Source organism: Xenia sp. Carnegie-2017, unplaced genomic scaffold (genome assembly GCF_021976095.1).
Source record: "Xenia sp. Carnegie-2017 unplaced genomic scaffold, XeniaSp_v1 HiC_scaffold_23, whole genome shotgun sequence".
Taxonomy (NCBI): domain Eukaryota; kingdom Metazoa; phylum Cnidaria; class Anthozoa; order Malacalcyonacea; family Xeniidae; genus Xenia; species Xenia sp. Carnegie-2017.
Window position 1 is genome coordinate 5145350 of NW_025813486.1, and position 144179 is coordinate 5289528.

The following is a 144179-nucleotide window of genomic DNA, read 5'->3' on the forward strand; positions in this document are numbered from 1 at the left end:
TTCACGTCAAGTGGTACCGCTTTGTCTATCACTCACAGTCTGCATTCTGGTAAATCAGGAGTCTCTGGATTACGTAACGCTATTCCTGGCATCTCTTGGACACGACTCACTTCCGTATAATCTCTTTTATTCTCTTCCTCACTTTACCAGCCAATATTTTGCACGTAAAATTCCCAAATGTAAACTCAACACCGTGATGTCCTTGTCTTCAAACAGCTTTAACGAGGTGTGAAGGTTACCGAATTTTGACTCTTTCCGTCAAAGACTTTGTTCATGCTTTACCCATACGTCAATGCAACTCGTATTTGTCGACCGTCAAGATCTCATTCAAACTTACGTCATATATTCTTCATGATTTCTTTCGTAGATGTACTAGATTACCTACTAATCTCATAACATAAACAGTGATCATTATAAGTTTTTCATTGAAATATACTTGGTGTAGTCTATAACAGCGCTAAGATGTTGCTTGAGATGATATTCTTTAGGATGTTAGTGAAGCACGAAGTCTCAGGGAGAAGAGCTATTTTAACCGATTTCCTATTTAACTCAGTTCCATTAGTACTGCCAGTCCTCCACTCCCAGCTCATACTGTTATGACATATGATAGGAGGGCCAGAATACCAACAGAACTATTCCCTGAATATACAAAATACCCCTCAGGAAAGAATATACGAGAATGAGAAGTACTACTGAAATACTCAAAACACAATGAATGCTAATTATAAAGCTAATTTTACAGAACGTAGTAGAAAAAATAGACATTTATAAATTGACCTTTTGTGATTATTTCAATGCCAATCATTATATGCTATTGGTAAGACCATGGGTGCATAAAGAATCGCAAGCTATACGTTCATATATTGCATATCTCAGTTATGAACATGAAAGCTTTTCTGTTTCTTGAAATTGAATGTAACTTCTTGAACAGGAACAGTATTTAGGCACCAACAGGATTAGAATCGTGATCATGTATTGAAATTTCACAGTACGTTAATTCCTTAAGGTGTTCCGTTCTCTGATAAGCCCTGTAAAGCGTTGGTTGAAGTGCAGTAAGAAATGCGAAACACATTTAACGACAAACCTAAGAACTACCCAATCATAAGACAACACACCTAGGAACTGACCAATCAGAAGATAACACGTTTAAGCAACTTGTAACATATTTTAAAGCTAACTGCCTGAGATCGTGTCATAAGAGTCAGTACAACAGTACGTGCAGAAAGAAACGATAAAAGAAGTCAAAACCCTTTGTCTGTGAAATATCTCCTTGTGTTTATTGAAACCAATTTCATTGAGGTAAATGTGTGTGATAAATGTTGGTTTTAACAGAGTATCTTTCTTCTATTGAAGTGGTAAATGTAAACGACACTGTGATCTTTATTCATATAAAGTATGAGACCTTAGATTTAGAAACTAATTTTTGTTCCATTCTTGATTTTAGACATGAACATTTCTCTGTTAAAGACAAAATCGTTATCAAATATTGTTGACAAAAAATGATGTTTGTGGTTTGTATTCACCACGATGATAGACTTGCATAACTATAAAGAAAGTGATTATTGTCGACGGTGGATATGCATCGATGCGGCTTTCGTTCATCATTCCCTTCAGGCTGAGTCACATATAAAAATGAGCAATTTGTGCGTTAAAGCTGTAAATTTTGTACTTTTGGTAAAATTTTTATATTCATGAGCTGCGTGAAGTCTGAATAAAATCCTAAGAGTAAGTATTTTTTACGTTATTAATTTTTGTCATTAATTTCACTGGCAGTATATTGTGAGCTGACGTTATCTTCTATCATCTTATTGTATAGAAACTCTTATAAAGAATGAATAATATACTTGAATAAAGTCCTCCGAATAATTAACAAGAATGGACAGTCAAGTCCTCCGACCAATGATCAAGAAAGGACAGTTAAGTCCTCCGAACAATGATCAAGAAAGGACAGTCAAGTCCTCCGACCAATGAGCAAGAAAGGACAATATACGTAAATAAAGTCCTCCGAACAATTAACAAGAATGGGCGGTCAAGTCCTCCTGATTACCGGTCCTCCTATTTTACAAAAATGACTATATACCTTCAAGACCATATTTTCAGCCTTGAGAGTGCATTTTAATTTTTTTCTTACTTTTTTGGCTTTTTGAATCGCTTCAAAGTTATGTAAAGTTTATTGTTTGTAAGGGTTCTCCCGGGGTGCGGAATTTCGGCTAAAATCCCTCGTGGTTTTTTCCTGTTCAGTATTCTCCAAGTTCTCGTTAATTTGTGTTCGGTTTTGGTTTATACCTTTTAGGTTTTGCCATAAGAGATCTTTTATTTCGGTTAAGTCTAAAAAACAGTGACCTTGGTAAGGGACTAAAGTTCTACTTCATGTTTTATACAATCATCAAAACTAAAGACAGAATTCATTTTGTGAAAGAAGTTGTTTAGAGTACGTGCTCCCGATAAAGTTAACGTGAACACGAACCATTTTTAACCGTTTGACCTTGAGCTATTTTTGATCGTGTGACCATCTTCGGAAGATAAAATTTCTGAATTATTTTACGAATTGATGATCTGTTTAATTTATTCTAAACAGCTTTAATTTACCAAAAATGGTACTCACATCTTTTAGGAATGGTACAATTTAGTCTTTGGGTTCCATTCCCAATACACTATTCTTGTGTAAAAAATACCCATATTATAGTTGTAGTTTTTAAGTAATTTCTGACGTAAGCACCTCAAATTGTACATTTCAATAGGAAAGGCATTTATGGCTAAACATGTATTTAAATTATTATGTTCTGAGTTATATATTTATTGGCAAATGTATGTGGTCCAATCTTAAAACGAATTTTTTTGAAATTCATTCACTCGGAAGAAGTCTTTAAAGTAACGAAGATGATTTATTTCTTTTTATGTAGTTTATGTGTAGAAAAGAATAGCCATTTTTTCCTGACATATAATAGTACATACGAATGCTTCTACTTGATTAATTTAAATTTTGGCTCTCTAAAAATGTTCATAATAATTATTGACATTTCCATCCAATTTTGGGGGTAAATGGTATTATGATTTACATTCGTTTCCCTCAAGTGAAAGTTGGTCCTCTAGCTGGTGGATAGTGAATTTTAGCAGGTGGTTTATCATCTTTATCTACCGCTTCATAAGTTATAAAGCATACATATTTACTAAGTGGCACAGAATATCCCTTACAATTTAGCCAGATGTTATACTTGGAAATGTACAATTACTTATGACGTTTTAAGTGCCCATGAGATGAAAATTTTATGTTTTAAAGACTGTAGCATTGACCTTTGTCATTTAGAAGTTATTTACGTTCTTTTGTTAATATAAAGTATGCTCTTTGCGAAGTTACTCAATAAAATATAAAAAGCCCAAAAGCTCAAAATTTTTATAAATGATTTACAAAACTTTCAACTAAAACTGTCACACAACTATTACTGGGTGCTTTCATGTGACATTAATGTGCGGATACCTACCAAATGATATGGGATCTGAGATGATAAAGTCAACATAACTTTGCACTATTTTCTATCTGGGGAGTAAATACAAGGTCTTCCAGCAGTTATAAAATTATTTTGAAACATTACTCAGTAAATGAGAGTGAGAGAGTTTTTAGAATATAGGCAATAGAGAGCGCCGTAGTTAACCTTACGGGTATTTAGGTGTATATTCAATATTCGTTTAAGAAATTTTAAGTACATAGCACTTGCATTTTAGTTGTATGGATTTAGGCACAAAATCATTGTCATGGTTACAGCGCATGAAATAAGCAAAATATCAGAAAATGATTACAACTATGAATATTTTTCTATAAAACTAATTAAAACATTATTGAGTCCATATACAAATTATTAGACAAAATGCTGTCAATCACTCAATCTCAAGGAAATGTTATTTAATTCAACTATTTTATATGGATTAGCTACGACATTAATGTGAGATAGTAAAACACAAAATATTCTATTTATCGAATTATGCAAAACATCTGATGGTCAGGTTTTTAAGACAAGGAACTCCCAAGAGCCCAAAACACCAAGGCCAGACTTTTAGTAATTATACTAATTTCAGAAATACAATTATTTTTCGTATACGAGTTTAGTATGTTGGATGAATGTAGAGCAAAATTCATCAGTGCAGCCAAGTATAAAAGTTAACTTTTAATGTCATGTTCACCTTCAGTCTTTTTCCAAAACAATTTACAGTAAAAATTAAATAATCAGGTATATTACATTGTATCAATGAATACCACGGGCTAAAGATTCACCAGAAATGTGGTGAAATATTATCTAAATACGTCGTGGAAACTGTTTTTCTTTATATCTACAATATATGATCTCTACAGTATCAACGATTTCTTAATAGCTACTTTTTCACTCCTAACAGGTTCTGTTATATCTAAATTGTTTATTGATTTAGTTAGCTTTCAGTAAAATTAAAAAATTTCTCGAGTCCCTTGTCGTTCTTCCATTCTTCATTTGACCTGACAGCAGCATGTACCCGAACAGGGAGATTAGGAAATGTTCGGAGAAAATACGCCCTGTAATCGCCAATCTTATAAAATGGTTCTGGTTTTCGTTTTCGCTTTGTTAGATCCTTCCAATGCAGGTCAATATTTCGAATAAGTCTTAAGCATTCTGTCCATGAAGATTTATAGGTCCTTTTATTCACCAAATAATCATAAACATCACTATCCATTTGGCTTCTCCAATCTGAGGATTCACTATTCAATTGTTGAACGACACTACACAGGGGATCATTTGTCTTAATCTGCGGAAGATTTCCAACTTTACATAATAAGTCAAATTTCTCGCCATCCGACAAAAGAAATGGATGTTTTAACGCCACGGTAGCAGATGGTCTGTTTTCAGGTTTCAGATTTAACATCCACGACAAAAGGTCCTTTAGAGTTTCATCCTTGATTTCATCCAAACCAACAGGGTTTCCTTTTAACATATTGTCCAATCTAAGCCGTTTCTTCCCAAAAGGGTGTTTTCCTTCTGTTGCAATATAATAAGCTACCATTCCTGCATTCTAAAAAGATTAACAATGTAAAGTCACAAATTGACTGTATATATGCATGAAGTAAAAATGGTTATATTCCTGCACTTACATATACATCAGATTGTTTCTTGTACCGTCCCGTATGAAATGTATCTTCATCTTCACAATATGATTCAGGAGCAATCCAATACTCAGTTCCCATGTTAGGACTGCTTTTATATGTCGTAGAATCATTTTCTAATATTCGACTAATGCCAAAGTCAGCTATAAGAAAGTTGTGTTGTGTGTCTCGGAGAACATTGGTGGGCTTTAAGTCCCTATGAAGAATAGGATTTGGGGCGTTATGAAGATCAGCTAATCCTAGCAAAATTTGTCTGAGAATTTTGGGAAGAGCTTTTTGAAGATCTTCCAAAGTAGATTTCACATAACTCTCCAACGACTCTTCACATAAGTCTAATATTAAGTAGACATACTCCGTTCCAGTATCTTCTTCTAAGAAGGAATAATTCACAACATATTTCGATTTTTTTGCGTTGAATTGATTTAAAATTTCCTTTTCCTGCTGCGCAAGCTCTTTGTATCTATCTTGATGTATTCGTTTCACTGCTTTACCATAACCATCCTTACCCAGTCCAAGATAAACACGGGTTGCACCACTTCCTTCGCCAATGCAAAACTCTTTTGAGAAAATTACTCGTACATTGCCCACCTCTTTAACCTCAACACCGGAATTGCGTCCATATTCAATCAATTTTAAAAACAATTCTCTATGTTTCGTTGATTCATCAATGTATTTCCACTCTTGCAACACCAATTCTAAAAAAATTAGATAAAATATTATATTCAAGGGTGAAAGAAATGAAATAAATACGTCAAAATAGCTTAAACTTTCCCAATCAGAAAGGATATTATTAGCTACAGCAAATGTTTCAAAAAACTTATCAACAACCATTCGACAAATCACAAGTTCTTTAATTGTACAATCAAATCCGACAACATTTGAGGTTAGCTTATACCATACAATTAATCACAAAAACTTCTTTCTGCAGTACTTCATATATTTTTTTGGGAAATAACCTTACGTGTTTCGAAAATATTAAATTTAAATTTTGAGAGCATATTTCGAGAGTCTAAAAAGTTGTTTCTAGAAGAAGATAGCAAAATAACTTCATTTAATTTTTCTTTCCATTCTCGACACTCATCTTTTAGATAAACTATCTAATGTTTAAACATTGCCAAATGTGAACAAATATGAACATTGAAATTCGATCAGCAGCAAAAACTCAACAATTATTCTCTCAAACCTTGTTTGAACACCATTAAAGTGCCAATGTAACGAAAACTTTGCTAATTAAATTATATTTACATTGATCAGAACTTTTGAAATGAATGCTTTCTAAAACCTTTTATGTATGACTCTTTCACTCTAAAAATACTGAAGTGAAGTCTATGCTATTACCAATTTATCTAACTTGTGACATCATATTGCATGCAAAATGAGTCGCTGCCATGTTTTAAATACACTTCATTTTCCTGACAACTTTACGTTGATAATAGTAGGCAGTATTTTATATCATTAAAACATCACAACAAAAGAAACTCTGCAAAGTTGAAGTAAAGTATTAGCAAATGTAGAGGAACTAGTAGAGAAACTACGTTGTCTTACTAAAATTTCTGTTCAATAAAAGTATAACACAAGCTGAAAAATTGTTGTTTTATAGACATTTTAAGCTTTAATTCTAAATTATCTGACACGTACTGTTTCTCTTATTCACCTTGGTAAAGTGAGCCTCGCTATCTCTATTTCTGCAAACTCATGCCCTAGCTGCTGTTTTTATTATTCTCGCGCAACATTGCTGGTATTGTTTTACTTTTGCCAAATTGAAGATGGTTTTTGCAGTTTTAAATTCTTTATTAAGCATAAGATGATTTATTTACAAAAAACAATTTGTCTGTCATGTGTCTATTGTGGCAGGGTTTTCGTTATCGAGAAAATTTCCATTTTGATGACATTTTTACACAGGTAGAAAAGGAATCATGCCATTCAATGAATTTTTAACACCACAGAAAGAGTAAGCGATTTAAATTCGTATCATATCTTTCAGTCTTTTTGATAAAATTCTTGTCTGTTTTATAAACATGTGAAAGAAATGATGTTGTAGTGCTAAAGTATGATAAATTGACAAGATAAGCAACACGAACGATTCAAGCAAACGATCGAACTTTCGGCTTCAAATATTGTAACATCTTTTTTGGATTTTATGTGTGATTCAGAACCTTTCACTTGTCTTTGGCTACCACAATCACGTTCACAATCACGTTTTACTAATTTGAAAAATTTTCTCGTTTAATAGAACGCTCCTTTGGAGATCTCTTATAAATAAAGTTAAAGAGAGCAATTGAGAAAATCATTTCCATGCTTTCACAAAAATATTTTCAGATCAATTTTGTATTTTTCCATCTGCCTGTCTATTTATTGGTCTACTTGTTTAACTATATTTGTATTATGTTTAATGTAGACTACGTTGGCTTTCACAAGAAATCAGTCGACCACAATTAAAGATATGAATACCCCCTCTCCCACCCATATATAAGTTATAATTTCGGCCTTCTATACGGTGGTGCGTGCTACAATATCTGAGAAAACATTATACAGCCATTGAGTTCTGAAACCGATATTTCATCAGCAGCGTTATTAAACACCTCTTCCCCCACACCACTAAAAATTACAGTTTCGGTTCTCTATACAGTGGTCCGTGCTACAATATCTGTGGAAGCATGATACTGCGATTGAGTTCTGTAAGCGATATTTTAGCAGCAGCGTTATTAAACACCCCCTCCCCAAACCCACTAAAAGTTATAGTTTCGGCTCTCTATACAGTGGTCCGTGCTACAATATCTAAGAAAACATGATACAGCCATTGAGTTCTGTAAGCGATATTTAAGCGGTAGTGTTATTCTTGCTCAATCGGGATATTCCGAAAATTGACCTCCGTCCCAATGTGTTCGGAACACCAAGAATAATCACTATCACAACTTGGTTTCATAAACAATTTTTATTATTACTTTTTAAAGTATCTCGCTTCCCTCGCTTTTCTCATTCGTCTCGCTTGTGTCGCATGTCTCACTTCCGTTCTCTGCTCTCTCTACTTCCGTTTCACTCATGTTTTCTATATTGTTCCTTATCGTCCCCAACGTACCCGAATGTACAATTGAAACCCAACATAACTTTAACATAATTTGCAACACCCTCCCCCACATGTGACTACGAATGAGTCACATGTTATATCACTTTGTCTCGAAGTCTATTTCATTCCTGTTCCATTAGCTCCTGATTTATCGCCTCCGCAACCACAGCAGCTTGTCGTCTTGGTCTGAATTCTTCGGCGTTCACTCGCAACTTCTTTTGATGGTTGCTGACGTCGCATTGTAGTTCTAAAGGATAGATCAGTTGGATTGGTCTCTCAAGAGATATTTTTCCACACTGAAGTTTGACTTCTCTCACAACTCCATCCCTTCCACGGATCAACATCGTTACCTTTCCGATCTTCCACATATTTCTGTTTTTCTCATCACCCTTGATTAAAACGATATCTCCCTCTTTCGGATGAGATTCGGTTGCCGATTTGTTAACTTGATTGCGTTGGCGTAGACTTGTTAAATATTCTCGCTGCCATCTGTTCCACAATTGGGTTTTGATTTTGTGCAAATACTTTGCTCGCTTCCGTAATTCACCGTCCTTAATGTGATGACTCTCCACCTCAGGGATGACATTCGTCTGTTGCAGTACGAACGAAGATGGCGTCAGTACGGGGAGTTCAACATCATCCTCTACATAGCTCAATGGTCGATTGTTCATACAAATTTCTACGTCCAGAACAACTTCTGCCAGTTCATCGAATTTCAGAAGTCCTTTACCAACGACTTTGTAAAATGATGATTTGAATACACCGATCAATCGCTCAAACTGGCCTCCCCACCAGGGTGCGCGGGACAGATTGAATCTCCATTTAATGCTATGTTTACTGAGCTCGCTGTGAAAACCCTCGTCTTGCATTGCTTTCTTTAACCATGCTGCTGCAGCTTGGAACGTTTTTGCATTGTCCGAATAGATCAGCGAAGGACGACCTCGCCTTGCTATGAGCCGTTTTAGACTTTGCAGGAAAGAAGTTGTCTCAAGACTCTTCAAAAATTCAAGATATACTCCTCGCGTCAAGCTACAGGAAAAGAGCACTAGATAGGCTTTTCCTTCTTGATTTTTCTTTACTTTATACTTAATCGGACCGGCGAAATCGACACCAATGACTTTATACGGTGTGGTTCCTTCTGTTCGAGTCTTTGGTAAAGGAGCAGGTATTGGAGCTTGATACGGTTTGGTCGTGAATCTCTTGCATCTGTAGCATCTCTTCCTTTCCTTTTTGACTAATCGACGAAGCCGAGGAACCCAATACCTTTCTCGGACCTTTGCCATCGTAAGTATAACTCCCCCATGGAGTGTTTCCAAGTGTGCATCTTCCACTAACTTCACGGTGAATAGAGCGTCATCAGGCAAGTAAATAGGGAACTCTCCTTGTATCCGACCGTGACATCTTAAAATCTCGTCATCGTCGGGTTGTACATTTAACTGAATCAGATCCGTTTGAGACTTTGGGTTTTCTGCGACTCCGGCTTGTACCATTTTTAACCATGACATGTGTTGCTCTTCCACTTCTTCAGATGTCAGTGGCCCGTGCTTTCTATTATTTCTGTTTTGTCGAGCATTATCAATAAATCGTTTCACCCATGCCCCAATACGAATCGCCTTCGGCAATGGATGTTTTCCAAGAATATCACTGAATATTCCCAAGTCTGACCGCTGGATAGCCGTGCTCAAAACTACTCTCGTCGCCTTTGCTTCACTTTGGGAGTCAGTCGACGGTTTGACTATAAGATCTGGTGGCCAAAGACTACGCTCTGATAGCCAGGCAGGACCTTTCATCCACATCTCGGTCAGTTTGCCACCTCTGCTTCCGAGGTCGGCCGGATTGTCGGTTGTTGGCACATGATGCTACACGATCTCATTAGAAGCTCGGATTTTTGCCACTCGATGCGAGACGAATTGTTTATAATCACCCTCTCTTTTAATCCACCATAAAGCTACAGTACTATCTGACCAGCAGTGTTTTCTGTGTGGAATGTGTCTCAGCGCATTGCTAGCATTCGAGACCAAATTTGCGGCCATATGACTTGCAACAAGCTCTAACCTCGGGATAGTCAGTCCTCTCTTGGCAAGTCTTGATTTCGCTGCCAGTAATTCCTGAGTAACTCCAGATGGTTGTTTAGCGACTGTGTAGACGACTGCGCACAAACCTTCACCGCTGGCATCCCCAAATTGTTGTTTGGCCGCTGTTTGCTCTTCATGATTTTTGTTAACACTACCTTCATCCAACTCCTTTGCATTTGATGCCCACTTATGAAGGGTAAAGGTTGCGTCACCCAGAATGTCAATAGCTTCCAATTTCCTTTTTCGTGCTTCCTCCACAGTGCATCCTCCGTAAATGATGTCATCAACGTACAGACACCTTCTCAGAGCCTCAACTGCGTCTGGAGCTTTGCTTTTCCAGTGATCCAAATGTGTTTCAAGAACTCCCCCAAGTAGGAATGGAGAAGAAACCAATCCAAACAATACTCTCGTGAACCGTAGTACTTCTACATCAGCCTGTGGATTTGGTCGCCAGTGAAATCTTAAAGAATCCCGTTCACTTTCGCGTACACGAATTTGGAGAAATGCCTTTGAATATCCCCAGTGATTGCAAAGAAAACTTCGCGCTCTTACCAGCACTTCCCACAGCTTGTTATTTAGCGAAGGTCCCGCGTACAGGCATTCGTTTAAAGAAGGACTTTCTGGTGAAGCTTTTGCTGATGCATCGTACACCACTCTCAGTTTAGTGGACTGCGCTGACTCGCGTACGACTTCTTTGTGAGGTATGTAGAATTCATTACCTTTTGCTACGTTAGTTGCTGGTTCAACTATGCCATTGTGCTTTTGGTCTTGGATTACTGCGTTGTAATCTTCAGTTAATTTCTTTCGCTGTAATCGTCGCTCTAAAGATTCCAACCTTCTGATGCTTCCTGTTTTGTTTGATGGGAGAGGTGGATGATTTCCACGCCATGGAAGACCGGTCTCGTACCAGCCCTCCGGTGATCGCGTTAATTGCTCTTTGAATTCGTTATACACCATTGATTGGTCGTGTTCAGCAGTGTCTGCTAGGCCCAGCACATCCAACCTGCAGAGATCTTCATAATCCTTCTGCGAAACTTGGGTAAGCAACATCCTTTTACTGTTTGGTTCCACACCAGGGCTCATGGCAAACCATCCGAGTTTTGTTTTTTCTGCAATTGGTTGCCCCTCAGTTCCCACTAGTGGATTCGTGCGAGTTTTTATCCGTGCATATTCCCCGCTTCCCAAAACGATATGGACAGGTAATTGAGCTTTCTGATCATTATCAACAAATTTTGCATTCTTCAGGTGTTCAAACTCTCTTTGTAAGTTTTCATAGTGTGGATTGTCCACTGTGAGTAGCACTTCTTTCTCCACCTTGATCAACTTCACCTTCATTGAATAATCACTGTCTATTGCTTCAACTTCCCCTTCATAGATTTCCAGTCTTGTTGTTTTTGATGTTAGAAGCATGTCAACTTTAGTGGTTTGTGTCTCAATTGGTTTCACCCTCAGCATAGATGGAAGCTTACCAGATATGTATGAGCTTCCAGCCCCTGAGTCTATCAATGCACGACATGTAATTCCATTTATCTTGACAACAAGAATGGGGAAAATTCCTTCACCAGTACATCCATCTGTAGTCAACACAGTCTGACCTGTTTTTGGTGGTTCTTCTCGATTGGTGACATCACATATGCTCGTATGGTGTCGTTTGTGGCAATTTCTACATGATGACTTGCTGGGGCAAGCGTTAGCATGATGCTGTCCTGCTGTGCAGTTGAAACAAAGTTTCTTTTTGACTAAAATTGCTCTTCTCTCCTTGACAGTACTGATTACTTTACATTCCCCCGATTTATGATTTCCTTCACAGTAGACGCACATCCCCTTTTCTTTAGTATGAAAGACTTTCTCTGACCTTCTAGATTTCCATCCAGGTGTGTCTGACTCTTTCTCACAGACTGGATTTCGCCTGGTCCACTGTCTGACTGCTTCAGTAAGCTTGGAAAAGTCCCAACTTTCCCATTCTGGATCATTTCTAACAAGGTCCCCACGTATGGCTGGGAGTTTGTCTAGAGTCATGGAAACATTTCCTTGGACATCTTTCAGTTTACCCAGCGTTTCCAAAGCTTGGACACTGTGATTTAACTTCTCACTAAATTCGGCAATCTTTCAGGTTTGCTCCGGAGATATGAGGCAAGTCCATGATCTCTTTTATTTAAGCTTTTATAATTTCCGAATTCTTCCCATACTGATCTTTTAAAATTGACTTCGCTCTATTGTATCCTTCGGTGGTAAAGGGTAATGATTCTACTCGTCGCTTAACTTTGGGCCCAAGGAAACCACACAGATATGTGAATTTGTTGATGGCAGCTATATTTGACTTGTCCACCGTCTCTGTAAATTGCCCCCAAAATCTGGGCCAATCCATGTATTCCCCCTCAAATTTCGTAATATTTATCTTTGGTAATCTCACCGACATGCCTTCATCACTTATTTTTGAGTCCCCAGACTTTGAATTTTGAATTTTTGCATTTACTTGAGCCCAGGGGCGGATCCAGCAATTTTCGTGACTGGTGCACCACTGCGAGCGCCAAAGGCGCTAGCTCTGTAGGGGGTCTGGGAGGATTCCCCCTCGGAAAATTTTATATTTTAGACCGTCGGAAATGCGATTTCCTGCGTTTTGACAACAGAATTTAAAAAAAATTGGCTTTAGTTTGAAAACTTTTCGCAAATTTCAATGATATAAAATCTAAACTTCCACTAACCTTTAAACATTTTCATTACTACTATCAGATTTATCAAGTTTCATACCTTCGCCAAAACTTACAATCAGGAAGGCATCATTCCAATCCACGAGTGATTTTGAAAAGGTAGAAGCTTGGCATATTTTTTGTCGTGAAACGCAAAGAAACCTTTTATATCTCACAAATGAAGCACAAGTTTTTTACCATTAATCACACTTGATATCACTCGTCCAACAGCACCGGAAAAGATACGTAGATATAGCAAAGAAATGTTCACGATGTAATCATCGTACCAAAGGCAGGCAACAAGTGATGATAAATGTTATTCTTCTTCTTTCATTGATAATATCACTCCTCCAACAGCAGAAAAAGATACGTAGATATAGCAAAGAAATGTTCACGCAGTTACCATCACCTCTAGTTCTACAGAAGCAGAAAAAATTAGAAAGTCTATTGAATAAAATCAATATTGACTCTATGTTGATAAAGAAAAGCCTTTTAGGGGAACATTCATCAAGCCTTAAAGTGTAATTTTTTGGGTTACCTTTAACAATCCATAAATATTTTTTTAGATAATTGAATGTAAGCATGGTAATGCCAGTGCTATACTTTCCCAACCAAATTCATGAGACCAGCTTTCAAGGGGAGTATAAGTACGTACCTAATAGCTAATAATATGTGCCCTCCTAGCTTTAATCAAAGGGCAATGGTGAGGACTTCTATACATAAGGATCAGGATACACATATGCACATATGCAAAAATAAAATATGGTGATGTAATATACAATGAAATATGTTAAAGAATTACAATATAGAACTGTTGCTCTAGTATCTTTATGTATAGTGGGTAATTTTGAGATAATAATAATCATGTAAAGACAATACAGTAACATCAAATCTATGTAAATGAAATGCTTTGCTGTGTACTCACCCTTTTGTGATCATAATGTTTTATGGTAAATTTAGAAATTTGGCACACTGTGCATGATTGTAAATGAGAGCATACACTCAAAAAAACATCATCTTGTAAACTCAAGATTCCAGTTATAACAGAAACAGAGAAGATTCAAAGCAATATTTCAACTTCATATGAAAGTCATTATCAAGCTAGGTGTGGAAGAAATAATAAGGAATTGTTGTGGCTGAAATAATATGTAATTACAGTTTGCTTTGCTAAATTTCAGGGAATTGACAATATTAGGCTTGCAATTTGAAAATGAAAAACTCTAATGAATAACATGGTTGGTCCAGCATAGCTCTTACATTCAACACATTGTACAGCTCAGAAAGTTAGTATTTATAAACAAGCAAAATGTATGAAAAATGTGCCCTCTTTGTCTGTCACATTGAGCACATATTACAACATATTACATGGAATATTTAAATATATATGAAATATCCTGAAGTAATGTAATATTAAATAATTAGCTCTTATATTTTTATGTATATTTAGTAACTTTGAAATCACAATATCCATGTGAGCAGAATTAGAGTGGAGATTTCTCCAGGAAGTACGTAGAGACTTCTACCAGTGACTTTGTTCCGAAGAAATCTCCAGTATAAATATGCAGGATTACATGACACTTTATAAACTTGGCACAACAACATGCATAATTATGTGCACACTAGTTATGGCATAAATCCAAAGCATTGCATTATATTACTGGCTAAATTTCATTGAGCCAACAATATTGGACATGGAGTTTGAAAATTGACATTGTAAAATAGAATACAGTAAATTTCGATATAATAGGTTAATGCAGGTCAGGATGCTTTGAAATTTAAATAAATTCAACAGGGAATAAACACCCAATGTGCCCCTTCCCATCATATTCCTAACATTAAAGAGAGTAAGCCATAAGCATTGCATAAATACAAGTATAGACATATAGCTATGCATTACAATGTCAAGCATAGTAAGCAGTAAGCACTTCAAGCTACTTACTTTAAAGCCCGCCAATTATCTCCCATATGCTTAGGGATAATCAACTCTGCGTTAAGATCTCTCGCCAGCTTTCCTTTTCGAAACAGGTCTGTTTTAGTCGGAATGGCAGCAGAGACTATTGCTTCATAATCCTTTCTTACAGAAGAAATCTCGCTGGTTTTACTGTCTTGAATCAATGAGCCAAAATCGTATATATGCCTACTGTCAGCCATGATGACTTCAAGATATAAATAAGCCAAATGCCATAGTCATGTAATTATAATTTTGAAGGTTTGAAGATTAAAACGCTGGCTCAAGTGCACCAGTCAGAATGAAATTTTGGTGTTCGTGGGCTTAAGTGCAACAGTCAGCAGCGATTTCCCACCGTGACGTAGGCTAAAAAACAATGAAATCCGTGACGTTTAGGTGGTTCACTCGGCCAAAGAGACTCGGGACTGTTGCACCAACTGGTGCACTTCAGAGCCCTCTATTAGTAAGAGTTGGGACATCTATTGTTATCCGTTTAGCTTACGTTGATTGGGCAATATTGATCACCTGATCAATTTCCGCCATTTTGGTTCCTAGTTTTGAAAGTTGAGCTAGTGTTTATATAGCAATTGCTGCTAGTAATACAGTATTTTGAGATAATATTGCGTTTTTTTATGGATAAGTTTGTAATAACTGATTGTTGAAGGCTACCAAATGTCATTACATATCGCAAGAATCGAGGATTACGAAAAAAATGAAAGAAATGCCTTTACGTCGAACTTACGAAATTTGATTGCGTATGGTGATTGTTGTGCTGAACTGCTCTTGATATAAGGTTCAATCAACTGACTCAAGTAGAGAAACATTTTTGGGCCAAATAACATTGCAAAGTTCGAGCTGATGCAGTTTCAAGAGTTTCTTACTCCAAAGCTTGTTTTTTAATCGAAGATGATTTCTCATTATGTTCTGAAATTGGTCAATATACAAACCTCTCAATTCTCAGCCACTTCCACACTAAAACAAACAACTACACCAAATCACAGAAACTCTTATGATTTTCCATGTTGTATTTTGTATTTTTAGTTCATCATTTAAAAATGAAGTAATTATAATTAGGATATTCACTAAAACAGCTGAGTACAATATATTTTTGGTAATGAATTGTACAAATGTACCCTACTTCTGTAGCTCAAAGTAGAACATTACTTCTCTTCTAGACTTGTTGATGATATTTTAATTGTAGGTTTTGGTTTATAAGATCACAGAGGTATATCTCCATAATTTCAGCTATTTGGGCTTTTTAATGTATATTACAACTGTTGCTGCCTTTCTCTATATTAAAATATTGCTGGCTTTCTGATATATATTTAGGTGCTGTTGGCTTTTTGATATATATATTTCACTGGCAATACAAGGCATATAATTTGAACAAACGGAGCTGAGCCCCCTCCAACACACCCCTGTTTGATCATTAAACACATACAGAAGTTTTGTCATTCCTCAACCAATAAATTTAACTCTGTGCTAAATTGGATCCGACTCATATGCTGTATAAAAGACTACAAACAGTAGCATTTATAGCAAACAGACTGTTCTTCAACAACAGAAATGTTTCATGCTATAGAAATAATATATTCACTTTAAAGAAATGCTTCACCAAAATTTTCAGCAGAATCCTTAACAAACTTTATTAGAAATAAACTTTAATACTTTATAAAGTGTTAAAGGCGAAATAACTTCATATAAAGGAATAAAACGTTTAAGGCCAAATGCATCCTGGTCAAAAAGTAAAAGTCTGTCATTTTCTGCTGAGCAAGAAAATTTTGTGATCTTTCAGAATAAAAAATGTCATGCTTGGATTAAATTGGGGGGCATAAACAACTCACTACCATTAAATTGTTACAAATCTTGAACACAAATCTTTCCGGACCAAAACTGCATGATTACTATGATTCGAAGTTTCGAACAAAGGCTTGTCCAACTATTTGATAACACTGATGCCAGGATAACATTGCCGCTTGCCACCAAGCTTAAAGATCTTGAAAACTTGTTACAGAGTCGGAACATAAGCCGAGAAAACACGTTCACGTACGAAAAATACGTCTTACAATGGGTCACGATCAATTTGAAGCACGAACTAGTAAACCACAAACGAAGCTCAAACCAATGAAATTAAATCAGGTCTGCCGCAAATCGTTAAAAAAACGTAAAGATCTTGCTATTATTCCTAATATATTTGATACTACCATGGAATAAGCTTAAATTGCCTTCTTCTTTTGCATATAAACCCAATTTCCAATAGTATTATTATAGTTTCACTTTGCAAGTAGGAACCAAAATGGCGGCTCCGCGCTCGCCCCAGACCGTTTGTCCCAACTCTTACTAATAGAGGGCTCTGGTGCACTTTTTCCCCACCGTGACGTAGTGATTACAATCTAGCCACCGTGACGTAGAAAATACAAATTCAGCTCAGTGCAGCTGGATGATGAAACAAATTTTCGCTAAAAATTTCGACACATAAAAACGCCATATTTAGCGACGCATTTTTTAATAATGCGGCTGTAATCAAAATGATACTCACATGTAAACAATCGACGAAGGTTTTTAACAATATTTCTCAATCATCAATGTACATTTGTTGTCAATATATTGTCAGTGTTAAGGTATTTAAAGCATTTAGAAACTATAAACGTTCCAATCTGATATATTTCTTGCATTTTGCTCGTATTGATTGTAAGTTATAATATGTTGTGAAACATTAACTATTCAATTTTATGACTGATGCACTCGCATCAGTTGCACCAGCCTGGATCCGCCCCTGCTTGAGCCTTTGTTTCTTGAAGCTTTACTTCAAATTTGAGTTGCTCCTCGCGAGCGTGATTTTCCTCTTCTAATTTCTTATTGTTCAGCCAGTGTTGTAGCTTGTTTATTTCGTCTTCGGCTTCGCTTATTTTTGTTTCGATTTCCGCATTCCAATCGCTGATTTCTTCAAGGTCGTCTTCTCTTTCGATTTTCGCTGCTTCTACAGCTCTTTTAAAATTGTCAGCTTCGTTTATAGTTGTTTTGAGTGCGTTCAGTTGTCGTTCGATAGTTTCTCGCTTTCCCGAATCTAATATTTTAGCTGTTCTTTGAGCAGATAACTTTAGTTGAGTTAATTTTATGTTGAGTTTTGCTTCGTCGTTTGCCATGTTTGTATGGCACGTGTAATATCTCGTACGAAATTTTCACAATTTATCACAATAACAATCCTTCGTCGGTAGGTGCCACGTATTACGAAAATTGACCTCCGTCCCAATGTGTTCGGAACACGAAGAATAATCACTATCACAACTTGGTTTCATAAACAATTTTTATTATTAATTCTTAAAGTATCTCGCTTCCCTCGCTTTTCTCATTCGTCTCGCTTGTGTCGCATGTCTCACTTCCGTTCTCTGCTCTCTCTACTTCCGTTTCACTCATGTTTTCTATATTGTTCCTTATCGTCCCCAACGTACCCGAATGTACAATTGAAACCCAACATAACTTTAACATAATTTGCAACAGGGAGGCTTAAGTCGTAAGTGGCTTGGTCTGATTCAAGCGCACTTTTTAATGAAGGCCATCGAGCCATTTGACAATCATCAATTTAAGACACAGTTTGAATCATAAATGAGATTTTTGGACTTATTTGCTCTTCTGATATAGTCGAAATAAATATATTTATTTATTTTGAAATCAGTGGGAGTAATTTATTTAAATCAATGAATAAAGTCGTTGTTTTTAAGTTTTGCGATTAGTAACGTTATTTGCTTATCTATTTTGGGAAATTTTCTAGTAGAAAAAACTCATACAGCAACTTTTATGCTCTATGCACCTTTCAAAATGCAATTCTAAGTAAAAAGTATTCAAAATTTAATTCTAAGCTAGAAAATGATCTTTGTGGACTTTTGAATCATGTTCACACTGAAGAGGTAATCTTCAGTATACTTAGCAAGGAGAGAGTTCAAAAAAACTTGTATTTTTCAGTAAAATTAGAATTTAGAAGATCGTTTAATGTGTAATTTAATGCTACATTTGTCATAATGAAAATTGTAAATAGCCTTCCTTTTATTGTGGAAACTTTAGAATTCACATCGTCAAATTTGCTCATTTTCCATATGATTTTGAGGTATTTTACTCCAATGAACAGGAATTCTCATTTATTGAAGTATATTGAGCAAGTCCATTTGATGGTGGCCGTTCTTTGCATAATTTTCAATTTTATTGGCTAGGTAATGTATGCATGGTGGTGCAAACGTGAAGTATGACAGTATATCAAAAGGATAGTTTGTTGAGAAGTTTTTATGATTAACAAGCAGAATACAATAAACGTTCTTTTAAAAAAATAGATTGCATGATGTCATTATCACCTCATGTCTCACCTTAAATTCAACTGACTGATAATGTGCTTCGAGTACAAATTGTGAAGTGACAAGTTTTTACTGTCGTTTTTAAAACAGATTACACCAGCGGCACACGTTACCATTCAGTGTTGCTTAGACATGTGGTGAAAAAAATCATACATCTCATAACATTTGTTAATGTGAAAGGTTAATTGAAGACTTTATTTGAAGTAAACTTTTATTAGAACTTGGACTTGGTGATGTTTTTTAATTGTTTTAACATTCTGTAAGCCAGGAGCAAAAAACATAATTTCTATTTGAGAAAATAGTTATACTCCGACGAATCTCCTGTGCAAAGAGAATAGTAATTAATTTAATCAAACACGAGCACTTTTAAAACAGATGGTCTAACCTGAACACTTCCAAAATGAAGGGGCTGATCTGTATGGTTTACATTATGTCAAGATTTGTTTTAAAAGGGTTTAGTCTATTTATTATAAACCTTTTTCTTCAATGGAACTTATGAAATGTAGTCAATTTGAGCACTTTATAAAAAGATTTACATCACTTTGCTGCTATGCAGTGTTTATTGAGATAAACAAAGACTTGTCAAATTGTGCTGAGCACTGCCGTCTGGTACAAAGTACATTAAAATTATTTGTCATTCGCAAAAGGAAAATTTAACCCATTGATACAGTATTGAACATACGTAATAAACGAACGTTTGGAGTCCGAAAGTGCAACACTGTATACGTATAAATCTTATTTAAAATAATATAAATCTTCATAAAAACACATAAATACCAATCAAATGACTTGAATTGTGATACAATACAAGACAAATATGCTTAGATTATGAAATATATATAAAATAAAATAGAATCGAAAGGCATACCTTGATTTATATTTTCAACACCAGGAGAATTTCCGACATCTTTAGCAGTAGCATCATCACCACTTGTGATTTCTACGAACAATATTTTAAAAAAGGGTTATCCACACAAGCTGTGTATTTCTATTTTGACAACAAGTAAAAAATGAATTTACAGCTAGCGCCCTAAAAGAAATAACACAAATAAATTGGAAAGTTTTGGATAGTAGCTTTTAAAAACTATTTATTTCATTTCGTTTTGCCCATTTGCTCCAAAATGTCATATACATATATTACGCTCTGTTTTACATGACTCACATTTTTAAGTAATAAAATGACCTTACAATTGGAAATGTTGGGTGCATTATATATTTTCACGTAATAAACCAGCTTTCATCAGGCGTAATTTTACAAATAAATGTGGATTAACAAACTTCATGCATTACGACTGCCAAAGAGAATTTTGATAAAATACAAGACAATAGACACTCTGTATATAGAAAAAAATTATTTATCATGTAAGCTTTAATTCTATGAGTCGCTTTGAAATAGACACACCAGGCATATGGAATATAATTATCTCTAAATTATTGCAATGTTGTATTTGAATCTTACAACTAACAATGAGTTTATAGCTGTTATATATCTTGAGCAATGTTTGTTTGATTAAAATGTTTTGTTTCCATCTCACTGTTCTTTAGAGCGGGTTTTATGTATATGTTTTTAGTTTATAGGTAGATTTTTGAATTATTATTTTTGTTTATTAAAGTAAATATGAATCCCAACTGCATTTTAATCATTGCTTTGGCTCTTTTGTTTGTCTACAAGCAAAATGAATAGCACAGTCCTCAAATAAAAGAATTTGTATGTCAATGATCCACTTAAATCTAGGACTCTAAATTAATTATGGCCAAATTTTTTTCTATTATACTACAAAACTTGTAAGTATTCTTAGCCGACTGAAACATGTTAAAAGCCATCAATAAGCTACGTATCTCAAATAGTTGGAGTTAGACACAAAAAACATGAACTAAATTTGACTTTAATATTCTTGCTTTAGCTATAAATGTACCTATTAATTTGACGGATGCAAGACTTTGTGCCAGTATATTTTCCCTAAAGAGCTGATTCTCCAGTTCATTAATGTCTGTATATAGAATATGATTAATAGTTACGATATTCTCAACAACTCTGTGACAATTACAAGTTACAACAACACCTGTGGTCGAGACGTCAATGCAGAAAGCTTCATCGTCAAGAGTTACACATTTTCAAGCTTATTTTAATAATCGAAGTGTCCAAAATTTTGTACAAGAACGGCAGAATACATTTGATAACTATTTATATTCTTTATGGCTGTCAGCGTTACAAATTTCGTTAATGAACTTTATGATAAAATTGCGTCCTCAAAAGATTTATTAACCAATATTTGTATTGAAAGCTATCTTTTTGATACTTTTGCCAAATTTCGTGGAATAAAACGCGTTTTTCGACACAAAATTTAACAGTATTGAAGCTCCAGACTGACATTTGTTTATGGTAATATAATAAACTAGCGAGGTGGGAAATCTTATGACGTCACGATCCATTTGTAAAAATTGGCATCGGGTGGCGAAATTTAGCGTTAAAATTAAACAATTTATACCACACCAAAAATGCTCAAACATACACAAAAATATTTCTAAGATTGTATATTTTTCACCCGGCGAAAATAAGATAGGGCAAAATTTGGACGGACTTGCACTTGAACAAAATATCATTATCGCAAATGAATTACAACATTATGTTGTATATAATACCTACAAACTTACCAAAATAATTTGATGACCGAGAAACATGAGCATGACTTGGAACTGGAAATTTACTTTGAGTTTTTTGAGACTCATATTTTTCAGTTTCTTCGTGCATCGTACGAAACTTGCGGAAAGACGCAGTGACATGAGTAAGGTCTTCACCAAGCACATTCAGTTTTCGAACTTCTAGAGATTTTTCAAAAAACTTTATAGCTTTATGTTGTTTTCCTGTTTTATCATAAAGCAAACCGATATTGTTTAATGATGCAGCAACATCAATATGATTTGGACCTAACGATTGTTTTTGAAATTCCAGAGCTTTTTCGTGAAACTCTATAGCTTTGTCGTAATTTCCAGTTTTTTCAAGCACATTACCAAGACTGCTTAAAGACCGAGGAACCTCAACTTGGTTTCGAGCTAACGATTGTTTTCTAATTGCCAGAGCTTTTTCGTAAAACTCTTTAGCTTTGTCGTAGTTTCCAGTTTCATGAAACACCATACCAATATTGTGTAAAGACGCAGCGACATCAACATGATTTGGACCTAACGATAGTTTTCGAATTTCCAAAGCTTTTTCATGATGATGCTTAGCTTTGCTATATTTTCCGGTGTTATGGTATAAAAGACCGAGGACACTAAAATACCAAGCTTTGTCATTACTAGATTCTTCTGATTTAAATTCATCCAATAGTGTAAGAGCAATATCGTATTCTCCAAAATGTCTTAATCTGTCAACAAAATATTGGAAAACTTGTAAAGTGTTCAAGTTGATTTTTGTCTTGTTGGTCTTTAATAATTGTACAATTTTTTTAAGATGTGGCATCAATTTGATTTCGTCGTCTCTCTCTTTAAACATGTAAAGTGCTTTTGACATTTGATCAACGTTAGTTTCGATTTCATGTTCTTCATTTGAATGTTCAGATTGATAAAAAATAATTGCTTTGTGTACAATGCGATGTAGACTAATGTCATTATTTTCTGAATGCAAGAACAATGAGCAGTCCTTTAAACAAAGACATATATCTTCCTTTGAGTGTTTGGGATCCATTTCTTGAACATAAAAAACAATAATGTCTCGTGGTATAGGATCAAACGATATCACGGAAAAAAAGTTAATAACATTTGCCAATATTGAGGATTCTTCAGCATTTTGTCTGACAGCTAAAAGTGAAGCTTGTAACATACTTCTAGGATATACCGAGTTAAATTTAACAAAAGTGGCGTCCATGTTTTCTTGTTCTTCTGAAGATATTTTCTTTAAATATTGTTTCAAAGTAAATGAGCAGTTTGCTTTGTTTACACGACTGACATAATAACCAGCAGCAGCCAAAGACAGCGGTTGACGATCTAATGCATGCGATACTTCATTCAACAATTGGTCATCAGCGTTTTTATCTTCAGAGTAATAATTCAACATTTGAGAACATTCTTTATCATTCATTCCACTTCTGATAGAAATATGTTTGTTAAACTCATCATCATGAGGTATGGCATCTGTGTTCTGGATAGTTACTACGATTTGTCCATTTCTCCACATGGGTTCACCAACTTGGGGAAGTAATGAAGAAATTTTGCTGAGCTGTACTACGTTGTCTACAATGATCAACCAATTTTGCCAGAATTGTAATCGTGTGGATACTAACGATCGCAAATTCTTCCCTTTGTCTGTGATGAAACAGTTTTCATCTTCAAACTTTTTAATCATATACTTGTCACAGTTTAAACGGTATCCAAGTTCACAGTAAGTTTTCAAAAGAGATTCCTCATTTTTGCCATCGAGAGTCATTACAAACGAAGTTTTATTTTTCCAATCACACGATATTTTTTCACAAACCTGTCTTGCAAGTTGAGATTTACCACTGCCAGGATTACCAGTGATGTAAAAATATGTCAGTTTATCATTGTTATCATTCCTTAATTTTTCAAGATCTTTTATAATTTCATCTCGTAATTCAGTGCGTTCAACGAAAAAATGATTAGGTTTTGAAGGAAGAACTTGGAACGAATTAAAACTGTTACGATGATATTTTATTTTATTGATTTCATCGAGAGAAAATTTCAAATCTTGAAATGATTTTTGAATGATACTGACTATATCATCAAAATCATCATCTGAGCATTCCCTTTCATACCAATGTGCGTATTTGTTTCTTTCACAACGAATTGCAGAAACAGCATCCTTTGTTTTTTTGTCAAGTTGCTTTCCAATTGAATTTGAAAAAATTATTGCATCAAATAATATCGTACAGTCCCACTTACTGGTGTCTCCATCCTGATATTTTTGTCGTGTTCTTTGGTCTAATTTTCTTCCTGATTCTAAATTGTAAAATTTGTTGCCACTGTTGTGTGTATCATCCCATTCTCCAAAAGTTGATTTGTAACGAGAGTTCCATTTTTTGATAAAGAACTGAGCAAGTTCCTTTTGAACCACAATAATAATTTGCATAATGTAAGACAGATTTCTTGTTCCTCTTGATTCCATCTGTACAAAAATTGATATATCAACAAGATTAAAATCAAGAATTTCAAAAATTCAAGATACATTATATATATCTTTTAGTTGAAGTTGAGAGTTTATATGATGAGGAAATATAACATGGGCGTACGGGACCAAAAATATTGGGAGTGCTGACACATTTTTGCCCGACGAAAACGAAAACTGACCAACATTAAATTCATTGATAGAAAAAACACTCTAATCCTGAATTGAACGGCTATTAAATATTATTAAGGTCAAAAATAACGCTAAACTATCTTTATACTTTATATTTGTGTACGTATTGCTTAAGTACTTAAACTTCCACCAACTGATATCGTACTTTACTAAGCTATTTGTACATAAAATATTTTTTGCATTTATACCAATCTTAAATGTCAACGATTTGTGCTCATTTCTTTTTGGTTTGAATTCTATTTTCACAAAAGCGACGAAAAGAATGCATGTAAGAACGGAAAAAAGATTGCAAATAATGCCTAGAAGTCTAAATGGTTAAAAAAGAAGCAAAGAAGAAGCAATGACGTAGGAAATGGAAGGCCGGGAGTCAGGGCTTACTAAAAGATTTTGCTACATGATGCATTATGTGAATATGAATTCATTAGTCAAACATCACACAAATAAGAGCAGAACGAATTCGTTGTTGCTGATTATCTTATAATTACTAAAGGGTAAGGAAAATGTAAATATGTCCATCCTTTCAATTCCAATGTTTTTGCATTTCTATGTAACACGTTAAAGGCATTCAACCGTACTGGATGTTCATCGATCATCACCTCAATTTCAAAAATTATTAAGAGACCTTTGCTTGACAGTTCACTGAAGATGGGCTTTGGGATCGAATTAAAATTTAACCATTGAAAAACATTATTTAAAGTGAAAGACACAGCCAGTATTTATAGTTTTCTGTCATTATACGACGTTAAACTGTAAACTTATTCGACAAATATTTAATTCAATTGAAACGTGAAAGCCAGAAAGACATGCATATTTACAAATGGCAATTATTACCAGGAAAATTTTAAAGTCGTGCTACTGCAAATCCCCCTCCCCCACTCCCCATGAAATAAAAAGTCAAATTATTTCTTTCATTGGACATTTGACGTGTCTAGCTATAAGACAAACATAGATTAGATTAAAATGTTTTTGCATCGTCGACTTTACGTATTGTTTCCAAAGATAGTTTTCATAACCTTCTTTTGAATTGACTGAGGCTGACGATTTTGTCATGCATTAAGTTGCTTGGTACTACATTCTTGAGTCCAGTGCACCTCTTTAAATGCGACGTTTAAAATAAGCTTGTTTTACAATAATTTGTAACAACTGACACATTGTCTGGATAGCACAATTATGTTTTCCATTGGCTACGAAGATTCATTTGAAATGGCAAAAATTTCTTATTATATATTTAAGAAGCCACGAATTGTTTACTAAAAATTGTCAATTTAAGATAAATAATCAAACATAAGCTAAGGTAAACGATTGTTTATATAATTAATAAATTGTACGTGAAACGAAAGTTTTTTTACTTTACATTAATAAAACAATGCGTTTTGGTTGGTGCGTCTTTAACGTGAGATGTAAATTAGCTCAGTTGTTAAATATTTCCTTTCCGTTGGAAAAATACTAAAGATCAGAAAAACTGTGATTGTATGCCGTAAGCTATTCCTATGATATGCTACTCAAAGTAAAAACAAGATACAGGAGCTTCTTAGCAGTCTTGGCAAAAGAAGAAAAATTGGTTGTGTGCTATTGTGAATGGACAGCAGTTTTTTACTTACACTACTTTCAGTTTTATCAAAATCAAAACTTAGACAAACATTCGTTACGTAAATATATACATCATTTGTTGGACAGTTTCCAGGAACGTAAAAACTTATATTGCTTTTTTCAAAAGTACAAAATGGTGAACACGATGGATATGGATTAAAATAAGTGTGTAGAAATTATTTTATAAAAGCAATAAAAGTGGCCATGAAGCGACATAATGAGAATGAAAGTCAGAAAAGAGAAGAAAGTAATATTGATGTTGTCTTGTCTAAAAAAGAGCGGTCATTTAAAGGAGATAATGAATCTAAGTCTTGCTCAAATCAGACAGCTATAGAAAGTTTTCAAAATCATTTGTAAATTTATTTTGTTTTTTTTAACATTACTTGCATGCCAGACTATTTGAGTAAGAGCGTAGTGATGCAAAAGATGTTTGCAATGTTTTCTGATTATTTAGATTGTCTGTATTGACGAAGTTATTTAAGGTAAGATTGATGGGAAATCAGGCTCGCCCGTTTCTTTTTATTTAATAAGATAAAACTTTGCACGTGACAGGAATGACGTCACATATGACTTATTATTTTAACAGGTCATGGACTAGGAGACTTGAATGCGTGCCTGGAGCGTTGTTATATGTATATTGAAGAGTATATTTTTTAAAATAAGTTGTTGAATTATCTTAAGATTAAGTATAGCCTTGTTGGGCATTTAACACGTGTTTGTATCGGAGAAGTATTGATTTATTTGTTGTTTTCGTTGTGTAGAGCGTCCGGTGAATCACATATCATTTGTGCACGTCTTGTTAATGTTCTGATTGTGGTGGCTTTGTGTGATGTAGGGTTGTAAGATAATTGGTCTAGTAGTCAATCAGTATGTGTTGGCTTGCGATAAACTGTTGTTCGTAGTTTTTGATTGTCATGTTTTACCAAACAGTCGAGAAAAATAAGAGTTCCGCTTTCTTCGACATCTTTGGTAAATTGCATGTGGCTGTTCTGTTTGTTGATGTGAGTGTGAAAGTCATCAATCTCGTCTGCATGTATTGCTGTGATCGTGTCATCTACGTAGCGAAACCAAAAAGGTAGTGCATGTTTGTAAGTCGTGAGCGCCCGCTCCTCTGAATATCACTCATGAAGACATTTTACACGATATTAGAGTGATTTAGCAAACACGACGTTTCGTCTAAGACGCCGTGAAAATTGCGTGGCAGCGCCTTTTACTTCCGGTTCAATCTACCACGGCAGTCGTGTTGACGACGACGACGTGAAAACATACAATTTGACGTCGTATCGACGACGGCTAAAACAAACTTAATTTTTTGATAAAAAATAAGGAAATATCCTTGATATTTGCATGTTAGAAGATTATATAGGCCTACATATATTCATTTGAGAAAAAATTGCGAATATTTTTTTTTCCAAAAGCGAAAAATCAAACAAATAAACAACGCGGGGTCTGCTCTAATTTCGGGGCTTTCCTCGGAGTCAAAACAATTTTAGTCACAAAGCCGTATGTCGATGATTTTGCTTTCATTTGTAATTTTATTGAAATGAATATACTGCAGTATATTTTTGATTATCAAAAATTTAGTTTAAAATGACCGGAAAAAAAACACAATCCAACAGGAAAAATACCGAAATGGATGAAACTTGTTTTAACTATCATTTGACGAAGTCCTTCAAAGGTTTGCTAAATCATTAATACTTTGCGACGTGGTGGCGTCCTAGACCCAGATCCCCCGCAAAAATTTGACGACGTCTTAGACGAAACGTCGTGTTTTCTCAATCGCTTTATTGTCTATAAAGAAAGGACAATTTAATCTTTTATTTCCACTACGAAGGAAAAAACTCAGCACATTGTGCTAAAAAAGATGATCAAAAAAATATTGATTAGGTGGCGTTTATCACAAATAAAAAAGAATAGATTTAATTGGATAGTTAATTCTGGTGCCACTTAGCATATGATGTTTGAACATGACTATTTATCGGACTATGAAGAGTTGAGAAAGCCAACGAAAGTAATTCATGGGGATGAACGTTTAATATTAGCTTATGGGAAAGGAACTTACCGCGTGGCCATTGATTTATATAAGTGCAATATTTTCCATTGAAAATGAAATATCTGAGCCATTAAACGAAGCTTAAATTTAAGAGTCAGTCAGTGGCATCTCCGTGACGATGTCATGTAAGAAAAGTAAACTTTAACACATTTGTTTGAAACGTAAAAAGTATGGCGGCCGTCAAATTAAGACACTTTGCGAGCAAATTGTCTTCAACAACATGTATAGCCTTTAACAACATTTATATTTGAGATCTTAAATAAAAATGTTGTCAAAGGCACCGTACTACCTCGGAGAAAGTGAGACTGTCACCATAATGAATAATGATCATAAGATATTATGTGTCTAGCGTACCTTAATTTGTGTTTTTTCGTGTATGTTGTAAATTTGAAGCGACTATAAGGGCAATGAAAAATATTTCCTCATACAGGTTTAATTCTTTGCTTCAATATTGACTGCACCATAATTGATGTGTATTTCAAATCTAATCTAATGTCTAGTTTGTTTTTAACAGAGGTTAGAGATGGGTAGAAATCATGTGCAACAGACATGCCAAGATTCCGGAGTGAGTATAATATGAAAGTGATACAAACTGTCTAATGAAGAAGACGGCCAAATGACGAGCATCTATGCTTAAATTTTCATACATCAACCTTAGAGTCAACAGCTTAGCATCGACGAAAGACAATTGCAACAAGCTTACAAAGTTTAGCAAAATTCTTTGGCCGCATTTAAAATGTGGACCAACAGAATTGGACAAGCGATACTAGTTTATGACAAAGATAAAAAATACACTTTCTGATCAATATTTCTACTTTTAAAACGGCTTAAATGATGACATGCATGAGTCCATTTGCAATTGTAAAGTAAAAATTGAGTCATAAATTTCCTTCAATAGGCCATATAACACAAGCCATATATAAGGTTAAAAATGAAATAACACATATTTTACAAACAGACCCTTTGGGCCAACGAGTGATACTTACTATAACAATCATTTTAACTTCCTTATAAACGAACCACATCAACGTAAACATACCTTGTTTAAGATCGCAATGATTTGTTTTTGGTAAGCAAATTGTTGTTGTTTGGAATTATAACTTTGTTTGACTTTGATTTATCTACAATTATAAGCTTCCATGGGTCACATTTATACGTCGTAATCAAGCATGAAAATTCTTTATCTTTTGTTTTACAAACTTTTCACTGATTAATGTCATGAAGCCTTGAACAGTTGAACTTTTAGATAGATTTAACGTTTAAACAAGTTAAGTGTCATATATTCTTTCTTTGAGTTGATACGTGGAAAATTATTTTTGCCACGGAGTTTAAAACATCTTAAGAATAGATTATGTAAGCAAAGATATGGTTTTATGATTTTTATTGTTTATGCTCGTAAAATTTAATATAATTTGGATCAAATTGATCAATAGAAATGAGAAGTACTAAATTTTACGGTTCTCAAGATAATTGGGAGTAAGTGGTGAAAACTTCAGCTCTATACTCAAAAATTGGTCTTATACAGATAAGGGTGGTATAAAAATTCACAATATCAGATTGATGAACTTTCGCTTGTTTAAGTTGAATAAGAAAAAACATGCGTTTGTTACTCTAATGTTGGGAAAAGTAAATCTCACAGTTGGATAAGGCGACATTTCATCATATTCTGTTAAATCAAATGAAGCGAAGGGAATAGAGAATTCTTGTTGTAGTCTTGTAATAATAATAAAGATTTTTTAGCATCAAAATCAATGTTTGGTTGTATCTTTTAGGTATATTTAACTACAATCTGTTTCTGGTAATCTGAATTGATTCGTAAGGTGGCAAAAGTTAAGTTTATCAAATCACAAGTCAAAACGATTCCACACCCAGAATAATTAGTTTATAACTAGTTAATCGGTCTAATTTTAGCCAGAAGAGCCTCAAAAGTGGCAGAATTATATTAGAATTTCCACTGTACACCACCATGTGGTCCAATAGCTGTTTTACAAATCAGAAATCAAAGATTTTCAGGTCTTTTATTTAATGCTATGAATTTGCATGTATCACCTTAGCGTCAACAGCTCGACGAAAGATAATTGCAACTTTCCAAAACGACTAAATATTTAAAATATTTCATGATGGCATGCATGAGTCAATTTGCAATTTCAAACTAAATTTCCTTCCTAATTCATAAATGTCATTTCATACTATCACAAGTATAATGAAATAAAACATATTTTATAAATATACCGTCCGGACCCAAAGATAAATATAATTACATGCTAGCAAGCAATTTGAATTCCTTAGCAAGCAAGCACATCATGATAAACGCGACTTCCTTTAGATAACAGTGATTTTTTGATAAGTAAATTTTTTGTATTTGTAACTTTGTTTAATTGGTGTACAACTACAGGATCACAAGTTGCCATGGGGATCTATAATGTATATTTTATAGTACTAGGTTGAGACTAATATTTATTAAAATTCTATTAATTATATTTGACGAACAACTTTTATGTAAGATCTCATTTACACATCGTTAACACACACAATAATTCTTTGTCTTTTGTCTTACAAACCTTTTGCTGGTCGACGATTGAGGCTTTGAACATTCGATCTTTCAGATATCTCTACGTTCTGATAAGTTAAGCGTCAAATGGCTTCGTCCGTTGAGTTGATACGTGGCAAATTATTTTGTGCAACTGAATTTAAAACATTAAAAGTTAATTGTTATGTGAAAGCAAAGATACGGTCTTATGATTTTTATTGTTTTTCTTTATAAGTTTGAATTTAATTTGGATCAAATTCATCAATAGAAATGAGAAGTGTAAATTATATTACATTATACCATTTTTGAGATACTTTGGGAGCGATTGGTTAAAAACTACAGCTCGATATGTCAGTTTTTATTTTTATACTAGTGGTCTCTTGCCTGTTGAATAACACAATATCGACGCACAATTATATGTCACGAACGTCTGAATTGTGCTTGTTGAAATCTTTAGTATAAATGGTATATTGATAAGCATTTAAAAAAGCTACATTTCCAAAATAATAACGTTGCTAAAAGGCAAAAACTACTTTTTATAAACATAAATTAAATTACAATTAAACACATCATGATAAACACGTCTTATTTTAGATGAATGGCAGTGATTTTCTTGGTAAGCAGTTAATATGTTTGTATTTGTAACTTGGTTTGATTGGTGTACAACTACAGGATCACAAGTGCTACGAGTATCTATGATGTATATTGTGTAGTACTTGGGTGTGACCAATATTTATTGAAAGTTTATCAATTAAATATAACGAGCAATTTTTATTTAAGATTTCATTTACAGATCGTTAACACACACGATAATTCTTTATGTTTAGTGTTACAAACCTTTTACTGGTTCATGGCTCAAAACTTTGAACATTCGATCTTTCAAATCACTTAACGTTCTGAAAAGATAAGCGTCAAATGGTTGCGTCCTCTGAGTTGATACGTGGCAAATTATTTTGTGCAACTTAATTCAAAACATTAAAAGTTTATTGTTATGTAAAGCCAAGATACGGCCTTATGATTTTTATTGTTATTATTAATATGTTTGAATTTTTTTACCGTTTCCTTTGTACTTTGGGAGTTTGTTAAAAAAACCTTAGTTCCATAATAAGGAGTTGGTCTTATACATGAAAATGCACAATGTTAGATTGCGGAACTTTTTCTTCATTTGCTTGTTTAAGTTCAATAAGGGGGTGTTAACATGAATCCGGAATGACTTTCAATTCCAGTCGAAACGTGATGTCAATCCACGTTTACATGGGAAATCAACACAGGGATTGACATTTCGTAGGAATTATCAATTTTGAAGACAACAAACTTAAACATTATAACAACCCTTTTTTCTTTCGTTTCTGAGTTAATACTTGCATGAAACGTACAGCTTAATACTTGCATGAAACTAATTGTTGCTTTTTCTCTCACTCATTTTAGTCCATTTAGCTTACGAGCTTCAATTTCCCAGTAGACAATACACATGGTGCATGCGTGCTTTGTCATTAATCACAATATCATTCCAGAATGAAACTCAGTACGCGTTTACATGAGATTAAAACTAAATTTTGATCCGGCATGAAACTTCGATCCGGAATGAAAATAGGAATGAGCTCGATCCGGATCGAGTTGTGACTCATTCCGGATTCATGTAAACATGCAGTAGGATTTCTTTTAAAATGGAATGAGTTTATTCCGGATCGAAAATCATTCCGGATTCATGTAAACACCCCCTAAGACAAAATAGGCGTTCGTTGGCTTAAATGTTGGGAAAAGTAAATCTCACGCCTTGATAAGATAACATTACATTGTACTCTGATAAATTGAATGAAGTTAAATGAAGGAAAGCTGATATAGAATTCATATTGTAGAAGCTATATAGATTTGTTAAGATCATGTCCGATGTTTGGTTGTATCATTTAGGTATATTTCAAGCTGTTTCTGGTAGTCAGAATTGATTCGTAAGATAGCAAAAGTTAAGTCTATTAAAAGCACAATTCAAACGACTTCACACCAAGAATATAAAAATGTCCATTGCTGTAATTAAATTAACTAATTAGTTTATAAATAGTTGCTTGGCATAATTTTAACCCAAAAAGCCTCAAACGTGGTCGAACTAAATTAGTCAAGAACTGTAAACTGAATAAATTTGTTTTATCTATAGACATATACATCACCACCATGTGGTCCTAAAGCTTTGTTTTTATAAACAATATTATACTCAGATATCTTAAGATTACAAGTATCATGTAAGCTATGTTTCTGCGATGAACACTACATCGGGTTTCTTGCTTGGCAGCGAAATCGCGAATTATTTTGAGCTTTACTTTTTAAATGTGAAGCTAATTATATATGCAAAATTCACTTCCGGTTAATCACTAGAGATACAAATTACTCTAGAAATGCTTGGCGGATAACGTTTACAAACAAGGATTTTCAAATATAAAAGGCATTTCGCGACGTTTTACTTATCTCAAATATCTTTCTTGGATAAATAAAGTTATTTAAATCAATGTGACATCAAAATTATTTCGATACCTGTAAAATATCGGCGTTCGTGCTCATTTGAAAATCGCTCGTACAAGAATCGAATTTGCCCAATAGTTGTCAAGACAAGATAATTCACAGCTCGCTTTCCAAGTTTAGAGGCAGTTATGATCTAGAATATGTTTCAATACGTAAAAATTGTGGTAAGTACCTTTATTTTATCATTCTTTATAATCTAGAGATTGTCGTATGTTACTTTTGCCGTGACTTTATGAGTCGGGTATATTAGTGTAGGAACAAACAAATTTACTAAGCTTAGTTTATTCTTAGTTTTAATTTCTATTTTTATTTTATAAAAATAATATTATCACTACACTTTGCTACAGCATTTGGATATGGTATTCATCAGTACGTATGGTTGTTATTGTCATAACATGCAGGGGCGGATCTAGGGTGTGTCAAATCAGTCACGCGACTGATGTTTATAGTTCAAAAATTACTTATCAAATTTAATGATTACAATTTTTTGTGATCATTGAATTCCCGATGTATAATCGTATGAATTTCATTGTCAAAATTCTGTTTTATATCTGAAATCTTACGTAAATATCACGTTTTAGCATATCTGGAATTATATTAACTGACTGACTGATAAGCGGTGATGATTAATATTTTTTAACATGGGGTTATGTGATTATGTGATTTACAAAATGTTTTTGATTAAGAATCACGTAGCCTTAAACCTTAAAATAGTTGTACTTTCTATTGCAAATCACAGCAGTTTTTAAACAGTGATTTAAATTTACAAAGAGGTAATTGAATGTTTATTCATAACAATGCATGGTTGCTTTATGATACTAGTAAGTATCGTTTGTCCAATTATTGCATTCAAGACAATATGTAGTTTACAACCCAATTTTTTATCTCTTAGATTGGTTTATTAACTTCGCCTATTTCTTTAGTAAGCTTGCAATGTCAATTAAATTATTTTTATTTAGTTGCTTAGAACATTTTCCATTTGCTGTTGTTAGCAAGTAAACTATAATGTTATACTTAAAATTTTAGCGTTATGTTTAAATTAGGTATGATACATGCATGTAAAGGAGAGAATAAGTTACAAATGGTTGAGGAGACATATAAGTTACCATAACTTGTGAATGAGACTCATCATTTTTTATATTAAAACATTTTGCTAAATGTTGTGATCACCAGCACTTAGGGAGAATGGGTTATAACATTAGGATATGTTTAAATTAATCAAAAATAAATAGAGTGACAGTTGCATTGTATTATTTATTTTAGTTCCTATCATAATAAAACATGACCAGGTGCAATACAGAAAAAACCAGGGAAGTGGCTTGGTCAAGTGACTTACTCTCAAAATACTAATATAGAATTACGCACTAATATTTCCTTTAGGAAGCAGATACAAGAAGAACATCATCGCTTTGTTAGCCCTTTCTGTCACTTGCCTGTTGATATGGTAAAACAATTTCCATTTGACTACATGCATCAACTGTGTCTGGGTGTTATCAGTAAAGTTGATTATGGTTTGGATGATGATAAATCGCGCTGCTAAAATGTCTGTTGCCCATGTAGATGCTGTTAGTATAAATTGGTGGAGCTTAAACCATTTATCCCCTCTACATTTGTGCAAGAACCTAAGAGTTTAATGGAGGTTGACAGATGGAAAGCTACAGAATTCAGACAGTCTCTTTTGTTTACAGGCAAAATTTCTTTAAGCCGTCAATGAAATCTAATCAACAAATTCTAGAAGTAAGTACTGTAGCTGCAATGCAATAGGCCATTGCTTTATTCAAAGGAGTGCAGTTTTTCACATATTGCTACCTTGCATTTAAATCTAATGAGTGATTTTTCTTTTTAGATTTGCCGGTGTACAGCGAGCTGATCTCCCTTGCAGAAAAAGGTATAAGCGCTATTATAATCCTTGTACAAGTAAACAATTTTTTGACAGGAACATGCATGTATAAAATTTATTATTTCATACTAATATAATGTTGATCTAGATTTATATGACGGTGAACTAGCACCAGAAATCCTAAACACAAAGGATCATGCAATAACTTCCCCATCTACTAGTAGGACACCATCTCAGCGTAGTGGTAAGTTTTCTGTCATCAGAACTGACTAATCAGCAACTTTCATATATTATGTCGACTAAAAGGTTGAAATAATTTTGATTGATTCTTTTTAAATAACTTTAACATTTGTATTGTACATTTACTGTTTTTCTACGTCCATCGTTGCATTATAGGGCTTATGTATGTTCTACAGGTGCTGTATGCGTTGGTCCTTTAAAATGTTGTTGTAATTAGTTGAAAAAATGTTAGTTATAGTTAAAATTGCAGTTGTGTTTTCCACGATTTAATCAAAATACATTCGTTCAAATCTAATTCTCAGCGTTTGCTATCAAACTACCAAATGAAACTTTCTCGAGGTTTTTATTTTAGTCACCTTTCTGTTTCTGACTTTTGAAACTTGTAGTGCCTTAATTTAAATGACGTACGTGCGTGCAATAAAGATATATGTTAAACCCAGTACGTGTCTTCTCTGTAGATACAAGCAACGTCTCTTCACAAGGAATTCTTACAACTAACACAACAGGAGAAAGACATTCTCAACGAAACAGTGGTGTCTTAGGCAAGCTTTTCTTACAATTCATTATTGCTTGTCTTGTTGTTACGTTTTCATTTACGTTTATTTCGTGTAGTTTGAAATGTTTTTTTTTCTTCACAACTAATTGCAACACGTGATTGCTTTGCAGATGCGCATGACCTTTCATCGCACGAAACGCCTTCGACAAGTTTTATGAACATAACACCTGCAGGAAGACGTTCTCAACCAAACATTAATGGTACCTTTTCTACAGTATATAGTTTTTGAATAGCGTTGTTATTTTGTGTGTGTAATCAATTAGCAATTTGATGCGAGTTTTATTTGAATTTTCCTGTTAGCATGTTGTAAGGTTATATATTTTTAAGATATTACGTAGGTTATGCATAAGTTATTCTATTATTTTCCTATCTATCATGTAGGCTTTCAAAGATCAGTTCTCACCAAACTGGAAACATTAATTGATAAGCAAGAAGAAGCGTCGTCAATATCACGTGCTCTGTTAAGCGTTACGAAAGGTGTAGACGAGCACAAAATTTTGGAAGATGTTGTACCTAAGCCCTTAGATTCGGTTTAAGAACTTGAGGACCTATTCTCCAGTCTTGATGAAGAAAAGTCCAGAAGAAAGTTTGTAAGTTTTAGAAAGTTAACCACCAAAACGTATTTAGTAACATTTATTATCACTGCTTATTTTTATGCATGACTCTTTCAAGTGTTACGTAAAAAAAAATGTGACAAAGGAAGGCATAGCTCTTCCCCTTTATCGGTTTGAAAACGTGAAAATTATCGTTTCATTTGCAATTACGTAACATAATATTGACTTTTTTTCTACCATTTGTGTTTGAAGCTTGAAAACATGCACGTTTGTCAAAGTCTGAAACGTAATTTTAATGACGATTTTCGTGACGTTAGGGGGTCAGATTATCTGATTAAACTATATGAATCTAGCATCGTGTTTTTCGTGAGAGCATTGTCGTGTTCTGATTGATGTAAATACGTTACGATACTTCAAACGGCTCTTAGGAGTGTGTCGTCTTATTTGTGCTGAAAAATTTTAACGAAGAAACTTGTCTTTCTAAAAGCTCTCACCATTCACTTTGGATTGTTTTATTTTGCAATTCGAGATCAAAATGGTTATATAGATACATATATAAAAGATAAAACGTTTCTCCGGATTTTTTTTTTTAAACGTTTTATCTTTTATATATTCAATGCCTGGATTACAAATTTTCAAACTTATAGATACATATATATATGTCTAAATTGAACTTATCCATATAATTTATCTTTTACTCTCTTTACTAGCTGCAGTTTTTGGTAGCACTGTGCGCAAACACCTGTGCAAGCAGTGTTAGAAGAATTATGACAAAGCTGGGAACAAATAATCTATGGTCCTAATATGATTTAAAAGGCAGAAAGTCAAAGCGACCATTTCAACACCTTTGTCGTCTGCAAAGTTACCACAAGTAAGCACAATTAGACGATAATGATTGCGACAGCAGTACCATGTTTTGTCTCTTTTTTCTTGTTCATGAATTGGAAAAACAGCCATTTATGTTGCTCCTCGTTATAAGGAATATTGTTGCAAGTTTTAAAAGCTAAAACATTAAACTGTTTTGAATATGTCACTATAATGAATTGTTGTTTATCATTCAGCTTACGAAAATGATTTAGTGTTATATCCATGCAATTTATGTAAAGTATGTCTTTTCTGTTTCGTTTCACTTGTTAGAAGCCTGCCTCAGAGCTCGTAAAGGATGCAGCGAGGCCAACGTTGGAGAGCAATTTGCCGAATTTTCGAAATATGCTCCAGGCAAGTAAGGTGGTTCCAGATTTAAGGTAACATGTCATTATCATCATAGATTGCTGGGTAAAGTATATAGATGCCATTTTTTCTTTGTTTGATTTTCTCAACTTAGACAGGGAGAACTCGACTTATTTTACTCCGTAATGTCATAGTTAACATATTTGTATTTTCTTGTCTGTGTAAGTTGAGAAAAATACACAATAACAATATTGGCATGTGCACTTAAAGAAAGTGAGCATGTGTCTTTCATTGTCCTTCAATTATAAGTAAAGCAAAATGGAATGGACACATATAAATAATGCGTACCTTTAAAAACGTTCATTTTAGTGCAGGTATTAGATTTGTGCAAGTTTTAAATTTTGTTAACTCAAACTGCATGATTAGATTTATAATATACAATTTGCTTAGCGTGATATTAAACAATTATTGAATAAAATAGTATATGAATTAAGACTTATGAAGGCCAAGGTTTGTTCAATCTACCAACGCTGAGGCAGATAGAACACATTGATGCCTTGATAATTCTTTATATTACGTGAAAACCCAATTCAATAATTGTTTTATTATTTATATAAAAAAGACAGTGTTGTTTAAATGTGAAAAATGTGCCGTAGCGATTAAAATTTTCTTCTCTTGTTTTGTTTCTCGTGCGTATGAGATGACGTTGTAGCGCGAGATAAGTTCTTATATCCGACGTACGTACGTAGTGGCATTCATATAAGTGGATTTATTTGATTGCTTTTAAGTGAATAAAACTAAAAAATACTTTGATTCATATGTTTATATAAATTAAATTACGAAAATATACATACAGCAGACGATTCAGTTTTTCATTTAAATGGCATCTTTTACAGACAAATATGTCAATGTTGTTGTAGGTGGTAAGACATATAAAAATGATATATAGACTACCATTTTCTAATAATCATATATGTTATTTTCTTGCAGGTCCGAAAAGGCAATTTATTGGAATCGGCTTAATTAGCATTTTTGTAAATATGTATATTAAAACACGCACAGCAAAATCGATGAATTAAAAGTTGATTATATGGAAATTAAACTTTAGTTCGTATCATTGGAAAGGCTGTTTTATGATTTCACAAATAATGCATCATTAATTGTATGTTAAATGAACGTCGGATAGACGTCAGATAAACGTTGTATGAACGTCTGATATATGTTGTATGAACGTCGGATAAACGTTGTATGAGCGTTGTACAAACGTCGGGTTTAGGTTGAAAATACGTTACATCCCAACGTTCTTCCTAACGTCGCCACCACGTTCCTACGAGTTTACAAAATCATGTTGTCTCAACGTTGGTCCTCGACGTTGAGTGAACGTTCGACGAACGTTGGTAAAACGTTGAGACAACGTGATTATGCTAGCTGGGTAAGCACTTCAGGAAAATTTTTTTGTTTATGGAAGTTGGAGGTACGTACGTCAACGCCATATTTCCGAGGGTCTCCATTTCAGTACTTTTTCGTAGGCCATGTTGATCGTTATGGTGATTTTACTCAAAAACAGTTGAAATTGCTTAATTCATTTAAATGAAGTGCATAAATAGAAACTCTTGTACCGGTTAGCAATTTACTTATTGTATATCATCAGATTTTCTACTCTTCATACTCAATTCATAACTATATCTGATGTGACTACAAATCTTACATAATTATACTTAATTATACCTATGTATAATATGGCTGTATTCAGAAATTAACTTTTAACTAACTCGTATATTTACAATACGCGAAAGTGAGGCAAATGTATAGGTTTGTCAGCACCTTCGCTATCAAGGAATGATGGAAATTTTCAAATGAGTAAAATAGAAGAGTTGCTGTACACAAATAATACAAAGCATTTGTGGATATGCACACGAAAGTTCTCTAGAATGGAAAAGCAAGGATGTCCCAACACTAAAAACATGGCGTGCTTACATAGGTGCGTATAAAGTATAGCAGCTCAAAAAATTGGAAAACGTATGCAACAGTTGTTAGCAAAAAATTCCAAAATTTTTGACCTGCACGTGACCTGATACCTGCCTACATGGGATTTTTCCTTTGAAATAGGTAAGCAAAGTACGTGTACATGTTTCATGTCAGCCTGTCAAAGGTTTTGGATTGTGTAACAATTTAGTTTCTTTCAATAACATTTCATACTTCCCTGTTGATTATCAGCCGATCGCAACTAATACAAGGTAACTCTTACAAGAAAAAGTCTTTGAAAGAACACATTTCATATTTTTGAAAACAAGCGAAATACTGCATACAAACTACGTATTGGTTAACACATTCGAGCGACACGATAACATTGAAGAAAGCGAAGATGTGCAAGTCACATCAAGGAATTTGAATGTGGCAACCACCCTTGGTAGGATGAGTGAAGCAACAACCACAATGAATAAATCACTCAGCTTATTGCAGGAAACATCAGTATCCTCTACAGTAGAATCTACTCGTAAGAGGAAAGCAAGTGCTTTAGTCAGGGCATGACGCAGTTTGCGAAGAACTTTCGACCAAGCGCAATTCTGAAGCAGAACAACTAGCAGTGGACCCGCTGCGGAAAGAGATACTGCAAACACTTGACGAAACTGAGAAGACTTCACCAATCGTCAACAGGAAGCTGGCCTCAATTATCCACCGGCTGAACAAGCTGAGCTACGAACAATTGAAGGAAGAATATTTTAGTCCTTAGAGAACTGCGATTGTCTTATTGTACCTAAGATAAGCCCCGAAATTTGGGAGAAATTAGACCACCCAGCTAGAGGGCGAGATTTACAATTGAGTGCCATTCAATCAACCATGACAAATATAGCAACACAAACCCCCAATAAACTGTTGGTTGCTTGCAATAACAGCATGCAGCGAACTGAATATTGATGATCTTGTTCGTAAGAACGCTATTACCATGGCAATCCTGGGACATGTAAGTTTTGAATTGTCTAAACGACGATATGACGCTATACGTCCCAATCTCCATCCAGAATTTAGTACTTTATGCGCATCGCATGTTCCCATTACGAAATACTTGTTTGGAGATGAATTGCAAACCCAAGTTGATCACATTCGCACAAGCAACAAAATTAACAACGCGAAGACAAGTTTTTAATTCCAATACCACTTGGCAGCAACATTCAAAACAAGAGAAACGACAATGGCGCCATTTTCCATCTCGTCATCAGGGCAACACCCTCTATCGGTCGAAGTGGAACCAATTCAGAAAGAAACGATCGGACACAATGAATGATCGCAAGTAAAAAACAAATTTTTAAGAAATTTTGAGATTTTATAGAGAAACCAGTATTCTTCTTTTGTACCCACGCTAAAAAGCGTATCTAAATAAAAGCTTTGAGAACTATCAGGCTGTCAGCATATCAAATTTAAGAACATGGGAAACACTCAATTCTGAGAACAAAATCTTAAAGACAGTTGGAGAAAAAAATTGAATTTGACACTATTCCTATTCAATGAGTTTTATCCAAAAAATACAACTTTTGGTTTCCGATTCAAATCAGTCCTTATGCGAATATCTGTGACTACAGAACGAGCTGAGAAGATAAAACGCATTTTTAATGAGCTTCTACAAGCGTCTCACACAAAAATAAGGGATGTTATACGGGTTTTGGGCACTCTACCTTTGAGTCTCCCGGGCGTAATGTACGATCAGTTGCATTATTGCTGGCTGGAATTAGATAAAATTGATGCCCTTAAGTTAAACCACGGTAAATTTAACGGGATAATGAGCCCACCTTCAGAGGCCATACATGATTTAAGATGGTGACAGTCATTATTACGCACTACTCACTGGCACTTTATATCCACAATGAGCCTAGCATTTGCGTAACAACAGATGCCTCGTTGAAAAGGGGGTGCTACTCCATAAATGGTTTATGTGCTTGAGGTAACTGGATGCCCTTGGAGGCTTCCAGCCGTTTGAATTATTTGAAAATTCTTGAGGTATTGTTTGCCCTTGAGTCATTTTCTTTAGAACTAAAAGGTCGTCATGTTAAACTAATAATTGATGATACTACCGTTGTAGCTTGCATTTACCAATAGTGCACATGCCACTCAAGATCTGTTCACAAGTCGACATGCAAAGTCCAGCCATGCTGCACTTCGTATGATATTTGGTTGACAGCAACGCACATTCCAGGATTACAAATTGTCACTGCGGATCGAGAATCTCGAATATCATGCAGAGAAACAAAATGGCAGTTGAACAATGATTTGTTTCCGTCAAGGTTGAATAATCAAGTGAAACCCTATGTTTTATACCAACATGACCCGTATGCTATAGCTGTCAACGCCTTTACGATATCGTGAGCCAATTATACATTTTATGGGTTCCCGCCTTTTAGCATAATTTCGCACGTGTGACAAATAATAGTACAAGAGAAAAGCACAGGACTAGTCTTAGTCCCTAATTAGCCAACACAAACTTGGGGGGCCGCTTTAATGCAGATGCTAATAGCACATCCAGTTGTTTTACCTCGAGGAAGAACGACATCCCCAGTCAATACAAAACTAGAGTTACTACTTTGCCATTTATCGGGAAACTGCTCTCTGATGAAGGCATTTCACTAGAGGGCTTCTCAAATCATCCAGAAGGCCTTGCGGACCGGTACCAAGAACATTATTCTACATACCTTAACCGTAGGTGACAATATTGCAGTGCAAACAATATCGATCCTGTCGCGTCCTCTGTAGAAGAAGGCATTAATTTTCTTACAAAATTTTACCAGGAAGGTTTATCCTACAGCGATAATAATACTGCAAGGAGCGCCTTGTGTACAATCCTAATGCTACCAAGTGGCATCTTGTTTGGTACACATCCACTCGTTGCCAGGTTTGTGAAAGGGGTATTTGATGCAAGACCAGCTCTTTCTAGATATTGCCACGGTCTGGGATGTTTTAGTGGTATTCAACATCTTCGAAAACTCTACCCTCCAAAAGATGTCAATTTGAAATTCTCAACACAAATCCAAAAAAGTAATGCTCTTAGCTTTATTATATGTATATAGTAATTCCAGCTAAAACTGTGGGCTTTTATATCGAATACAGACTTTAATAAAATCGTTTTATTAAAGTCTGTAAATACATCCTTTTTTTGCATGAGGAGGTATCACATGATCATCTTCAACTTTAGTCTATAAAAAATATTGGTTCCAATCAATATCAGTATCCTATGAACTTTTCCCTTTAACTCTAATGCAGCAACTTATCTGTGTCAAAAGCTCTTTTATTTTTAAACGTAAAAAATGTTTTACAGAGTTTAGCAAATCACTATGAAAGTATATTTCTAATTCTTAATTTTCTAATCAAGTTTTATGCCAAGTAACTAGTTAAGAGGTTTTTTCTCGGCATTAAGGATTGGAAGGATTTCTTTAAGGAGTCCACACTGTTCTAGTTTTTCTACTTCCCTTCCAATCACAGGACTCTCACACTGCGATTAGCTAGTTCAGCGTACTTATGGGTCAGATTTATAATTTCTTTTTTATTTACTTAATTGTACTTACAGAACATAGAAACGGTAGGTCTTTACAGACTCTTTATTTATGTATGGAGTTTTCAGATAAAACTTACAGTAGTATAAATTACAAATAAATGGACATCATTTTATGATCTTGCTATATCAAAGCTGCATGTTAAATTACATTTACAATACAATATAGCATAATATCAACACAATTGTATTATTAATTTACAAGAATATTCTATCATCGTTGATGGACGATACAATAAAAAAATACAATGAACATTCTTCAAAATTACTAAAGTACAAAACTGAATAGAATAAAAATCATTTACAGGAGTGAAAAATAATAATAAATTAACAAGTAATTACGAAAATAGCAATAATTGCTTTGCATGATTTCATCAAAGTTCGCGCGCCTCATTTTGTGCTCCCATAGCCAGGTTTTGCACACGTAATTCGTCTACCTCGTCCAAACGCTCGCTAGTCCATTGTATAGTAGATGTATTAGCTCTCACTTCACGCTCTAAAATTTCCACTTTTTCAAAGAGATTGACACAAAAAGCAGGGACTTGGTCAGCCATGCCTTGAATTCGCGCAAATGATTCGTCAATGTGGTCGAAACGCTCGTAAAACTGTACTATAATGAATGAATTATCTCTTGCTTGTCGCTCGAGGGCCGCAATCCTTTCACGCATCGAGGAACCATCTACAGACAATTGAGTCTTATTATTATTGCTCCCATAACGACTTTCTAGACTCTCAATTCTCCTTTCTAAGCCTGTAAGTTTTCCAACTAACATGAAAAATTTGTCTGAAAGATTCGCACGAACAGCAATGATTCGGTCGCCCAGGTTTTGAATAGCAGTGGTAAACTCTGGACGCGGTACATAGTTACTTAACTGTGTAACAAATGCCATAACATATCGTAACAAGGCGCTCACGTGATCAATTAGATTGTCATTCATATGTTGACGGATCTCCTTTCGTTTTAAAGGCTGTGAAAAAAAGAAAAAGATAATGGCAAAGCATTATTTTCCACAAATTAGCGTTATTTGCAACTATTTTCGGTTATTTTAATGTAAATATGATGAAGAACAAATTTTGTTCCCTCTAAGCACTGAAATCATCAAATTAATAAGAATGCACAAACATGCCCCGTTTTCAAACAAAGAACCTATACAAATCAACTTTCTGACAGGTCAAAGTTGTTTGAGAACATTACAAACTAATTATTTACACATTGCATAATTTTGATAACAAATAAATCAGTTCTGCAGCTGCTTATAACTGGACGTTACCATAATTTCATTTCTATACTTAAAATATTGGTATCGGTGGTGCTTATCTTTGTTTTGAAGTTCTAAATTTTGGCAATAGTCATAACAAAATAACAAATTTCAAACGCGTGCTCTGATTGGTCGATGCCTTTATGGAAATTTGTCAAGTGTTTGAATGACCTGGTGAACAGTGGCGTAGCCAGGAAAAATATTAACTCCCGCCTACCCGTGTCGCGCCGAATTTGAAAATTTTGAAATCCATAGCCTTGGAAACAACATTTCGTGCGATTTGCTGGGCGAAATATTTGTTGTACAATACGTTATAAAAACCCGTTTTTATTAGCTGCATTCTTAATGTGGCAATTGTCAAAACTGTAACTAGTTAAGAAGGTACTAAAGGTGGCTCAGTGAAAAGTTACGCAGGAGACAATTTCCCCTAAAACATAATGAGTCAAACTCATCACTGCCTCTGAATAAACAGAAGAAATTTGGATTAGTACAAAAAATAAGATAGTAAACGACACTTCCTAAAATGCATATGGAGAGATTGTTGTTAGCATTCCACTTCTTAGTTTACACTTGTTTAAATTGAGGCAGGTAGACAGGGATGGCAGTAATGCTTAATGTTCTCAATGAAGTACCGTGCATTATAAGAACATCATTTATAAAGAAAAGCCAGCCTCCTGAGTTTCTCTACAAATTTTTCAACCAACTCATTATGCAACACCTCTGATTCCTCTTTTTGAGCTTGCATTGAATAAACGTTATTTCGTTGCTAACATGAAATTATTAAGTAGTCCAAACATTCTTACTTTGTCATAGCTGCATCCAATGGCTTGAAATTCACATTTTGTCGGCACTTCATCACAAGTCGTCTTTTCATGGTGTTCAGTATCTTTCTTCGGTATTATTTGATTGCAATATTTACAAATCACGGGATAATTTCCACATACATTTTCTTTGTGATCCTACATGTTAAAATGAAATACAAAGCAACGACAATTTAATGGATGAAGTTTGGTCTCGTTTCTAAAAAGGCGGTCAAAAGAAGTTGATTGTAATAGCTAAGCAATAACAAAGACAATAAAAAGATATTTATTACGACACAAAATACTTATCTCAACTTGCTGTGTTCCTGTGATTCATGCACGCACCTTAAGTGAAGCATACGGGACATCTTTACCACAATATTCACATTTTACATTTCGATATACACATTCATTCTTCAAATGTTCACCAAGAAGAGAGCGAGGTAGCTGAATGTTACACTGTTTATGTATACAGCTAATGAGCGCATGCTCACAAACATGAGAATGACCCTGAGAAAAAAAAACTTTATAAGTGAAAATGCCACACTTTTTTGATAAATTTCTCTGCCCAACTCATCTCCAATTCTTCGTGTGTACCAAACCATTTACCTTCTTCAGATGGACAGTGTAATTGAATCCTTTTTAACTCACGCTTCGTGAAAGCATCCGGAAAAACCTAGATGGATCCATGGAAATTGATCTTTTATGAAACAAGATTAAATGTAGAAAATAATAGAGTCACTTCACTCAAATGCAAGTTTACACTAGACGTTAAATGAAACAGTAACGTAAATTTCTTACAAGAACTGTTGGCAAACGTTTTTGAAGTAATATTCACCGACGCACTAACGCTAAGTGCAAAGGCTCTTAACATGTAGACTCAACAACGAGCTCAACATGTTCAACACCATGTTTAGGAGAGTTAAGTAGTAGCTATTAAGCGGGGTTGAGCGTTGTTGAGTGAAGTTTAAACTTGCTCAAAATTTCCACTCAACATCACTCAACATTTGCTTTGTTCCATGGTCACCAAACCGCACCTCAACTTTGTTTATAGTGCAATGAAACTTCTGGTTTTTAAAACAGCACACTCAACATGTTGAGCGAAAGCATGCACACTACCTGTGCAGCTTATATTGTTGTTATTTACCAGGTCACTGAACCGTTTATGTACCTGTATATACGCTGTTGCTAGGCATGGTGGAGTATTTTATCTCATGATCCTACGCGATATCATTTGAAGACTCAACATGTTGAGAGCGTTTGCACACATCGTTTAGCATCACTCATCAAACAAAAAACAATGTTTAGCGCATGTTGAGTCAACGTATTGAGAACGTTTGCACGTAGCTTTGATAACCCAAGTTGCAAAAGGATTTTCTATGTCACAAGACACGACAATATACGTAAATCGATGTATTATTTTTTAGAACTCAAAGAGTAATTATATAATGCTTATAGTCGTGCTATGCTAAGCTCAACATGCTGTATATGGAAAAATTATGTACTCATTATGTCTAATGATCGATGTAAAATATTTTCATCTATATTTTCCTTGGTCAAATTTTCTTTATGTTCAGGACATTTTGGAACAGGATTTCTACAGATTAAAAAAAGCAAAAACTACTAACAAGAATGATTAATTTCGAAGAGTGGATGGCGTAGCCAGTTCGACAGTTAAATAGGGGGGGGGGGGTCAATATTTCTACATGCATGTTCTGATAAATTACGTTCCTAGGAAAGCAGTTGTTATATGGACTATGATGACTCCCTAGTCTCCTACGCAACAGTTTTTAACCGAAGTCGTATCAAGAGATCTAATAAACCCTCTACCAGCTAGGCACCGACTTAATTGAACAAGATGATACGCAGGAATACTTTGGGATATGTGATACGATATTGGGATGTATAATCAGGGCGTCTATTGAAAGAGCATGTATGACAACTACTATAACTTTTTATAGATGATTTGTTACATAAAAAATGACGTTACCCAAGAATAATATCCATACAAGATTGACAAAACAAATGTCCACACATGGTCTGCATTGGATTGATGAGAAAGTGTTGACAGTAAGTAGAAATATACTTCGCGGGGATTTTTTCTCGATCTTCATCACGGATCTTGATTCCAGGGATCGTCAACAAAGTCAAAATCTGTTTTCAAAGAAAAAAAAAGTTTAAAACACGTAACTAGCATACCGAAAAATAATCACAAACACCACGTTTCTTTAAATACCGAAGAAAAGGGAAAACCACCTGCAGTTTATTGAAAAATAAGAAAGACGTTTGGGCAAATGCACCTTACGTGATCAGGATTTTGAAATATGTTTAGATGTCTTGATTTTTTTTGCTTTTTCCTTTATTTTCTACTTTCTTAAAGCTGTTGTACCAACAATAAGAGCTTTTACTGTCACAGTCAATGACAGCGGAAGACGTTTTGTATAGAGCGGTGTAGCAAATAACAAGAAACGTCGTAGCAGGCGCTTGGCATTCAGACTATTAAGCAAAGTTTCAGCTTCATTAGGTCAGTCTGTATGAGAGAGACAGACAGTATGAGAGGCCATTTATATGTCAATTGTTTTCCATTATCGAACAGGAACTTATTTCAGAAAAAAAACATTGAAAAGCTCTTTGTAACAATGAATAATTGAATAATGGGAGGGGGGTCTTGGCACCTCCATCTTAATCATTTTGGAGGCTGCAACCTCCATAGCCACCCATCCCCTACCTTTGGTCACAGTTTAAATGGAAAGTCATGGTTTGTTTGATTGTTGGTTGACTGGTTAATACTGACTATCTTCTGCTATAGTTACATTCAATTATCTCAATTTAACTTTGAGTGACTTTTATGTTAACACCATACATGATTCATTGACACTCAGCAAAGAAAATTGCCCTTGACAAATGCAAATCACAAAAATCACTAGAAATGACCTGTATGTAAATATTCTGTGGCATTAATGTCCATTTTAAGGATGAACACACGAAACAAATAAATTATGTAATGGTTTTCACCATGATGCCTGTAAATACATGGCATTCAAACATCATTAACTTTAAAGCAAGAAGCTAAAAGTGCAGGTGTTTTTTCCTATAATGGATGGACACACACATTTCAAATGAACATGTTCTCTGTACAGACACCCTGATACCATGGTCATGAATAAAATTTTGTTGCTCACAAATTTAGCCAATGCCAGCATATATTACGTATTTAGACTTACGTATGATAGTGGTATGGTACCCAATCATGCATTCAATTTTTTACAATCTGGATGATGTTTTCTCCATTCTATTGGAAGATTAACTTGACTTAACAGTATGCATAGAATAGAAAAGGTAACTTACCCACTTGAGTCCTGGCCCTGTATCTTACAAGTTTAGTGATTGAGTTAGAACACAGAAGGAACCAATCTTTCTTTGCACCTTAAAAAAATACACATAATGTGAAATGTAAAACTGGGGATAAATTTAGTGCATTCGCTTCAAGACAGGGATGGATCAAGAATGATTTTAAGGGGGGACATGAGGTGCTTTGGTTTGGATTAGAGGTTTTCGGATGTCATTGTGTCATGATGGGCTTTTATGTTAAATTCTGTTACTTATAGCATAGAAAGCCTAGTGGAAAATATTTTTGAAGTGTGCTCCACAGAACACAAATCATAATTGCTTTTTTCTCAATTCCTTTGTATATTAATACTTTACAGGAAAATTCGTACAACTAGTAGCCAACGCAAGGAAGAGTGAGAAATTTTGAATTTCAAAGCCTTGGGAATGCCATTTTCGGCATTTTAGAGCAATACAAAATGCTTTATGTGGACATTGTTTTTTCCAAAAAAAAAAACTGTAAAGTGAACAATACTTGAATGTTTTGCCAAATGTTAAGGCTCATTAGCATGCTTAGGAGCATAAAATTTACTTTACAACAATGCTATTTCAAAACAGAGATAGTCTTTAAAAATTTCTACCAAATTGTCAGGCATAGACCCCCCTAGTAACAACCATTCACACCTCTACGTAATGATTTAAGTTAGAAGTGAGGTACTACAAGGGTCAGTCCATGAATGTAAAAAAGCTCAGACTTCAAACCATGCAAGTTTATTGAACCCTTAACCCATTTCCACTTACAGTGGCAGAAAATTCATCTTTTGAGAAAAAATTCAAAATTTTTTTCTGCCAAAGATTAAACAATAAGTATCAGAGAGGAAATTTTGCAATTAAGGACAGCTTAATGCCATTAAAGTTTATGAAGCCTTTCAGTAGACTATTATCTTCTGTAAGTCCATGCAAGTTGTGCTATATAGCAATTACCAGTAGCATTGTACTTGCTAAAAAAACCATAATGTAACCAGCATGTCTTTAATCATGTAATTACATGAATGTTAAAATTGGTTCATGTGTCAAGCTTACTGGCTATGATAAATATCTTTTCATAGAATCAAAACTAGTTAAAATGTAAATCTAAAATAATTTAGTTTAAAAATTATAATGATCATCAGAAAAATTACCTGGTGATCATGCAAAATACTTGGCTGTTTTGCCAAATTTCAAGGCTTATCTGCATACCTAGGAACACATCTTTACTTTATAGAAAATGTTTTTCATACATCAATAGCCCTTAGGAATTTATGGCAAGCAATCTAATATGAGCCGTAGATCAACACACCTTGACATCTCTACATGAGGTGTTCAGTTAGAAAAGGGGACAATATGTGACATGGGACAACATTTCATGTATGTGAAATAGCTCAGGTTTAATACTATCCCAGTCAAATTGTCAAAATAAAAAGCTTCATGGATCAGAAAGAGTCATAATCACAAGTTATAGTAAACAGCTTCTCATGTAATCAATATTAGTTTTCTCAAATCTTAAACAATATGTAGTATAACTGTCCAATGATTGAATGATCAATAATCATAAACTGAAAAGCCCAAAACATTTGTTTATAATAAGGTATATAATAACATGGCGCCTTATGGCTACAGATTTTTTCCATTGAAATACTTGGCCATATAACGGCCAAGATTCCCCAAGCACTAAAGAAATCATAGCTAAAAGTCCTTCGGCAACAACAATTTTAGAAGCATCAATCTGCTTACCGTACGCCATATTGACATAAATCGCATCACACACTCGCATAAATTGACTTTGATATTTTAAATTCATGCATACACTTCGGTTGTCCTTTACTTACGATTTTGGATGTAAATTTCTGCTGAGAAATCTCTAACAAAATGATGGCTTGCTTTTGAACATCAATGACTGAAATGTCTCTCGCGTCTTTGCCCGAACATTTACAATTCTACTACGTCATCAGCTATTGTCGTGTCAGAGTTGTACGAGAGAGAGAGCATACGCATGCGCAAGTTAGCCAGTTGTGTACGTCTTGTCGCAAGCGAAGCTACGGAAAATTTAGGAAGGATATTTATTCATTATAATCCTTCCCATCCATAATACAATTTCTCACAGGATCTTCTAAAAAGGATACAATCGCTAATTACAGATAAGTTAATCGTTTTCCTAACGTTATTGTTCATAACTTGTGTTCCATTTATATAGAAACAATTAAAGTATGTCATCCGAATCATTAACCGATGACGAGCACGCCGTGTCTGAATTTTATGAAATCAGCGCGCCGCAACGGCCTGATAGTGCTCCCATTAGCGGTGACTCACGTTTATACTCATTGCTTTCGGCTATGGAGGCTAACATGTCAGAAACGAATAAATATCTGAAAGGTATATTTGACGAGCATAATGCCGCCATAAAGCGACCACGTGCGTCTATTGAAAACAATGAATTATTGATAATAGACGAAGCCGAACAAGGCGAACAGCATGAGCACTCGGCCCCAAAGAGGGCAAAAATTACCACAAAGTCTGGGCACAATTCTGACGGCAATGACCGCTCATTTGACCAGCAAAGTCCTGAGTCTGAAAGTACTGAGGGAAACTCTGAGATTGTGCATGAACAATCAGACGATACTTTGAGTTTATTCGGAGGACCAGAAATTGATTCAGAAATTGAAAACGCGGTCGATAACGATGATCTTCTTTCTGAAATTGCTCAAACACTATCTTCTAAGGAGCAAACCGGGCCCCCCATTTCAGAAAAATTGGCAAAAATCATAAACGCCAAGCTTAGCGAAGATTTTGACGCTACCAAATTAAAAGAAATTCTTAATAAGTACCCTCGGCCTAAAAATTGCGAGCAAATGTATGTGCCGAGAATAAATCAAGAAATATGGCAAAAAATGAAGCCATTTACTAAAAGGGGATATCAAAATGGCGAATCTACAAGATTCCACCATCAAAGGTTTATCAGGGCTTGCTAGTAGCATTGACAACCTTTACAATGTCGGAAAATAAGACAATTCCAAATTATAGAGCTCTTATACCAACACTGCTTGATGTAACTGCTTTATTTGGCCATGTATGCAAAGAACTTTCATACAAGCGCAAAGAGGCAATTCGGCCCATACTTCATCCTGATTTTAAACCGCTCTGTGCAAGGACTCACAAAGTGGGCCCTCTTTTGTTTGGGGAAGACCTAGCAAAATGTGCTCAAGATATTCGAAGCTCTAGTAAGACAGTAATGAATCTTATACCCAATCCAGGCCAACGGGCACAAACTATTTTTACAAAACGGTTTTCATCAACCCAATCACAGGCACGCAAGCCTTTTTTATACCAACAAGGGAGGGCACAGTTCCCTCCCAGAAAACCCCAAAACTTCCAGAACCGGAAAACATTCACAAAGAACTAGAGTTATTAAAAAATCAGGTAACACAATTTTCAGAATTTGTTGAGCATGTACTTAAACCTTATTTGACCAGAAAAGTTAATTCATTTCAGGCTGGTCAAATTAAACTATGCCACAATGAATGGGCAAAGCTTACTACAGACCCCGATATTCTTGAGATGGTTTCAGGGCAAAATTTCTTTTAAAGGTCTTAAACCAGTTCAGCACCAGTCTCCTCCTAACTCTCTTCCTAAACAAGGAAGAAGCGAAATCGATGAAGCTATTCAGGCATTGAGAGATAAAGGAGTAATTATTCCTAGTAAATTTGATTCTACTGAATTTGTATCACCTATCTTTACCACTCCTAAAAAGGATGGTGGTGTCCGCCTGATTTTAAATTTAAAGAAACTAAATGAATCGGTCGAAAACTTTCATTTTAAGATGGAAAATATCCACACTGTACTTAAACTTATCACAAAAGATTGCTGGATGGCCTCTTTAGATTTAAAAGATGCCTACTATAGCGTACCTGTCCATCCAGAATCTCAAAAGTTCTTAAAATTCCTTTACAAAGGAAAATTTTACCAATATACAGCATTTCCTAATCTCCTCTTGCCCGAGGAAATTTACTAAGCTACTTAAACCAGTTCTGGCCACATTACGTGTAAAAGGTCACGTTGTCATTATATACATCGATGATTTACTCCTGGTAGGCTGTTCCTATGAAAAGTGCCTTGACACAATTATACAAACCTTAATTTTATTAGAGAAGCTCGGGTTTGTCATTCACCCATTGAAATCTGCATTTATTCCAGTACAAGAAATAACTTTTCTTGGTTTTTTAATAAATTCACGAACAATGACAATTCAACTTACAAATAGTAAAAAAGAAAAATTGCTCTCCCTTATTAAAGCAATTCTAGCGCCCGCTAAAGTTCGGATTAGAGAAGTGGCTCAGGTAATTGGTCATATAGTATCAAGCCTTCCAGCAGTGGAATTTGGACCGCTTTACTATCGAAAGCTTGAGAAAGATAAAACTTTAGCATTATCACAAAACAAAGGCAATTTTGAATCGTTTATGATTATTTCCGATGAATCCAAAGCAGAGTTGAAATGGTGGCTAAAAAATTTAAAGGACTCTTTTAAATACATTCTATCTATACCAGTTGACATCGTCCTCTATTCAGATGCATCTCTGACTGGTTGGGGGGCCGCCCTAGGGAAAGAGTACACTGGAGGAAACTGGTGCAAACATGAAACTGAATATCACATCAATATTCTAGAAATGAAAGCCGTACTATTTGCGCTAAAATCGTTTCTTTCTAATCTAAAAATAAACATGTTAAAATGATGGTAGACAATAGTACTGCAGTGTTTGTCATAAACAATATGGGCACTAGTCATAGTGTCATGTTAAATACTACAGCATTAGAAATCTGGGAATTTTGCATAATGCACAAAATCAAAATATCTGCCGCACATTTACCAGGGTCAAAAAATGTAATTGCGGATAAAGAGTCAAGAAAATTGTACCGTGAAGGTGAATGGAGGTTAAATCCCGTTTGTATCAAGATTGCCATGAGCAAGTTTAATTTCCAGCCTGAAATTGACTTATTCGCTTCACGACTAAACAAACAGTTTAATCAATACTGCTCTTATCGACCAGACCCTGAGGCAACATATATTGATGCGTTCTCCATCCCGTGGAAAAACTTAAACTTTTATTGTTTCCCTCCTTTCAGCTGCATCTTACAAACTGTTCAAAAATTCTACAGAAAAAGCCACAGGCATTTTGGTAATACCAAATTGGCCAACACAACCTTGGTATCCCTAATCGAACCAATACTTTTACAACCTCCTCATGTTTGTCCACCGTCGCAAAACCTGCTCAAACTACCAGCTGCACCAACAGAAGTGCATCCACTAGTAAAAAAGCTAGAGTTGAAAATATGTCTTGTGTCAGGCAACAACTTACGTCAATAGGTGTCTCCAAGTTCAGCAGAGATAATCATGGCCTCTTGGAGAAAGGGAACAAAACCCAATACCAAACTTATATAACTAAATGGAGTCAATTTTGTGTTGCAACAAAATGTGAATTTTTAATCCCTCTATTACCACAATCATTCAATTTTAACTAACCTTTTTCATTCAGGGCTATCTTACTCTGCTATAAATTCTGCACGCAGTGCATTATCTGCCATATGCCAGACCAACAATCACACTATTCCATTTGGGCAACATCCTTTAGTGAAAAGATTCATGAAGGGTATATTTGAATTAAGACCTACATTCCCTCGCTACAATTCTATTTGGGATGTTAATATTGTGTTTAATTACTTAAGGAAACAACCCCCTATACATGAGTTAACATTAAAAGATCTTACTATTCGATTAACGTTCCTTCTTCTAATACTAAGTGGAAAACGAGGGCAAACTATCCACCTGCTAAATTTAACCGACATGGATCTATCTGAATCGAAATGTGTATTTTCAATCCGAGAAAAAATCAAAACAACTAGACTTGGTCATCACATTGCTCCTATTACATATGAAGCCTACCCTCATGAACCAGAACTCTGCATTGTACGGCACCTGAAGGAATACATTGAACGAACTAACGAATTGCGCAGCTCTAATTGTAAAAAACTTTTAATAAGCTTTATAAAACCGCATCAAGCGGTTTCCGGAATACTATCTCACGTTGGTGTAAAACATTATTAAACGCTGCAGGTATTGACACCAAAGAGTTTGGCAGTCACAGCACTCGAGCTGCATCCGCTTCATTTGCTGCAACACAAGTAGGGGATATGACGAAAATTGTTGAATCGATTGGCTGGTCGAATGCAACCACTTTTCAGACATTTTACAATAAACCTATTAAGAAAACTTTTAATCTAGGTTCCACCATTTTACGGCAAAACGAAATTAGCTAAATCGTTATCTTTTGTGGAAAAATTTAAATTTTAAATATAATCAATGTATGTAAAATTTGCAACCATCTCTTTTTCTGTTGTTAACCTTTTTTGCAGGCAAACTACTTTGTTAATAGACACATTACATCCTGACTCCATTGCTTGCTGTGAAATCTCGTACAACTCTGACACGACCATAGCTGATGACGTAGTAGAATTTAAAAATTAAACGAAACTTACCTTAAGTTGAAGTTTGATTTGAATTCTACAAGTCATCAGCGGAAGAGTTGTACGCCCATTCAAATTGAATTTTACCCACCTCAAACTCTTCCACTCTTGCAATGGATTCCGGCTGGCTTTGAAATCTGGCTAACTTGCGCATGCGTATGCTCTCTCTCGTACAACTCTTCCACTCCCCGCTGATGACTTGTAGAATTCAAATCAAACTTCAACTTAAGGTAAGTTTCGTTTAATTTTTAAATTCATTCATAAATTTTTCACCCTCTTGAAAAAAATCGCAAAATCAGAAGTTAACGGATTAACTCGGACATTTTCGGAAAACATCGGACATTTTCGAAAACCCTCGGAAATATTCGAAAAACATCGGATTATCTTAAAATCGCCGTTGTTTTGAAAGAACTGTCGAGCTATGAAGATTTTTTTTTCATTGAACTATAATTTATCTATACATTCTTTATGAAAATGATGAAAATACAAAAATACGTAATATTTAGAAAAGTTCACAAAAAGTTTACAAACTTTTAACATTCATGAAATGTTCATGAAGAGAGCAAAAAGTTCACAAATCTGTGAACAGTGTTCACGATTTGGCAACACTAATTCAGACAGTAAGCATGACAATGTTACCTCAGTTGGCTATCAGTCAAAATCGGTCAAACCAATTACACAGTAAGATAAAACCTTAAACGAACCAATTACACGAGAGCAATTAGACACTCTTATCGGTCCGGTCACTCCTCTTATCGATCGATATTATTCCAGATCGTCTACTGATCTGGCTATTGACCAATGGAATGGTTTTAATTAGCCGTTCTTGAACTCCATTATCGGTCGAACCAGTCGAGCCACCACGCTTATCGGTCAGGTAATATAATTCCAGATATGTTAAAATCTAGTGATCTGTTTGCTAACGTGATATTTACGTAAGATTTCAGACATAAAACAGAATTTTGACAATGAAATTCAAACGATTATACATCAGAAATTTTATGATCGCAAAAAATTTTAATCGTTAAATTTGATAAGTAATTTCTGAACTCTAAACATCGCGAGACTGATTTGACATACCCTAGATCCGCCCCTGATTTAAATAATGTAAGAATGACATTAAAAATCAGACATGTGATATGATACGTTTCAGAAATGAGCAGAAAATACATTGTACACAATGATATACTCACACTCCCTTGCAATGTGCGAAAATCGTCAGAAATTTAGTATTTTCAAAATATTATTAAAAAAATAACAAAAGTACACTACCGTTTCTCCAAAAATAGAAATACCAATGACGCTCCATGTAAAATCATTACAAGTCATGTGCTTTCAGATTTATTGGTCGAGTGACAAAGGACCTGAGTTTCTATGATTTGAGCACGCGACCTTTAACGTGACAAGCAAAGTGTTGACATTCGGCAAGTGTATGATTCGTGCTACAGCAAACAGTGAGCATGAAGCACATTTTTGAAAACTTAAGCAGTTTTTAAAGTTTGATGTAAATTACTTAAATATGTATTACTTTTTGAATTATTTTCATTTTGTGACAACACATTTACCGCGCTATCCACATCTACATACGTACCTCCTTTTATAGTTTTAAATTTCATTTGGCAACACTTATTTTAGATCGAAAATATAGTTAGAGTTTATGGAATGAATAATATTGCCGAAAAATACTCACAAAAAATCGCAGCAGGCAACAATTATTCTTAACCAAAATCAAGGAAGTGCAACCAATGGTGCTCAAATTTCGTCGAACATTCGCTTTTGGAACAATCCACGCGGAATATGGATATTATTCATATCAAACGAGCACCAGCGAGGGTGCACTTTAATCTCGACAGTGTAGATAAGCTAGAGAACATTCGAGAACATTCGCCGTCTTCCATGAACTGTGTATAGTAAACAGATCAATAAGTCGCATAATCCACTAATATTTACACAAATTGTTCGTGATTTTTCCTCCACCCTTTGTATCAAATATTTTAAACAAATATCGGAATTAATGTGCCCTTTTTTTATTGCAGGCTAATAAACAAGTCGATGAAAATTGGTGGTTGACATTTACTATGTTTTAAAATTTCAGCTATAATGTTCAAACAAAATATTTTCTTGCATATTAAACACGCCATTTCAATACTTTTATGAAATATATTATGAAATGGAATCTTCAGAATTTGTTACTCTCATGCTTGAAGTTTCATGGCGTGCCCAATCCACATGGCTAGGCAGCTGCTGCGAAACTTTCATTTACCATCACCAACCTGTATTACCTACTGCAGGAATAGTAGACTTTGAAAATTATATCAACCATCGTGCATTTCAAAGGGCCTAATTATTGTAAGTATTATGTTATGGGCAATTAGCATAATAGAAATGAGAGTTGCGAATACTGTGATAATCATATTACATCATCTGTACTGGGGTGCACCGATGGAAATAGATTTATCTTTGGGCAGAGACCAATACAAAATATTGCCTAGGCATATAATTTTGTCCAACTGATTATGTGAATAAAACAAACAGCAAACATTAAATGAAGCATACCAAGTACTGTATTCAATAGAAACATAATGCAATAGAGCATCAACGAATAAAACAGAAATTTTGGTTCAGAAGATACAAGTATCCTCAATACAAGGGAGGCCGAAGCTTGATAAATAAGGGCGCTATATTTATATATATTAATATTGTACAATTCGTAATAATGATTGATTTCAATACAAAACAATACAGAAGTATGTGCATATATGAATATTATTAGCCATTTAATCATTGATTGCATTTTGTTAAGGGATTTGAAAAAACCATCAGCTGTGGCTCTTAAATTTTGACAAAATTAAATGCTGAATCTGGCCATTTCATTGCTTCATATGATTTTGACAGGATTGTGGGATTAAATAATATGGCCAAGGGCATTTTCAGTCATTGAATATTCAATAAAATGTTTTTTGCTGCTTTACTTACAACTAAAGCAAAATTTTGACCAAGCGGCAACGACAACAAACTTCCTCGTGCCATTCTCTTACACGGTCAAACTTCGTACTCGTTGTCGTATTCGTACTCTTGCTAAAACTCCCTATTACCTCCATTATTACAATTGATGGCATCATTAAGGGCTCTTTTCCACTCATCGCAAAATGCTCTCGCTGCGAGCTTGCGAGTCTGTTCGCGCGATCAAAAATTTTGTTCAACTAATTTAACTATGCTGTAACTCGCAGGTACTCGCAGCGAGCTTGCGAGTACGTTTTGCGATGAGTGGAAAAGAGCCTTAAGTCAGTTCTAAGTTGAAACATGTCTATTTTATAAAAATTGTTCATTTTAAGGATTTGCCTACGCAAGCAAAAAGTAAAAAAATCCTTTGTGCGATATTTACAATGCATAAATGTTGACATCTAAAAAAGCCTACTTTTCAAGAAGTAAACACGCTGGAAAATACTTGTATTTGGTGACATCCGAAAGTACGTTTTTTGAGGATTTCAAAATGTCTTTACTTTTGTGGCCTAAATTTGTGAAGCGAATCTACAGTCATGCAAAGTCGACTGTGAAGGTTGTACAAACAACATAAATAATGCGGATTTGCCACAAATAAGGTAAGATAAGAGCACATTCAAATTGTACATGAAGTTACCTTTGCTGTTATGACATTGTGTATTCAACCTTATTTTATTTTTGAAACAAATGCACCAGTTTACTAAGTGTTCATTTTATTCTTGTTAAGGTCAAAAACATATATAATGTGTTAAGCAATGGATCATTCGATGGATAACAGGTATGTTATATGTAATAAAGCAAAAGTCTATTTACAGTTATTGTAGACCTAATAGCTAGATTATATGTGAAGAGTAATACAGTCTAACCTGTTTTAAGTACACACCATTGGACAACAGACTAGTGTCAGCTTAATGAAAGTGTCAGCTTGATTGAGGTTTCATCATTATACTTTCATTATTATTAACTATATAAGATTAAATTTTGGATTTTACACAGTATCTGCTTAGTACAGGGTCATTTGATACAGGAGGTTTGACTGTATATATTATATCATTTAAGAATTCGATTTTTTTGTCAGATATTTCAAACACCAAGTCAGATCATTAAATTTCATACAGAAAGACCTGATTGATTATAGAAATTGCACTCTTTGCCCACAAGTCAGTATTTGATTTCTTTTTTTCTACTATTTGCTTTGTGAACTATTTTGAATTATGTATTTTTTGTCACATATATTATCAAAACATTTAAAGTTGTTGTGAAATATGAAGTGCTACATGTTTACCATAAAATTCATTTTATTTTATTAAAGAGCTTTGTTTGCTTTAGACTGGTGAGTTAGGTGTGGCCATTCATTCCATGGATGCTTGCTTTGGTCTAACTTGTAAATCGTTGGCAGGGAATAGTTTTGCCGTCCCAAACCATGGCTGCCTCAAGTTTGCTGATCAAGATGAAGTAGATGATTTTATTGATCATTATAACAAGTCTAACAACAAAGTAGGAGAGGTAATTATTGCTTCATGAAGAACTTTGAAGCCTATTCAAAAGTATTCTGTGAAGGGGAGAGTGAATAGTTTGAAAACAAAGTTTATATGTAGTCCATGAATAAGCAATGGCGAAGCCAGCACTTTTTTACTTTTGTATTGCAAATATTTTTGTATTCAATCACTGGAAAAACAATGAATGGATTTGATTTTCTAAAGAAATTATTAACAATTTTGCTGACAAATTTGCATTTTAAGAGTAAAAAATCGGGCAGGCTTTGCCCCTGAGAAAAGTGGGTCTATGCTTCATGCAGGTCCATGGGCCCTGATACATACGTAAGTAGTTACGTGGATTTAAAATCAAAATTACAAACACCCAATTTTTTTCTTTTCCTCTAATTTATCATGTTTATACATGGTCTATGACTTGACTGTGTAAACTGTCAGAACCAGATGACGTAAGAACCAGATAACAAATACGGCTAATTTGACGTTTACTCGTCATTTGACTCTGAAGATGACTACAGCTAAAATTGTTGAAACGTCAGTCAACAACAACAAAAACAGTTCTTCTCAGGACTTTATTAACCTGGACGATCTACATTTACAAACATGGAACGATACTCCCGGGTTCTACCCATTTACTTGAAAAATTATCAGTTAGCGTATATATCACAAGAAATTAGCAACTGTCGAGCCAAATGTTGATATTGACTTATTAAAAAAAAATTCATTTGAAGTAGTACACTGCGTTTACACTATATTGGATTCGCTCATAACGACATCTTCATTTGCTTTAAATGGGTTCAATCTGTTCAGATTAAATGTTTATTAAGTTGACTATTTAATTGTGTTTCTGACACTGAACGTTATCACTGCTTTCAATACTTAGAAAATTTAACCTGCTCTGATAACAATCCCGGTTAGTGTACGCAAACCGGGCCTTAGTTATTATTATAATTTCAGAAACACCATTTACTTTTATAAAAGAGTTTATATTGTTTGATGGGCGAAGTGTACATTTGGCAGTGAAATCAAACATATTTATATGAAAGTCATACGTCTTTAACCAAAGTAATTGAGAGTAAAAATCGAATAATCAGAAATTGTATCAATGATAAATATAAGCTTGATTCACCATGCACAAATGTGTTTAGGTATCATCCAAATACGTCGTGAAAAGTGTTTTTACTTTACATGTATAAAATAACATCTTTAACTACAGTATCGTTGATTTCTAATTTGTTTTCCTGCCTATAAACTTTTCATTGATGTCGTTCGCTTTCATTAAAAACTGAAAAAGTTCTTAGTTCTCGGTTGTTTTTCTATTCGTCATTTGACCTGACGGGGATTTCAGAAAGAACTCCTTAGGATCATCGACTTTATACAATGGATGATTTTAGTGTTGGTGACAATCCATTTATCTAGCTGTCAAGGAAAGCCAACATTTAAATAATCATATACGTCAAAATGTGTTTGTCTTTTCCAATCTGAGGAAATTATAATTTACAACGGTATCTACAAATTCTTCCTGGACGCTTGCCTTTTCACAAACTGTTCTTACTGTTTAAAAACTGTTTATTTTTGATGTGATTTCTTTCCACTGAAATAGAAAAAGTTCTTGAGTTCTGGATTGTTTTTCAGTTCTTCATTGGATCTCACCGCAGCGTGCACCCTAACAGGGAGATTGGGAAATGTTTTGAGAAAATACGACTTGTGATCACCAATCTTATAAAATGGTTCTGGTTGTGGTAGAGGTCGTTGTTCATCGTACCAATGTTCACCAGTATTTCGAATAAGTCTCAAGCACTCTGTCTTTGAAGATCCATACCTAAAAATCCTTCCAGTCCTCACGTTCGTTCTAAAATAATCATATACATCACTATCCATTTGGCTTCTCCAATCTAAAGTTTCGCTATTCAGATGTTGAACGACAATTGACTTGGAATCATTCGTCTTAATCTGTTGAAGATTTCCAACTTTCCATAATAAATCAAATTTCTCGTTATCCGACATAAGAAATGGGTGTTTAAACGCCTCGGTAGCTGATGGTCTATCTTCGGGTTGTCGATTTAACATCCACGACAGAAAGTCTTTTAATGTTTCATCCTTGATTTCCACCAAACCAACAGGTTTTCCATCTAACATGTTAATCAGTCTACGGGGTTTAGTTCCAAAAGGATGTTTTCCTTTTGTTGCAATATAATATGTTACCATTCCTGCATTCTAAAACGATTAACAATGTAATGTCACAACTTGACTGTATATATGCATTAAGTAAAAATTGTTATATTCCTATACTGTTATAATAATGTAGTATATTGCTTGTAAAACCCTCAGAAACCTTAGGTTTCTAGAACACCGCAGACAGCTGGCTCAACACACGTGTACTTATTATATTTTAAGTGTTAAACGGACCACTATTAAATAGTTCACAAATCCAGAACCGTATTGCAACATACACTTACATATACATCAGACTGTTTCTTGTACCGTCCTTTATCAACAGAATCTTCATCTTCACAATATGATTCAGGAGCAATCCAATACTCCGTTCCTGTGTTAGGCTTGCTTTCATATGTCGTACAATCATTATTCAATATTTGACTAATGCCAAAGTCAGCTATCAGAAAGTTGTCTTGTGAGTCTCGGAGAACATTGGAGGGCTTTAAGTCCCGATGAATAATAGGATTTTCGCCACTATGAAGATCAGCTAATCCATTTAAAATTTGTCTAATAATTTTGGGAAGAGCGTTTTGAAGATCACTTAGGGAAGAAGATTTCACATAACTCTCCAACGATTCTTCACATAAGTCTAATATTAAATAGACATACTCCGTTCCAGTATTTTCTTCTAAGAAGGAATAATTCACAACATATTTCGATTTCTTTGCGTTGAATTGATTTAAAATTTCTTTTTCTTTCTGTGCAAGCTTCATGCAGTTGTCTCGACGTATTCGTTTCACTGCTTTGCCGTAACCATCCTTTCTGAGTCCAAGAAAAACACGGGTCTCGTTACTTCCTTTACCGATGCAAAAATCGTCCGAAAAAATCACACGTACATCACTCACTTCTTCAACCTTGACACTGGGATCGCGTGCACACTTAAGCAGATTTGAAAACATTTCTTTATGCTTCTTTGATTCATCATTGTATTTCCACTCTTGCAACTTTGATTCTAAAAAAATTCAATAAAAGAATTGAATTCATGCATGGGTAAAAGAAACACATATTAACACCGCATATTTTTAAAATCCTTATCAATAACTACTTATATGAAAGAATGTTTTATGCAGTGCGGTGTTTGAAATTAAATGAAGATATGATCTTCGCACTTTGCTGGACAAGTTAAGCAATTGTCTCATGAACCTGAAAAATTCAGGTTTCTCAACGGGATTCGAACCCATGACCTCTGCGGTTACCGGTTGACCTGCTCACAACTGTGCGACTTCATAGCTCAGTGGGTCAGAGCACTGCACCGGCACCGCAGAGGTCATAAAATCCCGTTGAATCACCTGAATTTTCAGGTTCATGAGACAATTGCAAATTGTCCAGCAAAATCGAAGATCATATCTTTAATAACTACTTATGATAGACATAGCATAAATTTCTTAATTGTACAATCAAATCTGGTAACATTGAGGTTAGCTTATACCAAAAAATTAATTACAAAAAGTTTTTTTATTCAAATATTTTATTGATTTTCGTCGAGGAATAACCTTAAATTTCTTAAACATATTAAGTTAAAATTTTGAGAGCATGTTTTTTACACTCGTCTTTTAGGGGCTGAATGCATGATCCGGTAGCCGAGATTCAGCAAAGCTTTAAATGACTTTGACAAATGGAAATGATTCAATACTCATCAACAGATAACTCTTCTCGAGCATTTTCATAACATTCTCATTTAACTAAATTAATAATTACGCCAAAATTTAAAAATGAAAACAACCAAATTGGCGTAATTGGAAAATGTTAACGAGAATGACTTGTGGCGCTTAACAACGTGAAATGATTTCGAGGCATTGAAAGGGGGAAAAACTTCAAGCTTAAAAATTACAATTGTTTGTGAAAGGCCACAAGTCATTCCTGGTGAAATTCTAAAATTAGGCCAAACTGGTTGTTTCAATTTTAAATTTTTTGCTCTGTTATTAAATCAAAATGTTGTGAAATTCCTCAAGAAGATTTATCTCATGGTAAGTACCGACTTCTTTCCACTTGCCAAATAACGCCTTAACGCCTTGCTGAATTCCAGTTAGTGAAGTCAGGATCATTTAAACACCCTCTTACCGGATGAACTTTCTTATGTTTTCTGTTAAACTTTTAATGTTGAAATGCAATCAAATCCATAAATATTATTCTCTCAAACTTTGTTTTGATATCTGATACGTACTGTTCCTCTTATGCACCTTAGCAAAGTGACGCTTGTTATCTTTATCCCCGTAAACTAAAGCTCTACCTCGTGTTTTTCTCATTCTCGTGCAGCATTGCTGGCATCATTTTCCCCTTGCTAAACTGAATATGGTTATTTGCAGTATTTAGCTATTTTATCCAACATATGATGATTTATTTGTAAGAAACAAGTTTTCTGTCATGTGCCTGAGTATTCAAGGAAAATTCCGTTTTAATGAAATTTCTACCAAAGAAGAAAAGAAATCATGCCATATCAATAATTTTTTTAACAATACGATAAAAGTAAGCCATTCAAATTCTTGCCATATTTTTCAGTTCACTTGACTTTCACAAGAATTTGGCATTCACAAGATATTATTCGACCACAACTGAAGATATGATTAGCTCCCTCCCCATTAAGCGTTACAGTTTCGGCACTCTTTACAGTAGTCCGTGCTACAATATCTGAGAAAACACGATACAGCCATTGAGTTCTGTAAGCGATATTTCAGCAGCAGCGTTATTAAACACCCCTCTCCCATTTCATTAAAAGTTATAGTTTCGGTCCTCTATACAGTGGTCCGTGCTAAAATATCTGAGTAAACATTATACAGCCAATGAATTCTGTAAGCGATATTTCAGCAGCAGCGTTATTAAACATCCCCTCCCCATCCCGCTAAAAGTTATAGTTTCGGCCCTCTATACAGTGGCCCGTGCTAAAATATCTGAGTAAACATGATGCAGCCAATGAGTTCTGTAAGCGGTATTTCAGCAGCAGCGTTATTCTTGCTTAATCTTGTGGCTTAAGTCGTAAGTCCCTTGGTCTGATTCACGTGCACTTTTTAATGGTGGTCATCAAGCCAGTTGAAAATCATCAATTAAGACACAGTATGAATCATAAATAAGATTTTTGGACTCATTTGCTCTTCTAATATAGTCCAAATAATTATATTTGTTTATTTCGAGATTAGTGGGAGTAATGTTTTGAAATCCATGAATAAAGTCGTTGTTTTTATGTTTTGCGATTAGTAACGTTATTTGCTTATATATTTTTTGGAAACTTTCTTGTAGAAAAAACTGATACAGCAAATTTTATGCTCTATGCAACTTTCAAAATGCAATTGTAAGTTAAAAGTATTCAAATTTTAGTTCTAAGCTGGAAAATTATCTTTGTGGATGTTCACATTAAAGAAGTATATTTAGCAAGGAGACCGCTCAAAAAACATGTAATTTTCAGTAAGTTTAGAATTTAGATGATCGTTTAATAAATGTGAAATTTAATGCTACATTTGTCATAATGTAGACAAATGAGAAAACATAATGTAGACATTGAGAAACTGACTCATTTTCCATATGATTTTGAGGTATTTTACTTCGAATGAATAGGAATTTTTATTTATTGAAGTATATTAAGTAAGTCGATTTGATGGTGGCCGTTCTTTGCATGATTTTTAATGTCATTAGCTAGGTATTGTATGCATGGTGGTGCAAACGTGAAGTATGACAGTATATACAAAAGATAGTTTGTTGAGAAGTTTTTATGATTAAACAAACAGAATACAAATAAACGTTACTTTAAAAAAATAGGTTGAATGATATCATTATCACCTCATGTCTCATCTTAATTTCAACTGACAGATAACGTGCTTCAAGTACGAATTGTAAAGTGACAAGATTTTAATGTCATGATTAAAACAGATTAAACCAGCCGCAAATGTTACCATTCAGTGTTGCTTAGACATGTGATGAAAAAAACTCATATATTTCATAACATTTGTTAATGTAAAAGGTTGATTGAAGACTGTATTCAAAGAAAATTAGTTGGTGATGTTTTTTCAATTGTTTCAACACTATCGATGCTGATAGTAGCAAAAAAAATTAATTTCTATTTTGAAAAAGTTATACTCCGACTCATCTCCTGTACTCTAACAAAGAAAATAGTAATTAACGTAATCAAACACAAACACTTTTCCAACAGTTGGTCTAACATGAACACTTTTAAAATGCAGGGTCGACTTGTATGGTGTACATCACGTTAAGATTTGTTTTAAAAGGTTTTAGTCCATTTATTATAATACTTTTTCTTCAATACAACTTATGAAATGTAGTGAATTTGAGTACTTTATAAAAAGAGTTTAACCACACAAGCTGTGTATTTCTATTTTAACAACAAGTAAAAAAATGAATTTAAAGCTAGCGCTCGAAAAGAAATAACACAAATAAATTGGAAATTTGGGATAGTAACTTTTTAAAACTATATAATTCATGTCGTTATGTCCATTAGTACCAAAATTTCGTATACATATATTACGCACTGTTTTACATGACTGACATTTTCAAGTAATAAAATGACCTTACAATTGGAAAGATTGAGGGGGCAGTATATATTTTCACGTAATGAACCAGCTTTCATTAGGCGTAATTTTACCAATAAATGTAGATAAACAAACTTCAGAAATTACGACTGCCAAAGATAATTTTGATAAAATACAAGAGAATAGACACTGTATATAGTAAACATTATTTATCTAGATTGAATAATGTTTACTATGTACGAAGTGTCTATTGTCTTGTGTTTTACCAAAATTTCATGAAGCAAACAGCAAATGTTTTGTAAAACGAAAATAAACACAAAACAAAAAACCATGGTATGTGTGGAAGTCAAAAAAGAACATTAGAAAAGTGGGTTTTATTATCTAGGAGACACAATTTAAAACTATATATTTTCTGCTGGCAAAAACTAGAGGAGTGAAAGCCAGTCCTTGCAAAACAGCAAGAATGAAAAAAGGAAAGAAAGCTTCGTTTCAGGACAAATAATACCATATAGCTAATTGACTTTTTATTAATCTCGCCTGCTCGGTCTTTATTGAGAAATCTTGGACCTCTGTTTTTATCACAAACCTCTCCCTAAGGGTATCGGTCAGTACAAATAAATTCAGTCCGATAATTCTCCGTAAAGACCTCACACTCGGTTATTAAGGGCGTTTTAATGAATTCAGACATTGATAAGTGTTAACGAACTGTTGTCGCCAATCTCTGTCGAGTATCTTAGTAATTATAAGAAAAGGTTGCTAAAATCCGTTACTTTTAGCTATCTGTTTTGAGGACAAGAAAACTACTACAAAGTTATACGAATTTATGCAACCTGTCAAAGAACGAAAATTGTAAGCAGACACAAACATTAACACATTTTTTAGCGTTGTTGTTTTAGGGAAACATCCTGCAGGAAACATAATGACTGGAATTGCTATAATAATGTTTGGTATCAATGTCAGTCACGCTATGTCAATGTAGTTTCAATAATTTATTAATAGCAAAATAGCAGTTAAACATTTCATACAGACCACGATTTGATAATATGTAGACACATGTTTTGTCAAGCTTTTGCTATCTTTGTTGCTCAAATCATTTATTTATGTTTTATATTAAGCAACTTGATAAAACTAGATCTCAGTAAACAAATACGATGTCAAAGACTCAAGGTGTGTTTAAATTTTGATACGTATATGTTATAAGATTATATTTAAATGTATGCTTTAATTCTAGGAGTCACTTTGAAATAGACACCAGGTATAAGGAATATTATTATCTCTAAATTGGTGCAATGTTGTATTTTAATTTTACAACTAACAATGAGTTTACAGCTGTTATAAATCTTGGGCAATGTTTGTTTGATTAAAATGTTTTGTTTCCACCTCACTGTTCTTTAGACCGGGTTTTATGTATACGTTTTTGGTTTATAGGTAGATGTTTGAATTATTGTTTTTGTTGAATAATGTAAATATGAATCCAAACTGCGTTTTAATTAGTGTTTTGGCCCTTTTGTTTGTCTACAACCACAATAAACAACCCAGTCCTCACATGAAACAATTTGTATGTCAATGAACCACTTAAATCTAGGACTTTAAATTCAATATGAAGAAATTTTTTTGCATTATACTATGAAATTTGTATATATTCTTACCCAAAGATTTTTTTTTAATTTCCAGAGCTTTTTCGTGAACCTCTCTAGCTTTGTCATAGTTTTCAGTTTTTTCAAGCACATTACCATGATTGTTTAAAGACGCAGCGACATCAACATGATTTGGACCTAGCGATTGTTTTCGAATTTCCAGAACTTTTTCGCTAAACTCTAAAGCTTTGTCGTAGTTTCCAGTTTTGTAATACACCAAACCAAGATTGTTTAAAGTCGCAGCGACATCAACATGATTTGGACCTAACGATTGTTTTTTAATTTCCAGAGCTTTTTCGTAAAACTTTATAGCTTTGTCGTAGTTTCCAATTTTACAATACACATTACCAAGATTGATGAAAGAATCAGCAACATCAAAATGATTTGGACCTAACGATTGTTTTCGAATTTCTAGAGCTTTTTCGTGAAGCTCTACAGCTTTGTCGTAGTTTCCAGTTTTTTCAAACACCAAACCAAGATTGTTTAAAACAGCAACATCAACATGATTTAGACCTAACGATTGTTTTCGAATTTCGAGAGCTTTTTCGTAAAACTTTAAAGCTTTGTCGAAGTTTCCAATTTTATAATACACATTACCAAGATTGATGAAAGAATCAGCAACATCAACATGATTTGGACCTAACGATTGTATTCGAATTTCTAATGCTTTTTCGTGAAGCTCTGCAGCTTTGTCGTAGTTTCCAGTTTTTTCAAACACCAAACCAAGATTGTTTAAAGTCGCAGCGACATCAACATGATTTAGACCTAACAATTGTTTTTTAATTTCCAGAGCTTTTTCGTAAAAGTCTATAGCATTGTCGTAGTCTCCAGTTTTTTCAAACACCAAACCAAGATTGCTTAAAGATGCAGCGACATCAACATGATTTGGACCTAACGATTGTTCTCGAATTTTCAGAGCTTTTTTGTTGAATTCTATAGCTTTGTCGTAGTTTGCAGTATTATAATACACATTACCAAGATTGTTTAAAGAATCAGCAACATCAATATGATTTGGACCTAACGATTGTTTTCGAATTTCTAGAGCTTTTTCGTGAAGTTCTACAGCTTTGTCGTAGTTTCCAGTTATTTCAAACACCAAACCAAGATTGTTTAAACACATAGCGACATCAACATGATTTGGACCTAACGATTGGTTTTGAATTTCCAGAGCTTTTTCATAAAACTCTATAGCTTTGTCGTAGTTTCCAGTTTCAGTAAACACCAAACCAAGATTGTGTAAAGAGTCAGCGACATCAACATGATTTGGAACTAAAGATCGTTTTCGAATTTCTAGAGCTTTTTCGTAAAACACTATGGCTTCGTCGTACTTTCCAGTATAATAATACACAATACCAAGATTGTATAAAGACGCAGCGACATCAACATGATTTGGACCTAACAATTGTTGTCGAATTTCTAGAGCTTTTTCGTAAAACTCTATGGCTTCGTCGTACTTTCCAGTATCATAATACACAATACCAAGATTGTATAAAGACGCAGCGACATCAACATGATTTGGACTTAACAATTGTTGTCGAATTTCCAGAGCTTTTGTGAACCTCTTTAGCTTTGTCGTACTTTCCAAGTTTTTCAATACCACACCAAGATTGTGTAAAGATGCAGCGACATCAATATGATTTGGACCTAACGATTGTTGTCGAATTTCCAGACCTTTTTCGTAAAACTCTATAGCTTTGTCGTATTTTCCGAATTTTTCATTGACCACACCAAGATTGTGTAAAGATGCAGCGACATAAATATGATTTGAACCTAACGATTGTTTTCGAATTTCCAGAGCTTTTTCGTGAGCCTCTTTAGCTTTGTCGTAGTTTCCAGTTTCAGTAAACACCAAACCAAGATTGTTTAAAGACCCAGCGACATCAACATGATTTGTACCTAACAACTGTTTTCGAATTTCCAGAGCTTTTTCGTAAAACTCTATAGCTTTCTCGTACTCTCCAGTACCATAAACACGATACCAAGATTGTTTAAAGACGCAGCGACATCAACATGATTTGGACCTAACAATTGTTTTCGAATTTCCAGAGCTTTTTTGTGAACCTCTTTAGCTTCCTCGTACTTTCCAACTTTTTCACTGACCACACCAAGATTGTGTAAAGATGCAGCGACATCAATATGATTTGGACCTAACGATTGTTTTCGAATTTCAAGAGCTTTTTCGTGAACCTCTTTAGCTTTGTCGTAGTTTCCAGTTTTTTCAAACACCAAACCAAGATTGTTTAAAGACCCAGCGACATCAACATGATTTGGACCTAACAACTTTTGTCGAATTTCTAGAGCTTTTTCGTGAACCTCTTTAGCTGTGTCGTATTTTTCAATATCATAATACACAATACCAAGATTGTTTAAAGATGTGGCGACATCAACATGATTTGGACCTAACGATTGTTTTCGAATTTCCAGAGCTTTTTCGTAAAACTTTATAGCTGTGTCGTATTTTCCAATATAATAATACACAATACCAAGATTGTTTAAGGATGTGGCAACATCAATATGATTTGGACCTAACGATTGTTTTCGAATTTCAAGAGCTTTTTCGTGAACCTCTATAGCTTTGTTGTACTTTCCAATATCATAATACACAATACCAAAATTGTTTAAAGATGTGGCGACATCAACATGATTTGGACCTAACGATTGTTTTCGAATTTCCAGAGCTTTTTCGTAAAACTTTATAGCTGTGTCGTATTTTCCAATATAATAATGCACAATACCAAGATTGTTTAAGGATGTGGCAACATCAACATGATTTGGACCTAACAACTGTTTCCGAATTTCTAGAGCTTTTTCGTAAACCTCTATAGCTTTGTCGTACTTTCCAGTTTTTTTAAACACCACACCAAGATTGTTTAAAGATGCAGCAACATCAACATGATAGGGATCTAACGATTTTTTTCGAATTTCCAGAGCTTTTTTGTAAAACTCTATGGCTTTGTCGTAGTTTCCAGTGTAAGAATACACAGTACCAAGATTGTTTAAAGAATCAGCGACATCAACATGATTTGGACCTAACGATTGTTTTCGAATATCCAGAGCTTTCTCGTAAAACTCTATAGCTTTGTCGTAGTTTCCAGTACAAGAATACACAGGAGCAATATTGTTTAAAGATTTAGCGACATCAACATGATTTGGACCTAACGATTGTTTTTGAATTTCCAGAGCTTTTTTGTAAAACACTAAAGCTTTGTCGTACTTTCCAATATTTTTAAACAAAAATCCAAGATTGGGTAAAGACGCAACGACTCAACATGATTTGGACCTAACGATTGTTTTCGAAATTCCAGAGCTTTTTCGTGAATCACTTTAGCTTTGTCGTACTTTCCAACTTTTCAAAGACCAAACCAAGATTGTAAAATACGCAGCGACATTAACATGACTTGGCTAACGATCGTTTTCGAAATTCCAGAGCTTTTCGTAAACCACTTTAGCTTCGCCGTACTTTCCAACTTTTTCAAAGACCAAACCACGATTGTATAAAGACGCAGCGTCATCAACATGATTAAAACCTAAAGATTGTTCTTGAATTTCCAGAGCATTTGGGTGAACTTCTGTAGGTTTGCTGTAGTCTCCAAGATATTTAAAGACCAAACCCGAATAGTGTAAAAACCTAGGGTCATCAACATTACTTGGACGTAAAGATTGGTTTTGAATTTCCATAGCTTTTTCGTGAAACTCTATAGCTTTTTCGTAGTTTCCACTTTTATCAAACACCAAACCAAGATTGTGTAAAGAGGCAGCGACTCTAACATGATTTGGACCTAACGATCGTTTTCGAATATCTAGAGCTTTTTCGTAAAACTCTATGGCTTCGTCGTACTTTCGAGTATCATAATACACAATACCAAGATTGTTCAAAGATGTGGCAACATCAACATGCTTTGGACCTAACGATTGTTTTCGAATTTCCAGAGCTTTTCGTAAAACTCTATAGCTTTGTCGTAATTTCCAGTTTCATAATGCACAATACCAAGATTGTTTAAAGATGCAGCGACATCAACATGATTTGGACCTAACGATTGTTTTGAATTTCCAGAGCTTTTCGTAAACTCTATAGCTTTGTCGTAGTTTCCAATTTTGTTAAACACTACCAAGATTGTTTAAAGATGTAGCCACATCAACATGATTTGTACCTAACGATTGTTTTCGAATTTCCAGAGCTTTTCGTGAAACTCTATAGCTTTTCGTAGTTTCCAGTATCATAATACACAATACCAAGATTGTTTAAAGATGTAGCGACATCAACATGATTTGGACCTAACGATTGTTTTGAAATTCCAGAGCTTTTCGTGAACCTCTATAGCTTTGTCGTAGTTTCCAGTGTTTTTAAACACCAAACCAAGATTGTTTAAAGACGCAACGACATCATTATGATTTGGACCTAACGATCGTTTTCGAAATTCCAGAGCTTTTTCGTGAACCTCTATAGCTTTGTCGTAGTTTCCAGTTTTTAAACACCAAAACAAGATTGTTTAAAGACGCAGCGACATCAACATGATTTGGACCTAACGATTGTTTTGAATTTCCAGAGTTTTTCGTGAACCTCTATAGCTTTGTCGTAGTTTCCAGTTTTTTTAAACACCAAACCAAGATTGTTTAATAACAGAGTAACATCAACATGATTTGGACCTAACGATTGTTTTCGAATTTCCAGAGCTTTTTCGTAAACCTCTATAGCTTTGTCGTACTTTCCAATATCATAATACACAATACCAAGATTGTTTAAAGATGTGGCGACATCAACATGATTTGGACCTAACGATTGTTTTCGAATTTCCAGAGCTTTTTCGTACAACTTTATAGCTGTGTCGTATTTTCCAATATCATAATAAACAATACCAAGATTGTTTAAAGATGTGGCAACATCAACATGATTTGGACCTAACAATTGTTGTCTAATTTCCAGAGATTTTTCGTAAACCTCTTTAGCTTTGTCGTAGTTTCCAGTTTCAGTAAACACCAAACCAAGATTGTTTAAAGACCTAGCGACATCAACATGATTTGGACCTAACAACTGTTTTCGAATTTCCAGAGCTTTTTCGAAAAACTTTATAGCTGTGTCGAATTTTTTAATATCATTATACACAATACCAAGATTGTTTAAAGATGTGGCAACATCAACATGATTTGGACCTAACGATTGTTTTCTAATTTCTAGAGCTTTTTCGTAATGCACGATAGCATTGTTGTAGTTTCTAGTTTTTTCAAGCACATTGGCAAGATTGTCTAAAGTCGAAGCAACATCAACATGCTTTGGACCTAACAATTGTTTTCGAGTTTGCAGAGCCTTTTGATGATGTAATTTAGCTTTGCTATACTTCCCGGTGTCACAGTATAAAAGACCGAAGATATTAAACAACCAAGCTTTGTCATTACTAGATTCTTCGGATTTAAATTTATCCAATAGTTCAAGAGCAAGGTTGTATTTTCCAAAATGTCTTAATCTGTCAACAAAATATTGGAAAACTTGTAAAGTATTCATGTTGATTTTTGTCTTGTTCGTCTTTAATAATTGAACAATTTTTTCAAGATGTGGCATCAATTTGATTTCGTCGTCTCTTTCTTTAAACATGTAAAGTGCTTTAGATATTTGATCAGCGTTACTTTCCATTTCATGTTCTTCATTTGAATGTTCAGATTGATAAACAATAATTGCTTTGTGAACAATACGATGTAGACTAATGTCATTATTTTCTGAATGCAAGAACAATGAGCAGTCCTTTAAAGAAAGAGATATATCTTCCTTTGAGTGTTTGGAATCTATTTTTCGAACATAACAAATAATAATGTCTCGTGGTATAGGATCAAACGATATCACGGAGAAAAAGTTAATAACATTTGCCAATATTGAGGACTCTTCAGCATTTTGTCTGACAGCTAAAAGTGAAGCTTGTAACATACTTCTAGGATATACCAAGTTAAATTTAACAAAAGTGGCGTCAAAGTTTTCTTCTTCTGAAGATATTTTCTTTAAATATTGTTTCCAAGTAAATGAGCCGTTTGTTTTGTTTATACGACTGATATAATAACCAGCAGCAGCCAAAGCCAGCGGTTGACGATCTAATGCGTGCGATACTTCATTTAACAATTGATCATCAGCATGTTCAATAGTGTAATGCTTCAACAGTTGAAAAAATTCCCTATCATTCATTCCACTTCTGATAGAAATATGTTTGTTAAACTCATCGTCTTGAGGTATGGCATCTGTGTTCTTGATGGTTACTATGATTTGTCCATTTATCCACATGGGGTCACCTACTTGGGGAAGTAACGAAGAAATTTTGCTGAGCTGTACCACGTTGTCTACAATGATCAACCAATTGTGCCAAAATTTTAATCGTGTGGATACTAACGATCGCAAATTCTTCACTTTGTCTGTGATGGAACAGTTTTCATCTTCAAATTTTTTAATCATATACTTGTCACAGTTTAAACGGTATCCAAGTTCACAGTAAGTTTTTAAAAGAGATTCCTCATTTTTTCCATCGAGAGTCATTACAAATAAAGTTTTATTTTCCAATCACACGATATTTTTGACAAACCTGTCTGGCAAGTTGAGATTTACCACTGCCAGGATTACCAGTGATGTAAAATAGGTCAGTTTATCATTGTTATCATTCCTTAATTTTTCAAGATCTTTTATAATTTTATCTCGTAATTCGGTGCGTTCAACGAAAAATGATTAGGTTTTGAAGGAAGAACTTGGAATGAATAAAACAAATTCGATGATTTTTATTTCAATGATTTCATCGAGAGAAAATTTCATGTCTTGAAATGATTTTTCAATGATATTGACTATTTCATCAAAATCATCATCTGAGCATTCCCTTTCATACCAATGTGCGTATTTATTTCTTTCACAACGAAGTGCACGAACAGCATCCTTTGTTTTTTTGTCAAGATGTTTTCCAATTGAATTTGAAAAAATTATTGTATCAAATAATATCGTACAGTCCCACTTACTTGTGTCTCCATCCTGATATTTTTGTCGTGTTTTTTGGTCTATTTTTCTTCCTGCTTCCAAAGTGTAAAATTTGTTACCACTGTTCTCTGTATCATCCCATTCTCCATTAGTTGATTTGTAACGAGAATTCCATTGTTTAATGAAAAACTGAGCAAGTTCCTTTTGTACCACATTAATTATTTGCTGAATGTACGACAGATTTCTTATTCCTGACGATTCCATCTCTAAAAAATTTTGTATATATCAACTAGATAAAAATCAAGCAATTCCAAAACTCTATACAACCTTTATCAGTTTCCATTGAAGTCTCAATTTACATGATGACAAAATTAAACTTATTTGTTAATTGATTTAACTTCACCAAAAGTACTAAAATTACAAAAGAACCTGAAAACTAATAATGACAGAGAGCCTATATGCTACAGCTTTTACCAACTGCAGTATCCTGTCAAACAACCTTTAGAAACATTTTAAAAATATGATATTTTACCTTAAAGCTTGCGTTACAAAACAGACATAAGAATATATATTTCAATATTTGCATACTCATTTGTGAATGTCATGCATCTGTATCTAAGAATATGTTATAATGTTAAAGTTAATAGCCTTTTTTAAAGTTACTAAGGTTTATGTTTATTTAATTTCATAGAGTCTAACGCATTTAATAGAACTTGAATTTGTAAATATATTTGTTTTACAACATGTTGTAACAAAAGATCTTGTTTTTCTTTGGCTATATACGATAATTGATTGGCAATGGTAAAATTTTTTATCAATTTTAAGACCATGAACCACTAGAATATTAAGCAAAATCTGAAGCAAATAACTGACTATTTTAAATAAATTTTAATATGAAATGAGAATTTTTAATCTATGTTGATAAAATAACGCGTTTTGAGGGGATCATTTACGTAAACTCGAATGTATAATAAAGCATGATTTTGCAACTTTTTCGAGACTCATAAAAAATGAAATTACTTTTTTTTAAATTTGCAAGTGTTAAACACTATGGACAAGGATGTTAACCAGGAAGTTTTATTCTGAAACACAAGAAGAGAAGCTGTGAAGCATCATAATGAGGATAAAAGGCAGAAAAAGAAGACAAATATTGACAGCATTATCTTTCATTTGTTTAAAAAAGAGCTGTCATTCAGAGGACATAATAAATCAAGCTTTAGCTTGAATAAGGACAACTATAGAGCTTCCAAACTCATATGGAAATATACGTTTTGTCTTTGTCTTGAATGCCAGAAGTGACTTAGAAACGGCTGATGCACAGTTTGTGTTTTCACTGATGTATCACGTGACGTCCAGAATTCTTGATTGCCTAACTGTTTTGATGAAGTTATAAAGATATTCAATATCAGATTGATGACGAAATCAGAAAATTTCAGTTTTTTAATAATTTAATTTGACAAAACTTTTCATAAATAAACCTTAGCATCAACGAAAGACATTTGCAAAGCTACCATGATTATCAAAAGCGTGCATTTAAAATCTGGAACAATAAGATTTAAAAAGAAATCTTTGATAGAGTACCTAACTTTGAGGTTTTAGCAATGAAGATATTTCTTCTCTCAGTGGTCTGTTGTTTTTTCTACCTCTAGGAGGCGTGATTACCACCTCAAGTTAACCTCAACTTTGAACTCAGTATTTTACTTCACAGTAAATGAGTAGAAAACTAGAAACTTCTGTGCAACTTCCTAATTACAAACACAGACTCCAGCCTTAAGCATGTATCGAATTTCACGATCCCTTCGCCTTTTTTATTCTGATATATCTGCAGACGGTGTCTTCTTCGTCACTCTTAGCAATTCGACTTCTTTATTTTCATATATACGTTGCGTTGGTTTTAAAAATTGCTTGATGTTTGTGTTGATTTTTGTTGCAATATATAAACATGACGAATTATTTCAGTGTTGCAGGACTGACAACATTTCTGCACATGCACAGTTTTTTTTGTAAATTATTGCTTAAGTATTGTCGTTTACTAGAAATGTTGTTTTAATTACGATTATTTCTATTCAGTTTTTTGATTTCATAAATTTTACAAACAAAACTCATATTTCATTACGAGGACACTTTTTTTGGTCACCCACTGTAGATGTGTCGTATCACTGTGTGTGATAACACGTCAAAAATAACAACATTTCTTTCAAGTGTTGCCAACAGAAGACATGTTTGGTGATATAATGACCAAAACACTCTCAAAAGATTAATATCAAAACTTTACAAAGCTATTGGGACTAGTTGAAATCAAAGAATAATGATAAGTTATAAGTTTTTATCACGAAGATTTGTTAGTTTTGTTAATATAACTATTAAGTGGGAGTGTTAAAAGGAATTATTAAGTTGTAATATTCATATCTTAGGACACGTGACAAGAATAACGTCACATATACATGCTTCCTTTCATACAGATGTGCAGGATTGTTTGATTGCCTAGCTGTACTTATAAGGTTATCAAGTTGATAGAAAACCAGATCTTTAGTATTGCAAATGTATTGTATTGTAAAATGCAATGAATTTGCACATACAAACCTTAGCGTCAACAACTTGGCATCGACGAAAGAAAATTGCAACATCACAAAGATAAGCAAAATTCTTTAGCCCCATTTAAAATGTGGACTTACAAAATTGAACAAGCGATACTATAGTTTACGACAAAGATAAACACACTTGCTGATCAATATTTCTACTTCTAAAACGACTTAAATATCTAAACTATTCAATGATGACATGCATGAGTCCATTTGCGATTTTAAAGTAAATGTACTTCGTAGTGAGTCATAAAAAAGTAAATATACTTTAAAAAAGCCTTACCTTGGTTACGATGGCAGTGATTTGTTTTTGGTAAGCATATTGTTCTTGTTTGGAATTGTAACTTCGTTTGATTTATCTACAATTACAGAATTTACAAGATTCCATAAGTCACATTTATACGTCGTAATCGTGCAGGAAAATTCTTTGTTTTTTGTCTTAAAAACCTTTTACTGGTTAATGGCGTGTAGCCTTGAACAGTTGAACTTTTAGAAAGATTTAAAATTCTGACAACTTAAGATTCATATATTCTTCTTTCAAGTCGATGAGTGGAAAATTATTTTGTGCCACGAAATTTAAAACATCTTAAGAATAGATTGTTATGTAAAGCAAAGACATGGTTTTATGATTTTTATTGTTTTTGTTCATAAGTTTGATTATAATTTGGAACAAATTGATCAATAGAAAGTATAAATTTTAATAAAATATACCGTTTTTAAGATATTTTGGAAGTATGACCATAAAGTGGGAGTTGTGGTAAATTGTCATGTCAAATTATTTAGAGTGTGACTGTGTCATATTATAGATTATAAGATATAACGGATATTGAATTGATGTAAAATAGTATAGTTATGTTAAGAGAACACTTCCTCACCGCAATGCGTCATTGCGGTAGGATGTAGGTAGAAGCGGAATGGCAAAGTTGCGCGTCATATGTAAACGCTCAAAAACCACTTCCGAATAATTGTACATAAATATAGCTTGCAAGCGTTGGTTCGGGAGTTCGGAAAAGTTGACGTTATTGGTGTATGAATTGGTCATACAAATTTGATGAATTAGAGTCATATTGCAGAAGGCAATCAATTTCGAAAACGCAATTCTAGGATTGACGGTTGTCCGTAATCTTAACGAGATCAAATTTAATCATTCCGTGTTGCGAAGAACCAACGCTTGGAACGTAAAATCGTGCACAACACTGTAAATATCTTATTGAAGTGTTAAAATTATATATTCAAAATACAGTCCCATCGTTAGTGTGAAGTTTTAGAACAGTGAACCAGCACTTCACACAGATTGTGCGAAACGTTGTCCTTCGAGCCGGATATAGTAGCAGTATTGAAGAAGAACACAGAAATAGGATAAAGAGTTGTTTACGATGTCAGAGCTGACAAGAAAGCGACAGTCGAGGAGTGTGCATAAATCGTACGCCACAAAAGTTTTGTACAAGATGAGAAGTATGGTAAACGATAATGCGCCCCGTTAAGGAAAGTCGAACTGGAAAAAATGCGGCTTGTACTCGTACAGAAATTAGATACAATTTCGAAGTTGGACGATGAGATTCAGAGCTTGTTTAGAAAATGATGAAGATATTGCGGCAGATATTGACGGCTCATCGGAATACAGCTGTGAAGTTTTGGGCGCGTTGGCCGAAATCAACGAAGCGCTGAGCACGATAGAGACAAACAAGCGAAATGAGGAACTCGCCAACACATCAGCAAGTACAGTATCCAGTGGAGCACGCAGTAGAGTAAAGCTGCCTAAACTGGAGGTGAAAAAGTTCTCGCTCAAGATACAAAATTGGCGTGGATTCTGGGACTCTTTTGAATGTTCAATTCACAACAACGACGGATTGTCTGAGGTCGACAAATTCACCTATCTGAGGAGACTGGTGGAGGAGCCAGCCAAGTCAGCAATTTCGGGATTTGCTCTGACTTCGATCAACTATGCAGAATCCCTGAAAGTGTTAGAACGGAGATACGGGAACAAAGTGATGGTGCAAAGGACACATGTAAATGATATGATGAACTTAAAGCCCGTGTACAACGAGAATGATACGACGAGGCTGCGCAAGTTCTTTGACGCCGTGGAAACGAATTATCGAGGACTCGAGGCGCTCAGTGTAAAGGAGGAGACGTATTGCGAGATAGTCGTGCCCAATCTTCTAACAAAAATACCGGACTCATTAAAACTGACGATTACCATGGGAAGAGACTACTAAGAGTGGGGCATGAAAGATTTTGTCGACGCGTTGCAAGTCGAAGTGGATCTGCGGGAATGCCACAAATTATCAGTTGGGGAGAAGGACGAAGATCAACAAAGAAGACGGCGAGAACCAGGAACAGCTAACAGAGTGTTTGCCAGCCGCAAAAATCGATTGTTTTGAGTTTTCTGCAGTGGGGAGCAGAAACACGAAGAGTGCAAGAAGATGACAAGTCGGACAGAACTTATGCAACTTCTTCGTAAGTTTAAAAGATGTTTTGTTTGTCTAAAGAAAGGTCATTTAGCAAAAGATTGTCGTGCACGTACTAAATGTATTGTATGTGGGGAGGGTCATCATGTGTCTATATGTGACAAAGGAAAAAGGACGAAAGAAGGCTGAAAAACAGAGTGGTAGCGCAGAGAAAACAGAGCAGGTAAATGTGAGTAACGTGCATGTGAGTACAAAGACTAGGGTAGCCTTGCAGACTGCGCAAGTAATTCTTGTAGGTAAGAATAGGAAGAGAGTGCGTATGCTTTTTGACTCGGGATGTCAGAAGTCTTTCGTGACAAACAGGGCAAAACAAGTTGCGAAGCTTAATGTAGCAAGGCGGAATGGCTAGAGGTCAACACCTTTGGTGGTAGAACAAAAAGGTAAGATGACGTGGGTCGTCAATGCGAGGTCGCATCAGTTAGGGAAATTGCAAAATTCGTTTAGAGGCATTAGTAGTTCCACGTATTTGTACAGTAAAATATGAGCATATTCAGGTGGCTAAGGAGCAGTATTCTCATTTGAAAAATTTGTTTTTGTCAGATGTAAGTTTGAAGTAGGAGATCTTGGAAGTGGATGCTTTAATAGGAGCAGATAACCTTTGGGCTTTTCAGAAAGGAGAAATAATTAGGGGCAAAAAGGATGAGCGAGTTGCGATTGATATTTGTTTAGGATGGGTTTTAAGCGGTCCACTGAAAGGGAGCTCGAAAGTCAAAAACGCACATGTTAATTTAGTTTCGCAGACTGCAACGCAGAATACAAACAGCATAAACAGGCAGGTGAACAAGTTGTGGGATTTAGAAACACTTGGGGTCAGGGAAACTGACGATGTGCAGGAAGCCTAGTTAGATAAAATTGAGTTTAATGGGCATAAGTACTCTGTTAAATTGCCGTGGAAGCAGGGTCATGAGCATTTACCAAGTAACTATGCCAATAGTTTAGCACGCATGAAAGAGCAAATTAACGTGAACAATATGGCGGCGGTAGAAGTTCAAATGGACTTGCTCGAAATAAGCCGGATCATACGAGATATAACAGATATACATGCGATTAAATTAATAAAAGAAGAAGCCCTTTTGATGTTTGATGGTCAACGATTAAAGTGGACAGGTGACCTGACATCTTTGCGAAATTTTGTCGAAAACACCGTCGGATTGGTGGGCATTTGGAAATCGCCCGGAGGCAAATCAAAAAAGTTTGTTAGCAGCGATTTAGATTTGATTATAACTTGGTACCCGGGCAAGCTAAGTACAATGTCTTTTAATGGAAAGGACGGAGAATCATTTAGGAATTTGTTGATAAGCGTCTTGGAGTCCTCAAGCGCTAACTTGTCTGAAGTACAAGATAAGATTAACACCGATATTGAAAATAAGCATGAATCTGCTGAGCAAACTATACGTGAAAGCTGTGAAACACGGGGCGAACTTGCTAAATATGAAACGCGAAATTTCCCTGTATCGGCTTTTGACCAGTCGTCAATCGAGGAGTTACAGGACTTTATTGATAGTTCCTTTCAAAAACTTTCCTCACAAACAAATAAAGACTATTTAACGGAATCTCTTATCGGCGCAACTCCATGTCAAGCCGGAGACACTGAAACATCCTTAGAGGACAAGTTTGATGAGTTTAAAAATCAAATTGAATTAACGGTGTTTAAAATGGTGGCAAAAATTTCAGAACAAAAGCAAGTCATACTTAAAAACAAGCAAGATATATGCAAATTGACAACAGAAAATTTGAATCTAAAGTCACGCTTAACAAGATGGAAAGTGAAGTGCTTGTTTTGTCCCATGCCACGCCAACTATTCAACCAAAAATTCCTTTAAATGACGAAACGACTACATCGCAAAACAATGTGCCCTTAATTTGTAATGCAAAACCTGCTAATCTCGAGACAAGCGTAGGCGTGCAGGACTCAGTAAAATCCCCTGCAGCAGGTCAAGGCTGCAAGAGTAGAAGAACGACTCAAGTTCAAATTGATAAACAGCTTATTGAGTATCGACGAAAGCAACAAAGCAAATATCAGAAAGATTTCCCTTGTAATAAATGCTTAAATCAACTTGAGTCCCAATTACATGAATATCAATGCAAGCAGCGGAATAATTATCAAAGCTGTAAAGTCAGCGAAACGATTAACACTCAAAACCAGCAGGCGCAAAGAAATGAAATTCCTAGCAACGAACTTGTCTCTAAGAATACCGAGCATCAACGAAAACATCAGAGCAACTTTAATTCTGAAGTAGATAAAGACTTAAAAATCACACGTAGTGATAGAGTAATGAAGCGAGTACATTCGACCGCACCAGGCCATAAACAAACCCATTTTTTTCATCGTCAGTCGTTCCAACGACGCCCTTATCACCAATACTTCCATCAACAAGTTCCTTTGCAGAATCGCCAGTTGACTTCTTGGCATCTTCAGCATCGTTATTCCCATCAACAGAAATTACCAACGGAATTCAGTCTGACGAAAGAATTCAGAGAGGAACAACAAAAGTCTTGGAGAGAATACCTGTGCTATGTAAAAAAGGCGACAGCCAACAACACCAACACGATCAATTTATAGTTAAAGACATTTTTAAAGAAAAAGAAGATAGTACATTAGAGTGTTGTTTGTCTATCACACAATCGCTGAGTTCGTTCGAACAATACCTACACTAGTAAGATCGTCTCTTAATCCAAGCGATCATTATAACTTACGTTCCCGTTGCAGACCGTCTGGTCATAACAAAAGCAATTGTATTATTATTCCAAGAGTATCCTTTAAACGTTGTGGATCACAAATTGTATTTGTACCATCCATAATGTTGTCTAATATCATGTCGCTGGCCCCAAAAATCGATGAATTACATGCGTACATTGCCAGTTCAAGTGTGGATATTCTATGCATCGTGGAAACTTGGTTGCAAAGTCATATTGATGATAACATTGTTTCGCTACCTGGATATAATTTAATTAGACGCGATAGACGTGAACGCATTCATGGTGGTGTTTGCGTCTATATTCGAAATACAATTAACTTTAGCATCCTGCAAGACCTTTTAACAAATAAGCATTATGGTTAGATCTAAGACTGACCCGCTTACCAAGAGATGTGTCCAATATTATTTTATGTAATTTGTACCACCAATGACTATGATCAATTATCTTTTTGAATCACTACAAACATTTGAAACAAAATTTCCAAATTGTGGGATAATTATCTCGGGCGATTTTAACAAATTGAACGTTCGTCTGCTAAAGAATAGTTTCCATTTGCGTCAGATCGTAAATTTTCCTACTCGTGGCAATAATAAGCTGGATTTGATTTTAACAAATTTGAAAAATTTTTACGATCCTCCAATTAAACGTCCTCCCTTTGGACTATCCGATCATGTCACCGTAGAAGTGCAACCATTAAAAAGATCTGAAAACTCTGGGACTAAAGTAGTGGTAATGTCAAGGGATTTGCGACCATCCAAACGTTCGGCCTTTGGTAAATATTTAGAAGAGGTTAATGTCGAACAGTGGGTAGGAAGAAATAGTGACGACAAAATGAGAAATAGTGATGACAAAATGAAAATGTTAGAGATCATCATTAACTTTGATCTTGATTTCTTACTCCCTACAAAAAAGAAGGTGCTGATCAATAATGAGCCTCCTTGGATGAACAAATCGCTAAAACAACTGATCCGCCGAAGGAAAAAGCTTTTGCACAAAAGACCTTGACTCTTTCAAGAAATTAAGAAACCAAGTAAACCAAGAAAGAAAATCTTGTCGGAAACGTTTTTACCAAAACAAAGTAGAGGATTTAAAATCGTGTTCATCTGCAAGTTGGTGGAAGGAAATCAAAAAGTTAAGTGGTATTTCACCGTCGGTTTCTTCACAGGAAGATATGATGTCAACCTTGCAAAATATTGATAATGCACTAACACCCTCTGATCATTTTCCTGAGCAATTGCAAACATGATCAACGAATCCTTTCTAACACCCATGAAAGATTTCAACCCACTGCCCCAACATTTATGCTTTGATAATGAGAATGACGATTTTCCGAGGTTATTACCAGTCAATGAGTTTACTGCTTTCAAGATGTTGTCAGCTCTTAACGCAAGGAAAGCAACTGGCCCAGACGGTATTCCCGCCTGGGTTCTAAAAGAGAATGCTGATTTATTGGCCGCTCCGGTGGCAGATATTATAACAGCTCCTTTAAAGAGGCCCGGTTACCAGAATCATGGAAAAAAGCAAATATTAAATCAATTCCAAAGCAGAAACCTGTACGAGATATTAATAAACACTTAAGGCCTATATCACTTACTGCGATTGTATCAAAAGTAGCCGAGGAGTTTGTTGTGGAAAATTATGTCAAGCCAGCTGTACTTAAGAAGATAGACTCTAATCAGTATGGGGCAATCCCAAATTCAAGCACAACTATAGCTTTACTTAGTATGTTACAGTCGTGGAATAAAGCAACTGATTGTAACGGGGCGGCCGTTCGTGTGCTGTTATTGGATTTCAAGAAAGCTTTTGATCTAATTGATCATAACTTATTGGTTGAAAAACTACGTTCATTTGATATACCAAAATGGGTTCTACACTGGATTATGGATTTCCTCTCCTTCAGGAAACAAAGAGTAAAGCTGAAATTCGATTGCTTTTCAGAGTGGAAACTCGTACCTGCAGGCGTTCCGCAGGGCACAAAATTGGGGCCTTGGCTATTTTTGATAATGATTAACGATCTCAAATTACCAAATAATGAAATGTGAAAATTCGTGGACGATACCACTGTTAGTGAAGTAATTGAGAAAGATGAAACAAGTAACTTACAAAACCAAATGGACACATTAGCGAACAGCATCTCGCGTAATAAGTTCCAGTTAAATGAAACCAAATGTAAAGAGATGCGAATTTGTTTTGGATCTAATACCAATGACCTTCAACCAATCACCATCAATGACATTACACTGAATATTGTCCGACACGCGAAAGTTTTGGGATTGGTTATAGCCTGTAACCTTAAGTGGAACATCCACGTAAATGAAATAATTAAGAAATGCCGTAAACGCCTCTATTATCTTATTCAACTAAAACGAGCAAATATCGGAGTCAAGGAATTGCTCCAATTTTACAAAACGTGTATAAGACCTGTCCTGGAGTATGCTTGCCCAGTGTTCCACAATAGTCTGACATTGTATTTGTCAGATGACCTAGAGTCAGTCCAAAAGCGAGCATTAAAAATAATCCTGCCTCATCAAGAATATGAAAACGCTCTGCAGTTTACTAATTTGCAACGCCTTAGCGAAAGGAGGAATGATATAACAACAGCGTTGTTTCAGAAGATAGTAGCAGATACCTCACATAAGCTTCATGACCTTTTGCCTCCTCGTTTAGAACGTTCAACTATGGAACTTAGGACTCAATCTTCATTTAATACTAACTTTAATACCAAACGTTTTAGAAATAGTTTTATAACTTATAACTCATTGAAGATGTAATTTAGTTAATTTATTTATATATGAATTATATGTAATCTTAAACGTATTTCAGCAATATGGCTGCCAGTTTTAAGAAATAAATCATCTATCTATCTATCTATCTATCTAAGCGCTTGTCAAATGAGCCTGATTTGTTAAAGGAATATGATAAAATTATCAGGGATCAACTAAAATGGGAGTCATTGAAAGGGTTGACGAGTCAGAACCATGGATGAATGTTCATTATCTTCGTTCATCAAGCGGTTATACGTAAAAAGCCAAAACAACTAAGCTAAGAATAGTGTATGATGCATCATCAAAGGAGGGTAAGAAAGGGACTTCTTTGAATGACTGTCTTCATGTAGGACTATCATTAACACCGTTGTTGTTTGATATATTAATCATATTTAGGGAGAACAGAGTGGCCTTGGTAGGAGACATAGAGAAAGCATTTTTGAACGTAAAGTAGACAAAGCAGACAGGGACATTTAAGATTTTGTGGGTCAGAGATGCGACTAATGCCAATTTAGAGGTTGTTATTTACAGGTTTTGCAGAGTAGTGTTTGGATTAAATGCTTCGCCATTTTACTCAACGCTACGCTTAGGCATCACATAGTGCAATTTGCCGAATCACTTTGGTGGACAGGACCAAGGTGGCTGAGTAGTGTACAAAGAGAATGGCTGCAATCAGAGGTAGGCGTAACTGAGGAGAGTAAAGACGAAGAAAAGCGAACGGCACTGTTAGTAGTAGATACTAACGAAGAAATAGGTATTCCGAACGTGATCTCTAGAGAGAGGTACAGTAGGGTTGAGAAGTTATTTCGGGTAACGGCATTGGTCACACGATTTGTCAGGAACTTTATCGCTAGGATCAGAGGGAAACATGAAGATTTAACCTTCACGGAATTAGGGAGTCAGGAGATGAGTAAAGCAGAAAAACTTTGGTTGAAGGCTTCACAAGACAGGCTAAAGAAGGAGGATAAGTTCAAGCAGTTAGAGGTACAACTCAAGGTAGTAAAAGATGAGGGGTTACTAAAATGTCAGGGTAGACTAGCAGAATCAGACTTGGAAGAGGAAACGAAGTTTCCAATCTTATTACCAAAGGAAGGTAGATTGACGGAATTAATAGTTGAGCATTGCCACAAAAAGGTACATCATAGCGGAGTTAGGGCAACTTTAGCCGAGATAAGGTCAAGGTTCTGGATTGCACAAGGCAGACAGAAGGTAAAATCAATTCTCAACAAATGTGTCGTGTGTAAGAAATTAGAGGGTAAACCATATAATAGGCCTAACGAAGCAAACCTTCCGGCATTCAGAGTAGAGCAAGCGGAACCATTTTTGAAGACAGGGGTAGATTTTGCTGGACCACCGTATGTGAACAATACATCAGGAGGGACAGACATACAAAGTATACATCGCATTGTTTTCCTGTTGCGTAACTAGGGCCTTACATTTAGACTTAGTTAAAGATTTGTCTGCGGATGAATTCATGAGAAGCCTTTCACGATTTTCAGCTAAAAGGGGGACCCCATCATTAATGGTATCGGACAATGCGAAAACATTCAAAGCAACAGTCAAGACTTTAGAAAACCTCTATAATAATGCAAGTGTGCAAGGGTATTTGGGAAACAATAGGATAGAGTGGAAATTCAACCTAGAAAGAGCTCCCTGGTGGGGTGGATTTTTTGAAAGGATGGCTAGGTCAGTGAAGAGGTGCTTGAAGAAGGTACTAGGAAATCCTAGATTGACATTTGAAGAACTACTGAAAGTGATGATAGAAGTTGAGGCAACACTAAGTTCTAGGCCATTGACGTATACGAACGACGAGGTGGGTAGTGAACCACTAACTCCGTCGCATTTGGTGACGGGAAGAAGGTTTTTGTCCATGCCAGACGATGGGTCTGGTGAAGAGGAGTCTGATGAGGGTTACTGTAAAAAACGGTATCAGTATTTGAGTAAAAAAAATGCATTTCTGTAGAGTATTTGGTTGGTTTAAGAGAGTTTCATAAGCAGGACAAGGACAATGCCATTAGGGTAGTAGAGAAGGGAGATGTCGTGACTGTTTATGAGGATAATGTCAAAAGAGGAATTTGGAAGACAGGTGTAATAGAGGAGTTGTTTTTAGGGAGAGATGGGGTGGTAAGAGGCGCTAAGGTCAGGCTAGTTAAGAACGGAAAGTCATTCACATCAATCGTTCCGTCCAAAAGCTCTTTCCGACCGAGTTAAAGCACGACGAAAGAGAATGTGAGCAAAAAGAGAATGAAAAAAAGCTAAGAGGAAGGGAGGCAAAACATGAGGGTAGACGCAAGAGAGCCGCTGCTCTTGATTCCGTATGGAAGACACAGAGTATGCTTGATTAGTGGGACTAATCAAGGTGGGGAGTGTGTTGTAAGTTGTCATGTTAAATTATGTAGAGTGTGACTGTGTCTTATTATAGATTATAAGATATAAAGGATATTAAATTGATGTAAAACAGTATAGATATGTTAAGAGAACACTTCCTCGCCGCAATGCGTCATTGTGGTAGGATGTAGGGAGAAACGGAATGGCGAAGTTGCGCGTCATATGTAAACGCCCCAAAACCACTTTCGAATAATTATACATAAATATAGCTTGAAAGCGTTGGTTTAGGGGTTCGGAAAAGTTGACGTTATTGGTGTATGAATTGGTCATACAAATTTGATGATATAGAGTCGTATTGCAGAAGGCAATAAATTTCGAAAACGCAGTTCTAGGATTGACGGTTGTCCGTAATCTTATCGAGATCCATTTAATCATTCCGTATCGCGAAGAACCAACGCTTGGATCGTAAAATCGTGCACAACACTGTAAATATCTTATTGAAGTGTTAAAAATACAGTCGCATCGTTAGTGTGAAGTTTCAGAAAAGTGAACCAGCACTTCGCACAGATTGTGCGAAACCACCTTTGGGATGCCAGACGAATGCGCTACTGAGGATGGACCACCATTCACCACCGTCAAAATACCTCAAATAATGGGGAGTACACCACCGCCTCGCCTCCGTTGCATTTCCGCACTCAAATTGTCGCGCGGAGGTTGCAGTTAAAACTGTGAAACGCCTCATCACGAACAATACCGGCCCCACTGGTAGCCTCAACACAAACGCCTTACAAATTGCTGTTCTACAATATCGTAACACGCCTGATACTGATACGAAATTATCACCGCCACAATGCGTCTTTGGTAGACCTATTAAGGACTTCATACCAATTCCCCCCGGCCGTTATAAGCAACACGCAACCTGGAGCGAAACACTCGATGCTCGAGAGGAGGCTTTACGAAACCGGCACATGAGAGCGGCGGAACGTTGGTCAGAACACACAAGAAGATTACCACCTCTGTCCACTGGACATCACGTAAGAATACAGAACCAAACAGGACCGTACCCTACGAAATGGGACAAGACTGGAACAGTCATCGAAGTTCTTCAACACGATCAATACCGCGTCAAAGTCGACGGATCCAACAGAATTACACTAAGAAACAGAAAAATTTCTCCGGCATTTCACACCTGTACAAGAGCGGCCACCTAAATGTACTATTGATACGGACCTGCTGCTGATACCAAAAGTGTCAATGGAGAACCTTACTCCCAGCAAATTGACACCAGCCAACAGAAAACCAACATCGTCATTCCCACGTCTAGGACCGACGACACAGACTGATACCCTGGAGCCAGCACCACTACCGAACATAGATACCGCACCGCAGATAGAACTTCATCAAACGCAACCAAGATACCTGAGGATGCCAGAGAACCTACACCAGCGACCACAAAGCGTAGCAAGAAAGCAACACTAGCTCTACGCAGATTACTCGATTTCAACAAGAAAGGGCTGTTAGAAAATTGAGAGGATGAACAAATACCAAAGAACAACTTTATATTACGTTTTCCTATGCTGGAAAGACTTAAGGGGATAGAGCATAATGGGATAATCGTTGATTAATAAGGGGCCTGGACCCTACTGTTATTCTTGTTTGTCATTCGTAAACGAATGACCTCTGTATTTTGTCTCTCAATATATACTGTATTTTACAAGATCTTCATTTCGTAAAATAGACTAAGTCTTATCTAAAATATGCGTTTGTTTTCTCTAATGTTGGGAAAAGTAAAACTCACAGTTGGATAAGGTGACATTTCATTATATTCTGATAAATCAAGTGAAGGAAGGTGATAGAGAATTCTTGTTGTAGTCTTGTAGAAATTATACAGATTTGTTACCATCAAGTTCAATGTTTGGTTGTATCTTTTAGGTATATTTAACTACAAGCTGTTTCTGGTAATCTGAATTGATTCGTAAGGTGGCAAAAGTTAAGTTTATCAAAATCACAAGTCAAAAAGATGCTACACCCAGAATATAAAAATGTTCATTACTGTAATTGAATTGAATAATTAGTTTATAATTAGTTAATCGGTCTAATTTTAACGAGAAGAGCCTCAAACGTGGCATCATTATATAAGAATATCTGCTGTACACCACAATGTGGTCCAAAAGCTCTGTTTACAAATCGGAAATCAAAGATTTTTAGTTATATTTATTTAATGCTATGAATTTTCATGTATCACCTTAGCGTAAACAGTTCGACGAAAGATAATTGACGTTATTGTTGTATGAATTGCAACGTCACAAAACGACAAAACGACTAAATGTTTAAAATACTCAACGATGGCATGCATGAGTCATTTGCAATTTCAAACCAAATTTTCTTCCTGATTCATAAAAGTCATTTCATATCATCACAAGTATAATGAAATACACATATTTTATAAATATACTATCCGCACTCAAAGATAACTATAATTGCATGCTAACAAGCAATTTAAATTCCTTAGCAAGCAAGCACATTATGATAAACACGCCTTCCTTCAGATGACAGTGATTTTTTGGTAAGCAAATTGTTTGTATTTGTAGCTTTGTTTAGTTTGTATACAACAACAGGATCGCAAGTTGCTACGGGGATCTATGATGTAATATGGGTAGTACTAGGTTGAGACTAATATTTATTAAAAGTGTATTAATTATATTTGACGAACAACTTCTATGTAACATCTCATTTATACATCGTTAACACACATGATAATTCTTTGTCTTTTGTCTTACAAACCTTTTACTGGTCGACGATTGAGGCTTTGAACATTCGATCTTTCAGATTTCTTAACGTTCTGATAAGTTAAGCGTCAAATGGTTACGTCCTTTGAGTTGATACGTGGCAAATTATTTTGTGCAACTTAATTCAAAACATTAAAAGTTTATTGTTATGTAAAGCAAAGATACGGCCTTATGATTTTTATTGTTTTTATTAACATGTTTGAATTTTATTACCGTTTCCTTAGTATTTTGGGAGTTTGTTAAAAAAAACCTTAGCTCCATAATTAAGAGTTGGTCTTATACATGAAAATTCACAATATCAGATTGTAGAAGTTTTGTTTCATTTGATTGTCTAAACAGGCCTTCGTAGGCTTAAATGTTGGGAAAAGTAAATTTCACGCCTTGAAAAGATAACATTACATTATATTCTGATAAATTAAATGAAGTTAAATGAAGGAAGGCTGATATAGAATTCTTATTGCAGAAACTATAAAGATTTGTTAAGATCATGTCCGATGTTTGGTTGTATCATTTAAGTATATTTCAAGCTGTTTCTGGTAATAAGAATTGATCCGTAAGATGGCAAAAGTTAAGTCTATTAAAAGCATAATTCAAAACGACTTCACAACACGAATATAAAAATGTCCATTGCTGTAATTGAATTAACTAATTAGTTTATAACTAGTTGATTGGCATAATTTTAACCCACCTCCATGTGGTCCAAAAGCTTTGTTTTTATAAACAATGTTGTACTCAGATATCTCAAGATTAAAAGTATCATGTAAGCTATGTTTCTACGATGAACACTACAACGGGTTCTTGCTGGGCAGCGAAATCGCGAATTATTTTGAGCTTTTCTTTTAAATGTTAAGCCAATTTTATATATGCAAAATGCACTTCCGGTTACCCGCTATAGATAACAAATTACTATAAAAATGTTTGGCGGATAACGTTTGCAAACAAGGGTTTTCAATTATTGAAGACATTTGGCGACGTTTTACGTATTTCAAATATCTGTCATGGATAACCCAAGTTCTTTAAATCAATTTGACATTAAAATTATTTCGATACCTGTAAAATATCGGCGTTCGTGTTCATTTGAAAATCGCAAGTGCAAGAATTGAATTTGCCTAATAGTTGTCAAGACAAGATAATGTACAGCTTGCTTTCCAAGTTTAGAGACAGTTATGATCTAGAATATGTTTCAATGCGTAAAAATTGTGGTAAGTACCTTTATTTTATCATTCTTTATAATCTAGAGATTGTCGTATGTTACTTTTGCCGTGACTTTATGAGTCCGGGTAAATTGGTGTAGGAACAAACAAATTTACTAAGCTTAGTTTAAACTTAGTTTTCATTTCTATTTTTATTTTGTAAAAATAATATTATCACTACACCTTGCTACAGCATTTGGATATGGTATTCATCAGTACGTATGGTTGTTATTGTCATAACATGCAGGGGCGGATCTAGGGTATGTCAAATCATTCACGCGACTGATGTTTTTAGTTCAAAAATTACTTATCAAATTTAATGATTACAATTTTTTGTGATCATTGAATTCCCGATGTATAATCGTATGAATTTTATTGTCAAAATTCTGTTTTATATCTGAAATCTTACGTAAATATCACGTTTTAGCATATCTGGAATTATATTAACTGACTGACTGATAAGAGGTGATGATTAATATGTTTTAACATGGTGTTATGGGATTATGTGATTTACAAAATGTTTTTGATTAAGAATCACGTAGCCTTAAACCTTTAAATAGTTGTAGTTTTTATTGCAAATCACAGCAGTTTTTAAACAGTAATATAATTTTACAAAGAGGTAATTGAATGTTTATTCATAACAATGGATGGTTGCTTTACAATACTAGTAAGTATCGTTTGTCCCATTATTGCATTCAAGTTTACAACCACTATGTAGTTTACAATATGTAGTTTACAAACCACTTTTTTATCTCTTAGATTGGTTTATTAACTTAGCCTATTTCTTTAGTAAGCTTGCAATGTCAGTTGAATTATTTTTATTTAGAACTTTTGCTTAGAACATTTTCCATTTGCTGTTGTTAGCAAGTAAACTATAATGTTATACTTAAAATTTTAGGTTTACGTATAAATTAGGTATGATACATGCATGTAAAGAAGAGAATAAGTTACAAATTTGGTATAGGAGATATATAAGTTACCATAACTTGTGAATGAGAATTATCATTTTTTTATTAAAACATTACGCTAAATGTTGTGATCACCAGCACTTAGGGGGAATGGGTTGTAACATTAGGATATGTTTAAATCAATCAAAAATAAATAGAGTGACAGTTACATTTATTATTTACTTTAGTTCATATCAAAATAAAACATGACCAGGTAATACAAAATTACTGGATTGCTGCTAATAAAGCTTTAAGATGCAGTGATGCAATGCCTAATGAAGATGGCTGTAGTAATCATACGAATGCTTTAGAACATTAATCATAAATGTTGATGGGCTTCTTTTGTTTAAAAGTTCTGCAAAAATATATGGCCAGTGTTGTGTGCCATTTTGAATATCAAACCTGTTGTAGTGTTTCCTATTGTCCTAACGTGTGTTGACTCCAAGCCAAAAGACTTGGAGTTTTTGGATGAGTTTATAGAAGATTTGAAGGGTATTCTAGAGAGGGGAGTCCAAGATGGGGAAAAGGTTCTAACTGTTACAGTAAGGGGCATTGTTTGTGATGCTCCTGCAAGAGCACTTGTTAAAGGTACAAAATTTTGTACTGGTTATTTTGGTTGTGACAAGTGTACACAAAAAGGAAAGGGGCTTGGTCAAGTGACTTACTCTTAAAATAATAATATAGAATTGTGCACTAATATTTCCTTTAGAAAGCAGATTTGAAGAACATCATCGCTTTGTTAGCCCTTTCTGTCACTTGCCTGTTGATATGGTAAAGCAATTTCCATTTGACTACATGTATCAACTGTGTCTGGGTGTTATGCGTAAATTGACTATGGTTTGGGATGAGGGGAAATCATGCTGTTAAAATGTCTGTTGCCCATGTAGAGGCTGTTAGTAAAAAATTGGTGGAGCTTAAACAATTTATCCCCTCTACATTTGTGCGAAAACCTAGGAGTTTAATGGAGGTTGACAGATGGAAAGCTACAGAATTCAGACAGTTTCTTTTGTTTACAGGCAAAATTTCTTTCAGCCGTCAATGAAATCTTATCAACAAATTCTAGAAGTAAGTACTGTAGTTGCAATGCAATAGGCCATTGCTTTATTCAAAGGAGTGCAGTTTTTCACATATTGCTACGTTGCATTTAAATCTAATGAGTGATTTTGCTTTTTAGATTTGCCGGTGTACAACGAGCTGATCTCCCTTGCAGAAAAAGGTATAAGCGCTATTTTAATCCTTGTACAAGTGGACAATTTTTTGACAGAAATATGCACGTATAAAATTTCTCTTTTCATACTAATATAATGTTGATCTAGATTTATATGACGGTGAACTAGCACCAGAAATCCTAAACACAAAGAATTATGCGATAACTTCCCCATCTACTAGTAGGACACCATCTCAACGTAGTGGTAAGTTTTCTGTCATCAGAACTGACTAATCAGCAACTTTCATATAACATGTCAACTAAAATGCTGAAATAATTTTGATTGATTCTTTTAAATAACTTTAACATTCGTATTGTACATTTACTGTTTTTCTACGTCCATCATTGCATCATAGGGCTTATGTATGTTCTACAGGTGCTGTGGGCGTTGGTCCTTTAAAATGTTGTTGTAATTAGTTGAAAAAATGTTAGTTATAGCTAAAATTGCAGTTGTGTTCACCATGATTTAATCAAAATACATTCGTTCAAATCTAATTCTCAGTTTTTGCTATCAAACTACTAAATGAAACTTTCTCGAAATTTTTATTTTAGTCACCTTTCTGTTTCTGATTTTTGAAACTTGTAGTACTTTAATTTAAATGACGTTCGTGCGTTCAATAAAGATGTATGTTAAACCCAGTACGTGTCTTCTCTGTAGATACAAGCAACGTCTCTTCACAAGGAATTCCTACAACTGGCACTACAAGAGAAAGACAATCTCAACGAAGCAGTGGTTCTTAGGCAAGCTTTTCTTACAATTCATTATTGCATGTTTTGTTGTTACGTTTTCATTTACGTTCATTTCGTATCGTTTGAAATGTTTTTTTTTCTTCACAACTAACTGCAACACGTGATTGCTTTGCAGATGCGCATGACCTTTCATCGCACGAAACGCCTTCGAAAAGTTTTATGAACATAACACCTGCAGGAAGACGTTCTCAACCAAACATTAATGGTACCTTTTCGACAATATATAGTTTTGAAAACGCGTTGTTATTATGTATGTGTATTTAATTAGCAATTTGATGCGAGTTTTATTTGAATTTTCTTGTTAGCATGTTGTAAGGTTTTATATTTTTAAGATAATCGTAGGTTATACATAAGTTATTCTATTATTTTCTTATCTATTTTGTAGGCTTCCAAAGATCAGTTCTCACCAAACTGGAAACATTAATTGTTAAGCAAGAAGAAACGTTGTCAATATTGCGTGCTCTGTTAAGCGCTACGAAAGGTGTAGACGAGCACGAAATTTTGGAAGATGTTGTACCTAATGCCTTTGATTCGGTTTAAGAACTTGAGGACTATCCTCTAGTCTTGATGAAGAAAAGTCCAGAAGAAAGTTGGTAAGTTTTAGAAAGTTAACCATCCATACGTATTTAGTAATATTTATTGGCACTGCCTGTTTTTATGCATGACTCTTTCAAGTGTTGCGTAAAAAAATGTGACAAAGCAAAGGATAGCCCTTCCCCTTTATCGGTTTGGAAACGTGAAAACGATTGTTTCATTTGCAATTACGTAACATAATATTGACTTTTCTTCTACCATTTGTGTTTGAAGCTTGAAAACATGCACGTTTGTCAAAGTCTGAAACGTGCACTATCATACGCGTATCATTCTCGTATCATACGCGTATCCTTCTCGTATCATACGCGTATCCTCTTCGTATCATACGCGTGTCGTTCTCGTATCATACGCGTATCATTCTCGTATCATACGCGTATCCTTCTCGTATCATACGCGTATCCTTCTCGTATCATACGCGTATCCTCTTCGTATCATACGCGTGTCGTTCTCGTATCATACGCGTATCATTCTCGTATCATACGCGTATCGTTCTCGTATCATACGCGTATCATTCTCTTATCATACGCGTATCGCTCTCGTATCATACGCGTATCCTTCTCGTATCATACGCGTATCTTTCTCGTATCATACGCGTATCATTCTCTTATCATACGCGTATCGCTCTCGTATCATACGCGTATCCTTCTCGTGTCATACGCGTATCCTTCTCGTATCATACGCGTATCCTCTTCGTATCATACGCGTATCGTTTCATTTTATACGCATGTCGTTCTCGTGTCATATCCATATTACTTTCTTAATATTCTCGTATAAAGTCCTAAACTTAACCCTTTAGATGCTGAAGTTTTTCTTCAATATAGTTTTTCAAAAAACCATGACTTATGTTATCACAATTTGTTTCCGTTTCTATACAAGAATGTGTCACAAACTATTCAGCTATGTCATTGATAACTCATATGTATACTTAGATACGACGTGAGACAATAGCAGCTCATTGCAAAAGAAACCCAAAATTTATATACATGTATATATAAGATCATCTATTAAAAAATTCTTTTGCTATATCGTGCCTTTAAACTATTTCGTGAATAAAATATCTTAAGAGTATACTGACACTTTTTTATGTCATCATTGTGCTACAAAGCAATTGTTAGTGTGTCGTTTCTTATGTTTATAGCACACGCAACTTTGAATGAATCTCAAAACAAACTAATCACAATGACTTTCCGTTTTCATAGGATGTGTCTCAAACTATATACGTCATTGATGAGTCATATGTATACTTAGATACGACATGAGATAAACACATTTCATTGAAACTAAAGCAACCCAAAATTTATGGATGCATAACATACATGAACTTGAATGGTATCATTTATAAAAACCCAATTGCTTTATTGTTCCTTTTAACTCCTTCATGGTGAAAATTTCTTAAGTGTATATTGATGACATCTATATGTCACCATAGTGCCGCTCATTACGATGAACAAAGTTCTATCAAGTATCACAGCGTTTCATCCTCGTATTATATGTACGCTTATCGTTCACGCATTATACGCTCATCATACGCGTATCCTTTTCGTATGATACGCGTATCGTTCTCGTATGATACGCGTATCGCTCTCGTATCATACGCGTAGCGTATGTTAACAAATACGCGAGCGGTACTGTAATTTTAATGAGGATTTTCGTGACGTTAGAGGGTCAGATTATCTGATTAAACTATAAGAATCTAGCTTCGTGTTTTTCTTGAGAGCATTGTCGTGTTTTGATTGATTTAAATACGTTACTATACTTCAAACGGCTCTTAGGAGTGTGTCGTTTTATTTGTGCTGGAAAATTTTAACGAAGATACTGGTCTTTCTAAAAGCTCTCACCATTCACTTTGCATGGTTTTGTTTTGCAATTCGATATCAAAATGGTTATATATATATGTCTAAATTGAACTTTGCCATATAATTTATCTTTTACTCTCTTTACTAGCTGCAGTTTTTGGTAGCACTGTGGCAAACACCTGTGCAAACAGTGTTAGAAGAATTATGAAAAAGCTGGGAACAAATAATCTATGGTCCCAATATAGTTTAAAAGTCAGAAAGTCAAAGCGACCATTTCAGCACCTTGCCCTCTGCAAAGTTATAACAAGTAAGCACAATTAGGCGATAATGATTGCTGCAGCAGTACCATGTTTTGTCTCTTTCTCGTTCATGAATTGGAAAAACAGCCATTTATGTTGTTCCTTCTCATAAGGAATATTGTTGCAAGTTTTAAAAGCTAATACATTAAACTGTTTTGCATATGTCACTTTAATGAATTGTTGTTTATCATTCAGCTTACGAAAATTATTTAGTGTTTTGTCTATGCAATTTATTTAAAGTATGTCTTTTCTGTTTCGTTTCACTTGTTAGAAGCCTGCCTCAGAGCTTATAAAGGATGCACCGAGGCCAACGTTGAAGAGAAAATTGCCAAATTTTTAAAATACGCTCCAGGCAAGCAAGGTGTTTCCAGATTTAAGGTAACATGTCATTATCATAATAGATTGCTGGGTAAAGTATATAGATGCCATTTTTTCTTTGTTTGATTTTCTCAACTTAGACAGGGAGAACTCAACTTATTTTACTCCGTAATCTCATAGTTGACATATTTGTATTTTCTTGTCTGTGTAAGTTGAGAAAAATACACAATAGCATTATTGGCATGTGCACTTAAAGAAAGTGAGCATGTGTCTTTCATTGTCTTTGAATTATAAGTAAAGCAAAATGAAATGGACACATATACATAATGCGCACCTTTAAAAAAATGTTCATTTTAGTGCAGGTATTATTTTTGTGCAAGTTTTAAATTTTGTTAACTCAAACTGCATGATTAGATTCATAATATACAATTTGCTTAGCGTGATATTAAACAATTATTGAATGAAATAGTATATGAATTAAGACTTATGAAGGCCAAGGTTTGTTCAATCTACCAACGCTGAGGCAGATAGAACACATTGATGCCTTGATAATTCTTTATATTACGTGAAAACCCAATTCAATAATTGTTTTATTATTTATATAAAAAAGATAGTGTTGGTTAAATGTGAAAAAGGTGCCATAACGATTAAAGTTTTGTTCACTTGTTTTGTTTCTCGTGCGTATGAGATGACGTTGTAGAGCGAGATAATTTCTTATATCCGACGTACGTACGTAGTGGCATTCATATAAGTGGATTTATTCGATTGCTTTTAAGTGAATAAAACTAAAAAATACTTTGATCCATATGTTTATATAAATTACATTAGGAAGATATACATACAGCAGACGATTCAGTTTTCCATTTAAATGACATCTTTTACAAACAAATAAGTCATTGTTGTTGTAGGTGGTAAGACATATAAAATGATATATAGACTACCATTTTTTAATGATCATATATGTTATTTTCTTGCAGGTCCGAAAAGACAACTTATTGCAATCGGCTTTATTAGCATTTTTGTAAATATGTATATTAAAACACGCACTGCAAAATAGATGAATTAAAAGATGATTGTATGGATATTAAACTTTCGTTCGTATCATTGAAAAGACTGTTTTATGATTTCAAAAATAATGCATCATTTATTGTATGTTGTATGAACGTCGGATAAACGTTGTATGAACGTTGTACAAACGTCGGGTTTAGGTTGAAAATACGTTACATCCCAACGTTTATCCTAACGTCGCCACCACGTTCCTACGAGTTGACAAAATCATGTTGTCTCAACGTTGGTCTCCGACGTTGAGTGAACGTTCGACGAACGTTGGTAAAACGTTGAGACAACGTAATTTTGCTAGCTGGGTAAGCACTTCGGGAAAAATTTTTTTGTTTATGGAAGTTGGAGGTACGTACGTCAACGCCATATTTCCGAGGGTCTCCATTTCAGTACTTTTTATAGGCCATGTTGATCGTTATGGTAATTTTACTCAAAAACAGTTGAAATTGCTTAATTCATTTAAATGAAGTGCATAAATACAAACTCTCGTACCGTTTAGCAATTTACTTATTCTCTATCATTAGATTTTCTACTCTTCATACTCAATTCATCACTATATCTGATGTGACTACAAATCTTACATAATTATATATAGTTATACCTATGTATAATAAGGCTGTATTCAGAAATTATCTTTTAACTAACTCGTATATTTACAATACGCGAAAGTGAGGCAAATGTATAGGTTTGTCAGCACTTTCGCTATCATTTAAATGAAGTGCATAAATACAAACTCTTGTACCGGTTAGCAATTTACTTATTGTATATCATCGGATTTTCTATTCTTCATACTCAATTCATAACTATATCTGATGAGACTACAAATCTTACATAATTATACATAATTATACCTATGTAAAATATTTCTGTATTCAGAATTTAACTTTTAACTAACTCGTATATTTACAATACGCGGAAGTGAGGCAAATGTATAGGTTTGTCAGCACTTTCGCTGTCATGGAATGATGGAAATTTTCAAATGAGTAAAATAGAAGAGTTGCTGTACACAAATAATACAAAGCATTTGTGGATATGCACACGAAAGTTCTCTAGAATGGAAAAGCAAGGATGTCTCAACACTAAAAACATGGGGTGTTTACATAGGTGCGTATAAAGTATAGCAGCTCAAAAAATTAAAAAACGTATGCAATAGTTGTTAACAAAAAATACCAAAATTTTTGACATGCGCGTGACCTGTACCTGCCTACAACATTTGAGAAATTAACCTTCCACTCCTTTTAAACAAGACAAGTCTACTCGAAAGCAGAGAGCCTTATACGCTACAAGTCCCGGGCTGTGACCGGTATAGCAGAATTAAAAGGTAAAAGGTTTATTATAGATTAATCAACTGAATATTCCTGCTCATTTTTGTTTGGAAGCATGTTGAACAGTTCATAAGGACAAAGCTCGAATTCCATATTAAATATCAGTAACATAATCGGTGTTAATGTTTGACAATACATCATTTACCTTCAGTGAAAGCATCCCGCTTTCCACTGGAAAAGAATGAATCTAATATCGATGTTAATATATAATATTTCCTAAATATTGCATACCATAGAAGCTCATGCAAAATCCCATATAAACGTTAAATTAAGCAAATTCTATTTCGTCACTGTTCTACGTCACTAGGAAGTCATGTGAGATAGAGCGCGCGATATCAAGATCAGTTCGAGCGTAGATTTCACAGCGTTATCAGTTACAAAAAGTTCCTTTCCACACTATATTACAAATTTTTGAATTATGAGTATAATTAAAAGTATACGACAGGAGATGAAACAGCACTCCGGGGTTTTGCTGATCACGATGAACACGATAACATTGAAGAAAGCGAAGATGTGCAAGTCACATCAAGGAATTTGAATGTGGCAACCACCCTTGGTAGGATGAGTGAAGCAACAACCACAATGAGTAAATCACTCAGCTTTTTGCAGGAAACATCAGTATCCTCTACAGTGGAATCTACTCGTAAGAGGAAAGCAAGTGCTTTAGTCAGGGCATGACGCAGATTGCGAAGAACTTTCGACCAAGCGCAATTCTGAAGCAGAACAACTAGCAGTGGACCCGCTGCGGAAAGAGATACCGCAAACACTTGACGAAACTGAGAAGACTTCACCAATCGTCAACAGGAAGCTCGCCTCAATTATCCACCGGCTGAACAAGCTGAGCTACGAACAATTGAAGGAAGAAAATTTTAGTCCTAAGAACTGCGATTGTCTTACTGTACCTAACATAAGCCCCGAAATTTGGGAGAAATTAGACCACCCAGCTAGAGGGCGAGATTTACAATTGAGTGCCATTCAATCAACCATGACGAATATAGCAACACAAACCACCAATAAACTGTTGGTTGCTTGCAATAAAAGCATGCAGCGAACTGAATATTGATGATCTTGTTCGTACGAACGCTATTATCATGGCAATCCTGGGACATGTAAGTTTTGAATTGTCTAAACGACGATGTGACGCTATACGTCCCAATCTCCATCCAGAATTTAGTACTTTATGCGCATCGCATGTTCCCATTACGAAATACTTGTTTGGAGATGAATTGCAAACCCACATTCGCACAAGAAAAAAATTAACAACGCGACAACAAGTTCTTAATTCTAATACCACTTGGCAGCAACATTCAAAACAAGAGAAACGACAATGGCGCCATTTTTCATCCCGTCATCAGGGCAACACCCTCTATCGGTCGAAGTGGAACCAATTCAGAAAGAAACGATCGGACACAATGAACGATCGCAAGTAAAAAACAAATTTTTAAGAAATTTTGAGATTTTATAGAAAACCAGTATTCTTCTTTTGTACCCACGCTAAAAGCGTATCTAAATAAAAGCTTTGAGACCTATCAGGCTGGCAGCATATCAAATTTAAGAGCATGGGAAACACTCAACTCTGATAAGAAAATCTTAGAGACAGTTGGAGAAAAAATTGAATTTGACACTATTCCTATTCAATGAGCTTTATCCAAAAATACAACTTTGGTTTCCAATTCAAATCAGTCCTTATGCGAATATCTGTGACTACAGAACGAGCTGAGAAGATAAAACGCATTTTTCATGAGCTGCTACAAGCGTCTCACACAAAAATAAGGGATGTTATACGGGTTTTGGGCACTCTACCTTGGAGTCTCCAGGGCGTAATGTACGATCAGTTGCATTATTGCTGGCTGGAAATATATAAAATCGATGCCCCTAAGTTAAACTGCGGTAAATTTGACGGGACAATGACCCTGTCTTCAGAGGCCATACATGATTTAAGATGGTGACAGTCATTATTACGCACTACTCACTGGCACTTTATAACCACATTGAGCCTAGCATTTGCCTAAAAACAGATGCCTCGTTGAAAAGGTGATGCTGCTCCATTAATGGTTTATGTGCTTGAGATAACTGGATGACTTTGAGGCTTCCAGCCGTTTAACTTATTTGAAAATTCTTGAGGTATTGTTTGCCCTTGAGTCATTTTCTTTAGAACTAAAAGGTCATCATGTTAAACTAATAATTGATGATACTACCGCTGTAGCTTGCATTAACCAATAGGGCACATGCCACTCAATATCAGTTCACAAGTCGACATGCAAAGTCTAGACATGCTGCACTTCGTATATTTCGTTGACAGCAACGCACATTCCAGGATTACAAATTGTCACTGCGGATCGAGAATCTCGAATATCATGCAGAGAAACAAAATGGCAGTTGAACAAGACTCTGTTCACGTGTGCCATTCAAAAACTAAATGTAACTCATGTAACTCCGAACATTGATTTGTTTGCGTCAATGTTGAATAATCAAGTGAAACCCTATGCTTTATACCAACATGACCCGTATGCTATTGCTGTCAACGCCTTTACGATCTCGTGAGCCATTTATACATTTTATGGGTTCCCGCCTTTTAGCATAATTTCGCAAGTGTTACAATAGTACAAGAGAAAAGCAAAGGACTAGTCTTAGTCCCTAATTGGCCAACACAAATTTGGGGGCAGCTTTAATGCAGATGCTAATAGCACATCCAGTTGTTTTACCTCGAGGTAAACGACATCCCCACCCAATCAATACAAAACTGGAGTTACTACTTTGCCATTTATCGGGAAACTCCTCTCTGATGAAGGTATTTCTCTAGGGAGCTTCTAAAATCATCCAAAAGGCCTGGTGGACCGGTACCAAGAACAATATTCTACATACCTTAACCGTAGGCGACAATATTGCAGTGCAAACAATATCGATCCTGTCGCGTCCTCTGTAGAAGAGGGCATTAATTTTCTTACAAAATTTTACCAGGAAGGTTTATCTTACAGCGATATTCATACTGCAAGGAGCGCCTTGTGTACAATCCTAATGCTACCAAGTGGCATCTCGTTTGTTACACATCCACTCGTTGCTAAGTTTGTTAAAGGTGTATTTGTTGCAAGACCAGCTCTTCCTAGATAATGCCATGGTCTGGGATGTTTCAGTGGTATTCAAGCATCTTCGAAAACTCCACCCTCCAAAAAATGTCAATTTGAAATCTTCAACACTAAAACAGTGATGCCCTTAGCTTTATTATATGTATATAGTAAGTCCAGCTAAAACTGTGGGCTTTTATATGGAATACAGACTTTAATAAAATCGTTTTATTAAAGTCTGTAAATACATCCTTTTTTCGCATGAGGAGGTATCAGATGATCATCTTCAGCTTGAGTCAATACAAAATGATGGTTCTAATCAACATCAGTATCCTATGAATTTTTCCCTTTAACTCTAATGGATCAACTTATCTGTGTCAAAAGCTCTTTTATTTTTAAACGTAAAAAAATGTTTTACTGAGTTTAACAAATTGCTACGAAAGTTTCTAATTTCTAATTCTTAATTTTCTAATCAAGTCTTATGCCGAGCAACTAATTAAGAGGGTTTTTTCTCGGCATTAAGGATTGGAAGGATTTGTTTAAGGAGTCCACACTGTTCTAGTTTTTCTATTTCCCTTCCAATCACAGGACCCTCGCATTGCGATTAGCTAGTTCAGCGTACTTATGGGTCAGATTTAAAATTGTGGTTATCATGAATCAATAAAATCTAAAATTTTTTAAAATAACAAATGTGGAACTAGTGGATGTGGCTCTCTTACGCTACATTTAATTAGCAATTTCTTTTTTATTTATTTAATTGTACTTACAGAACATAGATACGGTAGCTCTTCACAGACTCTTTATTTATGTATGGAGTTTTTCAGATAAAACTTACAGAAATATAAATTACAAATAAATGGACATCATTTTATGATCTTGCTATATCAAAGCTGCATGTTAAATTACATTTACAATACAATATAGCATAATATCAACACAATTGTATTATTAATTTACAAGGATATTCTATCATCGTGGATGGATGATAAAATAAAAAAATACAATGAAAATTCTTCAAAATTACTAAAATGTAAAACTGAATAGAATAAAAATCATTTACTGGAGTGAAAAATAATAATAAATTGGCAAGTAATCACGAAAAATAGCAATAATTGCTTTGTATGATTTCATCAAAGTTCGCGCGCCTCATTTTGTGCTCCCATAGCCGGGTTTTGTGCTCCCATAACCGGGTTTTGCACACGTAATTCGTCTACCTCGTCCAAACGCTCGCTAGTCCATTGTATAGTAGATGTATTAGCTCTCACTTCGCGCTCTAAAATTTCCACTTTTTCAAAGAGATTGACACAAAAAGCACGGACTTGGTCAGCCATGTCTTCAACTCGCGCAAATGATTCGTCAATATGGTCGAAACGCTCGTAAAACTGTACTATAATGAATGAATTATCTCTTGCTTGCCGCTCGAGGGTGGCAATCCTTTCACACATCGAGGAAACATCTACAGACAATTGAGTGTTATTATTATTGCTCCCATAACGACTTTCTAGTCTCTCAATTCTCCTTTCTAAGCCTGTAAGTTTTCCAACTAACATCAAAAATTTGTCTGAAAGATTGGCACGAACAGCAGTGATTCGGTCACCCAAGTTTTGAACAACAGTAGTAAACTCTGGACGCGGTATATAGTTACTTAACTGTTTAACAAATGCCATAACACATCGTAACAAGGCGCTCACGTGATCAATTAGATTGTCATTCATATGTTGACGGATCTCCTTTCGTTTTAAAGTCTGTGAAAAAAAGAAAAAGATAATGGCAAAGCATTATTTTCCACAAAATAGCGTTATTTGCAACTATTTTCGGTTATTTTAATCTGAATATGATGAAGAACAAATTTTGTTCCCTCTAAGCACTGAAATCATTAAATTAATAAGAATGAACAAACATGCCCCGTTTTTAAACAGAGAACCTATACGAATCAACTTTCTGACAGGTCAAAGCTGTTTGACAACATTACAAACTAATTATTTTACATATTGCATAATTTTGATAACAAATAAATAAGTTGTGCAGCTGCTTATAACTGGACGTTACCATAATTTCATTTCTATACTCAAAATATTGGTATCGGTGGTGCTTATCTTTGTTTTGAAGTTCTAAATTTTGGCAATAGTCATAACAAAATAACAAATTTCAAAGGCGTGCTCTGATTGGTCGATGCCTTTATGGAAATTTGTCAAGTGTTTGAATGGCCTGGTGAACAGTGACGTAGCCATGAAAAATATTAACTCCCGCCTACCCGTGTCGCGCCGAATTTGAAAATTTTGAAATCCATAGCCTTGGAAACAACATTTCCTGCGATTTGCAGTGCGAAATATTTGTTGTACAATACGTTATAAAAACCCGTTTTTATTAGCTGCATTCTTAATGTGGCAATTGTCAAAACTGCATTTCGCTAAAGAGGTACTAAAGGTGGCTCAGTGAAAAGTTACGCAGGAGACAATTGTCCCCTAAAGCATAATGAATCAAACTCATCACTGCCCCTGAATAAACAGAAGAAATTTGGATTAGTACAAAAAATAACATAGTATACGACACTTCCTAAAATGCTTAGGGAGAGATTGTTCTTAGCATTCCACTTCTTAGTTTACACTTGTTTAAACTGGGGCAGGTAGACAGCGACGGCTTTATTCTTTAAAGTAATGCTTAATGTTCTCAATGAAGTACCGTGCATTATAAGAACATCATTTATAAAGAAAAGCCAGCCTCCTGGGTTTTTGTACAAATTTTTCAACCACCTCATTATGCAACACCTCTGATTCCTCTTTTTGAACTTGCATTGAATAAACGTTATCTCGTTGCTAACATGAAATTATAAAGTAGTCCAAACATTCTTACTTTGTCATAACTGCATCCAATGGTTTGAAATTCACATTTTGTCAGCACTTCATTACAAGTCGTCTTTTCATGGTGTTCAGTATCTTTCTTCGGTATTATTTGATTGCAATATTTACAAATCACGGGATAATTTCCACATACATTTTCTTTGTGATCCTACATGTTAAAAAGAAATACAAAGCAACGACAATTTAATGGATGAAGTTTGGTCTCGTTTCAAAAAAGGCGGTCGAAGTTGATAGTAATTGCTAAGCAATAACAAAGACAATAAAGAGATATATATAACGACACAAAATATTTATCTCAACTTGCTGTGTTCCTGTGATTCATGCACGCACCTTAAGTGCAGAATACGGGACATCTTTACCACAATATTCACATTTTACATTTCGATATTCACATTCATTCTTCAAATGTTCACCAAAAAGAGAGCGAGGTAGCTGAATGTTACACTGTTTATGAATACAGCTGATGAGCGCATGCTCACAAACACGAGAATGACCCTGAGAAAAAAAAACTTTATAAGTGAAAATGCCACACTTTTTTGATAAATTTCTTTGCCCAACTCACCTCCAATTCTTCGTATGTACCAAACCATTTACATTCTTCAGACGGACAGTGTAAATGAATCCTTTTTAACTCACGCTTCGTAAAAGCATCCGGGAAAACCTAGATGGATCCATGGAAATTGATCTTTTATGAAACAAGATTAAATGTAGCAAAAGACAGAGTCACTTCACTTTACTCAAATGCAAGTTTGCACTAGACGTTAAATGAAACAGTAACGTAAATTTCTTACAAGAACTGTTGGCAAACTTTTTTGAAGTAAAATTCACCGAAGCACTAACGCTAAGTGCAAAGGCTCTAACATGTAGACTCAACAACGAACTCAACATATTCAACACCGTGTTTAGGAGAGTTGAGTAGTAGCTATTAAGCGGTGTTAAGCGTTGTTGAGTGAAGTTTGAACTTGCTCAAAACTTCCACTCAACAGCACTCAACATTTGCTTTGTTCCATGGGCACCAAACCGCACCTCAACTTTGTTTATAGTGCAATGAAGCTTCTGGTTTTTAAAACAGCACACTCAACATGTTGAGCGAAAGCATGAACACTACCTGTGCAGCTTATATTGTTGTTATTTACCTGGTCACTGAACCGTTTATGTACCTGTATATACGCTGTTGCTAGGCATGGTGGAGTATTTTATCTCATGATCCTACGCGATATCATTTGAAGACTCAACATGTTGAGAGCGTTTGCACACATCGTTTAGCATCACTCATCAAACAAAAAACAATGTTTAGCGCATGTTGAGTCAACGTATTGAGAACGTTTGCACGTAGCTTTGATAACCCAAGTTGCAAAAGGATTTTCTATGTCACAAGACACGACAATATACGTAAATCGATGTATTATTTTTTAGAACTCAAAGAGTAATTATAATTATAGTTGTTAAGCCAACATGCTTATTTAGTCGTGCTATGCTAATTTTTCTTTGCTCATTAACTGACATGCCCTGTAATATGGAAAATATTATGTACTAACATTTACAAAGCAGGACTAAACTTGCGGGATGGCTACACTAATGATCGATAGCAACAAAACTGTAATTGAATTTTCTGTCAAATCTTTGCAATATTTCCACCTACGTTTTCCTTGGTCAAATTTTCTTTATCTTCAGGACATTTTGGATCAGGATTCCTACAGATTGAAAAAAGACAAAAACTACTAACAAGAATGACAAATTTCGAAGAGTGGAGGCGTAGCCAGTTAGACAGTTAAATAGGGGGGGGGGTCAATATTTCTACATGCATGTTCTGATAAATTACGTTCCTAGGAAAGCAGTTAGTCTCCCTAGTCTCCTACGCAACAGTTTTTAACCGAAGTCGTATCAAGAGATCTAATAAAGAATTTTGACGCCCTACCAGCTAGGCACCGACTTGATTGAACAAGATGATACGCAGGAATACTTTGGGATATGTGATACGATATTGGGATGTATAATCAGGGCGTCTATTGAAAGAGCATGTATGACAACTACTATAACTTTTTATAGATGATTTGTTACATAAAAAATGACGTTACCCAAGAATAATGTCCATACAAGATTTACAAAACAAATGTCCACACATGGTCTGCATTGGATTGATGAGATGGTGATGACAGTAAGTACATATATACTTCGCTGGGATTTTTTCTCGATCTTCATCACGGATCTTGACTCCAGGCATCGTTAACAAAGTCAAAATCTGTTTTCAAAGAAAAAAAAAGTTTAAAACACGTAACTAGCATACCGAAAAATAAACGCAAACACCACTTTTCTTTAAATACCTAAGAAAAGAGAAAACCACCTGCAGTTTATTGAAAAATAAGAAAGACGTTTGGGCAAATGCACCTTACGTGATCAGGATTTTGAAATATGTTTAGATGTCTTGATTTTTTTTGCTTTTTCCTTTATTTTCTACTTTCTTAAAGCTGTTGTACCAACAATAAGAGCTTTTACTGTCACAGTCAATGACAGCGGAAGACGTTTTGTATAGAGCGGTGTAGCAAATAACAAGAAACGTCGTAGCAGGCGCTTGGCATTCAGACTATTAAGCAAAGTTTCAGCTTCATTAGGTCAGTCTGTATGAGAGAGAGAGACAGTATGAGAGGCCATTTATATTTCAATTGTTTTCCATTATCGAACAGGAACTTATTTCAGAAAAAAAAACATTGAAAAGCTCTTTGTAACAATGAATAATTGAATAATGGGAGGGGGGTCTTGGCACCTCCATCTTAATCATTTTGGAGGCTGCAACCTCCATAGCCACCCACCCCCCTACCTTTGGTCACAGTTTAAATGGAAAGTCATGGTTTGTTTGATTGTTGGTTGACTGGTTAATACTGACTATCTTCTGCTATAGTTACATTCAATTATCTCAATTTAACTTTGAGTGACTTTTATGTTAACACCATACATGATTCATTGACACTCAGCAAAGAAAATTGCCCTTGACAAATGCAAATCACAAAAATCACTAGAAATGACCTGTATGTAAATATTCTGTGCCATTAATGTCCATTTTAAGGATGAACACACGAAACAAATAAATTATGTAATGGTTTTCACCATGATGCCCGTAAATACATGGCACTCAAACATCATTAACTTTAAAGCAAGAATCTAAAAGTGTAGGTGTTTTTCCTATAATGGATGGACACCCACATTTCAAATGAACATGCTCTCTGTACAGACACCCTGATACCATCATGAATAAAATTTTGTTGCTCACAAATCTAGCCAATGCCAGAATATTTTAGGCATGTAGACTTATGCATGATAGTGGTATGGTGGCTAATCATGCTTTTAATTTTTTACAATCTGGGTGATGTTTTATCCATTCTATTGGAAGATTAACTTGACTTAATAGTATGCATAGAATAGAAAAGGTAACTTACCACTTGAGTCCTGGCCCTGTTTCTTACAAGCTTAGTGATTGAGTTAGAACACAGAAGGAATCAATCTTTCTTCTGCACCTTAAAAAATACACAAAATGTGAAATGTGAAACTGGGGATAAATTTAGTGCATTCACTTCAAGACAGGGATGGATCAAGAATGATTTTATGGGGGGACATGGGGTGCTTTGATTTCGATAAGACGTTTTTGGATGTCATTGTGTCATGATGGGCTTTTATGTTAAATTCTGTTACTTATAGCATAGGTAGCCTAGTGGGAAATATTTTTGAAGTGTGCTCCACAGAACACAAATCATAATTGCTTTTTCTCAATTCCTTTGTGTATTAATACTTTACAGGAAAATTCGTACAACGAGTAGCCAACGCTAGGAAGAGTGAGAAATTTTGAATTTCAAAGCCTTGGGAATGCCATTTTCAGCATTTGAGAGCAATACAAAATGCTTTTTGTGGACATTGTTTTTTTCAAAAAAATAACTGTAAAGTGAACAATATTTGAATGTTTTGCCAAATGTTAAGGCTCATTAGCATGCTTAGGAGCATAAAATTTACTTTACAATAATGCTAATTCAAAACAGAGATAGTCTTTCAAAATTCCTACCAAATTGACAGGCATAGACCCCCCTAGTAACCCCCATTCACACCTCTACGTAATGATTTAAGTTAGAAATGAGGTACTACAAGGGTCAGTCCATGAATGTAAAAAAGCTCAGACTTCAAACCATGCAAGTTTATAGAACCCTTAACCCATTTCCACTTACAGTGGCAGAAAATTCACCTTTTGGGAAAAAATTCAAAATTTTTTTCTGCCAAAGATTAAACAATAAGTATCAGAGAGGAAATTTTGCAATTAAGGACAGCTTAATGCCATTAAAGTTTATGAAGCCTTTCAGTAGACTATTATCTTCTGTAAGTCCATGCAAGTTGTGCTATATAGCAATTACCAGAAGCATTGTACTTGCTAATAAAAACAAAATGTAACCAGCATGTCTTTAATCATGTAATTATATGAATGTTAAAATTGGTTCATGTGTCAAGCTTACTGGCTATGATAAGTAACTTTTCATAGAATCAAAACTAGTTAAATGTAAATCTAAAATAATTTAGTTTAAAAATTATAATGATCACCAGAAAAATTACCTAGTGATCATGAAAAATACTTGGCTGTTTTGCCAAATTTCAAGGCTTATCTGCATACCTAGGAACACATCTTTACTTTATAGAAAATGTTTTTCATACATCAATAGCCCTTTGGAATATATGGCAAACAATCGGGTATGAGCCGTAGATCAACACACCTTGACATCTCTACATGAAGTGTTCAGTTAGAAAAGGGGACAATATGTGACATGGGACAACATTTCATGTATGTGAAATAGCTCAGGTTTAATACTATCCCAGTCAAATTGTCAAAATAAAAAGCTTCATGGATCAGAAAGAGTCATAATCACTGTTTATAGTAAACAGTCTATCATGTAATCAATATTAGTTTTCTCAAATCTTAAACAATGTGTAGTATAATTGTCCAATGATTGAATGATCAATGATCATAAACTGAAAAGCCCAAAACATTTGTTTATAATAAGGTATATAATAACATGGCGCCTTATGGCTACAGATTTTTTCCATTGAAATACTTGGCCATATAACGGCCAAGATTCCCCAAGCACTAAAGAAATCATAGCTAAAAGTCCTTCGGCAACAACAATTTTAGAAGCATCAATCTCTGCTTACCATACGCCATATTGACATAAATCGCATCCAACCCAGTCTCTTCCTTAAATTAACTCTATACGCTAATTGTGAAAATACCCTCAAATTGACTCTATAAGTCAATTTGAAATGTCCATTCAAAAAACAGGCCTGGTGACATGAGTGGCTCCTTTGCCAGTTGACGAAATGAAAAAACCAAAAAACTTAGCGCGCGCCATTTTGTTTTGTTATTGGAGCGAAGATATTTTACAGTACCCTGTATCAGTATTTTTATGAAATATTAAACACATCGGGGTTTCACCTCTTATTTATGCTATCACACATGTCTCATAAACGCAGTAAGCTGAGTAAACCAACGATTGATGAGCAGCTGCTGCCTGCAATAAGCAATGTCAATGCTATTACAAATCAAGGTGTTCGAAGTAGAAGTAAAACTATTAAGAAGAAAAATGCCAGTAGAGATATAGTTCTTCAAAGAAACGAAGATGGCGAACGGATTATTCATAAGCCGAGGCAAAGCACTCCGAGCAATAGAAATACACAAAGAGGTGTGTGCTGGAGAAATAATACTTTTATCAAAGAAATAGAAGCATTTTAGATTTTTGTGTAACTTGTATGTTACATTTTTATGTTACTTGTTGTTATTACTATCATAGATGAGGAAATGCCTACAACATCGTCAGATTTACATGATGTTCCACAGGAAATGTTATGTGAGGACAGTGTTACTGAAAGAGGTTATTGATAATACTTCTTACATCTCAACTTTACATAACAGAAGCAAAACTTTTGTGCTGTCCAGGCCACTGCATCTATACATAGTTTTTTATATTTTTATACACATGTGACTGTGCTTTTAACACTTCAATGTACTCTTTTTATAATTGTGTCATATTTTAGAAAAAAAAAAGGAAACAGCTTTACGTCATAAAATCATTTCATTTTCATTTTAGATCTTGAAGCCATTCTTGAAAGCTGTCAGTTGGTTATTGGAGAAGTGGATACTGGGCCATCTGCTTGGCAAAAAAGAATGGAAAATCGAGAAGAAAATTGGGAAAGTATGAGGGAAAAATATTCAATGTCACTGTGTCATCATTTGCTCCTCCTTTATCTGCTATGAAGTGTTGTAGATGCAATGAAAATGAAGCTGTACTGAGATGCAGACAATGTGGTGTGTTGAGATATATTTGTCGAGAATGCGATGATGATGTCCATGAGAATAATCCTCTCCATGATCGAGAAGTGTGGTTGGATGGTTATTTTCAATATATCAAGCCAACACAATCCATTTCATCTGATGGAAAGATTTGCAGCATTGGTAAGTATAATGTACATACTATTGAATTTTATATAAATATTTGTTTTTGTTGTGCCCGATATGAGAGAAATGTTTTTCTGTGATGATGCTGTTATCTTTGTAGATCGATCATGTCCCATCCTTTACCCATCATCATGTCAGTTGTGTAATGAACCTATCATCAAAACTACCAACAGCTCTCTTGTGATTATGATCACTTGTGAAGGTGAAAATGTCCTTATGCAATTTTTTTACAGAGTCCAAATAACAATTTTTGATATATGGATGTACATATGATGCATCTTATTAAAATCAGATTTGTTAGGGGCTCATTATCTTAGTCACCTTTAGAAAAGTACATAGGCAGCAGGTTGGATTATACACTAATTCATAGACTTTAGATTGAAACTAAAAACTTCAAATCATTGATGAAGTTGCTGGCTTCTTATGAAACCCCAGGATTTGATTTCTTTGAAGCACATATTTTTAGCACTGTACTGGTTATTCTTGATTATATTTTGTCTTCAACAGGACGATTTGATCTTAATTGGTTCACTGTACATTGCTCATCTTGTCAATGGAAGTGGTCACCAATTTCTGTTGACAGTATAATTGAGAGTGGCTGGTGGCCTGGTAGCCCTGAAAATTTTCATTACATATTTAGTCAAGATGTCTTTAATTTGTGGGATGCATTTAGAAAGAGGATGCCTGGGTCATCACAATCTGCTTTTGTAAGAAGTTTGGAAGATATTTCCAGCTCTAGAGGAAGGGTGATTATTTTTATGCTATCTACATATCTTTGTTAGTGTGCTTTTACTTTGTGTATATTTTTGTCTTGCAAACCAAAAGCTACAAGACGTAAATCTTGATTTCAAAATAATCCTTTATGATCATTTCTTTCTGTGAATTTTGGTAAATTCTGGGAAGTCAAGGAAAATTTGTTTAAAATTTGTAACAAGCACATGTCAATTTTTGTAGGCTTCATATAATGTGTATGTTTGAAGTATGAGAACTATATTATAGTACAGTGGGGTTTTGCATAATCAACAAATAGTATATAATTGTGCTATGTTTTGATTTGGAACTGGTTTCACTAGGAAAATATTATCAATTCAGTCACATTCAGAAAATCATTTGCTGAATGGAGCTATTGCCAACATGAAATTGACCTTCTTCATGAGCAGACATGGAAAAATTGCCCTCCTTGTAGTATTGATCAACATTCATGTCATATTGATGGAAATCAAAAAGTGTACAGATTCAGCAAAGTACCAAGGTTTGTGATATTGGAGGGCGAATTCTCAAACTTGTAAAAATGGAATTACCCTTTGTAAACGATTCAGATACTTTTATGTTTTAATAAATTGAACCAATTTAACAAATCCAAGAAAAAGACCTACTGCTCATGTTTGATTCTTTACCTGCATTGTTGAGTTTATGAGTGCTTGTGTTCTAAATTGATAACTTACTTTTACCACAGGGGTCCAGTCCAGTGTTATTATCGTGATGTATTGATTGCAAACAATAGTTTTGTGGACTCTCATTTAAAAAGTCTTTGTTCAAAGTCAATTCAGGTAATGTGTTATGAAGTAGGATTGAAAGGTAGTAATCTACAGTACCGACCTCGAGTAACATGACATGACTCGCGAGTATCGAGTGGCGAGTGGGCGAGTGACTCGCGAGTCAATTGCGAGTGACTCGCGAGTGACGAGTGGCGAGTGGGCGAGTGACTCGCGAGTCAATTGCGAGTGACTCGCGAGTGACACGTGGCGAGTGGGCGAGTGACTCGCGAGTCAATTGCGAGTCACTCTCGAGTGTGAGAAGTTTGCGAGTGAATAAGTGACTCGCTGTTTGCGAGTGAATAAAATAACTCGCAAAAATTTCGGACAACGACTATTCATTTGAAGCAATATCTCGGTACCTAATGACGTTAAAATCTTTTGAATTTTTTAACAAAAGCATTTTAATAACTTCACATTTCTCATGGCACCAACGTTATACGTAAAGCGGTAGAGACCATAGAGAAATTAGTGAGAAAATCAAAGTAACTCTCAAAGATTTTCTTCTAATAGTCTTAGATTGCTGACATATATGAGATGAGTGTGCGTATAGTCTTTTAAATTTGGTTCTAAAAGAACTTCATTGACTTCACGTTTTCGATGGGTTACACAGACGATATTGATAAAGGCCATAGACTTTTAATAGCAATCAATGAAATAAAACCACGTGTATAGTTAATGGCTAGATGATAGCTTTTGCGATTCACTTACCAGTAGAAATGTTTAAAAATGAGATTTGTTTCTGAAATAATTTCATTGACTTCACAGCACTATACACATTTAATTAATAGCACGCAACGATAAGCTTCAAAATTTAATAAATATGGCTAATTTATGACAGTACCAAATTTCAGAACCAAATTTAAAAGATTATACGCACACTCATCTCATAGCTACATTCCTTAAATATTTGACCTCAAACAATATTCGTTTTTGAATGTGTTCTATCTTAAGATAATATATATAATAATATATGTCAACAATCTAAGACTATTAGAAGAAAATCTTTGAGAGTTACTTTAATTTTCTCACTAATTTCTCTATGGTCTCTACCGCTTTACGTATAACGTTGGTGCCATGAGAAATGTAAAGTTATTAAAATGCTTTTGTAAAAAAATTCAAAAGATTTTAACGTCATTAGGTACCGAGATATTGCTTCAAATGAATAGTCGTTGTCCGAAATTTTTGCGAGTTATTTTATTCACTCGCAAACAGCGAGTCACTTATTCACTCGCAAACTTCTCACACTCGAGAGTGACTCGCAATTGACTCGCGAGTCACTCGCCCACTCGCCACGTGTCACTCGCGAGTCACTCGCAATTGACTCGCGAGTCACTCGCCCACTCGCCACTCGTCACTCGCGAGTCACTCGCAATTGACTCGCGAGTCACTCGCCCACTCGCCACTCGATACTCGCGAGTCATGTCATGTTACTCGAGGTCGGTACTGTATTATTAGGTTAAAGCATTTTTTATAGAATGAAGATAATTCTTGTGGCGACACCCATTGGAAAGCTGCAAAAATGGTCTCCAAATCAAAGAAAAACCAAGACGAGACTGGACTTGAAGTTGCTGGATGCAGGCACTCGATTGCTCAAGCTACTTTGAACATGTTCAGAGGAGAAATTTATGGCTATGCTCACTACTTGCATATGAATTTTTTACAACCACATAAAGTTAAATATATATGGGAAGATATTATATGCAAATATTGGCCTTGGGCTCTACGTGTTACATCGGAAGAAAATCAAAATGCGCTAAAAAATATTGCACCAGCACTGTCTATAATGCATGGGAAATCACACAGTTGGTCATGTCAGGTACGTTACATACGTAAGTTATGATTGTTTACCCAATAACTCGTAAGCTAAATACCACATACGCCGACGATAATGCTCTATTAAAGATTTTATGAGACAAAGCGTGCTTTTTCAAACTGTAATAATACTGTATTTCACATAACTAAACCGTGGTTACATAAATCTGAAATGGGTTGTCTTGAATAGATGATTCTTTTCACACTTTTTAGGTTATTTGGAGCGGAAGATGGCAAAGTGGTGCGGCAGCAACTACTGGCGAAGAAGTTGAGCAAATAAATTCGTATTTGTCAAGACTTGGCTCGACTACTAAAAATATGACGGCCTCCGGTGAGTATTATTTTCTTATCTGTATATCCACTCAGGTATTTTGGTCGATTAAGTCCACGAACTAATGTGCACATTAATGGTTGTACGTATTAAGGACGAGAAGAATGCATTACTGAACACCTTCTGAGTTGGAACAAGCGAAAAATTTTAAACTTGGCAAAATCACTTGTTATTCGAATGAAAAAGGTTACACGTTGTATATATCTTCAGTTAATTGTCAAAAGTATAGCTACGTACGTGTATAATATGAAATGAATTTACAGTTCATAGTTGTGTATAGGTCTTGTTTGAACCCAATACGTTTACTGCGCTAATATGATTATTTTTCACTGTTTTTCATTATGTGTACTTGTATTTCGAAGACCGAAAGGAAACTTTCATCTGCCAGGGACGATTTTGTAAAGTTAAGAAGCGAACTTAATGTCCAGGATTCTGACTTGGACGACTCGATAATGCAGTGGAAAGAAGAAGTTCAACAATTTGCGAGAGGTATACCTCTGTTATAACATTGTTTACTTTCAAATATTTTTGGAAACATGGTTTAGTATTGAACAGTTCTGTACTTATGGTTGATTTTTGTTCAAACATCATTTAAAACGAAACTATATGAAATAATTCTTGGCCTGGCTCAAATTTTTATGTTTGGCAATTGTTATTTTTAACAATTCATTTTACCCCCGGAAAATATATAGCTATACAGTATTGTATGGAGTGCTTAGTAATTACGTAGATAAATTAATATCTTTTGTTGTTTCTCTAGAACAACAAATTGGAGTTTCTTCGTTGAAAGGTGCCGCCGAAGAGTTCTTCCTTTTGCATCAAACTGTTGAAAATGCTCAACATTTGGAGAATTTTGTAAGAGCCAACGATGATCAAACGCAGACATTATTGGGTGATAGGCGTTTCGTTCATGACGCTCAAAACAAAGTGAAACAACTTGAACGAAATGCAACAAGATTGCTGGAATTGAAAAGACAGCTTTTAGATGGACATGTGACAGAGGAGCAGCTTCTTGAGCAAGGAAAGTCGCAGCTGGCAAAATCGACAGTAGCAAAGCTGCAGAAGAGATTAGAAATGTTGTATTTTTCAGTCACTAGACGCACAAAAGAAATAACTTCTCTTGCTGGTAAGTTTTGTTGGGGTTTTTTATCAGTAACTGTAAGCATTATTTTAAAGTTTGTTGCAAAATCTAAGTGAGTTAGATTTTAGATGTAGGCGACACAAAATGCAAAATATGGAACAGTTTTATTCAAGATAAATTGTACTTTATCTAAAAGTAAACGGGTAAATGCCATCTACACCATCCTCGTAGAAATATGTAGACTTATATTTATGGGCCACCCTACACTTATTTTGTGCCGAATTATTTCAAAGCATTTTGCCAAATTGCTGTAAAATTGCGATTTGTCGTTGTTACGTATATTATACATGTACGTATTGTAGATTCTAGCAAACGAAGATCTTCCATGAGAAAGAAATGCGCTAAAGAGAAGTCCGAAATAACATCCACCGTAGAAGAGTTAAATTGCCTCTCAAGTCTGTGTGGTCTTCCTACGACAAGTGCGGAAGAAGTCATGTCTGGATATTTTGTTTGGTCGTTTAACCAGTGTGACATAGATAGTACGACTTCACCTGGTGTGTAAAAGAATTGCAAATATAGTTCTATGTATATTGTGATGTCCATGCTCGCTTTTAGTTTCAACTATTTTACTTAACAATATTTAGATATACCTGTGCGTTTCAAGGCACAAATTGTCGATAAGTACATGTTAGTTAAAAGATTGGAAGAGGAAAAAGCACTTCTGAACATGGAGATGAAAAATTATATGATTTATTATTTGGAAAACGTTTTGCCTCTCCTTTGTGAAAGAAAAGAGAAGATTAAAGATAGGATAGGTATACAGATAAATGTTCGTATTATGTTAAAACAAGCTTAAAGGTTGCGTATTTATATACTGTGGAATGTAATGTACATGCGTTTAACATATTTTGCAATTATTTTTTTAGTATTTACAAATAATGTTGATGAATCTGATGACTATTCTTTCCTTGAAACAGAGGTCAGATAAGTAGTGAAAATGACACCAATCTTTTAAAATACGAACATACTTATTGACATTATTATGTTTGTTTTATAGAGCTTTCTTCTAGATGAATATAAACATCGCTATTGTGTGCGAAAAGACACAATGAAGACTCTGCATGGTCGTCTCGCCATCACAAACTGCGGAATTGCATTTGCCAGAGTGCAGTTGAAAAAAGGTTTTCAATACTTTCACGACTTAGAACAGTCCATAGTCAACGTATACGGTAGTGACAGTGAATCAGACTGTAGCGATGAAGATGACGTTCGTGAAGATGACGTTTATGAAGATGTTGAAGAAGAAGATGCATATAATTCGTAGTATTTTGTTGCTGAAAGCTGTGCTATCATATTTTTGTGTGCAATTTTTATAAATAGAAAATTATTTGCATGTTGCTCTTTTTGTAAATAAAATGTATGCACATACACTTGCAAGTATATACATCTAAGAAGATACACGCATTTGTAGTTGTTCAGTGCAAACGGCTTATTTTGCAACAATCTATGATATACAAATTGCCCTTTTTCGCAACACAAATTGTCTTTTTCCTTGATATTTAGATTTCTGATTCCTCTGTGATAGATTTATTGATTTAACAGTCGCTCATTCTCACTCACGTAACCACAAAAGCTATGAATGGCTACCAGCCACTAGCTGGTATACTGGTTCAATTCCAGTACATACTTCTCAAGAAAATGGTTACTACGTACATATCTATATCTCAGACACCCTGGATGTAATGAAGCCATTCACCTTTTGCAGCTGTTATAAGTTGTTTGTTAACAAAAGTGATTGAAAACATGTTTCATCAAGATTGTAGACATTTCTGTTTTAAATTTGGTTAATAAATTGTGCAATTGGTACTTAACTCCATGAAAGCAGCCTTAACTGGTTTTTCTACGATGAATGACAAGTAATACGTCACCAATTGCTTTATAGAACGTCAAGGTATGATATGGGAATGCCGTATGCAGAAAAAGTCGTTTGATGTATGTTATAAACTGTATATTAAACACAATATTCTTACTATACGTTATAATCTAACTTTTATGTTTCCATTGTTTCTTCTTTTGTGTTACACTCCGTCTATATAATAGCGGACAGTAGAAACTTGTGACGTCGTTGTGACGTTGGCGAAAAACTGTTTACAGCCTATGCATTGTGTACATAGTGTATACAGCCTATATAGTGTATATAGTGTGCAAAGCCTATATAGTGTATATAGCCTATATAGTGTATATAGCGTATATAGTGTGTATAGCCTATATAGTGTATATAGTGTGTATAGCCTATATAGTGTATATAGTGTGTATAGCCTATGTAGCGTATATAGCCTATATACCGTAAATAGTGTGTATAGCCTATATAGCGTATATAGCCTATATACCGTAAATAGTGTGCATAGCTTATACAGTGTATATAGTGTATATAGCCTATATAGTGTATATAGTGTATATAGCCTATATAGCGTAAATAGTGTGTATAGCCTATACAGTGTATATAGTGTGTATAGTGTGCATAGCCTATATAGTGTATATAGTGTGTATAGTGTGCATAGCCTATATAACGTGTATTGCTTATATATCGTGTGTATAGTAAGAATGTATCAAAAAAGTATATTATGGTAAAAAGTTCTTCGTACAAGAGGCGCGCGGTACAGGGGTACAGCTGGAAAAGAAAGTTTCAAAAAATGCAAAATGTTATAGCAGTGAAATATCTGCTGGTAAAAGTCCTTCAAAACAGGCCTTGCTCACGAAAAATTTTCATTGAAAAGACAATTTAATTATCTTGAGTCAAAATATGGAAGAGGTTGTGCAAGCTATCTTAATTGCAAGCAATTTGAGGGCAAGCGCTGGCCAACGCAAGATCTTTAAAACACTTGAATTTTTTTTGCTTTTTCGCATTTCACTTACCTTAGGAATTGGCTTCTTAATCTCATATTGTACTTTATTCAATTTGCAAATAAATCATTACCAGCTGTACCAGAGAACGTTAAAATACACATGCGTGTCTTATTTTAGAGAAACTTTTCCAAGAGTCTACTTTTTTGATACACCTGGAATATAGTTCGTTGGTTGTTGGCGTCTTAGTGTTTTTTTTTTGATGCAACAGTTGACGCTTTTTTTCTGAATTTATTATTCATCTCCATAGAAAAACTTTTAAATCATCTTATTTTTGGGATTAATACGTGAACAACACTTGAATAAAATCGTGTACGTGTGTTACATAAATATTTTAGATAATAAATGAGCTCTAATTGTTCTAAGACATATCGCAAATTTTATTTTCTAATCTATTTATTTTGGAATATTTTTAATGCAATTATGAAAGAATGAGTGTATGATCTATGAAGTAGAACATATATTTAGTATTTAATCTATTGTTGTATTTCTCATGCTCTTTCATTAGGCTGCGACTACAGATATTTTTCATACAGATGGGGCAGTCGTTTTAGATATGGTAGACACAGATGTTGTAGCGACGAAGGAGCTTGAAGAAGAGGAAGAAGAGGTTGAAACAGATGAAGAATTGCCGATCGAGGTACATCCACTGGAAGAGGCCAGAGTGGGATTAGTGCTAAAAGAATCAGTGACGACATTTGTATTGGTATTTGTAGCAGCAGAGAGGAAGGAAGATTCGAAAGTTGCGGAAATCGTATTAAAATGAAGATCTTTGCGTATAGGATTGAATGTTGAAGCAGCGCTACTAACTGGAAGAGAGGTTGTAACAGAGCTACAAAGAGTTACAGATGAAGATGCTGAAAAAGAAGGAGAAACAGAAAACGACACGGGAGGGGAAGTAGAGGCAGGGATAGTAGAGGCAGGGATAGTATTCGTAGTTGAAAGATCTGTAGATTGACTATCTTCATTTCTATCTTGCCATAACTTCTTCATCCCGGTTTGAAACAAGTTTCTGGCTGATTTTCCAATTACACCACTGCTGCTAATAAAATCTGTCGCCAAGCCAGGAGTTGCAGCATAATCCCAGACGGTTGGACCTCCAGTGGTTGATGGGTGATAATACATTACCACCACATGATAACCGTGGTTCTGATGAAGAGTCTGAGCCTACAAAAAAAGTCCAATTCCGAAACCAATCAAATTATACATTGATATTTTAACATCTGCTCCAATACCCTAAGATACATTAAAGAACACATATCTAACCCTTTTCATCAGCAGCATTTTCTGTCTTGTCGTGGTCGAATATTGTGGTATTGACACGGAAGAAGGCCTCTTTGGAATGAGCTGTCCACAGTTGGAGCATCGCTTACATGCATTGCCCACCGCAGTAGAGCAATTACTACATATTTTCTTTCGAGAGGTTGTCTAAAAAAATTTTAGTCCTCTATAACATAGAAGTGCACCACCAATTTGGTAAAAATTATTTTTTCCAGAAAATTACTGTACAAACCTTTCAGGCAATTGGATGTATTTTATAGGAAGCAATAATTGCATTTATACACGAATAATACAAAAAGTAATACTACAGACGTGAAGATACAAGACAAACAGTAACAAGTTGTGTGATTCCTTTACTACCGAAACTAATCATCGTAATAAAGTAAATGGTTTGAACCCGGGAATATCTTTACATGTTTGCAGATGTAGATCGTCAAGGTCAGTAGAGTCCTGAGGACTGTTTTTGTTGTTGTTGACTTACGTTTCGACAACCTTAGCAGTCGTCATCTTCAGAGTCAACCTTAGAAGGACTGAAGATGACTACCTCTAAGGTTGTCGAAACGTCAGTCAACAACAACAAAACAGTCCTTCTCATAACTCTACTGACCTGGACGATCTACATCTTCAAACATGAAACTATCACATTATTTACGTAACCATTAAGTGCAAGAAAACTGTGTATTTTTAATCCCCAGTTTCAGCAACACGCATACAATTGAAAACACAATTTAAACACAATAAAAGCAATAATTCAAAACACAGTTTTAATACACAGTGTACGCTTCATAGACGTTTGATATATGATAAACCTTTGCTACATGATAATGATGAGGGGGTAGAATAGCACAAGAACATTAATTATATGTGTGTCGTTGAGCCTTACCTAATAAACAGTATTCCCTGCATTGTACTAACTAATTTATATGTTTTCTTGTTGAGTTGTTGAACAAAGTAATTGCTTTTAATTTCATAACTACAACAACAGGTCATCATTTCAATTTCCTTTAGTTTTAACATAATTCTTAAATATCAGTTCTTTACTTAAAAAATTAGATTCATGCATATTTGAATGAAAGCAACGGGTATATATAGGGTGTATAAAAAAACTGCTTATTTATAATCAGCTGACACTTAGAATTTGTATGATTCAACAGTAGCTGATTCTCAAAAACCTGAAAGTCAATACAATAATACATACATATATATTGATGCTACTGAAAATTGCAAATCCCCTTTTTTATACACACCTTAGATGAAAAAGTCAATTGTGCATGAAATTGTTCAAACATCAAGGAAACTATTATATACTGTTTTACTTTGTTCTTTTGTGAAATTAATATGCTGATTAATTTTCAAATAGAATGACTCACAGATGCATATTTTCCAAAATTGCAATCATCAGAGTTGTCTTGACAATGCAAATTGGTTGGAATGTGTACTATTCATAAGTTCAGTTGTGCCTGAACGTGTTTTTTTACAGTAAAATGCTTAATTCTATAAATGAATTGCTTTCAAAGAAACCAAGTGGGCACAAGTGAATGTATGAATAAATTAGCACCCCCCCTCATTAATGTCCAGGATGGCACTGATCACCATCAAATCAAATGTTAGCAGAGGTAGCATAGCATAACAAGCTTGCAAGTTTTACTCTTGCAATGTAAATTTCCAAACCATATCAATATCCATTTCTTTTGAAATCTATTCTTTACACAGTGGATATGCTGCATACATACAGCAAATTTACATAAAAATCACTGGTGTATTCACCCCACGTCTTAAGTCCAGTTATGTTAACTCCTATGTTCTCATTTACAGTTAAAACAATAGATCTTAATAGAAATGAAATAATAATGCTCTAAAATTTATGGAGCAGGATCACAACTTACAAGCTGGGTATTCCACTTTTAGTCTCACTGCAAAATTAGGCATGTTGAAAGCATCAATGAAAGTTGGTGCACAAGCTATTTATATTGCTGAGCTGTTTTGTGTTTCTGTATATGTAAGCTCTAAGAAACCTTGGCCAACAATGAAGTAAAAAATTAATGCATGTTTTAATCCAGAAGAAACAATTATTTTAAGAACTTAGCATGGCAAAACAAGCACTCAAATGAATACCAGCTCCCCAAACTATTGAGATTGCTATATCACTGTTGGGCACAATCATTATGACTCTAAGATACTATAACACTTCTCGTATTTCATTTGCAATAAATATTTGATGAACCTACAAATTTTTTGGAAGATACATCAACATATTCTGTATCATCTAATTCTAGTACATCAAAACCTATAAAAAATAATGTTTAAAAATTAAAATATTGTAATTACTAATTAACAAACTTCACAAATAAATGAGCATGTGATATCGAGAAAAACATACTGAGGAACAGCAAGGTAACAATGCCAAAGGTTTTAGTCCAACTATATAATTTTTACATTGAACATGAAAATACCCTTGTTTTTGATGGTAAACAGTTTACAGTTTAACTTGCCAGATGGAAAGTATTGTACACACTTACATATGTAAATTGTTATAATTTAACTTGTCAAAGAAAAAATATGTACAACATCAGATTGACATGTATTTTGCAGGTGATCACAGCAATATGATACTGGCAGCTATTCAAGTTAACTTGAAATAACTTTCTTTTTCAAAATAGAAGTCTTTTGGACAAACTTAAGTTACTTAGTATTTAAAACATTGTAATCTTGAAGCTTATTTGTTTTATACAATCAATATTCGCTCAAGGTTACCTTAACTTGTGGACTGTTTCTGTCAGTCGGGTGTAGCTAACTAAGCTAAATCATATCACTCATATGTGCATGCTATTGTTAGTTTTGTATAGTAATTTCTATCTGTAAAATAGTGTACTAGAGTTGATGTTTGCTAATTAAGATGCATTTATGACCAAAAAGAGAATGGATAAGCACTCTTGTTTATCTTTTCAAAAAGCAAGCAAAGTATAGGTCTCCTAAAAGCTAACATAGCCTTCAATACATAAATTAGCCACTGGATTGGCCTATGTATTTCAGTATTTGTAATTTTATAACTTAAGTGTAATGTGTAAAATTACTTACCACTACCATTGTTTTCTTCCATTTCAGCAATAATGCGAGCCACGCAACTTAATATTAAAGTTTAAATTGAATTTTAAAAAAAAATTCAATCAGAAGAGCTTACACTTTACAATAAACGATTGAGGATATCCAAAACTTCGCGGGATAGTAGATTGCGGTAAATGATGGGTTGCGTGGTTGCGACCAGGCAGGCAAGTCACCAGGCCTGTTGTTTGAATGGACGTTTCAAATTGACTTATAGAGTCAATTTGAGGGTATTTTCACAATTAGCGTATAGAGTTAATTTAAGGAAGAGACTGGGTTGTCGCATCACACACTCGCATAAATTGACTTTGATATTTTACATTCATGCATACACTTCAGTTGTCCTTTACTTACGATTTTGGATGTAAATTTCTGCTGAGAAATCTCTAACAAAATGATGGCCTGCTTTTCAACATCAATGACTGAAATGTCTCTCGCGTCTGCCCGAACATTTACAATTCATTCATAAATTTTTCACCCTCTTGAAAAAAATCGCAAAATCGGAAGTTAACGGATTAACTCGGACATTTTCGAAAACCCTCGGAAATATTCGAAAAACATCGGATTATCTTAAAATCGCCGTTGTTTTGAAAGAACTGTCGAGCTATGAAGATTTTTTTTTCATTGAACTATAATTTATCTATACATTCTTTATGAAAATGATGAAAATACAAAAATACGTAATATTTAGAAAAGTTCACAAAAAGTTTACAAACTTTTAACATTCATGAAATGTTCATGAAGAGAGCAAAAAGTTCACAAATCTGTGAACAGTGTTCACGATTTGGTAACACTAATTCAGACAGTAAGCATGACAATGTTACCTCAGTTGGCTATCAGTCAAAATCGGTCAAACCAATTACACAGTAAGATAAAACCTTAAACGAACCAATTTCACGAGAGCAATTAGACAATCGGTCCGGCCACTCCTCTTATCGATCGATATTATTCCAGATCGTCTACTGATCTGGCTATTGACCAATGGAATGGTTTTAATTAGCCGTTCTTGAACTCCATTATCGGTCGAACCAGTCGAGCCACCACGCTTATCGGTCAGCTAATATAATTCCAGATATGTTAAAATCTAGTGATCTGTTTGCTAACGTGATATTTACGTAAGATTTCAGATATAAAACAGAATTTTGACAATGAAATTCAAACGATTATACATCAGAAATTTAATGATCGCAAAAAATTTTAATCGTTAAATTTGATAAGTAATTTCTGAACTATAAACATCGCGAGGCTGATTTGACATACCCTAGATCCGCAAACTGATTTAAATAATGTTAGAATGACATTAAAAATCAGACATGTTATATGATACGTTTCTGAAATGAGCAGAAAATACATTGTACACAATAATATACTCACACTCCCTTGCAATGTGCGAAAATCGTCAGAAATTTAGTATTTTCAAAATATTATTAAAAAAATAACAAAAGTACACAACCGTTTCTCCAAAAATAGAAATACCAATGACGCTTCCATGTAAAATCATTACAAGTCATGTGCTTTCAGATTTATCGGTCGAGTGACAAAGGACCTGAGTTTCTATGATTTGAGCACGCGACCTTTAACGTGACAAGCAAAGTGTTGACATTCGGCAAGTGTATCATTCGTGCTACAGCAAACAGTGAGCATGAAGCACATTTTTGAAAACTTATGCAGTTTTTAAAATTTGATGTAAATTACTTAAATATGTATTATTTTTTGAATTATGTTCATTTTGTGACAACACATTTACCACGTTATCCACATGTACACACGTACCTCCTTTTATATTTTTAAATTTCATTTGGCAACACTTATTTTAGATCGAAAATATAGTTAGAGTTTACGGAATGAAAAATATTGCCGAAAAATACTCATAAAAAATCGCAGCAGGCAACAATTATTCTTCACCCAAATCGAAGTGCAACCAATGGTGCTCAAATTTCGTCGAACATTCGCTTTTGGAACAATCCACATGAAATATGGATATTATTCATATCAAACGAGCACCAGCGAGGTTGCATTCTAATCTCTACAGTGTAGATAAGCTAGAGAACATTCGAGAACATTCGCTGTCTTCCATGAACTGTGTATAGTAAACAGATCAATAAGTCGCATAATCCACTAAGATTTACACATATTGTTCGTGATTTTTCCTCCACCCTTTATATCAAATATTTTAAACAAATATCGGAATTAATGTGCCCTTTTTTATTGCAGCTAATAAACAAGACAATGAAAATTGGTGGTTGAAATTTACTATGTTTTGAAAGTTTAGCTATAATATTCAAACAAAATGTTTTCTTGCATGTTAAACACGCCATTTCAATACTTTTATGAAATATATTATGAAATGGAATCTTCAGAATTTTTTACTCTCATGCTTGAAGTTTCATGACATGCCCAATCCACGTGGATAGGCAGCTGCTGCGAAATTTTCATTCACCATCACCAACCTGTTTTACCTACTGCAGGAATAGTAGACTTCGAAAATTATATCAACCATTGTGCATTTCAAAGTGCCTAATTATTATAAATATTGTGTTATGGGCAATTAGCATAATAGAAATGAAAGTTGCGAATACTGTGATCATCATATTACATCATCTGTACTGGGGTGCACCAATGGAAATAGATTTATCTTTAGGCAGAGACCAATACAAAATATTGCCTAGGAATATAACTTTGTCCAACTGATTATGTGAATAAAACAAACAGCAAACATTAAATGAAGCATACCAGGTACTGTATTCAATAGAGACATAATGCAATAGAGCATCAACGAACAAACCAGAAATTGTGGTTCAGAAGATACAAGTATCTTCAATACAAGGGCAGCCAAAACTTGATAAATAAGGGCGCTATATTTATATATTAATATTGTACAATTCGTAATAATGATTGATTTCAATACAAAACAATACAGAAGTATGCGCATATATGAATATTATTAGCCCCTTCCCTGCTTAATTAAGTAACAAACCCAAAAGCAAATGCAACATCCCATAGTTGCCAGTAAAAATGAAGCACTTCAACGTTAGCAGATTAGTTGATGATAACGTTGTAATGATCAGAAATGACAGTTTACTTCAAAAACCTCTGCAGAAGAGAGAGAACAGATGAAGTTAATATGTAAATTAAATCTACTTTTGTTAAAATACAATAATTTGAAAAAGTAAAACCGTTTTTCACAATCCTATTTGTTTCTAAATTGTTTTTGCAAACTTAATCCTCAATAAACTACGTAACCATGATCATTTAATGACAAACAACATTTCTTAATATAATCATTTATGCATAAAAAAGCTATCTTATTCACATAAAAGATATATTTCACCATTTTGATAGCATTGCAGTTTCAAAAGAGGTCAAAAAAAGCAGTGGAATCATTATGAATGTATTATACAAGATGAGATAAAATCATAAAGATGACACAAAAAGATGTAGAATTTTGGACGTTGGAGACAAATTATTGTGTCTTTGTATATAATACTTCATAAGAAGAAATGTGCTCAACGAGTCCCAGAGGAAGAATACATTTCCAATTGATTGTTTGTTTTTGCCAAAACAGACACTGAATATTTTTCGATATATATTGCATTGCTTTGCTTGCAAATTGTGTTGTATGTAATGAAGAGCTTTAAATCAACAATTCAGTAAAATTTATGAAATTAACATGGCATTGCAAAGGTAATATAAGTACTTCTTATAAAAATTGCATCTTTATCATGTAATGCAAATACTTCTGTGTTTTGATGATAAGAATTATGAAAGTACTATAAAGTTTGTGTCCTGAAGCAAAAATTAAATATATGGTTTGTTGTTATGCTAGTTTTTACTTTAATAAATTACATGTATAACACAGAACTCATTGCTTTCATCGAAAAGGTGTATAAACATCACCTTCTAGCTTGTTTAATGTCACAATGTGTACAACATCTTGAGTAAAAAACAGAAGACTTAACATGATTTTTTCTGTGAGTTGCAACAATGCAAAGATAGAGCATAAATAAAGCGTTCTCTGTCCAGAGCTATCCAAAGAAGAGAATTATTTTTCACAATAAAAATGAAAACTGGGAAAAGTTCATGAATTCATTTATTGAGCCGAGGTACGGCCAAGATTTTTCTAAATAAAACCTTCAAAATGCAGACAATATCTCTGCCAAGAGTCAAAATTTCAAATACTATCTGGGGTAGTACCAAATACTATCTTTGGTAGTACGCACGTCCCTAAACAACCCTTTATAGTGGCTCACAAGTTCATGACTCAAAATGCCAAAGTCAGATAAGGAAATGGATCCACCCAGGGTAGCTATAAGATTAGGGTTGGGTTCAAGGAAAGCAAAGATTGAGTTTTAAAACAGGGTAGGGGAAAAATTGAGTTTTAGAAGTTTAGGAATACATACACTAAGGATGGAACTAATAAAATGGATGAATTAAGATAAACATAGAAAAAACAAAAGATGCACTGCATCACTTACCTTTTTGAGCTGACAAATTACCACAAATTAGGGAAAATGCTGATAAAACTTGTTCCTGTAAGTAAAGCAGAAAAAAAACATTTTATTGAATATTCAATGACTGAAAATGCCCTTGGCCATATTAGTTAATCCCACAATCCTGTAAAAATCATATGAAGCAATGAAATGGCCAGATTCAACATTTAATTTTGTTAAAATTTAAGAGCCAAAGCCGATTTTTCTTTCAAATCCCTTAACACAAGGCAATCAATGTATTCTTGTTAAATGTATTACTATGAGACAGATTTTCTGTTGTCACATACCCTAGTTTTGCACTTTCACAAATATGTTATAACTTATAAAAGATTAGTGATTGGCTTCTTCCAAGAAAGCAAATTGCAGTGACGCATTGCAATGACTCGTCCAAGTTAGAAAAATATTTGACCATATAAAGGATGCACTCTTCAGAGCACACTTCTGAGCACTCCTGCATCAACTATGAAGCTGTGACATATTTCAACTTTTAACTGACTTAAGGCTCTTTTCCACTCATCGCAAAACGTACTCGCAAGCTCACTGCGAGTGCCTGCGAGTTACTCGCAGCGAGCTGACAATGAATTGCAGCATAGTTAAATTAGTTGAACAAATTTTTTTGTTCAACTAATTTAACAGACTCGCAAGCTCGCAGCGAGAGCATTTTGCGATGAGAGGAAAAGAGCCCTTAATGATGCCATCACTTGTAATAATCGAGGTAATTGAGACAGTACAACGGTGATGATATCCATAGTTTCCAGAACAAATAGCTTTACAAAAATTCGTATGATAAAAACTATAAGAAACATTAGCCATAATGTGCTTAAAGAAATATAAACAAACTTACTCTCTTATGTCAACAGCACGTAATAGATTTTAGAATGTCTATTATGAAACGTCTATTGCAGAATACTATTTTGTGAGCATTCTGAGAAATACTCGTCGTGGACAGTCGTAAAGAGGTGCACTTGTGCATGTCTCTCCGCGCCATTGAACTAAATTAAATGGACACGCGAAAAACGAACTTTAGATTTGATTTGCCTTTGATGTTTTTTTTTAATTCACCACTTTTAGTGCCTATAACGTCATTGAAAATGTTAACAATGTCAAAGTTCGGACAATATATTAAGCTTCGTCGTACACAGTCTTGCATTAGCAGCACGCAAGCAAATAGCGGCGAAGTGAAAACACTTAGAGCCTGATTATATAAGAAGGCGAGTTAGCCCGCTGGACGAGAAAGCTTCTATCGACATGATATATGGCTAACCGGCTGGGGAAATTACGACGCGCAAAAAATCGCGTGTTTATAATAACAACACAAATCAATGAAAACATGAATATATATATTGTATATATATATATATACATATATATACAAAGTGTATAACAATGTGCCCTCCCGGCTATCACCATAGTAAAATGGTGACTCCTGCACTTGGGACACAGGACGTACGGTTATATTGTATATACGGTTATTATGGACGTACGGTTATATTATATTGTATTACGGTTATTATATATTATATATATTGTAATGCGCTGTCATGTAATTATGTGTTCATGTAATAATGTAGTTTATATACTGTCTGGGGCTATTCGCTATCCGGTCCAGCTCACCTCCACATAATCAAGCCCTTCGTTGTTGTGTTTTCAGACTTTAGTTCTCCTATAATCTTATTTTATCTTTCATAAACTGTCAAACAACAGTTTAATGACCGACCTTAATAGGTTCGCTTTTTTTCTCCCGGTTATTTGACACCAGTACAGGTATTTTCTCGGCTCTGTGCGTAAAAAAAATTGTGAAGAATTTGATAAGGAAAAAAATTTGCCAAACGCAAGTAATTATCAACGATGTGCCATTGAATGATAATTTCAACATGATAACCGAAAACGACTTAAAAAATTCCCTCACGATGAATTGTGAGATATCTTGTCAATTATCATCCCTCATTGGAGTATCATAAATATAGTCTTGCTTAGTACATGTGTCTAATGCCTATTCTATGTTTGTAACTATGTACATTACAAACGGTAAAAATGAATGATTGCTATAGCTGTCTTCAAGTAATTAAAAATTACGGCTAAGCACAAAGGTTTTAGATGACACGCAGCGTATTTGGTATGAAATTACATAAATTCAACTGTTGAAGAAACCTTCAATAATTTCTACACGAGTCCTCTCACTGTTTCTTTCAATGGGTACGCTATTTCAAAGTACAAAGATATAAAATAAGCGTGTTTAAAATAGTTCTTGGCAAAAGTAGAGAGAAAATAGACTTTTCTAGACAGGAAATGGTGTACATCATGTCTCGATAATCTTTAGTAAGTCAATGCGTTGCAAGAAAAGGTAAGCATCAAACCTAAGTATATTCTCTGTAAATGGACATCTCTATAGCGCTTAAGCTCATTTTTAGCGCGACGCACGTCTCCAGCATTACGATAATTTTATGGGATTGTTTTTCGTATTTTTTCTAAGCATATTTGGATAATGGCTTAGAATCCTTTTTAATGTTTCCTAATCCTTTCCTTAGCTACAATATCTTTTTGCTATTGCATCATAATGTAAGAAGCTTTCTATTTCCGAACTTTGACTTTGCTTACACTTTTAATGACGTCATAGATACACGTGCACGCTGCCGTAAAAGTGATGAATTAAAGCGGAAAACGGATGGCGGAAAATTACTTTTCACATTTAAGACTGAAAAGACGCGAAATAGCTAAGCCAGAGTGTGTGTGTTATTATGTCCTATAGTTTTCTACGACAGCTTGACTATAGTTTCTAAAAACCATTCTCGTGCAAAATAACTAGTTTCCTGCGACACGAAAAGCTTTGTTTTATGTTGAAATAAAGGCTGAAACAGTATGTTGCTCACTGAGATTGTTAAGTTATCGGAAATTATAATATAAATTTGGTGCTACCTTCAAAAGTAACAAATTTCAGTGTAGATTGCACATTTTAAAGTATGGAAAAAAGTAGATTATATAAACCGTGCAGCCTGAGCGAAAGGTAATCCAATACATACCGCAGACAACCAGGTCTTGGATACTATCAAAAACCATGTCCAGCCGACAATTTACCGATTCCAGCCGACAATAATGTCCAGCCGTCACTTTCTTCAGAATTTGTTTTTTACCATATTTTGGATATTGTCGTTCTATATTTAATCTATTTATGTCATTCTCTCTAAGTAAATGAATTATTACTTTGTTTTGCGGTTGAAAATTACTAGCATTTTATTACTTCCTAAAAGACATTCTTAGCGTGTAGTTATAACAAAATAGTAATCCTGTAATGTAATCCTGTCGTGTTTTGTGAAATCACTGAGTGAAAAGCACCCAAGTAGTTAAATTCAATCACGTAGTGAAATTTGAAATATTAGAGTGGCAGCACTGTACATAACAATCTAATTATAAAGCTATTGCGCAGTTCAAATTATCCCATACAGACCTGATAGTTGGTTATGAAGTTTACCTTCGTGGAATGTTTGTCTGAAGTCTAAGAACTGTCAATAACAACAACGAGCATCTTTCCTGTACAAGAAGCATAGCGTGAATAAAAACACGAACAATATTTATCGTTGACAATCGTCTTCAATAAAAAACGGTGAGTTTGGATGACGTGTTCGTTGATTGTAGACATATTACATTGATTCCTAGTAAAAGAAATCATTTTTGAGAATAAAAACGTGTCTATGACCAAACTAGCTAAATTGTCATCGGTTTTATTAGATAGTTTTTTGGATTTTGAAATCACATCTTGAGAAGAAAACTTCGAAGACAAAAATATATTTGTTTGTCCTTGTATTTGAAGACTGTCGTTCATTTTTATTATAGCTCTCGACAGTTTCATTTTCCCATCAACAACATTATCCATTTTACAATAACTACCTTATCTCACAACATTTGTATTTTAACCTTCTACTCCTCTTCCTTGTGAACGAGAAGAGTCAACTAAAATGTAGAGAGCTTTGCGCTTTAAGTCCCGAGCTTGTGACAAGTAAAGGTGAAAGGTTTATCAAAGATTAATCAACTGAATATTCTTGTTCATTTTTGTTTCGAATTCAATATTAAATATACAGTAACATATACCGATGTTAATGTTAGGCAATACATGATTGCCCTTCAGTGAAAGAATCCCGCTTCATACTGAAAAAAAATGAATCTTATACTGATGTTAACGTAGATTTTCATAAGCATTCCGCTTGCCAATATGACGATAAACATAAAGTTAAATAGTCGCAATGTTATTAAGAAACACAGAAAATAGCATTATGCTATATTTGTGTTATTCAGTAGCGCTCCAACTATTTGACCTAATAGTCCGTGATCTGTGCCTCAAAAATATGCTTTAAAAATGAGTTTCGTTGGACACCTCAAGGAAGGTCGCAAAATTTTCAAAATAGATAGAAAGTCACTTGCTGTTTGATATTCTTTTTATTGTCACTTCTAAAAAGCTGCAGTTTTTTAGTATTTCGCGGTTGAATTTCAAAATTCCTCGCTCGTTCAGTTTTGAATGTCGCCATTTTTTTTGTGCGGAACTCTTTGTATCTAACTGCCGTTGTCATGGTGAGGCAAATTTATTTACGGGTGCCATCTTGAAAGGTGGCAAAAAGGCGAGACTCTTAATAAAGTCCAAGTAAAATGTAAGTTTTAAATGAAGAATTCTGTCGAAAATTTTGGAAGCAAACCTAAACTGTCACCTTTGCACTTATGTATCAACATAGGAGAAGCCTGTTTTATACCTAAATCTTGTCAGTTTTAAGAACTCATGGTTAAATAGTGCGCAACTTCACTTTTCGCAGGATAGCAACGCATCTTTCCATAAATTTTTCCTTAATCACTAAAGCTTGGTAAGAAATTGATCATTACCACTAAAGAATTTTTTGTTGATAAGCTTTTAAAGAGGCACATCATTATGCATAGGCCTAAGATAAATGTAAAAATTGTAGAACAAACATTTAGCAGCTTACAGCTATGTTACAGATTCCATAAAGTACATGCCTTTGTGATTAACCTGCTTTAAGTGATGCAAGAGCGAAAATTAAGTTTTAAAAGTATTGCTATCAGGCTATTAGACTCACTAAACACAAGAATTACTTTGATTCAATGTTTTGACCACTCTTTCTACAAGGTCACTCCACATAGGATAAGTGAAGTCCATTCTTTACTTTGGAAGAGTAGAATTCTGAAATTTCTCTTTTTAAATATAGAAGGACAACATTTTTTTGGTTTTGTAGAACCTACACTAAGCATTAAAGTGCTTGCTGACTTCTAACAGAGGATCTTGTCTCCATTACATACCAATGTCCCAAAACCATCTTTAGTTGCTGTTTCCATGCATTGATTATATAAAGAATGACTTCAAAAATAATTCAGATATTCTTTATTTTAAATCAACATTATAAACTTTTATCAAAGGACACAGTAAATTAGTAAATTAGTATGTATAGATCAGAATCATAACTACATTTCTTGTCGAGAAATATATATATATACAGGATCACTTTTTCAATCAATGTGCCAGAAGTCTTTCACTCTCCTTTTCATGGTATGACAAAGACAACTTTTATCTATGAAAGTCCTCGCTAATCAAATTTACAATAAAACAAGTTTCAACCCAAGCAAAAAACCCCAGCTTTCTGGCTTCTGAAATGGCTCACTGAAAAATATTCTTTCTTGAACTGTAAAACATGATCTTGAGCATAAAGCCTTAACTGAAGATTAACAATCATCACAACCTATGAAAGAGATTGTTGAAAAATACAAAAGTTTACCACTTCTGACATATTGTAAACAAATAGTAGCTAAGTTTGTTCTAAGAATCATATAATGTTGAGTTCTAGCTTGGTGTTTTGAGATTTTATGCTTCTTAACTGAGATTTTTAACTTCTTTTTGCAAAATACCTCTCAGTTGTATACAGAATGCAATAAGAATGACTTTAGCAATATTTACACTAACTCTTGATTAGCAATGGAAGTTTATGGAACTTACATTTTTGTACCAAGCCGCGCTTTGGCCTTTCTGTTTACAACCACAAATGGATATTACTCCTCCCGATGAAAATGGGTGGCAAACGAGTGACGGGAAACTGCAAGTCTGAAATCGTATGGATGACCATTCCCCTAGCGCCGAATTCCTTACTTGATAACGTTCATTGTGGTTGTAAGACTGGCTGCAACGTGGCTGTAACTCCCAACGTTGTTCATGTAACAAAGCCGGAGTGAAGTACACAGATGTATGGTCGTGTACTGCATGCACGAATGTAGATATTGATGACGACAATGATGTTGAGGAAGAGGAGTTTTTAGATGATGACATTGACGACGAATCAGACAGACCTTTAAAAAAAGCGCGCCTTGTCTTGCACAATACGATTATAACTTTCAAAATATTATCTTCGCAAACAATTGCTAAAATCCAACCTAATGCACGAGTGAAATATGTATTTCTTTCAGACAATTTATTTATGTTGCCAGTATTATCGTGCGGAATAGCTCTCTATTAGGTCTGGCACTAGCACACAAAATATAAATAACATGAAGTTTCTCAGGGAAAATGGCGGATTCCGAAATTGTAATGAGCTACAAATTTTAAAATTTTAATGTAATATAGCCAGTGGCGTAGCTAGCGGTCCCGCTACTCCCGCCCGGCGGGAGTAGAAATTTCCCAAAAAAATAATAAATATTCTATTTGGACATAAGATATACATTATTTCACGAACAATTTGTAATATTATGTTTTATTCGTTCATATTTACGCTTTTATTAGGTGGTTGGTAATCGTAATACAGCAAAATCTCAAGATTTGTTATGTAACGTAGCAACCGCCTTTTCTCGCACATTGCATACTCGCGCGATTCTTCATGTATTCCGCCCATCTTCAGAGGGCGGAACATACAATATAATTCTATATAAGAAGTTTTGAATTCTGGTTGGCTAAGGGACTTGACGCATGCTCAAATCTGCTGTTTTTATAGTCGAACTCCCGCTATTTTAAATTGGCGGAGGTTGTAATTATTCGACCTTTTAATACGAGTACAGCGATTAGTGATTATCAAATTACGTGTCATTGTCGGTATTAATTTTCCATTGTGTTTACTCTCAAATTGCTATTTTGTATTTGTGTATGACAAAGAGTGCAGTAATGAGGTTCTTAAATACATCTTCAAATTTAATCTCCAGTCGAGTTTAGGTCAAGTGGTAAATTTGTTAAAATTGAATGGTGTGTTGGCAGTGGCAAGTGCTTCAGTAGAGAGGTCGTTTTCTTGCTTAAAAAGGGTAAAAAGCTATTTAAGAAATAGAATGGGTCAAGGTCGGCTTAGCTCTTTCTGTAGAATATCTATTTACAAAGATATCATTGAAAAGAAAGAGGAATCAGAGGTGTTGCATAACGAGGTGGTTGAAAAATTTGTAGAAAAACCTAGGAGGCTGGCCTTTCTTTATAAATGATGAGTATAGTATGTGTTTTGATATTTGTTCGTATAATACATGGTACTTCATTGAGAAAATTAAGCATAACTTTAAAGAATAAAGCCATCCCTGTCTACTTGCCCCAATCTAAACAAGTTTAAACTAACAAGTAGAATGCTAAGAAAAATCTCTCTCTATGCACTTTAGAAGTGTCGTATACTATATTATTTTTTGTGCTAATACAAATTTCTTCTGTTTATGCAGGGGCAGTGATGAGTAAATTATGTTTTAGGGGACAATTGTCTCCTGCGTAACGTTTCTCTGAGCCACCTTTAGTACCTTTTTAACTAGTTGCAGTTTCAACGATTGCCACATTAAGAATGTAGCTAACAAAAATGGGTTTTTATAAATTATTATACAACAAATAATTCGCCCTCGAAATCGCAGGAAATGCTGTTTCCAAGGCTCTGGATTTCAAAATTTTCCTGGGGAGCATGCCCCCGGACCCCCCTAGTGGGGTCGCGCCGGAGGCGCGAGATGGATTGGCGGGAGTGACTATTTTTCCTAGCTACGCCACTCAATATAGCAATAAAACTGCAGCTTTTTGGAGATGACAAGAAGTAAAACTGCGTTAAGCATGTAAAAGTCGTTCTGTCTTGAATTTTTCACGACCTTCCTTGAGGTGTCCAACGGGAATGAAAGAAAATCGGTCACAGATCACGGACTATTACATTACTCATTTTAAAATGAAATTTTAATAAACTGGATTTTTTGATTGGTTCAAATTTCATTGAGCTGTAGGAATGCCATATAAGGATAATTGAATATGATAGTCTTGATCGTAAAAAAGTATTCATCCAAGTATTGGAGTGTTTTTTCATTGTTGTTAGAAACCTCCAAAGAGACTGTTAGTACTTATATTTCACAGAGTTTCACAATCTTGACGGTGAATGACGTAACTATAAAGCTTGTGTTTTTATACATTCCAAATAATCTTGAAGGATATATGACAATATTTTGAAATATTACTAAAAAATCAACACGATGAGAATATGGGACTATGAAACATGAAAATTATGTTGAAATTACAACTCAATTTTAAACTTGCTTCATGCATTTATGATTTGTAGACATAGTTCAAATGCAGTTCTCCCATGAGTTATTTTGACTTAGGTATATACAGAAAAAATTAATGAGATCACTTGCGAATCAGCACATTTACAGATAAGTATAATAACCAAAAGTTATTTGAAGATTTCTTTTTCAAAAAAAAAACAAAACAAAATAAAATAAAAAAGCACTTTTGCTTACGTGTTTAGCCATAAGAGCGAGGAGCGCGCGGTCAGTTATCGTAAAATTCCGGATTGCTGCTACCACCGAGCGAACCTTTCCTCTAAGTCTCACCAATTTATTAAGGTCACGAACCTGACCACCATTATAGCGCTTTCTTAAATAATAACATAGGGACTTTGTCGTGGTGACAAAACTGAAAATAGTTCTAAAGATAGCAAATACCTTAGTGAATGGTAAAAGTAATATAACAAGTTGACAGTTCTTAAAAGAACTGTTTTAAATAAAAAGCACGAACCCAATAGTTCTAAATTAAACGACACGATGCATTTCGGCAGACTACTCCTCAGTAACATTTATACCAAAGCACATCTGGAGGTTCAGAAGAGGCAATCATCCGCAATCTCCAAGTCTGCAATTGAAAAATGTTAATACTTCAGTTTTACAATGATTTTTTTTCTTAGGAACTAATGTGATGACATATTAAGCAGAACTTTGAACATTAAGACGACAGTGTCTCCTAAAGAAAATTGGATAATCAAGAGTTTAAAAAACAAAACTCAATGGCGGATGATCAATATAGATGCTTAGTCGTTGAAAACCATTCCAATGTTAAAATCACTGTAAACTATTACAAAGGTTGGTCTCCTTTTTGCAAGTTTCCGACTTCTTCAAAAACCCTCCAACCAACAGAGAATCATCGCTATCATCATAAGGAATCATACAAGTTTGAAATTTTTGCGCATATAGACAATAGAAATGAAAAGAAGCTTCTTGGACCCAGGAATTGCAACGATATTGAAGTGATAACTATAAATGAATCATTAACTTGTCAACGAAATACTGTAAACGAAAATGGCAGGCAAACAATCGGTCGCCACATAAATCGAGAAAACGAATTGCCCTCTGGAGACTTGTATGAACAACTAGGATTAAACATGAAAGAAGTTCGTAAAATGAATGTAAATGACTTAAAAAGCGGTCAAAACAGGATTTCTTAAAATGATGCTTATATGGCATCCCGACAAGCCTAATGGCAATAAGGAAATAGCAGAAAAGATAATTCACGCAAAGGAAATTTTGTTAAATGATGAATATCGAGCTCAATATCACAACCACTTTGACTATCAACAAGGATGGTTTTCTTTAAAACGGTGGAAAGCAATTTTTCATCTGAATGCGGAGTGTAAAGCAACTTAAAGCTTTTTGGAAGCGACTTGGTTTTCTTGTATTCTCTTCTTTATTAGCTGTCGGCGGGATCACCTGTTCTGTTTTAACGGCTGGTCTCGGTGCACCAGTTTTTGTAACATTAGGATCAATAGCTGGTGGAGCGTTATTCGGCGCCGGCTTACAATCTTCAGGTGAATGCCTAAAAGAACGATCTGTTATTGATGGAATGGATTCTGAGAAATGGATCAAAAAAGCGTTGATAGGTGGAGCTGCAGGTGTCTTCGTTGGAGGTGCGTCCGCTGGCATCACAGCAGGAATAGTAGGCATTGGAAACGCAGCATTATCGTCAAGTGCGGTTTCGATTGGTAAATTTATTGGAATGGGAGCAGCTAATGGTGGTATTGGTGGAGTAATAATGTCTTTGAGCTCTATTCTCTCAAGGAAATTAGTTGACAAAGAAAACATTGCTCTAAAGAAGGTCATAATTCACGCCCTATTGGGAGGATTGATAGGAGCGACGGCTGGTATAGCAGCAGGTGCAGTTACTAAACCTTTAGTTGATAGTGGTTCATCTGCGGCCGCACCAACGATTGAAGGTGACTTAATAGAGCAAGTTTTTTTACGTACGACTGGACAAAATACAGTTAAACTATTGCGCCTTGTTGGTAAAAGAGCTGCTATTTTGGTGTCGAGAGTTGCAATTGAAAAATCTTACGACGCTGCTTACGAGCTCGTAGATAGTTCGGCTAAAAAGCTAGATCTGACAACACTTGTAAGTGAGAATGAGAATCAAGATAAGGAATTATTGGATCTACTGCAAAACGAAGAAAATGCATTTAATGGGGAGGATGTTGACGGGTTACAGGAACTAATGCACGAGTCTTATCTAACTCAAGGAAACGGTGAGAATGATGATGTAACAAATGAGAATGAATTTGCGCGGAAGGAGTTAAAGGAAAAGGAAAACAATCAGCGAAGAGAAAGAACAAAACAATCATACAATAAAGTGTTTGAAGAAACTTCAATTGATGAGTTACAGGTAGGAGCAAATGATTTTTTACTAAGTGAGAACAATTCAAACGTGAAGTATGGAGCATCTGCAAAACCCCTGACACATAGCTCTCAAACAGAGAGAAATTTTTCATCAACAGTAGAAATCGATTTCAATCAAAGTAATTCAACATGCACAAATGATGAAAATTTTGCGTCAAAAACACAGCGACGCTCAATTGCCGATGAAACAAGCCAAGAACAATTGACCAAAAAAACCATTCAGTATTACTCCGAAGGATCATGGATCTCAAAGATGATCGTAACTTATTATTTAAACGAAGAAAAAGTCACAGAAGAAGTAAGTGGTAATGGAGAGAAAGTGATTATTTCTGCAAGCGCAACAAATGTCGAAGTGAGATTTAAAGTTATGCGTCCATTATGGGGCGATGTCATGACGTACGACCGTTTTAACAAGAGCTGGTTAAAACCATATACACCTCACATCTTCCGATACCAAAAAGCAAATAATCGCACATTTACTCTTAGTGGTAATCTTCGTTGGGAAGCAGTTATGGGAGTCAGTAATGAGTATGGAGAAACAAAAGAAATGGGTTTTATATCAACTGACGAAATTTATTGCCCTCAAAGAAATTCAAACTGCTCAAATAATGAAAATTTTGCGACAAAGACTAAACAACACTCAATTCTCGACGATATAAGCCAAGAGCAGTTGACCAGAAAAACCATTAAATATTACTCCAAAGGTTCATGGTTCTCAAAGATGATTGTAACCTATTATTTAAACAAAAGAAAAGTCACAGAAGAAGTAAGTGGTGATGGGAAGAGGGTGAATATTTCTTCAAGTGCAACAAATATCGAGGTGAGATTTAAAGTTATGCGTCCATTATGGGGCGACGTCATGAAGTACGACCGTTTTACAAATACCTGGTCGAAACCGTATACACCTCATATCTTCCGATACGAGAAAGCCACTGGTCGCACATTTACTCTTAGTGGTAATCTTTGGTGGGAGGCAGTTATGAGAGTAACTGATGAATACCATGAGGAAACAAATGAAATGGGTGAAGTATAGAAAGGTGAAGAACTTTCTATAATCAATTAATCACTGAAAATAACATTTGTTGTGTTTTGAAGTATAGTACTTGCACCACCTAAATAATGTAGTAACTATATATTGTAATATGAGTGTATTCTCCGATTGTGTCAAGTATTGTCGATAGCAAGAAACTTTCTCGATCTTTATCATTTCTATTGCGTACTGTACTCCATTGTACTTGGAATCATTTATAAAAGGTAATGAAAAAGATACGTGCCTACACCTAGATAATCGTAAAGATAACACAGAATATAAAATAAGAACCAAAATAGCTCAAATAGGGTTAGCTGCAAAGTATTTTAAAATGGAGATATGACTGCTGTAACTATTGTAACCGTCCTCTACTGAACGAAACTACACTTACACAGTTGAAATAACCTTGATTCTTCAATAATTCTCATTAACGTTTTTTGAGTTTTTCAGATATCGCCAGCGGAATTAATGATTGGGAAACGTTCTGTTAACATAGAACAAATAAGTCATTGCTGAACTAAATGATAATTGACCTTACCTGAGATTAAGTGTAACTGTAAATACAACGTATAAATCATCATTATTCAAATGATGGAGACAGCAATGGCTCTCACATAATGATTTTTAAGAAAATAGTTTTCTATGGAGATTTATCTTATACCAGTATGCTTTTGTGTATAATGTAATCATTAAATAGTAATTTTTTAAATCTCTTCGAAATTCAAATTTTTTATTATTTTTAGAAATTGTAATTTTTGATTGTTCTTAGAAATCATATGTTAAGGATATTTTACAGAAAAGCAACAGTTAGGTCAATTGTAAATTGGGGGGCTCATATTCTTATATGCATGATTTGTTGTCTTAAATTCTTTTGAAATTCATTGTTTTTAACGAATTATATGACATGAATATGTGAAAATCATACCCACCTTCTGATTATCAATCTTTCTAAGCCCATGTGTTTATCATGTATCATACTAAAATGATAAGAGTTTTACCAATAAATTTGCTTTGATGTAACCCTTTGTTGCATATTGGTTACAGTTATAATCTTTATACCTCCCTACATGCATTATAACCGTAAAAGGTGTAAATTATTTACAATTTGTTCAGGTCTAGTTGTGTTTGCGTTTATTGTGTAGATAGCTAACTTTAGCTAAGGGAATTTTCATCGTCTAAGATTGTCAAACACAAAGTGAGTGTTGGAATTTAGTATTTTGTAGGTGTTTGTAAATGGGAGAGTATTTTTCGGGGGTTGTGGTAGCTGTAGCAGGCTAAAAATGATAAAAATACAGGCTAAAAACTTGTGTTCTACACTATACTAATTACAGGAACTAGCTATATGATAAATTAGACAGTATATTTATGCTATGTTACAAGTGAAAATTTAGTGTAATAGTATAAACATACTTTAGGCATTCGATTTAGCCGAACACGAATGTTTTATCCCTACCTGCATGCATTCCCTTTCTTTAATCTTACGTCTCCAAACTCATGCGTCAGAAACATGTAATCCTACAAAAAACAGCTTTAGTTTAAATTGAAACGCTCAGCTCAGCAGGTGCCAAATAAAACCAAGCGTTGACAAAAGATTAAAAAAATACAGTCACCAAAGTGAACGAACGATGTGAAATGAGACATAAATATACAGAAAGAGAAAAAAAAGATTAAATTTCCAATCCTTAATTAGTCTTAGTAAACGGAAAAAAGTTTTTCCGTTCATGCTTATTTTTACAGAATGAACGTTAATACATAATCAACTTATTAGTGATTATTTCATTGACATTTTCAAATGTTGAACTTTATATGCGCCGAATGCATTAAAGACAAAAGAAAATGAGATGAAATTCCTCTAAAAGACTGCAAAAACCATAATTTGTATACGCACAAGATCTACACAGGAAATGGTGTACATCATGTCTCGATAATCTTTAGTAAGTCAATGCGTTGCAAGAAAAGGTAAGCATCAAACCTAAGTACATTTTCCGTAAATGGACATCTCTATAGCGCTTAAGTTAATTTTTTAGCGCGACGCGCGGCTCCAGCATTACGATAATTTTATGGGGTTGTTTTGCGTATTTTACATAACATTTTGGCATACATGCTAATAATCGTTTTTAATATAACCTAATCCTTTCCTGAGCTACAATGTTATTTTACTATTGCATCATAATGAACGAAGCTTTCAATGTCCGAACTTTGACTTCTTTGCTTACATTTTTAATGACGTCATAGATACACGTGCACGCTGCCGTAAAAGTGGTGAATTAAAGCGGAAAACAAATGACGGAAAATTACTTTTCACATTTAAACTGAAAAGACGCGAATTAGCTAAGCCAGAGTGTGTGTTTTATTATGTCCCATAGTTTTCAACGACAGCTTGAATATAGTTTCTAAATACCATTCTCGTGCAAATAACTAGTTTCCTGCGACACGAAAAGCTTTGTTAAATTGCTTTATGTTAAAATAAAGGCTGAAACTGTATGTTGTTCACTGAGATTGTTAAGTTATGGGAAGTTATAATATATATTTTGTGCTACCTTCAAAAGTAACAAATTTCAGTGTAGATTGTACATTTTAAAGTATGGCAAAAAAGCAGATTATATAAACCATGAAGCCTGGGAGAAAGTTAATCCAATACAAATCGCAGACAATCAGGTCTTGGATAGTATCAAAAACCATGTCCAGCCGACAATTTAACCAATTCCAGCCGACAATAATGTTCAGCCGACACTTTTTTCGGAATTTGTTTTTTACCATATTTTGGATATTGTCGTTCTATATTTAATATATTTATGCCATTCTCTCTAAGTAAATGAATTATTACTTTGCTTTGCGGTTGAAAATTACTTGCATTTTATTACTTCCTAAAAGACATTCTTAGCGTGTAGTTATAACAAAATAGTAATCCTGTAATGTAATCCAGTCGTGTTTTGTGAAATCACTGAGTGAAAACACCCAAGTAGTGAAATTCAACACGTAGTGAAATTTGAAATATTGGAATGGCAGCACTGTACATAACAATCTAATGCGCCATCTTTTGTTTCCAACTCTTGTAATATCTTGAATATCAAGAAAACGAGATGTCCCTCTTCGGAATTTGTTTTATTTTGTAAAATCTAATTATAAAGCTGTTGCGCAGTTCAAATTATCACTTACAGACGTGATAGTTGGTTATGAAGTTTACCTTCGTGGAATGTTTGTCTGAAGTCTAAGAACTGTCAACAACAACAACGAGCATCTTTCGTGTTCAAGAAGCATAGCGTGAATAAAAACACGAACAATATTTATCGT

General features: G+C 34.7%; 11 protein-coding genes and 7 long non-coding RNA genes across 26 annotated transcripts in view; 9 read left to right on the plus strand and 9 right to left on the minus strand.

Moving 5' to 3' along the window:
* Positions 1-4150: 4150 nt before the first annotated feature.
* Positions 4151-22662, minus strand: LOC124448780 (serine/threonine-protein kinase/endoribonuclease IRE1-like). The gene is made up of 4 exons (XM_046999747.1): positions 21910-22662; positions 20123-20194; positions 5117-5823; positions 4151-5037 (listed from the first exon to the last, which is right to left on the minus strand). Exons 1-4 carry the CDS (start codon positions 22388-22390, stop codon positions 4423-4425), a joined length of 1875 nt encoding a protein of 624 aa, XP_046855703.1. The 5' UTR covers positions 22391-22662; the 3' UTR covers positions 4151-4422.
* On the minus strand, positions 22572-31672 carry LOC124448972. Its single transcript, XM_046999915.1, has 4 exons — positions 31576-31672; positions 30770-30892; positions 22694-24373; positions 22572-22619 (listed from the first exon to the last, which is right to left on the minus strand). Exons 2-4 carry the CDS (start codon positions 30800-30802, stop codon positions 22572-22574), a joined length of 1761 nt encoding a protein of 586 aa, XP_046855871.1. The 5' UTR covers positions 30803-30892; positions 31576-31672.
* Positions 31673-33198: 1526 nt separating this feature from the next.
* LOC124448788 lies at positions 33199-35874 on the plus strand. The gene is made up of 6 exons (XR_006949249.1): positions 33199-33416; positions 34516-34696; positions 34813-34989; positions 35099-35140; positions 35241-35336; positions 35791-35874. It is a non-coding gene; the product is annotated as an uncharacterized LOC124448788 (long non-coding RNA).
* Positions 35875-35949: 75 nt separating this feature from the next.
* LOC124448790 lies at positions 35950-38709 on the plus strand. 2 transcript variants are annotated; one of them, XR_006949250.1, is made up of 5 exons: positions 35950-36088; positions 36270-36478; positions 37153-37313; positions 37580-37686; positions 38603-38709. It is a non-coding gene; the product is annotated as an uncharacterized LOC124448790 (long non-coding RNA). The 2 variants fall into 2 exon arrangements; XR_006949251.1 differs by having other exon boundaries at positions 36270-36365.
* A 4416-nt stretch (positions 38710-43125) lies between these two features.
* Positions 43126-68776, minus strand: LOC124448784 (TNF receptor-associated factor 6-like). 2 transcript variants are annotated; one of them, XM_046999755.1, is made up of 7 exons: positions 68766-68776; positions 62392-62397; positions 61105-61113; positions 47584-47586; positions 45533-45723; positions 45217-45372; positions 43126-44122 (listed from the first exon to the last, which is right to left on the minus strand). In XM_046999755.1, the coding sequence occupies exons 5-7, from the start codon at positions 45548-45550 to the stop codon at positions 43529-43531; spliced, it is 768 nt and encodes a 255-aa protein (XP_046855711.1). In that variant the 5' UTR covers positions 45551-45723; positions 47584-47586; positions 61105-61113; positions 62392-62397; positions 68766-68776; the 3' UTR covers positions 43126-43528. The 2 variants fall into 2 exon arrangements, with proteins under 2 accessions (XP_046855711.1, XP_046855712.1); XM_046999756.1 differs by lacking the exon at positions 68766-68776 and adding an exon at positions 68391-68401.
* Positions 50595-51548, plus strand: LOC124448973. The gene has a single exon (XM_046999916.1). It carries the CDS (start codon positions 50787-50789, stop codon positions 51546-51548), a length of 762 nt encoding a protein of 253 aa, XP_046855872.1. The 5' UTR covers positions 50595-50786.
* On the plus strand, positions 51569-53306 carry LOC124448974. The gene is made up of 3 exons (XM_046999917.1): positions 51569-51797; positions 52164-52414; positions 52530-53306. The coding sequence occupies exons 1-3, from the start codon at positions 51569-51571 to the stop codon at positions 53304-53306; spliced, it is 1257 nt and encodes a 418-aa protein (XP_046855873.1).
* LOC124448793 lies at positions 54090-54453 on the plus strand. The gene is made up of 2 exons (XR_006949256.1): positions 54090-54221; positions 54298-54453. It is a non-coding gene; the product is annotated as an uncharacterized LOC124448793 (long non-coding RNA).
* On the minus strand, positions 60679-64107 carry LOC124448975 (serine/threonine-protein kinase/endoribonuclease IRE1-like). The gene is made up of 3 exons (XM_046999919.1): positions 64039-64107; positions 62051-62760; positions 60679-61808 (listed from the first exon to the last, which is right to left on the minus strand). Exons 1-3 carry the CDS (start codon positions 64052-64054, stop codon positions 61161-61163), a joined length of 1374 nt encoding a protein of 457 aa, XP_046855875.1. The 5' UTR covers positions 64055-64107; the 3' UTR covers positions 60679-61160.
* A 6147-nt stretch (positions 68777-74923) lies between the features above and the next one.
* Positions 74924-90613, minus strand: LOC124448791. The gene is made up of 3 exons (XR_006949252.1): positions 90494-90613; positions 77729-77804; positions 74924-75129 (listed from the first exon to the last, which is right to left on the minus strand). It is a non-coding gene; the product is annotated as an uncharacterized LOC124448791 (long non-coding RNA).
* Positions 90614-91589: 976 nt separating this feature from the next.
* Positions 91590-98710, plus strand: LOC124448787. 3 transcript variants are annotated; one of them, XM_046999765.1, is made up of 9 exons: positions 91590-91700; positions 93655-93703; positions 93813-93912; positions 94504-94586; positions 94711-94800; positions 94981-95188; positions 97134-97292; positions 97556-97662; positions 98580-98710. In XM_046999765.1, exons 1-6 carry the CDS (start codon positions 91677-91679, stop codon positions 95133-95135), a joined length of 501 nt encoding a protein of 166 aa, XP_046855721.1. In that variant the 5' UTR covers positions 91590-91676; the 3' UTR covers positions 95136-95188; positions 97134-97292; positions 97556-97662; positions 98580-98710. The 3 variants fall into 3 exon arrangements, with proteins under 3 accessions (XP_046855721.1, XP_046855719.1, XP_046855720.1); XM_046999763.1 differs by lacking the exon at positions 91590-91700 and adding an exon at positions 93042-93226; XM_046999764.1 differs by lacking the exons at positions 91590-91700; positions 97556-97662; positions 98580-98710 and adding exons at positions 93042-93226; positions 98095-98568.
* Positions 98711-103758: 5048 nt separating this feature from the next.
* LOC124448782 (TNF receptor-associated factor 5-like) lies at positions 103759-124872 on the minus strand. Of its 5 annotated transcripts, none has more exons than XM_046999749.1 (8): positions 124800-124872; positions 109347-109424; positions 107991-108154; positions 107555-107606; positions 106475-106573; positions 106243-106407; positions 105905-106060; positions 103759-104796 (listed from the first exon to the last, which is right to left on the minus strand). In XM_046999749.1, exons 3-8 carry the CDS (start codon positions 108134-108136, stop codon positions 104182-104184), a joined length of 1233 nt encoding a protein of 410 aa, XP_046855705.1. In that variant the 5' UTR covers positions 108137-108154; positions 109347-109424; positions 124800-124872; the 3' UTR covers positions 103759-104181. The 5 variants fall into 5 exon arrangements, with proteins under 5 accessions (XP_046855705.1, XP_046855707.1, XP_046855706.1 ...); XM_046999751.1 differs by lacking the exon at positions 124800-124872 and adding an exon at positions 111097-111177; XM_046999750.1 differs by lacking the exon at positions 124800-124872 and adding an exon at positions 110561-110599.
* On the plus strand, positions 112146-118616 carry LOC124448779. Its single transcript, XM_046999746.1, has 14 exons — positions 112146-112393; positions 112497-112598; positions 112904-113142; positions 113470-113648; positions 113853-113946; positions 115409-115750; positions 115960-116077; positions 116172-116263; positions 116440-116566; positions 116838-117203; positions 117521-117712; positions 117803-117973; positions 118085-118137; positions 118216-118616. The coding sequence occupies exons 1-14, from the start codon at positions 112192-112194 to the stop codon at positions 118480-118482; spliced, it is 2544 nt and encodes an 847-aa protein (XP_046855702.1). The 5' UTR covers positions 112146-112191; the 3' UTR covers positions 118483-118616.
* On the minus strand, positions 120312-121758 carry LOC124448786 (uncharacterized serine-rich protein C215.13-like). The gene is made up of 2 exons (XM_046999762.1): positions 121329-121758; positions 120312-121229 (listed from the first exon to the last, which is right to left on the minus strand). Exons 1-2 carry the CDS (start codon positions 121344-121346, stop codon positions 120591-120593), a joined length of 657 nt encoding a protein of 218 aa, XP_046855718.1. The 5' UTR covers positions 121347-121758; the 3' UTR covers positions 120312-120590.
* Positions 124873-127284: 2412 nt separating the features above from the next.
* LOC124448671 lies at positions 127285-128977 on the minus strand. Its single transcript, XR_006949207.1, has 2 exons — positions 128921-128977; positions 127285-127538 (listed from the first exon to the last, which is right to left on the minus strand). It is a non-coding gene; the product is annotated as an uncharacterized LOC124448671 (long non-coding RNA).
* Positions 128978-132356: 3379 nt separating this feature from the next.
* Positions 132357-141594, plus strand: LOC124448503. The gene is given in 4 exon segments (XM_046999523.1): positions 132357-132536; positions 138097-138605; positions 138607-138808; positions 138810-141594. Coding segments are annotated over 3 exon segments (2691 nt in total). The 5' UTR covers positions 132357-132536; positions 138097-138195; the 3' UTR covers positions 140889-141594.
* A 182-nt stretch (positions 141595-141776) lies between these two features.
* On the minus strand, positions 141777-144136 carry LOC124448533. The gene is made up of 3 exons (XR_006949117.1): positions 144073-144136; positions 142339-142400; positions 141777-141862 (listed from the first exon to the last, which is right to left on the minus strand). It is a non-coding gene; the product is annotated as an uncharacterized LOC124448533 (long non-coding RNA).
* LOC124448525 overlaps positions 143911-144179 on the plus strand; it is a 6046-nt gene continuing 5777 nt past the window's right edge. Inside the window, exon 1 of the long non-coding RNA XR_006949108.1 lies at positions 143911-144179. This exon is cut by the window's right edge and continues 25 nt beyond it. This is a non-coding gene — a long non-coding RNA (uncharacterized LOC124448525).

Coding starts and splice junctions, on each gene's coding strand:
- LOC124448975 (XM_046999919.1), bottom strand. Junction 61,809..62,050: donor AGAAACAGTCTGATGTATAT/GTAAGTGTATGT, acceptor TAATCGTTTTAG/AATGCAGGAATGGTAACATA.
- LOC124448784 (XM_046999755.1), bottom strand. Junction 44,123..45,216: donor TTGGATGCAGCTATGACAAA/GTAAGAATGTTT, acceptor TTTTTTTCACAG/CCTTTAAAACGAAAGGAGAT.
- LOC124448782 (XM_046999749.1), bottom strand. CDS start 108,136: ATGCCTGGAGTCAAGATCCGTGATGAAGATCGAGAAAAAATCCCAGCG. Junction 106,574..107,554: donor AAAATTTGACCAAGGAAAAC/GTAGGTGGAAAT, acceptor GGATCCATCTAG/GTTTTCCCGGATGCTTTTAC. Junction 106,408..106,474: donor GTACATACGAAGAATTGGAG/GTGAGTTGGGCA, acceptor TTTTTTTCTCAG/GGTCATTCTCGTGTTTGTGA.
- LOC124448972 (XM_046999915.1), bottom strand. CDS start 30,802: ATGTTCAAAGCCTCAATCGTCGACCAGCAAAAG. Junction 24,374..30,769: donor CAATCGTCGACCAGCAAAAG/GTTTGTAAGACA, acceptor ATTTTTGTACAG/ATGGAATCAAGAGGAACAAG. Junction 22,620..22,693: donor TGCCACATCTTAAAAAAATT/GTACAATTATTA, acceptor TTTTGTTGACAG/ATTAAGACATTTTGGAGAAT.
- LOC124448780 (XM_046999747.1), bottom strand. CDS start 22,390: ATGGTGTTTCATGAAACTGGAAACTACGACAAAGCTAAAGAGTTTTAC. Junction 20,195..21,909: donor TCGGTCATCAAATTATTTTG/GTAAGTTTGTAG, acceptor TATTGTTCGTAG/AAATCACAAGTGGTGATGAT. Junction 5,824..20,122: donor TGTTGAAAATATAAATCAAG/GTATGCCTTTCG, acceptor TAATTTTTTTAG/AATTGGTGTTGCAAGAGTGG.
- LOC124448974 (XM_046999917.1), top strand. CDS start 51,569: ATGTCGGAAAATAAGACAATTCCAAATTATAGAGCTCTTATACCAACA. Junction 51,798..52,163: donor TCAAGATATTCGAAGCTCTA/GTAAGACAGTAA, acceptor TTTCTTTTAAAG/GTCTTAAACCAGTTCAGCAC. Junction 52,415..52,529: donor AGATGGAAAATATCCACACT/GTACTTAAACTT, acceptor TCCTTTACAAAG/GAAAATTTTACCAATATACA.
- LOC124448973 (XM_046999916.1), top strand. CDS start 50,787: ATGTCATCCGAATCATTAACCGATGACGAGCACGCCGTGTCTGAATTT.
- LOC124448787 (XM_046999763.1), top strand. CDS start 93,200: ATGCTCCTGCAAGAGCACTTGTTAAAG. Junction 93,913..94,503: donor TTTTTGACAGAAATATGCAC/GTATAAAATTTC, acceptor TCTTCTCTGTAG/ATACAAGCAACGTCTCTTCA. Junction 94,587..94,710: donor AACGAAGCAGTGGTTCTTAG/GCAAGCTTTTCT, acceptor ATTGCTTTGCAG/ATGCGCATGACCTTTCATCG.
- LOC124448779 (XM_046999746.1), top strand. CDS start 112,192: ATGAAGTGTTGTAGATGCAATGAAAATGAAGCTGTACTGAGATGCAGA. Junction 116,264..116,439: donor TTGTTATTCGAATGAAAAAG/GTTACACGTTGT, acceptor TGTATTTCGAAG/ACCGAAAGGAAACTTTCATC. Junction 117,713..117,802: donor AGATAGTACGACTTCACCTG/GTGTGTAAAAGA, acceptor AACAATATTTAG/ATATACCTGTGCGTTTCAAG.